Source organism: Bubalus bubalis, chromosome 12, assembly GCF_019923935.1.
Source record: "Bubalus bubalis isolate 160015118507 breed Murrah chromosome 12, NDDB_SH_1, whole genome shotgun sequence".
NCBI lineage: Eukaryota > Metazoa > Chordata > Mammalia > Artiodactyla > Bovidae > Bubalus > Bubalus bubalis.
Genome location: NC_059168.1, coordinates 83,171,289 through 83,315,467, shown reverse-complemented (window position 1 = coordinate 83,315,467; position 144,179 = coordinate 83,171,289). Strand labels below are relative to the sequence as shown.

The 144,179-nt window shown below is 41.0% G+C and overlaps 1 long non-coding RNA gene across 14 annotated transcripts; it reads right to left on the bottom strand.

The window, feature by feature from the left end:
- Positions 1-39,295: 39,295 nt before the first annotated feature.
- On the bottom strand, positions 39,296-117,515 carry LOC123464776. Of its 14 annotated transcripts, XR_006639817.1 has the most exons (10): positions 117,321-117,515; positions 110,213-110,349; positions 82,100-82,241; positions 69,900-70,076; positions 59,375-59,463; positions 58,765-58,867; positions 58,487-58,634; positions 53,451-53,604; positions 51,435-51,556; positions 39,296-39,353 (listed from the first exon to the last, which is right to left on the bottom strand). It is a non-coding gene; the product is annotated as an uncharacterized LOC123464776 (long non-coding RNA). The 14 variants fall into 14 exon arrangements; XR_006639812.1 differs by lacking the exon at positions 53,451-53,604 and having other exon boundaries at positions 117,321-117,507; XR_006639811.1 differs by lacking the exons at positions 39,296-39,353; positions 53,451-53,604 and having other exon boundaries at positions 51,380-51,556; positions 117,321-117,503.
- Positions 117,516-144,179: the final 26,664 nt, after the last annotated feature.

The following is a 144,179-nucleotide window of genomic DNA, read 5'->3' as shown; positions in this document are numbered from 1 at the left end:
GGTACATGCTGCTGCTGCTGCTAAGTCACTTCTGTCATGTCCGACTCTGTGCGACCCCGTAGACGGCAGCCCACCAGGCTCCCCTGCCCCTGGGATTCTCCAGGCAAGAACACTGGAGTGGGTTGCCATTTCCTTCTCCAATGCATGAAAGTGAAAAAATAAAGTGAAGTCACTCAGTCGTGTCTGACTCCCAGCGACCCCATGGACTGCAACCCACCAGGCCCCTCCGTCCATGGGATTTTCCAGGCAAGAGTACTGGAGTGGGTTGCCATTGCCTTCTTATTGTTTTAATTTGCATTTCCCTGATAACAGTTGATGTGTGGCATCTTTTTGTAGGCTTATTTGTCATCTGTATGTCTTTTTGGTGAGGTGTTTGTTAAGAGCTTTGGACCTTTTTTAATTGGGCTATTTGTTTTCATATTGTTGAGTTTTATGAATTATTTTTATACTATGCAGAGCAATCTTTTATCAGGTATCTTTTGGAAATATTTTCACACTGTCATTTGTCTTCTCATGCTTTTGCCAGTACTTTTGCATTTCAGAAGATTTTAATTTCAGTGAAGACCATGTTATCAATCCTTTTTTTCATGAATTTTGCTTTTTGTGTTGTATCTAAAAAGTCATTGTCATATCCAAGGCCATCTAGATTTTCTCCAATGTTGTATTCTATGAGTTTTATAGTTTTATGTTTTAGTCTGTGATCAATTTTAATTTTCATGAAGGGTGTTAAGTCTATGTTTGGATTTTTTTTTTTTTTACACATGGATATCAGCTTGTTCCAGCACTATTTGTTGAAAACATTGCCTTTGCTCTATTGTATTGTCTCAGCTCTATTGTCAAAGACCAGCTAACTGCATGTATGGATATCTGTTTCTGGGCTTTCTATTCTTTTCCATTGTCTATTTTTTCACCAAATCTATATTCTCTTGATTGTTGTAGCTTTGTAATCATGCTTGAAGTTGGGTAGTGTCAGTCCTTCAATTTTGTTCTTCAGTATTGTGTTGGCTATTCTGCTTTTTATTTTGCCTTTGCATATAAACTTTAAAATCAGTTTGTCAATGTCCACAAAGAAAAAAAAACACTGAGTTTTTTGACTGGGTTTATGTTGAATCATTAGATCAAGTTAGGAAAAATAATATCTTGAGAATATCATCTGCCTATCCATGAAAATTCAGTTCTTATTTGATTCCTTTAATCAGAGACTTGTGAAGTGAAAGTCACTCAGTTGTGTCTGACTCTTTGAGACCTCATGGACTATACAGTCCATGGACTTCTCCAGGCCAGAATACTGGAGTGGTTAGCCATTCTCTTCATCAGGGGATCTTCCCAACCCAGGGATTGAACCCTGGTCTCCCACCTTGCAGACAGATTCTTTACCAGCTGAGCCACCAGGAAAGCCCAATATATTACAATATACATTATATATTATAATATTATAATAAAGTATTATATAATATAGTAAATGTATTATAAATATAATGTAATATAAATAAATATATAATATTATAATATAAAGCCACCAGGGAAGCCCAATATTATATAATTTCTCATTATAAATATTGTAGATATTTTGTTAGGTTTCTCAGTTCAGTTCAGTTGCTCAGTTGTGTCCGACTCTTTGCAACCCCATGAACCACAGCACATCAGGCCTCCCTGTCCATCACCAACTCCCAGAGTTTACCCAAACTCAAGTCCATTGAGTCGGTGATGCTATCCAACCATCTCATCCTCTGTCATCCCCTTCTTCTCCTGCCCTCAATATTTCCCTGCATCAGCGTCTTTTCAAATGAGTCAGCTCTTCACATCAGGTGGCCAAAGTATTGGAGTTTCAGCTTCAACATCAGTCCTTCCAATGAACACCCAGGACTGATCTCCTTTAGGATATACTAGTTGGATCTCCTTGCAGTCCAAGGGACTCTCAAGAATCTTCTCCAACACCACAGTTCAAAAGCATCAATTCTTTGGTGCTTTTTTAAAGTCCAACTCTCACATCCATACATGACCACTGGAAAAACCATAGCCTTGACTAGACGGACCTTTGTTGTTAGGTTTAGATATACCTAGATATTTCATTTTTTGGTATACTAATTTAAATGGCATTGTGTTTTTAATTTCAAATTCCACTTGCTCATTGCTAGTATATAGGAAAACAGTTGACTTTCATATATTAATCTTGTATTCTGCAGCCTTTTTATAATTGCTTGTTAGTTTTAGGACTTTTTTTATGATGATTCTTTTGGATTTGCTAGTCATGTCATCTAAGAACAAAGACAGTTTTATTTCTTCCTACCCAGTTCTGTGTACCTCTTATTTCCTTTTCTTGTCTCATTGTATTAAGTAGGAAATTTGATATAATGTTGAAAAGGAGTGGTGAGAAGGGACATCCTTTCCTTGTTCTTGATCTTGGTGGGAAACCTTCTAGTTTCTCACCATGAGGCATGATTTAGCTGTATGTTTTCTATAGATGTTCTTATCAACTTGATGATGAGGACTTCTAATGCAATTTTTAAACCATGCTAAGTTAGACAAAAGAAGTATTAATGTTTTGTTTTAAATATATAAAGATTTTTTCTCTCATGGAAGAAATAGGTGCTTATTATACCACTTTACAGCAATTGAAACACTTAAAAGTAAAAAAAAAAAAAAATCCCCATAAATCATGCCTAATTTTTGGATCCAGAATGTTTTCTACTGATGTTCATGTATGTATATCTATTGTATTATACATTTACCCACTCACCCATCAATGTCATCCATTCATCATTTTTAAAGCATCTGGTTTTCCCTCTCATCTTTATAAAAGTATGCCTGTCTTTCATTGGAATAAACTAGTTTTGATTCTGCTATCTCTCTTGAGCTCTTTGAATTTGCTGCCATTTTGGGAACACTTCATTCTCTTTTCAGTTCCATGAGGCACTACCATTCTCTTCTGCCAATTACTGCCTTAAACTGGTCACCACAGGGTGACTTTAATTCCATGGAGCTGTCAAGCTGATGGGGTGTAGGTGTCTTACCTTCCCTTCCCCTCTGTCCTTGTAGTCTCCCCAAGACTGCCAAACTGGACTACAACTATATATATTATTGATTTTTCTACTCAGGTACTAACATGAAATAACCCTTTTTTTCCCAGAAAGATTTGTGAATGTGTTCTTCTGAGGTTTTACATGGATTTAATTTTTTTCCCTTAATAATAATATAGTTTATAACAAACTTTTGACTCACAATTCTCTCCCTTCCCCCAAATCCAGAGTTATTTTTTATTTTTTTTCTGGTTTATTATACACATGTCCCATAATTTTTATTCCTTTATTTCTGTGCTTTGAATTTAGGGAGAATTTTGGCCAAATTTTTGTTAATTCAGTCTGCAATTCTCTCCATTATGATATTCACTACTCAATGCTTTTAATTTTAGTTTTTGATATTTTTTTAATTTCTCCTTTGCCAGAAGAAGCCAGTTTTTTTTAGCACTTTATTAGCACCTCAAATGCATCTATATGTATATATAGATTGAATTTATTTCCCACTGTGATTTTCCTGTATCTCAAATTATTTTTTATTGGCTGACATTTAGTATGGCTTCTCAGGTAAGCATCTTTAGAGTGGCTTATTTTCTTCACGTGTCTGGTGATTTTTGCTTGTCTGTTCACTTTTACAAATAGAAATCTCTGATCATATTGACAGTTAGCTTCTGTGATTCCCCTTAGCACATACATAAATCATTGTTGAATCCCTCAGCAGGTGTCTCAGGATGGGAGTTCTGTTGTAATGAGGTGAAGTCCAGCACTTTTTAGCACAGTCATGAAAAACATAGCAGATTCTTGCAGAAATAGATTTCTTCATACAAAGTAAAACTTGTCATGGTGCTGCTCCCTTGGTTTGCCTATTCTGCAACTGTTAAGTAGGATCTTCTCAGGTGAGTTACTTGAATATAGTTATGAACTCGGGGAAATTATTCCAATTTAACTCTTTCTTAATTAAAATGAAACAATTTAAAGCTTCAGGGTTTTTTTTTCCTAGAATATTCTTCGCTTTATTTCATAACTTATTCAGTGCTGGTTTGAACTATACAAATTGAACTACAGTAATGTCATTGGCATTATTTACTAGATATTCTGCACTAGATACATGACCTTGCTTGGTCCAAGAATGGTCAAGAGAAAGCTTTTTAAAAATAATTGGTTGCTTTTTAAATTTTCTACTTTTGCTTAGTGCTGTTATTAAGTTGCAAATTTGATTATTTCTATTTCTAAACAATTATTGTTCTTTAAAATGCAGTACATGAATGGTAGCATTTGATAAGAGGATACAGTCTCCATGTAAAGGGTATAGAGCTTTATATGCATGCAAATGTGTGTAAAAACAAATTGGCATAATTGAGATGGGAGTATTGCTATTCAGATACTTAATACTAGGGGTTGGCAAAGTACTACATGCTGGCCATATCCAGATGCAACTGTTTTATAAATAGTTTTCTTAGATCACAGTCATGCCAATTTGTTTACACATTGTCTATGTCCGTCTCCATAGAGCAGCAACAGAGGTGAGCAGTTTTCAGTAGAGACGATAAAACCACAAAGTCTAAAGTATTTACGGTCTGTCCCTTTACAGAAAATATTTTCCAACCCCGACTCTATATCTATGCATGATTGCTCTATATAATCTGTAAACAATGAAAAAAAATTATGTTAAATATTCCCATTCATGTTGTATTTTTATCATTTGTTTTTATAGTATTTAATTTCTGTGTAAAACAATATTACCCTTTATTGTTTAACATGTGCAAACATGAAGCCATAATTTCTCTGATTATCTCATTAAAAATTATAAAGTGGAGTTTTTTCTTTTTATGATTCCTAATATTAAGTGTTGAAACAGTGACAGATTTTATTTTGGGGGGCTCCAAAATCACTGCAGATGATGATTGAAGCCATGAAATTAAAAGCTACTTGTTCCTTGGGAGAAAAGTTATGATCAATATAGACAGCATATTAAAAAGCAGAGACATTACTTTACCAACAAAGGTCTATCTAGTCAAAGCTATAGTTTTTCCAGTAGTCATGTATGGATGTGAGAGTTGGACTATAAAAAAAGCTAGGCACCGAAGAATTAATGCTTTTGAACTGTGGTGTTGGAGAAGACTCTTGAGAGTCCCTTGGACTGCAAGGAGATCCAACTAGTCCATCCTAAAGGAAATCAGTCTTGACTATTCATTGGAAGGACTGGTGCTGAAGCTGAAACTCCACCTGATGCAAAGAACTGACTCATTTGAAAAGAACCTGATGTTGGGAAAGAGTGAGGGCAGGAGGAGAAGGGGATGACAGGATGAGATGACTAGATTGCATCACCGACTCAATGGACATGAATTTGAGTAAACTTTGGGAGTTGGTGATGGACAGGAAGGCCTTGCATGCTGCAGTCCATGGGGTCGCAGAGAGTCAGACATGACTGAGTGACTGAACTGATTAAGTGTTGAAACTGCTGCTCCTTTTTGGTTTACATTTGCATTTTTTTTTTGAGGTCTTATTTCTCTAGCCTCTAACATTTTTGTTTGTTTGTTTCTTTAAACTTTTTATTTTTTATTGGGGTATAGCCAATTATCAATCTTGTGATAGTTTCAGGTGAATAGTGAAGGGACTCAGCCATACATATCCATGTATCCTTTCTACTCCAAACTCCCCTCCTGTTCAGGCTGCCACATAATATTGCAACCTACAACTTTTTAAGGTACTTTGTTTAGCAATATATCACCTAATGTGGTTAACTAATTGTGGCTACCTATCATATAAATTTGTGTATTGTTTAAATGAGTTTCCTTCCAGCCTGTAGCTTGTCTTTTCATTCTATTAACAGTGTGTGTGTGTGTGTGTGTGTATGTGTGTGTGTGTGTGTTTTGCAGACAAGAAGTTTTAGATTTTAATAAAATACAACCTACCATTTTTTTCTTTTATTTATCCTGTTTTTGTTGTATCCAGGAAGTCTGCTGCTGTATGAAGATGTACATAGACAATGTGTACACAAATTGGCGTGACTGTGATCTAAGAAAACTATTCTTAAAACAGTTGCAGCTGGATTTGGCCAGCAGGCAGTATTTTGCCAACCCTTTGTCATCTAGATTTTCTCCTGTTATCTTCTAGAAGTTATATAGGTTTGCATTTTACATGCAAGTCTATGATCCACTTTGAGGAAATTTTTGTGGAAGATATAAAATCTGTCTGTTGTTGTTTAGCTACTAAGTTGTATCTGACTCTGTTGAGATCCCATGAACTATAGCCTGCCAGGCTCCTCTGTTCATGGGATTTCTCAGGGAAGAATACTGGAGTGGGTTGCATTTCCTTCTCCAGGGCATCTTCCCAAGCCAGAGATCAAACCCACATCTCCTGCATTGACAGATGGATTCTTTACCACTGAGCCACAAGGGAAACCCCAAGATCAGTCTTTTATCCACTTTTTCCCATTTGAATGTCCAGTTCTAAGGTCATTTGGAGACTATCTTTTCTCCATTGAATTGCTTTTGCTCCTCTGGCAAAGATCAATTGAATGTAGCTGTGTATGTCTATTTCTGGGATCTTTTATTCCATTGATCTGTTTATTCTTTCCCCAGTACCACACTCTTGATTACTGTGGTTTTATAATAAGGCTATAGTAGTTGGATAGCATTAGTCCTCCAACTTTATTCTTGTGTTGGCTGCTTTTGCTTCTCCATAAACACTTTAGAATCAGTTTGTCAGTGTACACACAGTAACTTACAAGGGTTTTTATTGGGTTTCTGTTGAAATCCTTGCCCCTAGGCAGCAACTACCAATGTTGCTTTCCTCCCCTACTGCCCTGTATAGGTCCCCTCATCTGAATCAGTTGTCCACTTTTTTCTCCAAATCTTCCATTGGTCAGATTCTGAACTGTTATCTCTAGTGTTCTTACTGTGAACCTCTTTTTCTGAATATTCATTATACTACCTAACTGAAGTAAAAATAAGGCTGCCCATGAGGACATTACTTTCCTTGCAGCTTTTTACAAAATTAAGCTGATTGTGGGTTTGTGTTTTTCCCCCTGAGGGGAAAGAGTTTGGTCTGAGGGCCGAGAGTTTGGTTATGTGTCCACTTGTTCCTTATTTCTAGTTTCAGATCATTTATGCCCTTCCTTCTTTTGGGGAGTGTAGACAGATCTTCTGCTCTTTTAAAGCTTCTGTTACCAGTTTTGGACCCCTTCTTTCTCCCTGGTCTCTGTCTTCTATGAAGGAACTTATCTTCTCTTCATTTCTTTTTACCTCTAGGACCATAGTCTTCTATCTCAATTCCTGTTGTCAGGGACCTCAACCTCTATATGAATTAATCCTCCAACATTCTTTCAGTTTGTTATCTCTTCAACCCCACTAATTTATTTGCACCCCAGTAGGAACTTATATTCTGTAATTTATCATCATCTCACACTAGGTAACATCTGAAGTTACAACAATAAACATCCTAATTTCCATCCATGATTTCCTATTTTTCTTGCTTTTAAGAACCCCTATTTATCCCAGCACTTTTTTTTTTAACCCTAATCAGGTATTCAAGCTGATGATGTCATCACTTTCTCACTGCCATTGAATTACTCACTTTTCAGCTGTTTGGACATGAATTGCTTGGTTCATTATTATCATTATTACTAATTTCTCAATTCAATCTTTATATTCCTCTATTTTCCTCATCCTAGATAAAAATTATGATTCATAACCTCAAGATCTACACCTGAGCAGCTGATTCTGGCTGAGAAAAGTCACACACGTATGCTAACAAGTTTTGTTTTTCCTACATGATCATTAACTTGAAATAAGAATTGCCAAGACTCCTTGCATGTGTCTCTAATATCTCTTTTTTTCATGATCCAAGATGACTATCTCAAAGGTAATTCTCTTCTCAAACCATTTCTTCATCACTCTCAGCTGATGACCTGGGTTCATATTTCAAACTGAAAATTGAAGTCATCAGATGTGAATTGCTTTATCTTTTTGGCATGGGTGCCCTCTTAATATATACTAGGTGACAGCTAGCATTCATCTCTCAGGGGTAGAAGTCTAGATTCATAAATTTTAAAGCAAGACATGTCTCCATTCACTACTTCCAAGCTTCTTACGTGTCCCATTAACATTCTTTTTGAAATAAGTTTCTAAGAAAAGAGAAAGGAAGTTTAACTTTCCTTGTACCAATGGTTGCTGCAGATAGAAACCTTTTGCCAGAGGAACAGATGTGGACACAGGAGTAATTACAACACAAGAAGCCAAAAATCACCTGCATGCGTGCATGAAACCTGACCCTGGAGGTAGGACATGGCTTAAGGTCTGCACAATTTTTGTGTGAAGTTCCCTTCTCTGTCCACCACAGTATACTACATATCAACCCACTGTCTTTGCAGACTCATATTTTCTACCAGGACTGGCCTTCAGTCACAGTGACAGCAGAACTGGGCAACTTCTGGCTTCCCATGGTGATTACAAGACACTGTTTCAGCTGACTTCCCCAAATCTGTCAGGAGAAACAGCCACCCAGAAAGGGGAAGACTATAACATTCTTCACATCACCAAACCTAGATAAACTTCCACCATTGTTCCTTTCTATTTTCAATGGAGAAAGCATCTCTCTACCTTTCAATGACTCCACAATGAGATGTCTTTCCTTCTTGCTTTTCAACAGCTTTTGTCTTTAGCTAGTTACTCTTTACTGCATCATTAAAAGAATATATATATATATATATATATATATAATTTTAATATATGTATGTGGTGATTTAGTCATAAGTCCTGTCTACCTCTTGCAACCCCATGGACTGTACCAGGTTCCTCTGTCCATGGGATTTTTCCAGGCAAAAATACTAGAATGGGTTGCCATTTCCTTCTCCAAGGGGTCTTTCTGACCCAGTATCAAACCCAGGTCTCCTGAATTGCAGACAGATTCTTTACTGACTGAGCCACCAGGGAAACCCATGAGCTTTCAGGGAAGCCCATTATATATGTGTATGTAAATGTGTGTGTATATATATATATATATATATATATATATATATATATATATATTTTAGGATTTCCTTGGTGGCTCAGCAATAAAGAATCTACATGCCAATGCAGAAGACCAGGGTCAGGAAGAACTCCTGGAGAAGGAAATGGTAACCCACTCCAATATTCTTGCCTGGGAAACCCCATGGACAGAAGGGCCTGGCAGGTTGCAGTCCATGGGATCGCAAAGAGTCAGACATGACTTAGAAACTAAATGACAACAAATACATGTATATAAGTGAATCACTTGTGTGTGTGTGTATAAAACTGAATCCCTTTGCTGTACACCTAAAACTAACACAACATTATAAATCAACTATATTTCAATTAAAAAAATCTTAGCTTCTCTAGTGAATCTTTCTGTTTCTATTATTTTCTAGTGAATGTTCTCAGGAACATTCTCTTGCCTTTGCCAAAAAAAAAAAAAAAAAAAAATCCCTTGACTCTGTATCTCCCACAGGTCTACTCCACAAGCTGTCCCATTTCTCAGTTCTCTGCTAATAATCAGACTTTTCAAGAGCCAGTCTCCACATTTTTCTTCCATTCTTTAGCAGTCACTGAGAGCTCTATGTGTGTTTTAATTTTGAAAAGTTGAAAAAAATTGAGAAGTAAATGCCAATACCCAACAACAAGAATTAATAAAAATATTTTACCATGTAAGTACCAATTATACAATGCATGGGAGGGGGTAATTCCTTTGTTACACAATTATTAAGTCTCCCTCTCTTCAGGAAGCTTCTATTTTGACTTGGGTGTTTCCTTCCATACTACTTTTTAGGTGTGTTTTTTTTTTCCCCTCCCCTCTTAATTTGCCTCAATACTATCATGTTGTATATGTCACTCCACAGTTTATTTGATTTAGCACATCCATCACCTCACACAATTATTAATAATTTTTTTTTGGTTGTGAGAATGCTAAAGTTCTACTCTCTTAGTATGTGAATTTTTCTGTAGCATAAACAAAGGATCAGATTGGCTTTATAACAGGATATGTTCATTTCAATTTCACTAGGTTTCTAATTGTTCTCTAAATTAGGTTTATAAGTTAATATTCATACTACAAAGAGTTTGAAAATGTTGGTTTGCCCTCATCTTGACTAACACTGTGTAATATCTTACTGAGTTTTGTCAGTCATCTGATGCAAGTGCAGAAGCCTCTCCTTGTTTTAATTCCTACTTTCCTGATTTCCTGCAAGGTTGCCTGTGTTTTCATATCTATTGGCTATTTCCTCCTCTGGGACTGGTAGTTCAGTTCAGTTAACTCTTTTGTTCCTTTTTTTTCTGTTGGATTATTTTTCTTTTAAATATTGATTTTTGCTGTTTAATGGAAATATCCTCTCCATATGTGGCCTTTTTCAAACTTTGTGTATGGTATTTTTATTCTACAGCCATTTAAAATTCTGGTATAATCAGAATTATTGATCTGTCTTAGGTAAGAAACATTTACATTTTTAGACATCCTGAAGACATTTCTTCTACATTTTATTTATTTATTCTTGGCCATGCTAGGCCTTTGTTGCAGTTCACAGACTTTCTCTAGTTGCAGCAAGCATGGACTACTCTTTGTGGTGGCTTCTCTTGTTGTGGAGTACAGGCTCTAGGGTGTGCAGGCTTTAGTATTTGTGGCACATGGGCTCAGTAGTTGTGAATCCCAGGCTCTAGAGTGCAAGCTCAGTGGTTAAGTGTGGGCTTAGCTGCTCCACGACATGTGGGATCTTCCCTGATCAAGGCTCGAATGCTTGTCTCCTGTGTTGGCAGGTGGATTCTTTACCACTGAGCCACCAGGGAAGCCCTGCATTTTCTTTTAAGTATATTACCATTTTGATTTTATAAATTAGGTATTTTATGTATTTGCAGTTTATTTTCCGAATGATGTGAAGTAGTGCTTTAGGTTGTATTTTCTATGAGGCAAGCTAACTCTGTCACTATATCTTTTATTGAACAGTCATCGCACAGGATTTGTATGCCATACGCACCAGGAACTAATTTCCATATGTGCCTGAATCATCTTCTTGTCTCTGTAATTGATTCCCTTTATCTGTTGACCTCTAAGCCTCTGCCTGAATGCTTTAATTACCATAGTTTTATAAGGTCTTAAGTCTAATAGGGCAAGTTATCTTGGTTATTTTAAATATATATTTTATAATCATTTTGAAAAATATTAGATTATTGTTTTGTCCAGTAATTTTAGAAGTAGATTACTTAGTGACATGAAAAACCATACTGAGATTTTGATTTACATAGTCTTGAATATATGGATTATTTTAAGGGAGAACTGACCAGCCTTGAATATATGGATTATTTTAAGGGAGAAATCACTAAAAACTGATTATTTTAAGTGAGGTTTCCTATCCATAAACAAATTAGATTGCTACATGCTCATATGCTTATTTAAATAAATCTTGTTTAAATTAATCTCTCTCAGTGGTGTTTTACAACTTTTTAATATGGATATTATAAGGTTCTCTTAGGTTTCTTTCCATATGCCTTACAATTTAAGTTGCTGTTGTGAATAATATCTTCTATTAAATGTTGGAGTATAGGGTTGTCATTTACTTTTGAATGTTGATCTTGAATTCAGTAATACTTCTTAATTCTATTACCAGTTTCTGGATTTATCCTGCAAATTATCAAAATATTCTGCAATAAACAATGATTTTCTTTCTTTTCTGGTTCTTCGGAACTCTTTGTAAGATGGTTTATGGAATGCAATGTTCTTATTTGATGAAATGTCAAGGTGTGCAGAAGGATGTCTACTAGTGATGAGTAGCCTAAGGATGAACTCTTAGAATAGGCACAAAGTATGACGATATTTGTTTCCTGTTACTGCTTAACCCAGGGCATCTACTGCAAAAGAAATGGACAAAGTGACTGTTTGTGTGACTCTTTGTATCTTGCCCCAGCCACCTTAGTACTTGCTTACTGGGTCTAGAAATCAATGATTCTTGGTATTTTCTGTCTGCCAGTTTATGGGGAGAGGGTGAGAATGTATTTATTTCTTTGAAAGATAGTTCTATAGGAAACAATATAAAATTGTTACGTATATTGAGTGGAAGCTCAAATATGTATATAAATTGAATGGACTCCCAGCTTTGCCTCCCATATTCATATCCTATAGGAACAACCTTTAGATATAGATTCCTATGCAAACCATCTTCCACCAAGGACTTTCCATTGTTCTTCAGTAAATCCAAATGCTTGACCAAAGGACCACAAAGCTATGCATGATCTGATCCCCACTACTCTGCTTCACACCCACCTTGGCACAATGCCAGGTTTACTTTGGGTGCACATGGAGGTCATGGAGCATGAGATAGAGGATGTGCATGGGCTCAATAACATGTGTTTCCCTGCTCCAAGGATGACATGGCTACTTCCAGTGCTGATTGCCTTCCTTTCCAACAGCAGAGACCAATAATGAGCCCTAGTAAGTGACACCATTCCCTCAGAGGACCAACCAGCCACCTTGATTATAGTGGACTTCATCCAACAAGGAGTGCCTATAATTTTTCATCCCCAGAATAATTGTATACTTTGGATATGGAGTTACCTCCCCTGACTGCTATCAGTATGCTAGCCTAACCATCCTGAACCCACAGAAAGCCTTCTTTGACATGGTATTCCACACAACATGGCTTGTGACCACAGTACTCACTTAAAGCATAAGACATCTATCAGTAGGCTCACACTTATAAAATTCTCTGCTTTTTCCGTATATCCTCTCACCCCCAAATCATCTGGCCTGACAGGCATAGAACGGACCATTAAAAGTTCAGTTCCAGTCGTAATTGTGAGACAGCACTCCTGGGGGTGCAGTATATGGTTTGAATCAGCCATCAGTCTATGAGTTTACTTCTCTAGTGGTCAGAAACATGGACCTTGGAATGAGGTGGGAGAAAGAGAAGTAACCGCTTTCATTATTCGCTATATTTTTGATACCACTTAACAGTTTTGAGCTTCCAACAAGGGACTAGTTTGGAAGTTAAGATTGCCCTTTGGTCATTTTTTTTTTAACCATCTTAAATGCTCTTTTATTTATAATCTCCCAGTCACTCAAATATATCATGTCACATAGTGCCATATTGAACCATATGTCTAGGTTACAGAGCTGTTCTGAGCTTCAGAAATGACCATTTTTAGCCCCGTGGTCAAAATAGGCTTCAAAGTATGCAAGTTAGGTGACACTTTATGACAACATCATTTGAATGCAATACTAGCTATCTGGAAAGGAATGAAGTCTTAAACTTCCTCTCCATGGAGCCTCACGGATTTCTGAGGGCATAGGTTACCCAATGGCAACCCACTCCAGTACTCTTGCCTGGAGAATCCCATGGACGGAGGAGCCTGGTAGGCTGGAGTTCATGGGATCGCTGGGAATCGGACACGACTGAGCGACTTCACTTTCACTTTTCACTTTCATGCATTGGAGAAGGAAGTGGCAACCCACTCCAGTGTTCTTGCCTGTAGAATCCCAGGGATGGGGGAGCCTGGTGGGCTGCCGTCTATGGGGTCACACAGAGTTGGACACGACTGAAATGACTTAGCAGCAGCAGCAGGGCACCCAATATCAAAATAGGGTCCCTATGCAGTTGGTGGAGGTTTGCTTAGCTGTTCCTTTTAATTAACCCCCTTGGCCATTTTAAACTCCAGATGTCACTAAACCAGTGGCTCTAGAATTGGCTGGGAATGATTGATTTGGTTTACCAAAGAGGGATTATTTGTGATCTAATTTAGGGTAAGAAAGCCTTTGGTTAGACAGGAGGCCTCTTGGTTGTTGTTATTCAGTCATAGTTGTGTCCAGCTCTTTGTGACCCCATGGACTGTAGCACACCAGGGTTCCCTGTCCACCACCATCTTCCAGAGCTTGTTCAAACTTATGTCCATTGAGTCAGGGATGCCATTCAACTATCTCATCCTCTGTCTCCCCCTTCTCTTCCTGCCTTCAGTCTTTCCCAACATCAGGGTCTTTTCTAATGAATTGACTCTTTGCATCAGGTGGCCAGAGTATTGCAGCTTCAGCTTCAACATCAGTCCTTCCCATGAATATTCAGGATTGATTTCCTTTAGGACTGGCTGGTTTGATCTTGCAATCCAAGGGACTCTTAAGAGTCTTCTCCAACACCACAGCTCAAAAGCATCAACTCTTTGGCATTCAGCCTTCTTTATGCTCCAAGTCTTACATGACTACTGGAAAAAACATAACTTTGATTATACGAACCTTTGTTGGCAAGGTATGCCTCTTAGTACTCTCATATATAACAGTAGAATTCATGAAAAATTACAAATAATTCCAAGTCAGGACCATGTGCTTTGTTTTTTGGATTTTTTTGAGGGATTATTTCTGCTGCCTGTTTTTTTTTTTTTTTCCTTATTGAGGTATAGTGGATTTACAGTATTGTGTTTATTTCTTTTGAACAGCAAAGTAATCAATTACACATATATATACATAATTTTTAATATTCTTTTCTATTATGGTTTATCACAGGATAGTGAATATTGTTCTCTGTGCTATACAGTATGATTTTCTTGTTCATCCATTCTGTATATAATAGTCTATAACTGCTAACCCCAGTCTCCCACTCCATCCTTCCCCTAAACTCTTTCTCCTGAGCAACCACAAGTCTGTTTTCTAGGTCTGAGTCTGCTTATGTTTCAGAGATGAGTTCATTTGTGTCATATTTTAGATTCTGCATATAAGTGATATCATATGGTATTTGTCTTTCTCTTTCTGATTTACTTAGTATAATAATCTCTAGTTGCATCCATATTGCTGCAGATGGCATTTCTTTGGAAGGAATGATGCTAAAGCTGAAACTCCAGTACTTTGGCCACCTCATGCAAAGAGTTGACTCATTGGAAAAGACTCTGATGCTGGGAGGAATTGAGGGCAGGAGGAGAAGGGGACAACAGAGGATGAGATGGCTGGATGGCATCACTGACTCGATGGACATGATCTGCGTGAACTCCAGGAGCTGGTGATGGACAGGGAGGCCTGGCGTGCTGTGATTCATGGGGTCGCAAAGAGTCGGACATGACTGAGCGACTTATCTGATCTGATCTGATGGCTAAGTAATAGTCTATTGTGTATGTATATATCACATCTTCCTGATGCATTCATATGTCAGTGGATCATTTAAGTCATTTCCATGTCTTGGCTATTGTGAATAGTACTGCTATGAATATAGGAATACATGTATCTTTTGAATTACAGTTTTGTCTGGATCTATGCCTAGGAGTGGGATTGCTGGATCATATGGTAATTCTATTTTTAGTTTCCTGAGGAACCTCCATACTGTACATAGTGGCTGTACCAACTTACATTTCCAACAACAGTGTAGGAGGGTTCCCTTCTCTCCACATCCTCTCTAGCATGTGTTATTTGCAGGCATTTTGATGATGGCCATTCTGACTGATGTGAGGCGATACCTCATTGTTGTTTTGATTTGCATTTCTCTAATAATTAGAACCATTGTGCATCTTCTCATATGCCTACTGGCCATTTGTATTTCTTCTTGGAAAAATGTCTGTTTAGGTCTCTTGCCCATTTTGTATTGGGCTATTTGTGTTTTGTTGTTGAGTTGAAGTCTATTGCCATTTAAGTTGAGGTCTATTGCCATCTATTGTCTATTGTCTTTCAGGAAGCCAGGTGAGGAACTAGGTGAGGAGAAAGGGTATGTGGAATAGATAATGAAAAAATAAATTACAGACATCAACTAAAACTTCATGACCAGTTACAAGGAACAGAACTGTAGCAACTTTGCATGTTTTATTTCTTGCTTGTTGTGTGTGTGTAGTATACAGTTGTATATACAACTCCCTTACATGTAAACATATTACATGTAAATATTAATCACTTTCCTCTCTCTTCCTTTCCTCCTAGTGTGTTTATTAAGGGTTTGTTGGTGGTTTACAGTTTAGTTTTTAGATTATAGTATGTTCAAGTGGGATTTGAGTTTGAGGAGTAAATATCATTGCCCAGAGGCAGATATTCTGAATGTTATTTAAATTGGAAATCAATGATGGTTGGTATTTTTGTCTCCTCTTTATGGGGAGAGGGTGAGAGTGTATTTGTTTATTTGAAGGGTAGTTTTATAGGAAAAGATATAAAATTGTGAGAGCTATTACATGGAAATTGAAATATGTGTATAAAGGTATGTGTGGAAATTGAGTAGACTCTCAGCTGTGCCTCCCATATTCATATACTGTAGGAAGAATCTTTAGATATAGATCCCATCATTTCTATGCAAATCACCTTCAACTGATGACTTTCCATTGTTTTCATTAAATCTAAATTCCTGATCAAAGAATTACATGATCTGATCCCCACCACTCTGCTCTGTACCTACGTTCGCAAAGTTCCTGGTTTACCTGGGTGGATACTGATTAAGTGAAAATCCCACATCCCTTGGGTCTTTGGAAGTATCTTCCTAGGGAAGTTGTAGGATACTGCATCCTTCTATCCTCAACCAGCCCTTGAGAAGAGTGTTGTGTACCCAGTGGCCCTCGAGGACTGGACATTGAGGATCTCTTTTGTTTGTGCAGCCTCATCTGTATGTTCTGACCTCTCATCTACCCTAAACATGACTGCTCAATGAGAAAGAAAATACACTGAAGGACTTGAGATGGGAGGATCCTGTCACCCACTTTCCCCACAGCATCATCTAACTGTTCCTACTTCTTCCTAAGAGAATAAACTCTCACCAGCAAACATTTTTCTCTAGAAATCATAGGTCACACACCCAGATTCACTCTTTTATAAACAGACTCCCATAAGAAACTGCAGCATAAAACAACACCACTATAAAAAAAAATAAAAGTAAAAACCTTTACTGAATAGGTTTTAAATATGCAGCAGTTTGGCTGAGGCCCAGATCTCCTCTTGTGGCTTCTTACTTGCTCTCTGCTCCCAAAAGGTGCTCTCTGAAACTACTATACTATTATACTACTACTATACTACTACTCGGAAAAGGCAATGGCATCCCACTCCAGTACCCTTGTCTGGAAAATCTCATGGATGGAGGAGCCTGGTAGGCTGCAGTCCATGGGGTCGCAGAGGGTCGGACACGACTGAGTGACTTCACTTTCACTTTTCACTTTCATGCATTGGAGAAGGAAATGGCAACCCACTCCAGTGTTCTTGCCTGGAGAATCCCAGGGATGGTGAAGCCTGGTGGGCTGCCGTCTATGGGGTCGCACAGAGTCGAACATGACTGAAGTGACTTAGCAATACTACTACTAACTACTATACTACTACTATACTAACTACTAAACTACTATACTGACATGGACATTGTCATATTTTGGTAGTGAGGCCACCACCCATGACTGAGGGGACCCTCCCCAAGTCCCCAGGTTGTTATCCAATCCAAAACCATAAGCCCTTTTATGAATAATTGAGAATCCACATCAATGGCCATTCATTTAAAAACACATAAGTTGGAAATAATTTATTGTTTTTGTGTGTCCTCAGTCGCTCAGTCATGTCCAGTTGTTTGCGACCCCATAGACTGTAACCTGCCAGGCTCCTCTGTCCATGGGATTTTCTAGGAAAGAATACTGGAGTGGGTTGCCATTTCCTTCTCCAGGGCATCTCCTTGACCCAGGAATTGAACCCGAACCGGTGTCTCCTACATTGTCAGGCAGATTCTTTATCACTGTGCCACCTGGGAAGCCCTTAAATAATCTATTAAGCAGCTAAAATGTTATTTCCATATCAAAATTATTATCCGAGTTTTATGAGGACTCTAAATTCAGTGTTCTACCAATAAATCTGGCCCCTACGCCTGGTAAATTTGGAGAGTTCTTATAGCATAAGAATACTTGCCAATAATCGAAGTTCCTATGTGTTGTGTTATGTACAAAGCATCAGACTGTTCTGAGTTAGTTGTGCTTTTCAATTACTGTTATTCTTGCTTTTAAATTAAAAACTGTTGTTAATTGACCTCTGTTGCTGTCAGTATTGCAGGTGCTTTGATTAACTCTCTGAGGTGTGGAGGTGCACATTTAGAACAATAATGTGGTTTTCCATTTGTCTAATGACTAGATTGTAAAACACTATTTTCACAGTGATTCATTCAATCACAAAAAAAGATTTCCCTGAGCAAATGTTTTGGGTCAGTCCTGTTCTTAGTGGGAACACAGCCTTGAGGAAAGTGGGCCAGGGTCACTGTCCTCATGGCTCGTACATGACTCATCCATACCCTACTGTTAAGTCATGTGTATAACAATCTTTCTTCTAAGGTTTGCTTTTATTTTGACTTCATTTTGATACCCGAGTTTGTTGTCAGATGCAAGTTTGTGTACCTGATGCAGAGTGAGGCCAAAAGATGGAAACATTGGAATTGGGAGCAGAGAAAGTTTTATTGCTGTGCTGAGCAAGGAGAACAGGTGACTCATGTGCCCCAAAACCCCAAACTCCTGAAGGGTTTCAGCAAAGCTTTTTTAAAGGTCAGGTGAGGGAGTAGCATTCTGGGGATGTTATTTACTTGTGAACAGTTCCCTCATTGGCTGATGATGAACAGTCTTTAGGTGCCAGAAGGTCTGGGGGCTCCTTGCTTTTTGCCATCAAGTAGTTCATTTCTGCCATTCGGTGGTGGTTTTTTGATGATCTTCCCAACCCAGGGATTGAACCCAGGTCTCCTGCATTGCAGATGGATTCTTTACCATCTGAGCCATCAGGGAAGCCCATGAATACTGGAGTGGGTAGACTATCCCTTTTCCAGGGGATCGTCCCATATGCAGGAATTGAACTGGGGTCTCCTGCATTGCAGGCAGATTCTTTACCAGCTGAGCTACCTGGGAAGCTATGATTTTAGCATCTGAAAACTCAGGAAATAAGTGTCATATCCTATTGTCTAGGTATTGGGTTGGCCAAAACAGTTCACTCAGAGTTTCCCAAAATTTCTTAGGAAAAGCCCAAAGGAAATTTTTGGCCAACTCAATACTTCAGAGAGGAGCTGAAGCATAGGATTTGAGGGAGGGCTCTGTCCTGGGAAGGCCCCACAGGGTCCTGGTCAGTTTCAGGTTCCTATTTTTTATTTTTGGCTGTACTGAGTCTTCGTTGCTGTGCACAGGCTTGTGGCAAGTGGGGCTGCTCTCTAGTTGTGGTGCCCGGGCTTCCCCTTGTGTTGGCTTCTCTTGTTGTGGAGCACAGGCTCTAGGACGTTCAAGCTTCAGTAGTTGTGGCTCCTGAGAGCTAGAGCACAGGCTCAGCAGTTGTGGCACATAGGCTTAGTTGCCATATGGCATGTGGGATCTTCCTGGACCAGGGATCACGTCTGTGTCTCCTGCCTTGGCAGGCAGACACTTTATCACTGAGCCAACAGGGAAGCCCTCGGGTTCTTTTTCAACTGAATAAAAGATGGTGTGTTGTCCAGGGAATTTTTCTCATCAAAGTGAAATACAATCAAAACAAATTGACTCTTTGGCACTAAATGATGTCCAAGTTCCTATGTTTTCCATCCTCAGGGATGTAGCTCATGACACTGTTTGGGATAAGATACTAGTACTAAAACATCATTCTTCAAACAATCTCAAACTAAAATCCACAAAATCCCACTTTACTGCCTGCCTGCATCTACTGCTTTGCATTTTGCATCCAAAGTTTCTTTTGTAAATGTGATTCAATAGAGCCATCAAGAAGCTCTGTGTCAGTAACTGAACTCCTCAGATCCCCCCTCCAACCCTCCACCCCCTTTATGCCTGCACCATCTCCCTCTTTCCAGGACCAAGCTGGGTTTTGTTTCCTGCTGGGTAGTTTAGCTAAAGCCCTCCTGCCGGTTTTCTGGGCAGTGAATACAATTCCAATATAGGCAAGCCAGCTCAGTAAAAATTGCTCCTGGCTCAGCAAATGTGAGTTGCAGAGCACAGGAACAGGCTTTATAATCATTCCATTCATTGGTCTGAACTGAACCTCTGATGGGAAATTGTAATGAGGCTGTCAGAGTCACTGCTACTCTCCAAATAACAGATACATCTTACAAATGAGGGGTAGAGAGGTGTTTCCAAAACTGCCCCATTATTTTGTGTATGTGTGTTTTAATTCACAGAATCTATTTATATTGATTTAAGTGTCCTCCAAGAGAAGGAGTGTGTGCTTTTAGGCTGGTCATACCTGATTTCTGTTAGGATTCACCTCCTCTTGGCTGTTTGACAGGATGCATTTTTACTCTATTTTCTTTGTCACATGTAAAGTGTGAAAATTTACGTCTATGATGTAGATTTTGAAAGTAGATATAACCTAAGTAAAATTTCTAGCGCTGAACTGCAGCTTAGTAGGTACTCAAAGGGCTTCTCAGGTGACACAGTAGTAAAGACTCCACCTGCCAATGCAAGAGATGCAAGAGATGCGGGTTTGATCATTGGGTCAGGAAGATACCCCTGGAGGAGGGCATGCAACCCATTCCAGTATTCTTGCTTAGAAAATTCCATGGACACAGGAGCCTGGAGGGGTACAGTCCATGGGCTCACACAGACATGGACATGTTGAGCTCACACTGGACATGTTGAGCACAGTGCACAGCACAGGTACTCAAAACACGTATTAACTATTCAGTAAGCTCTATGGGTCTGCCCCTTCATTTCTGAATTTGAAGAAGCTTTGAAACAGTCCCAATTATTATGGAGCAGCATTCTAAAATGTCTCTCAATGTGTGTGTATTTATGACAGATTGAGCAGTGCAAAATGGAAAGATCCTCACAGATTCGCCAATCTCATAGTTTAATTTGTTTCATGTATAAAATTTTTTCTTTAAATAAAAGCTCATCTGGGTATCCCTGACATGAATAGCTGAAAAATGAACTTGGCTAATTGAAACAGGAGAAGAAGCCTGGAATTTCCTCTCACCCCAGATTTGAGCCAAAAGGACTTCACTGAACTTGTTTGGCTTCAGTTCAGTTCAGTTCAGTTCAGTTCAGTTGCTCAGTCATGTCCAGCTCTTTGCAACCCCATGAATCACAGCATGCCAGGCCTCCCTACCCATCACCATCTCCCAGAGTTCACTCAAACTCACATCCATCGAGTCGGTGATGCCATCCAGCCATCTCAACCTCTGTCGCCCCCTTCTCCTCCTGTCCCCAATCCCTCCCAGGATCAGAGTCTTTTCCAATGAGTCAACTCTTCACATGAGGTGGCCAAAGTACTGGAGTTTCAGCTTTAGCATCATTCCTTCCAAAGAACACCCAGGGCTGATCTCCTTTAGAATGGACTGGTTGGATCTCCTTGCAGTCCAAGGGACTCTCAAGAGTCTTCTCCAACACCACAGTTCAAAAGCATCAATTCTTCAGTGCTCAGCTTCCTTCACAGTCCAACTCTCACATCCATATATGACCACTGGAAAAACCATAGCCTTGACTAGACGGACCTTTGTTGGCAAAGTAATGTCTCTGCTTTTCAATATGCTATCTAGGTTGGTCATAACTTTCCTTCCAAGGAGTAAGCGTCTTTTAATTTCATGGCTTCAGTCACCATCTGCAGTGATTTTGGAGCCCCAAAAAATAAAGCCTGACACTTTTTCCACTGTTTCCCCATCTATTTCCCATGAAGTGATTGGTGAAGCCTAATTTTGAAAGCTGCTGACCACGTTTTCTATTGTAGACAAAAGACTTTCCCAAGATCACATAAATACCAACTAGGATTAGAATCAAGGTGAACAACTCTGGGGCCAAAGTTTTTATGTTCCACTTATCTATTTCATTCAGTCAAACATTTGCTGAGGATAGACCACTGTACCAGGCCCTGTGCCGAGTTTAACAGTAGTTAGAGTTCATGAAATCTCAGGTCTGCTCTTGAGCCCATGAACTAAAAGGAAGTAGCTGACCACACCCTCAAGTAAGTTCAAGGTGGAATACAAGACATTCTGATAGAGGGAGCACGAAATACCATGGAGAAGTGAAAAGGGGAATAATTTGTGTTTGTTGGAACATGAAGTTGTGGAGGGCAAGGGTAATTGCTTTATAAAGAAAGGCTTTCAAGAACGGACTAATCACCAGGCAGAGAAATACAGAGAGAATGTGCCAAGAGTAAGACACAGAAGGCACAAAGGCATAGAATCAGGAAAGTATCTTATAGGAAGGAATAATGAATATTTCTAGTTTGCTGGACCATAATTACACAAGAGGAAGTGATTAGGCCTAGGACTTTAAACATCATTCAATGTTATGTAGGGTCTTGAATGCCCAGCCAAGAGTCTTGGACTTGATCCTGTAGGCTGTGAAGAGCCATGGAGAGATGATGAGAACTTGAAGGAAATATTTGAAGGTGTGTTTTAGGAAGATTGTTCTGATGCTAATTTGGAGCAAAATCTGCATTTAACAACCTAAAAATAACTTTGATGAGGCTGTTAACTTATTTTAATTCATCTATCCTAAGGAGTTAAGTTCTCAGCAATCAGTATTTCCTGTTCTTTCTTCCAACTAATCACTAAGTATGTATTTTTTTTAAAGTCTCGAGAGAAGAGAATACACTACTAATTATTGAGGACTAACTACCCAATAAATATTATTCATTCTTCATATCTGTGATCTCTCAATATGGGACATTTAACCCTAGTGTTCAGATAAGGAAACCAGTAATGAAATTCCTTGTCAAAGTCACACAGTTAGTAAGGGGTAAAGGTAAGAGCCTGACTCCAGTGTGTATAGACTCCAAAATGTGTGTTTCTGCTCTCTCAGAGTTTCTTGAACAGATTTAAGCACTTAGAATTACAGCTTCTCAAGTAGTGCTGCAGCTAAGAATGATCTAGAGGCAAGGTACAGATTTTCTCTTCATAAGGAAAGTGTTTCTTCAATAGACTTCCCAACAATGTTAGCCACTGACGATTCACTCCCTTCAGATCCTATTGTGAGGTTACATTAAGACCTGGGAACTTATGCAAGGTCCTGAGGATAACAGGCAAAATATATGGAACCAAAATCAGGGGAGTCTTGGGGGATAAAACAAAAGAACCTTCTGGGAAATGGCATGCCTGGAGACTAGCACATGAACGCTTTGAAAAAACATTTGATGTTACTTGAATCTGGGCCACAGGGTCTTCTGAGTGTGTCTATTTAGGGAAGAGTTCATGCATCTGCTGGTTGGAAGTTTACTTGGACTTACGCCTAGGAAAAGAAAAACATACAAGCTCATGATCTAGTATCACTTCTTCTTCATCTTAATCTTCTCTGTTGTAAACAAAGTTTCATCTATGTAGATGACTTAAACATTGAAATAGGAAACTCTTCACCTCATAAAGAATACTCACACTGTATTAGCATGAGACAGTTGTGAGACCAGGAACTATTGATTTTGATTTTCTGAGTTTAAATATTGTCTCTCAGGTTTACTTTGTAGATGATTTGAGGTTTATTCATAAACTTCTCTAGTCCTCAGTTTTCTCATCTGTAAAATGGAATGCTAAAATCGTTTACCTCATAGAGCAGAATAAGTTAATATATAGAAAAGGACTTAAAACAATGGGTGGTGCATTGTATGTGCTATATAATAAAAAAAATTCCCTATTGTTTAAATATTATTATTGCCACTAATGATGTTATGATGTAGTTGCCTTCCTAGAACACGACTGTATAAAACAGATATTAAATGATACTTTTTGAGTGAATAGATGGATTAATGAAAATTCTACCAAAGTGATTTCTACCAGAAATTTAATTAATTTCTATCAAGATAATATCAAACCATAAAGATCTCAAGATTCACTGTTCACTGAGACAAAGCTAAGCATTCAGAGTATTAGGATTCTTGTTACTCACGAGACAAGGTGATTAGAATACATATTCTTTAGACCATGTATAGAGCACTTAAATCAAAAGTGGTGTTTGGGGTAAGCACCATAAATAATGTTTCACTCTCTACAACACCTGAAGGTTTCCTATGATGACCAAAATAAATAATATGTACACACAAATTAAAATCTCTATATATAATTATGCATAAAATATATATAACTTATTTAGCACTATGAATTAACAACAAAATTATTTTTGTGGCCCAAAATTTTATTTTTTTAATTTTTATTGGAATATAGTTGATTTGCAGTGTTGTGTTAGTTTCAGGTGTACAGAAAAGTGAATCAGTTACACACACACACACACACACACACACACACACTCTGTTTTAGGTGCTTTTCCCATTTAGGCCACTATGTAGTATTGAGGAGAGTTCCCTGTGCTCTACAGTAGGTCCTTATTAGTTGCCTATTTTATATATAGTAGTGTGTATATGTCAATCCCAATCTCCCAAATTATCCTTCCCCAACCCCTGCCGTTTTCCCCCAGTGACCACAAGATGTGATCTATCCTGGAGAATGTTCCATGTGTACTTGAGAAGTAAGTGTATTCTGTTGCTTCTGGATGGAATGTCCTATAACTGTGAATTAAGCCTATCTGGTCTAATGTGTCCGGAGAAGGCAATGACACCCCACTCCAGTACTCTTGCCTGGAAAATCCCATGGACGGAGGAGCCTGGTGGGCTGCAGTCCATGGGGTTGCTAGGAGTTGGACACGACTGAGCGACTTCACTTTCACTTTTCACTTTCATACATTGGAGAAGGAAATGGCAACCCACCCCAGTGTTCTTGCCTGGAGAATCCCAGGGATGGGGGAGCCTGGTAGGCTCTCGTCTATGGGGTCGCACTGAGTCGGACACGACTGAAGTGGCTTAGCAGCAGCAGCAGCAGGTCTAATGTGTCCTTTAAGACTCTGTTTCCTTATAGATTTTCTGTCTGATCTGTCCATTGGTATAAGTAGGGGTGTAAAGCCCACCACTATTATTGTATTACTGTTGATCTCCCCTTTTATGGCTGTTAGCATTTGTCTTATATATTGAGGTGCTCCTATGTTGGATGCATATATATTTACAACTGTTATATCTTCTTCTGGATTGATCCCTCAATTGTTATGTAGTGTCCTTCTCTGTCTCTTGTAACAGTCTTTAAAGTCTATTTGTTCTGATATGAATATTGCTATTCCAGCTTTATTTTGGTTTCCATTTCCATGGAAAACCTTTTTCGCCCCCTCACTTTCAGTCTGTATGTGTCCCTAGATCTAAAGTGGGACTCTCATAGACAGCATATATATGGGCCTTGTTTTGTATCCATTCGGCAAGTCTGTCTTTTTGGATGGAGCATTTAATCCATTTATATTTAAGGTAATTATCAACATGTATGTTCCTATTGTTTTGGATTTGTTTCTGTAGGTCTAATTTCTTCCCTTCCTCTTTTGTTCTCTTGCGATTTGATAACTATCTTTGGTGTTGTGTTTAACAAAATTTTTAAAATCTTTCCTCTTTTGATTCTTGGATCCAGTTATTCCACTGAAGAGAAAAATACTTAGTCACAAAGCAGAAAGTTTTATACACAAAGATGTTCACCATATTATTTATAATAGCAAACAAACTCAATTAGCTAAACATCTAAATATAGCAAAATGAACAAATTGGCAAACACTCCATGAAAGGCATATTAGCCAGACTTTTAAAATTTCATATGCTAAGAATGCTGTTCACTTTACCCAAAGGTCTCTTAGAAGAAGATATCTGTATCACTATTTGTGTGTTTGGTGGTGGGGGCAGGGGATTTAAAAAAAGAAACATCTAGAACATGTTTTCCTTAACCTAGAACCTATTAATAGATCTAGACATTCAATGAGCCTTCTGAATTTTACACAAAATTCTCTTTTCACAGGTAGTGTATAAGCTATATAGCTTAATTTGTTGAAGCGGTCATAGACATGGGTATGTCCATGTCTATGACCGCTTCAACAAATTAAGCACCAGTGTTTGGGATCACCTCTAAGTTCAGATTGATGTATTGTGAGTAAATTAGTTATAGACTCATGTATGAAGAGAAGACAAAATAATCTGATATCAAACCTACAGGGCATGTCACTCAGACTCATATAGGGATGAGCAACTTATTCCCTGTGGGACAAACCTGGCCATGTTTGTTTTTGTATGACCCATAGGTAGAACTTTTAAAAGTATTTTTAAAGAGTTTGGGCAGGGGTTGGGTGATAGGGATAAGGAAGAAAGAGATATGAGACAAAGATCATATGTAGCCTGCAAAACTTAAAAATATATTCTTTTACAGAAAAAGTTTGCCAACCTCTGTATTTAGAACACTGCTAAATTGCAGATAAATTTCAATAGAAAAATCTCAAGCCTGTCCTTCAGTTTTCCACAGAAAATTAAACTTAACTTAATTTTTTTCAAAATCCATTGAACTAGTTGAGTGACTGGCAAATGGTATTAAAGATTACTGAATTGAATTGTCTGAAGTTGAATTTTCCCAACATTAAGTTCATTGAATCTTAGATTGAAAAACAAAAGGGAGATAATAATGAATATTCATTCTTTGGGCTTCCCAGGTGGCATTAGTGGTATAAAGAATCCACCTGCCAGTGCAGGAGACACAAGAGTCACAGGTTCAATCCCTAGGTCAGGAAGATACCCTGGAGTAAGAAATGGCAACCCATTCCAATATTCTTGCCTGAAAAACCCCATGGACAGGGAAGCCTGGTGGGCTACATTCATGGGTGTGCAAACAGTTGGACATGATTGAGCAACTGAGTACACACACATTCATTCTTTACACAAATAGGAATCTGTGTACAACCAAAGTCTTTGATATAGACCTACTAGAACCTTTATTAGGTAAGAATGTTCAAGGCTAATTCAGTTCAGTTCAGTTCAGTTGCTCAGTCATGTCTGACTCTTTGCAACCCCCATGGACTGCAGCACTCCAGGCTTGCCTGTCCATCACCAACTCCCAGAGATTGCTCAAACTCATATCCATTGAGTCGGTGATGCTATCCCATCATCTTATCCTCTGTCATCCCCTTCTCCTCCTGGTTATTATATACAACTAAAAAAAATAAAAGTTTATTTATATTTAAATATTGCATAATGCAGACTAATTTAGGACTTAGCAAAGAATTTGAATCTAATAAAATATCTGGAATGGCATTGAAACATGTAAAATATCATGTATGAAACGAGCTACCAATCCAGGTTCGATGCACGATACTGGATGCTTGGGGCTAGTGCACTGGGACGACCCAGAGAGACGGTATAGGGAGGGAGGAGGGAGGAGGGTTCAGGGTGGAGAACACATGTATACCTGTGGCAGATTCATTTTGATATTTGGCAAAACTAATACAATTATGTAAAGTTTAAAAATAAAATAAAATTAAAAAAAAAATCTGGAAATACTTCAGTGTTCTAGTTCCACAGATTGCTGTTGGTATTTCTCTGCGCTCCTGGTTTTGGGGTCAAGGATTAGCTTGGCTCAAATACCTTATTTGATAGGTCTTTACTGATGCACTCAAATTAATGAGGCTCTCCTGTATTTGGCTAATGAAAGACCTTTGCAAAGCCTATAAGTTCTGCTCCACTTGTCAGATGAGACCAGAAGATTCCTAACAATTTCAAGAGGAAAAACAACATCATTTGGTGGTACAGTTTAGAGTGTATTTTAGGAGAAGGCAGTCTAGCAGAACACCATGGAAACTTTTGAGGCTGCCACAACCCAAGGGCTTTTCTGGGGTCTTTGTCAATTTATGGGTGAGCCAGTGTGAACTACTGGAAAGAAGATTAGAAAACTCAGACTCATTTCTCTATTTATATGAACTCAAGCAAACCACAATACTTCATTGGGCCTCAGTTTCCTTAAACATAAATTGAGAGGGGTGTTAGGTGGGGCTCAGTGACTTAACATGATCTCTACTCCTGGGTTCATTCTTGCATGATAAGGCCCTATTCTGAGACCATCATTGGATCTCCTAGTAATTGGGGCCCCAAATCCTGTTTTTCTCTGGCTCCATACCAGGTCTGAGCTGTACCTATGTGTCATTAAGAATCAAGGATGCCATCTATACATCAGTGCTGTGATATTTCTTTAGCAGGCTGGCCTCCCTCACACCAACCTTAGAGAATGTTACATAATATGGCCGTACTCTATTGTCTCTGTCTGCTCTGAAGTGAAGTGAAGTCTCTCAGTCATGCCCGACTCTGAGACCCCATGGATAGTAGCCTGCACCAAGCTCCTCCGTCCATGGGATTTTCAAGGCAAGAAGCACTGGAGTGGGTTGCCATTTCCTTCTCCAGGGAATCTTCCTAAACCAGGGATTGAACCCAGGTCTCTCACATTGTAGACAGACGCTTTACTATCTGAGCCACCAGGGAAGTCCAGGAAGTCTGTCTGTTCTACTCCACTCCATTCTCAGGATGATATGGATGCCACAGCCATTCTCTATTCAGACTTTACTTGAATTCTTCTACAGATGTTAGATCATCAGTTGACGAATTAGCGATCATTCACATATCTAATCTAAGTCTTGAAATTCCAAATAATCAGAACAGTTTAATCAACATTCATTTTTGTTTCAGTGGTTACATACCAGGCTTCTGAAGACTTGAGGTCCTTTCTCACACTTACCTCAGGAATAACAGAACCCATATCAACTTTTTTTCTTAATTTTTTAAATTTATGTATAGTTGACTTACAGTGCTGTGTTAATTTCTGTTATACAACAAAGTGATTTAGTTTTATATATATACATACATATATATATATATGTACATTCTTTTTTAATATACTCTTTTCCATTATGGTTTATCATAGGATATTAAATATAGTCCTCTGTGCTATACACTTGGACCTTTTTGTTTATCCATTCTGTAAGTTGTAAGTTACATAATAACTTACATCTGCTAACCCCAACCTCCCTCGCCCAATGCCCTCCCCAGTAGCAACCACAAGTCTACTCTCTCTGTCTGTGAGTCTATTTCCGTTTCATCAAAAGGTTCATCTATGTCATACATTAGATTCCACATAAAAATTATACCATATGATATTGTCTTTCTGACGTAGTATGATAATCTGTAGTTGCATCCATGTTGCTGCAAATGGCATTATTTCATTCATTTTCATGGTTGTGTAGTATTTCATTATATATATATACACACACACACACACACACACACACACACACACACACATACACACACACACACCACATCTTCCTTATCCATTCATCTGTTGACAGACATTTAGGTTACTTCTTGTCTTAACTATTGTGAATACTGCTGCTACGAACATAGGACTGCATGTATCTTTTTGAATTATAGTTTTACCCAGGAGTGGGATCAATGGATCATATAGCAATTCTGTTGCTAGTTTTCTGAGAAACCTCTGTACTAATTTCCATAGTGGCTGCACCAACTTACATTTCCACCAACAGTGTAGGAGTTTCCTTTTTCTCGACACTCTCTCCAGCACTTATCTGTAAACTTTTTAGTGATGGCCATTCTGACCAGTATGATGTGGTACTTCATTGCAGTTATGATTTGCATTTCTGTAATAATTATGTTGAACATTTTTCCATGTACCTATTGGCCATCTATAATTTTGATTAGGTCCCATTTGTTTATTTTTGTTTTTATTCCTTTTGCCTTGGGAGACTGACCTAAGAAAACATTGGTACAATATATGTTAGAATATTTTGCCTATGATATCTTCTAGGAGTTTTATGGTGTCAAGTCTTGTGTTTAAGTCTTTAAATCATTTTGAGTTTATTTTTACGCACAGGGAAAGGGAGTGTTCTAACTTCATTAATTAACATGTAGTTGTCCAACTTTCCTGACACCACTTGTTGAACTCATTCTTTCTCCCACTGTGTATTCTTGCCTCCTATGTTGATGATTAACCATAGGTGTGTGAATTTATTTCTGGGCTCTCTATTCTGTTCAACTGATCCATAAATCTGTTTTTGTACAATACTATTCCATTTTGATAGTATCTATAATAGCTCTGTAGTATTGTCTGAAGTCTGAGAGGGTTATACCTCCTGCTTTGCTCTTTTTCTTCAGGATTGCTCTGACAAGTTTGGGTCTTGTGTGGTTCCATATACATTTTAGGATTATTTCAAGTTCTGTGAAAAATGTCATGGGTAATTTGATAGGAATCACATTATATCTGTAGGGTGCTTTGGGTGGTGTGGCCATTTTAACAGTATTAATTCTTCCAGTCCAAGAGTGTGAAAACCCCTATCAATTTACTGCCCCAGCTGACCAGACACACTGCACCAGATGGAATTTTCTCACCTTACACTGAATTAACATTATATTAAAGTAACTTTATGCCAAAATATTGTTTCACACCTTGGGATTAGTTACTCTACCCCATGACTGTCATTTTAGGTCATTCCACATATTGTTGGTTCTTAAATACTCTCTTCATATTTTTCTGTACTTCCCCAATGCCCCTTCTTAGGTTCTCTATGCTGTTTCATTCAAGTCTGCATTTTTCTGGTGAACAAACTTGCCTGTATATGTGCATCTCCTCTGATCTAACCACAGCTTGGCTAGGCCCTAAGAATTCTCCTTCCCCTGTATCTTGAACAAAGGACTATGGCGTCAGCATCCTTCCCTAACCCCACGTTCCTCCAGATCTGTTTTCTTTATCCTTATGTAAAGTCATGTCACAATTGGAAATCTTACATTTACCTCCACACAGATCACATGAAATAACAACTGAAGTTTGTTGCTTTCAACTAGAGTGTCACACTGGTAATCACTGTTCTACCAGGAGCCAGATAAACAGTTTAATATTCCTTTGTTAACACAAATATAGGAATAAGAATCATTACAAGAATAACGAAGTTTGCTTAGCAAAACTTTAAAAACTAAAGAAATTCTTAGAGGAGCAACTTAACACAATATTCTTAATGGTGAAAATTTGGAAACCAGAAACTTTCATTTCAGCATATTTACCTCTTCCAAGACCACCTAGGCAGAATGCTTGAACATTAGACGGGCTGCCAGGAAGTTTGGGTGGGAGCCAAGCAGGAAGCCAAGCTGAGATTCTAGGCCAGGAAAGATATCAATCAGGTCAAACCCGCTGGGCTGCTTTATGACTTCTGGAAACCTCCAAGGTTGATACACACTGGCACTCAGATATAACCATACCACTTTTCCTTGCCTGGAAATTTGAGAGTTGGTCAAACTGTAACACTTATTTAGAGTAACTCATTTTACAGGTGAAGAACTTGATTCATAAGGGGAGAAATGGCTTGTTTAGTATCACATTCAGTATATGGTAGAGAGAAACTAAAACTCAAGTCACTTGCTGTCTCATTTGTTTTTGTGAAGCAACATGATGAATTGAAACACATTTTTAAAATACCACCAAGGGAGAAACAAAAATTAATTACCTAATAATTAAAGAATGATAGCTCTATATTTTCATATGAGTGAGTGAAGTCACTCAGTCGTGTCTGACTCTTTGTGACCCCATAGACTGTAGCCCACCAGGCTCCTCCGTCCATGGGATTTTCCAGGCAAGAGTACTGGAGTGGGTTGCCATTTCCTTCTCCAGAGGATCTTCTCGAACCAGGGATCAAACCTGGGTGTCCTGCATTGTAGGCAGACGCTTTACCCGCCACCAGGGAAGCCCTAATAGTTTGTCATAAAATACATATTGATACATAAAATATACAAATTGTAAATTTGCTAAAAATAACAGATTCATTGCAAAGATAATTCAATATAATAAAATACCTAGGACTGAGATTATTTGGTAAGAAATGTTGGTTTCCTGTTTGGGTTTATTTACTATATAAGATGAGCAGCTACAAATACTAAGCCTTCACAATAGGGAATGATCCACATTAATCTAAATGTGTCAGATTGTTTAACCATTGTAAACAACTGAATCCACTGATTTTATCTTGCGAAAAATTTTGAAATGCCTAGCTGTTTATTGTGCTATGGATGTAGTCACAGTTCTTAACCTATACTTCACTTAAGTATATCGAGAGGTTATATCAAAATCTAGAACTTAGGAAAGCATATTTTTTAAAAAAGCAATCACCTTAGTCTCAAACATCTCTCAGTTGGGTATGAGAGAGAGACACCAAATAGATCATTCCAGGATACAGCCATCATTCCTGGGAGGGTGTTGTTATATAGTATGCAGGATTTGAATAGCTGTGGTTGTGCATGTGAGAACGGGTGACATCAAGGTGGAAAAAAAAAGTAATTTAATTACAGCCTGCCTTTCAAAATTCCAAAAGGAAAATATAAAGAAACATATCTTACCCAGAGCACCCCAAAAGGCTTACAGGCATGTTAGATCATGAGATCACCATGGTGGAATTCAGTAAAGAGATGACTTCAGTTAATAAACAAAAGAAGAATCCTCTTCTTCCTACTGAGGGTATTTATTACGCTCCATGTTCTGATTCCCTTTCCCAGCCTTTTGGGAAGAGTGGAGGTGGGTGATTGGAACATGTTTGCGTGTCTGTGAGGAGGATGTAAGCTCTGTTATTGGCACTTGTGGTGTGGGGGTTGAATTGGGACATGCAGTCACTTTTTGCTCATGAGTTCCTAGCAGCCTGACAAAGTAGAAAGAACAAGAGATTTAGAGCCAAGAAAAGTTCTACTAAAATAGTAGTCTTTTGACTTGAAGCTCATTAAAATACTTGCCCAAGCTTCAGTTTCTTCATCTTTAAAGTAAGGAGAGCCACATCCATTGTGCAGGATCTCCAAAGGATAAAAATGGGATCTTGTATGGAAGGCATTTAGCCTTTAGTGGGCCACATATTTGTTCTCATGCTCCTTTTTCTCACTGTTGGGTCAATTAAACGACCTTCCCAGCTGGACATCCCTATCCTCTGTCCCTCCGTCACCCAGAATGTCATGTTTACCATCACCAGTGCTCCTCAGCCCATGCTTAAAGGAAAACACAACTTGCCAAGTGCAGCCTTTACCTGTAGAACTAGGTGTAGACTTTTGCAAGAACACTCAAGGCCTTGCCTAACCTGCCTTTCTCACCCCTTTCTCATCCCTCTTGTTAAAAAGCCTCAACTTCATCCAGACCTGCCTGGGTACATGTGGATAGGCATGTAGCAACCTTGCCACCTAGAATGCCCCTGTTTTTCTTCTCTACCCCTTCAACCTCTGCTGATTTCCTTAAAGTTCAGTTTATACACTCACTGCCTTCTGGAACATTCCCAAGTAATTCTGACTTATAGTGCTATGTCCTCCTTTGGAAATATGACATGCATTGGCCATGACATTAATATAGCAGATTCTCTTTTATACTCAGTTCCTTAATGTGTTAAGCCACTGTGATGGTTATTTAGTTGCTAAGTTGTCTCCAGCTCTTTTGAGACTCTATGGACTGTAGTCTACAAGGCTCTTCTGTCCATGGAATTTCCCAGGCAAGAATACTGAAGTGGATTGCCATTTCCTTCCCAGGGGATCTTCCTGGGCTCAGACGGTAAAGAAACTGCCTGCAATGCAGGAGACTCAAGTTCGATCCCTGGGTCAGGAAGATCCCCTGGAGAAGGGAAAGGCAACCCACTCCAGTATTTTTCCCTGGAGAATCCCGTGGACAGAGGAGCCTGGTGGGTTACAGTCCCTGGGGTTGCAAAGAGTCAGACACGATTGAGCGACTAACACTAACCCAACCCAGGGATCAAACTTGCATCTACTGCACTGCAAGCAGATTCTTTACCACTGAGCCACTTGGAAATCCCCAAGCCTTCCTTAGGTGTTAGGTATCACCTTCCTGTGGTAGGTACCTTAAATACCGCTGGGTTTTGCCACATGTGAGGCCTTTTCTCCCCAGTTAGATAAGTTTCTCAAGGGCAGGGTAACAGTTATTTATGTTATCCACAGGATGTGTGGAAGTGGCATGGTCTAGAAAGAAGAAAAAAATACAATATTTTCTTTGTAACAGGAGGCACTTGGCTTTTGAGTACATCGAGTGTATTTAATTAAAATGATTAACATAATAAAAGCATGACTTTTCTCATCTTCAACTTCTTGGGGATATAATATATAGACTAATTGTAAAAGATTCAAATCTCTTATCTGCTGGTTCCTTAGTCACCATCTTCCCTTCCAGGTGAGTGTGCATAGAATGAGATGAAAAGAAAAACAAAAACAAAAAAACCCTGGTGGCAATCTAGTCAAGTTTTGACAAGCAGGTGTGCTCAGCACCCTTGTCAGTTTCCAGCACAGCATGAGGTCATGGGGAGCACTGGACTCAAAACACAATTGAAACAGAGTAGTTAGTGAATTTCTAGCCTGACAGCTCCCAAACCTATTCTTTCTTGGCCTCCCTTTGAAGTCCTGCAAAAAAATAAGGTTGATGAAGGAATCCTTTCATGCTCCCCAGGCGTCAGGAAACCTACCATAACACCTCCCACATTCCACGCCTTTTCAGAATCCGCCTAAGGAAAGCAGACACACACACACATGCCCCCTAGAGTCCTGCATCACGGTGTGGGCCTTTCATTTCACAGTCCTCTGCAAAGTGTTATTTGTGAAGCTTAAAATATGTGAGCTTTCAGTGGGAGGAGACAAGTGCTCCGGAGAAAATAACACACCAGGATAAGCCACATCACATTGTTTCTTCTGGGACACACTTTGTTCTGGGAAAATGTCCTAATCACCTCTGAGTTTAGTGTTACTGTGTATATCACAGCACTGTGCCTGGGAAAACACAATGACATTTTGTGTGATAACATTGTAGTGAAATAATAGCTCTTCGGTACCATAAGCAGCAGATTGACGTCCAACATCTATTAGAAATAGTGAGCATTGAATATCTAATGTATCAAATAGCTCTGTGTACAGGATTGGTTTCATGGCAGGGGGGCAGATTTCATAACCTAAGGTGTGATACAAATTTTAGCACAATTCCAGTTGCTTTTTTATCCCAATATTGAAAATAGACATGTGGCTTGTTAGGAAAACAGTACAAAACAGTATACAAAGCACAGTCTTGGGTCACAAAGACCTAAATATGGGTAATAGCCCCATGATTTATGAGTTCTGCACCTTTGGGTGAGTCACTTAGCCTCTCTGTATTTTAGTTTCCTATTTTACAAACAGGCAAAAGGAGAAGAGGGAGGCAGAGGATGAGATGGTTGGATGGCATCACCAACTCAACAGATGTGAATTTGAGCCAACTCCGGGAGATAGTGAAGGACAGGGAAGCCTGGCATGCTGCAGTCCATGCAGCATCAGTCCATGCAGAGTCAGACACAACTTAGCAACTGAACAACAACAAATAATGTCTCTTTCATATATTTTTTCTCTTGTAATGGTGAAATCTAATAATATACAGCCCCTGAAATATGCTAAACAATTAATGGTCATCATTGCTCTTGTCATTGTCGTGGTGAAATGATTAACACATGTGCAGCATCTTACAGAACTGCTTCCCTAACATCTCTTTCTCACCAGCATTAAATTTACCCTTACACACAGGGAGAGCAAGACCATGGCAGACCCTTAACATTCTCATGACTGTTGAAGGCACTTTGACTTTCCCTGCAGACTGCTGACAAAAATATAAAGAATGAGAAACATATAAGCTGTTAGGATTTATGTGCTACGAACATTCATGGTCTCAAGAAATCCATTTCCTTACTTTATAGGCAATTTTGTTTAATTACTGATACAATGCCCTATAATCAAAACTTGAAACTCCTGTCCATCAGAAATTCCATTTTTTTCCCTTCAAACATTGTGTATTAATTTTATATTACTGCTGTAACAAATGACTGCTAAGTGGTAACACAAATTTATTATCATAAAGTTCTGTCAATCAGAAATCGGACACAGGTCTCAGTGAACTAGAATATTTACAGGGCTCCATTCCTTCTAGAAGTTCTAGGGTTAAGTCCATTTTCTTCCTTTTTAAATTTCTCTAAAAGCCACCCACATCCCTTGGCTCATGGCTCCATTCTTCTACCTTCAAAAGCAGCAACATTACTTCTCTGTGACCGTACTTCTGTTGTCATATTTCTTTCTCTAATCCCCTTCTGCCTCCCTCTTCCATGCTCAAGAACCCTTACGAGTATGTTGAGCTCACATGGATGATCCACGATAACCACTCTGTTTTAAGTCAGCTAATTAGCAACTTAATTGTATCTGCTTCCTTAATTTCCCTTTGCCACGTAATCTTACATACTCATAAGTTCTAAGTATTAAGATGTGGTCATTTTTGGGGTAGCCATTATTCTACCTACTTAGTTTGGCATTATATCTTTTTCCAAGAAAAGAAACAACCACAAAGAACCAAGTTTTGTCATCTACCTCATAAACACAGAGAGAAGGCAGTCTATACATTTAAGCATCAATTATGTGTCAGTCACTTTACATTTGTTAATTCAACCTCAGGACCGAACCTTTATGTGGACTAGAAGGACCTGCCTACTTCTCTCTCCCTATTTCTCTAACACTAGTGTGGACCTTCATAGAACACATATAAATTCTGAGACTCCAAGAAAAAAAGAAAATGTTATGAAAGAAACAGAAATCAGAGAGTTTGTGACTGAGAAGGTTGAAAAACATTTAATTTGATATATTATTTCTAATATTTATCGATCAACATATATTTCCTTGTTCTAAATACTTTTTTACTTTCACATGATTTAATTTCTTAACAGAACTCTAATTGACAGTATTATCTGTGTGCCAGAGGAAAAAAAAATAATTTCCACAGTTAGGAACATTGTTTAAAGACACATACAGGTAGTTTGCAGAACTGAATTTGAACCCAGTTTGTGTGTGTGTTAGTCGTTCAGTCATGTCTGACTCTTTGCGATCCCATGGACTGTATTCCCCAGGTACCTCTGTCCATGGAATTTTCCAGGTGATAATGCTGGGTGGGTTGCCAATTCCCTGCTCTAGGGGATCGTCATGACCCAGGGATCGAACCTGGGTCTCCTGCTTTACAGGCAGATTCTTTACCGTCTGAGCCACCAAGGAAGGCCCTGAACCCAGCTGGCCTTGAAAATGCATTTGGAGAGAGAGCAAGGTGGCAGAGCAGGAAGACCCTGTGCTCAACTTCTCCCACAAACATGCCTGATAACATAGAGAATAACTTTCCCTGAGAACGACCTGAAGAGTAGCAGAACAGCTCTTCTACAACCAATGATATAAAATACACAAAGAGACTGGTAGGAGAAGAGTAATGACTTAATTCAGATCCAAACCCCCAGCAGGCAACCCACAAGCTCAAATTTCTCTAAAAAGTAAGGGATTCAGACCCCATACTGGGCATCCCAGTGCTGAGGTCCGGCACAAGGAAGAAGAGTGCACTTGATTGACTTTGAAAATCAGTGAGGCTTACTGGAAGCCTTTAGGAAATTGAGACTGCTCTTAAAGGCACACACACAGACTTACTCTCTCACAGTGCCAATGCAGAGGTAGCAGACTGAAAAGTGCCTGGTGCTCTGTCTGGCATACCTAGCTGCCCCAGCACTCCACTTGTCCCATATCGGGCTTCTGTTCCAGTTCCTCAGCCCAAGGCAGTGACTGCCAGCATGCCCCAGGAGAAGCAGTGGTTCACACCAGGCTCCAGCTCTGGCCCCACCCACTGCCAAGGCAGCGGTCACCAGCAAGCCTTGGGAGAAACCCCAGCCTGACCTGGGTGCTATCTCTAACCCCTTCCACCTCTTCCTAGATCCAAATAACACCCTCCAAGGCAAGGACCCTGGAATACTCCAGGAAAAGCCTCAGCCTATGCTCTTTTTAGCTCCAACTCTTCCAGAAGAGCCACTGGGCATATGCAGACTGCATACATAAGGGTACTACTTCAAGAGCAGAATAGGTAACTGCTTTGTCTGATTTCACAGAGAAAAACAGGGAAAGTGAAACAAAAGAAGTAAGACAGACTATATTCCAAACTAAAGAACAAGATAAAATCTAAGGGGAGGGGGGAAACTAATGAAACTGAGATAACTAATTTACTTGACAAAGAATTCAAAATGATAGTCATAAGAATTCTTACTAAAATCAGAATTGAGGAATGCAGTGAGAACTTTAAGAAAGAATTAGAAAATGTAAAAAAAAGAATGAATCACAGCTAAAGAGTACAACAATCTAAGTGAAAATCACATTAGAAAGAAGAAACAGCAAATTAGACAATCCATAAGAACACATAAATGGACTGAAAGACAGGATAGTGGAAACCAGGACAGAAAAAAGAAAAAAAATAATAATGAGGATAAGGGCCCACTGGGACAACATATAATATACTAACATTTGCATTATAGGATTCCCAGAAAGAGAAGAGAGACAGAAAGTGTCCCCTTACCTGAAAATGTCCCCTTACCTGAAGAAGAAATGCAGGTCTAGGAATCAAAAAGAGTCCCAAATAAGATGAATCCAAGGAGGCCCACACCAAAACATATCATAATTAAAATAGCAAAACTTTAAAAATAAAATTTTAAAGGCAGCAAGAGCAAAACAGAGAGTCACATAGTAGGGAGCTTCCATAAAGCTATAAGTTTATTTTTCTTCAGAAATTTTATAGGCCAGAGGGGAGTAGAATGATTTATTTAAAGTTCTTAAAGAGGGGGGAGGGGGAAAAAAAAACAAACTACAACCAATGATATGACCCAGCAAAGTTATCATTCAGAACTGAAGAAGAGATAGTCGTTTTTCCAAAAAGACATGTAGATGGCCAGCCAGCACATGAAAAGATGCTCCCCACCACTAATCATCAGGAAAATGCACATCAAAACCAGTGTGAGATATCACCTCACACCTGTTAGGATGACAGTAGTCCTAAAGACAAGAAATAACAAGTATCAGAGAGATATGAACACAAGGGTTCCTAGTACACTGTCGATAGGAATGTAAATACATAAATTGGTGCAGCTGCTACGGAAAACAGTAGGCAGGTTCCTCAGAAAAATTAAAAATAGAACTACCATGTGATCCAGCAATTCTACTCCTGGGCATACATCTAAAGAAAATGAAAACATTAACTTAAAAAGTTAGTTTTAATTTTTATTGCAGCATATTTACAATAGCCGAGATAACAGAAGCAACCTACGTGCTCATCAACAAACAGATGGATAAAAAAGATATGAGATAGATGTACACACACTGGAAAATTATGCAGCTATATAAAAGAATGAAATCTTGTTATTTGCAACACATATAGACCTGGAGGTTACTATAGTTAGTGAAAAAAATCAGACAGAGGAAGATAAAAATCTGTTTTCACTTATATATAGAATCTAAAATGGAGAAGGCAATGGCACCCCACTCCAGTACTCTTGCCTGGAAAATTCCATGGACGGAGGAGCCTGGTGGGCTGCAGTCCATGGGGTCACTAAGAGTCAGACATTACTGAGCGACTTCACTTTCAATTTTCACTTTCATGCATTGGAGAAGGAATGGCAACCCACTCCAGTGTTCTCGCCTGGAGAATCCCAGGGACGGGGGAGCCTGGTGGGCTGCCGCCTATGGGGTCGCACAGAGTTGGACACGACTGAAGTGAGTTAGCAGCAGCAGCAGAATCTAAAAACAAAATAAATGAACAAATACAGCAAAATAGAAGCAAACTTACAGAGAACAAGCTAGCACCGAAAGGGAAAGGGCTAAAAAGAGAGGCAAAATACATGAAGGGGATTAAAAAGTACAAACTGCCAGCTATAATATAAATAAGTCAGAAGGCTGTGTTGTACAGCACAGGGAATACGGTCAACATTTTATAACAACTTTGTATGGTTTGTAATCTATGAAAATATTAAATCATTATGTTGTATGCCTGAAACTAATATAATATTTTAAGACCAATATACCTCAATTTAAAAAAGTGAAAGTTGCTCAGTCAGGTCTGACCCTTTATGACCCCATGGACTATATAGTCCATGGAATTCTCCAGGCCAGAAAATTGGAGTGGGTAGCGGTTCTCTTCTCCAGGGGATCTTCCAAACCCAGGGATTGAACCCAAGTCTCCTACATTGTAGGCAAATTCTTTACCAGCTGAGCCACCAGGAAAGCCCAATTGAAAAAAGTATGTATTAAACCATTATAGAAACTGTCTCTTATATGTTCAGTCACAGAGCATCTATTGAAAACTAAAGTTTGAAAGGATCTGAATTCAAATTTAAAACAATATATTGAAGCCAGATCAGAATCAATGTTTAGTCCTCCAATGATGATTTCACTGAAGGAGAAAATCCTTTGGAAAGGTAAGCATAGGATGTTCCCAGGGAAAAACAGGACCCTAAGCCCAGCAGCGTAGGGGGAGACATGCATTTGGGAAGAGGTGATGGCTGAACTATGTGGAGGAGGAAGGACAAGGTTACCAAAAAGACAACAGTGTGGGTAGAGGCTCAGACATGTCAGCACCAGTGGAGCATAAAATGCAAAGAAAATGCAATGGGACAGGTCGAAAGAGACCAAAACATTTATGTCTTTGAAGGCCATGCAAGAGTTGAAACATTCTGAGCAGAGAATAAATATGACCAGATTTATAGTTAAAAAGAATTTTGGGGCTCAAGAGTGTGACTTGATATATATATATATATATATATATAATATATATTTGTGACTGATTTGCACTGTTGTATGGCAGAGACTAACACAACTTTGTAAAGCAATTATCTTCCAATTAAAAATAAATTAAAAAAAAAAAAGAAGGTTGGGCATTTGAGATTGAGTGGAATGGGGACTACATGCCGGATAGAGACCTATAAGCCTGATGCCAGAGCCTAGATAAGAAGTGGTAAGACTTGAGCTAAAATTAATTAGTAGTGATGAAGAGAAGAGACCAAGCTGAGAATCATCCAGGGGATTTTAGAATCTCAGCCGCTGAATCAAGCTGCCTCCTCCTGAGAGAGTTGGGATGCTGTGTTCCCTGGATAAATGACAACTTCTGTGAGCAGCTTGGTACCTGTGGTGAGGCACATCGAGGTGACCTCGGAGGTCCCCGTTTCTCCGAGACTCGAATTGAATTGCTCTGAAGTGCCAAACGTCCTTCTCAGAGGAATAATTGAGAGCCTGCCTTAGTCTTTGCAGCAGTGCTCAGCCTTTCTGGAAGAAGATTCTATTTTCCAAATGAAGTCAGTAAAAGTTCTTATGGCTTTTAATTCACGTCCAGGATGGAAAATCTAATGTTCTCATTCTCTCACTGAATTGCACACAATTCATAATGTTTTTATCTGGCTGTTCAGGGAGAAAAACATCATTGGATTTCCCTGTTATAGAGAGGGGTGGAGAAGGCACAGAGATCAACCTGAGTATATTATCACATTTTCTTGCTAATTACTTGACAGTGTGTCACAGATAGATAAAGATTTTACTGAAAAGGACAAGGTTTATCCTTTGACCTAATAATGAACCTACCATTTTAAAATCTCTCTGAACATCCATAGATTTAATCACAATCTCATTGAACAATAAAGATTTGTTGAGTGATTTATTCAAGGAGCAAACATGTTTTTGCACCCTTCTGTGAAAGGACCTTTGGGGGAGCTATTGACTAGTTACATGCCTGCACCATACATGTGGCTCAGCCTCTCTTATCTCCAGTTCATCCTCTATCAGTTCAGTTCAGTCACTCAGTCATGTCCGACTCTTTGCCACCCCATGAATCACAGCACGCTAGGCCTCCCTGTCCATCACCAACTCCCGGAGGTCACTCAGACTCATGCCCAACGAGTCAGTGATACCATCCAACCATCTCATCTCTGTCATCCCTTTCTCCTCCTGCCCCAAATCCCTCCCAGCATCAGGGTCTTTCCAATGAGTCAACTCTTTGCATGAGGTGGCCAAAGTATTGGAGTTTCAGCTTTAGCATCAGTCCTTCCAAAGAACACCCAGGACTGATCTCCTTTAGAATAGACTGGTTGAATCTCCTTGCAGACCAAGGGACTCTCAAGTCTTCTCCAACACCACAGGTCAAAGCATCAATTCTTTGGTGCTAGCTTTCTTCACAGTCCAACTCTTACATCCATACATGACCACTGGAAAAACCATAGGCTTGACTAGACAGACCTTTGTTGGCAAACTAATGTCTCTGCTTTTTAATATGCTATTTAGGTTGGTCATAACTTTCCTTCCAAGCAGTAAGCTTCTTTTAATTTCATGGCTGCAGTCACCATCTGCAGTGATTCTGGCGCCCCCAAAAATAAAGTCTGACACTGCTTCCACTGTTTTCCCATCTATTTCCCATGAAGTGATGGGACCAGATGCCATGATCTTAGTTTTCTGAATGTTGAGCTTTAAACCAACTTTTTCACTCTCCTCTTTCACTTTTATCAAGAGGTTCTTTAGTTCCTCTTCACCTTCTGCCATAAGGGTGGTGTCATCTGCATATCTGAGGTTACTGAGATTTCTCCTGGCAATCTTGATTCCAGCTTGGGCTTCTTCCAGCCCAGCGTTTCTCATGATGTACTCTGCATAGAAGTTAAATAAGCAGGGTAACAATATACAGCCTCGATGTACTCCTTTTCCTATTTGGAACCAGTCTGTTATTCCATGTCCAGTTCTAACTGTTGCTTCCTGACCTGCATATAGGTTTCTCATGAGGCAGGTCAGGTGGTCTGGTATTCCCATCTCTTTCAGAATTTTCCACAGTTTATTGTGATCCACACAGTCAATAAAGCAGAAATAGATGTTTTTTTTCTGGAACTCTCTTGCTTTTTTGATGATCCAGCAGATGTTGGCAATTTTATCTCTGGTTCCTCTGCCTTTTCTAAAACCACCTTGAAGATCTGGATGTTCATATTTCACATATTACTGAAGCCTGGCTTGGGGAATTTTGAGCATTACTTTACTAGCATGTGAGATGAGTGCAATTATGCAGTAGTTTGAGTGTTCTTTGGCATTCTTGGGCATTGCCTTTCTTTGGGATTGGAATTAAAACTGACATTTTCCAGTCCTGTGGCCACTGCTGAGTTTTCCAAATTTGCTGGCATATTGAGTACAGCACTTTCCCAGCATCATCTTTTAGGATTTGAAATAGCTCAACTGGAATTCCATTGCCTCCACTAACTTTGTTCATAGTGATGCTTTCTAAGGCCCACTTGACTTCACATTCCAGGATGTCTGGCTCTAGGTGAGTGATCACACCATCATGATTATCTGGGTCATGAAAATCTTTTTTGTACAGTTCTTCTGTGTATTCTTGCCACCTCTTCTTAATATATTCTGCTTCTGTTAGGTCCATACCATTTCTGTCCTTTATGGAGCCCATCTTTGTATGAAATATTCCCTTGGTATCTCTAATTTTCTTGAAGAGATCTCTAGTCTTCCCCATTCTGTTGTTTTCCTCTATTTCTTTGCATTGATCACTGAGGGAGGCTTTCTTATCTCTCCTTGCTATTCTTTGGAACTCTGCATTCAGATGCTTATATCTTTCCATTTCTCCTTTGCTTTTCACTTCTCTTCTTTTCACAGCTATTTGTAAGGCCTCCCCAGAGAGCCATTTTGCTTTTTTGCATTTCTTTTCCATGGGGATGGTCTTGATCCCTGTCTCCTGTACAGTGTCATGAACCTCCATCCACAGTTCATCAGGCACTCTGTCTATCAGATCTAGTCCCTTAAATCTATTTCTTACTTCCACTGTATAATCATAAGGGATTTGATTTAGGTCATCCCTGAATGGTCTAGTGATTTTCCCTACTTTCTTCCATTTAAGTCTGAATTTGGCAATAAGGAGTTCATGATCTGAGCCACAGTTCAGCTCCCAGTCTTGTTTTTGCTAACTGTATAGAGCTTCTCCATCTTTGGCTGCAAAGAATATAATCAATCTGCTTTTGCTGTTGACCATCTGGTGATGTCCATGTGTAGAGACTTCTCTTGTGTTGTTGGAAGAGGATGTTTGCTATGACCAGTGAATTCTCTTGGCAGAACTCTATTCCTTTGCCCTGCTTCATTCTGTAATCCAAAGCCAAATTTTCCTGTTACTCCAGGTGTTTCTTAACTTCCTACTTTTGCATTCCAATCCCCTATAATGAAAATGACATCTTTTTGGGGTGTTAGTTCTCAAAGGTCTTATAGGTCTTCATGGAACCGTTTAACTTCAGCTTCTTCAGCATTACTGGTTGGGGTATAGGCTTGGATTACTGTGATATTGAATGGTTTGCCTTGGAAATGAAGAGAGATCATTCTGTCCTTTTTGAGATTGCATCCAAGTACTGCATTTCGGACTCTTTTGTTGACCATGATGGCTACTCCATTTCTTCTGAGGGATTCCTGCCCGCAGTAGTGGATATAATGATCATCTGAGTTAAATTCACCCATTCCAGTCCATTTTAGTTCTCTGATTCCTAGAATGTCGAGATTCACTCTTGCCGTCTCCTGTTTGACCACTTTCAATTTGCCTTGATTCATGGACCTGACATTCCAGGTTCCTATGCAATATTGCTCTTTACAGCATCAGACCTTGCTTCTATCACCAGTCACATCCACAGCTGGGTATTGTTTTTGCTTGGCTCCATCCTTTCATTCTTTCTGGAGTTATTTCTCCACTGATCTCCAGTAGCATATTGGGCACCTACCGACCTGGAGAGTTCCTCTTTAAGTATCCTATCATTTTGCCTTTTCATACTGTTCATGGGGTTCTCAAGGCAAGAATACTGAAGTGGTTTGCCATTCCCTTCACCAGTGGACCACATTCTGTCAGACCTCTCCACCATGACCCGCCCATCTTGGGTGGCCCCACATGGCATGGCTTAGTTTCATTGAGTTAGACAAGGCTGTGGTCCATGTGATCAGATTGACTAGTTTTCTGTGATTATGGTTTCAGTGTGTCTGCCCTCCAATGCCCTCTCACAACACCTACCGTCTTACTTGGATTTCTCTTACTTTGGACATGGGGTATCTCTTCAGGGCCACTCCAGCAAAGCGCAGGTGCTGCTCCTTACCTTGGATGAGTGGTATCTCCTCATGGCCGCCCCTCCTGACCTTGAACGTGGAGTAGCTCCTCTCGGCCCTCCTATACCCGCGCAGCCGCCGCTCCTTGGATGTGGGGTTGCTCCTCTAGACCGCCACCCCTGACCTCGGGCATGAGGTAACTCCTCTTGGCTGCCGCCCCATAAAACAGCATAATATGAACTAATGTAGCAAATATAATGACAGGAAGAAATGATCCACCAGAGGTACACCTAAAGCTTCAATACTGGGCAAGGTAAAGTTTGGAAGGTAAAGTTTGATTAAAATAGTATTGTACAGAAAGGGTCAAGGCAGCCATTTTCTGTGCAGAGTTTATTTCTGTGTAAGAGAGGATAAACCCCGCCCCCCTTTAGGGGCAGAACACATAAACAGTAGGCTGGAGAATAGAGCATTTCATGAAGAAACAGGGAGCTATGGGTCTTTACTAAGGTGTGACATTATTCCTAAAGAAATAAATCATCAATGTCATGATCACTCAGTCATTTCTGAGTCTTTGCAATCCTATGGACTGTAGCCTGTCAGGCTTCTCTGTCCATGGAATTTTCAGACAAGAATACTGGTTTGGCTTGCCATTTCCTCCCAGGGGACCTTCCCAACCCCAGCAGTCAAATTCTGGTCTCCTGTATTTGCAAGCAGATTCTTAACTACTGAGCCACCAGGGCAGCCCAAAGAAATAGAGACAAATATCCACAGTTCTTTTTGGAAAGAGTAGAAATAATAATGAGATTAGCAACTTGCATTTGTTGAGTGTTTTCTATATGCCAAGTACCATGCTAATGCTCCCCCTAGAATGATTTTAATTTTACTCTTCAAAATACTTGTTACTTGCTTCCTTATTTTACCATAAGAAAAATGAAGCTTTGAGAGATAACATGCTTATCACATGCTTAATACAATAGTGTTGCACAGCTATTGTATTAACAGAAGTCCAGTTGGCATTCTGCTATCTAATCCTATATAAAGTCTAGTGCTCAGCTGATCCTATCAAGCAAAACTTCAGCCATCTCCTCCACTAAGCTCAAAAGACTAAACAGTTTCTTCAAATGATCCATAAAAGTGCAAGTAAGTATACACAGTCCAATGTGCAGTAGGGATGAAGATGGAACTTAGGCAAGAGAATCAGTAGAATTGGACAATGCCCAAAATCAAATGAAAAAGGAACATCTTAGAGTTTCCCTCTACTCCTTAGTGAGGAGCTGTGTGGAAAATGGTAACAGAAAATTACTTAGACTTTGTGTATCTGTGTAGTATGTGAATATGCAGCAAGAAAAAATATTTTAAAGTAGATACATGAAACCAGATCTTATGGTAGAAGCTTATACCTTTGAATATTTGGGGGGCATTGTATGGATAGTTGGAGAAGGAAATGGCAACCCACTCCAGTATTCTTGCATGGAGAATCCCAGGGACAGAGGAGCCTCGTAGGCTGCCATCTATGGGGTCACACAGAGTGGGACACGACTGAAGCGACTTAGCAGCAGCAACAGTATGAATATTAAGGAAAGAAAATGGTCAGTCTCATGTCTTTACCTGATGAAGACTTAGAAGGGATGAAGAAATGATAAAACTTAAGTACTTACAAACCATCAATCCTAAAGGAGATCAACCCTGAATATTCATTGGAAGGACCGATGCCAAAGCTGAGGCTCCAATATTTTGGCCACCTGATGCAAAGAACTGATTCATTGGAAAAGACTCTGATGCTGGGAAAGATTGAGGGCAAGAGGAGAAAGGGGCGACAGAGGATGAGATGGCTGGATGGCATTACCAACTCAATGGACATGAATTTGAGCAAAATCTGAAAGACAGCGAAGGACCAGGGGAGCCGGGCATGCTGCAGTCCATGGGGTCGCAAAGAGTCAGACACGACTTAGCAACAGAACAACAGCAAAATACTTACAGATCTGCCAGGTTACTAAAAGGTGAGTAAAGAGGTAAAATGGCCTTTTTCTTTGGAGAGCACATTCATAAGCCACTTAGAAAATAAATAAAGTCTACATGTGCAAAAAGTGAGAGTGTCTGAGCTGCAAGGAGGCTTTTGAAGAGAAGTGGCAAGCCTGAGAAAGGCAGCAAGAGGAAGTATTTTCAAGTGGTGAGATGTCAGAAAGACTGGCATCTCAGATATGATATTTTAAAGATAAAATATATGATACAAAGTGAAAGATAACTTTGATTTGTACCTTGCCTTTATACTGTGAATAATAAACTCTAACCACTCAATTCTTCCTGTAATTAAATTTATATATTTAATTTTATGGTATGCATAGTATTTAATTTTACTTGGTTTTCAGTGCTACAAATTAAAACACAATCACTGGCCCCCAAATTTTTAATGAAGTTTATTATTTACCGCAGACATTTCTAAGAGAACTCACAGAGCACAAATTGAATTCCACTCCTGGATGGGTAAGGAGAAAGGCAAACAGGACATAAAAGTTAAGTGCAAGCAGACAACTGAGTCAATTTTATCCAAATCTCAAAGGACAGATGACCATAGCTAAGATCTGTCTTCCATATTAACATTCACTAAAATAACTGAACTAGATGGACAAGCTTCATAAGCACCAAGCAACCCTTTTTCTTAAAACCCTACTGCTGCTGCTGCTAAGTTGCTTCAGTTGTGTCCGACTCTGTGCAACCCCATAGATGGCAGCCCACCAGGCTCCCCCGTCCCTGGGATTCTCCAGGCAAGAACACTGGAGCAGGTTGCCATTTCCTCCTCCAATGCATGAAAATGAAAAATGAAAGTGAAGTCGTTCAGTTGTGTCTGACTTGTAGCGACCCCATGTAGCAGCCCACCAGGCTCCTCCATCCATGGGATTCTCCAGGCAAGAGTGCTGGAGTGGGGTGCCATTTCCTCCTGCTTAAAACCCTAAGCAAGAGGAAACTTCCAGAAACTATTTTACACAGGTATCTGAGGTAACTTGCTTAGAACAGTGAATAAGAGGAAGACCTTTCAAGACAAACAGCTCAGGACTGTGGGCTAAGCAATTCCACGAGCCAACCCTGTAACCTGGAGCAAGTTACCAAACCTCTTGAAACTTTGATCTCCTCATTAGTAAAATTAGGTTACCAGTACTTTTCTACAGGTTTGTTGTAGGAATTAAATGACATAAGAATGTAAATTATTTACTTCGGAACCAAATATATTAAAAGTACTCACCCTAGAGACAGGCATCAGGACAAAGACTGATAGAGAAATTTAGGAAAACCAAATTATCAACCCTCAGAACAAATTATACTCCCACCAGCTGGCATACCCAAGTAGCAGCAATATTCAGAAGTCTTCAAAGGACGTGTGTGTGAAAGATTTCTTCAGCTTTATTGTTGTTGTTTGGTCTCTCAGACCTGTCCTACTCTTTTACAACCCCACTGACTAGCCTGCCAGGCTTGTCTGTCCATGGAATTTCCTAGGCAGGAATACTGGAGTGGGTTGCTATTTCCTTCTCCATTTTCCAGCTTTGCCATACTGTAATTTTTAATGTTTCTCTTTTTTCGACAATACAGAGGTATACAGTAAACTCCTTGAGACTAGACCCATTCCGCACTGTTTACCATGCAAAATCCAGAATTATTAATTACTCAGGAAGGGTTTTTTCCCCAATAGAATAAAACCAGATATCTTTACTCAGCAATGATGGCTGAATGTAAACCGTCTTCCCAGCACTCTAAAGGACCTGAACAGGGGAAAAAAAAAAAGTTCTAAAACATTTAGAGCATCATCAGTCTTACAGAAGAGAAGAAATATGGGAATGAGTTTTCTGGAAGAGTTGTCCTTCATTGCCAAGGATGATGAATGACAAGGCTTCAGGCAGATCAGAAAAGCCAAACCAAGGGAAGCAGTGCTAATATGCGAGGGCTCATTACGGAGCCCGTGGTCCCCTCAGCACAGCATCACATGTCACAAGGGATGTCACAGGTCATGAAATATAGGTACTTGCAATTCCCCACTGGGATTGCATTTATCTTGAATTATTTACCACCAGATTTCCTAACAGTGGGAACAGGCTAATAATGTGGTTTTTGTGGGGGTGAGGGGGGTCCTCAATTTGTAATTAATTCATCTCTAGGAGATAGAATGGGGATGACAGAGCCACAGTCCATAAATAATTACAATTAGTGTCTTTATGGAATCATCAAAGTTTCATGGCATGAGAAACCACATTTCCAGCAAGAACAGTCAGTGGAAAACACTTTGGAATAGATTGCCTCTGATTCCTGTAAGGTGGCATTTCTTTCAGGCTACATTAGATCCCATCGTTAGGGTGAATGCCATCCATTGGGGAGATGGATGACAGAATATTGAAGTAGGCAAAAGTGAGATGGCTTTTCATCAAAGATTGCATTCTAGTCCCAGAAACCATACGTAGAGAAATTGGCTGTGGGAGAAATAATTACAATTCGAATGTGTGGACTCAATAACGCGTGACCTTTCAAAGATTCTCCCTGTCACCTTTGGGATGGAGTCCAAACTCCTCAGCACACTGGCTCCTGCTGCCTTCTCTAGTCTTCTCTTCCCCACTTAAATATTGCTCTTGGGTCTACTGAACTATTTGCAGTTCCCAAAACACACCATGCTTTATGTTTGGGGGCCATTTTTCTTTCTGTCTTCTGTGCCTGGAAGTCTTTCTCTTCCTGCCTGGCATAACTGAGTCTTAATGATTCAGTTAAAAGGTTGCTTTCCCAGACCCCCTCAGGCATGGATGTTAATTCCCTCATTCCTGCCTTTGGTTATCTCTTCATTCACCTTTGTTATAAGGCCAAGTACCCTGAAGTGCCACTGTGAGGTTAAGATCAGGACGATGTCTCCTTCTTCTTTTTTTTTTGTAAAATGCTTTTTCTTCTTTATTATTTACTCTGTAGTATTTTTTTAAACTTTTTATTTTGTATTGGCAGACAGTTGAAGAACAAACAATGCTGTGACAGTTTCAGGTGAACAGTGAGGGGACTCAGCCATACGTATACACATATCTATTCTCCCCAGCACCACTCCCATCCAGCCCACCACATAACACTGATCAGAGTTCCATGTGCTATAAAGTAGGTCCTTGTTGGCTGTCCATTTTAAGCATAGCAGTGTATCATTCTTTCTGTTTTTTACCAAAGCCTGCCAGAAGGACAGGCTCATGGCAATGTGGTTTTTATGACTACAAAGGATGTCATAAATCTCAACTCTCAAAATAATATATATCAAATAAAATGGATATGAGTTCCAAATTGTATGCAAAAATATAAGGTTATTTTGCCATAAGGAAAAATGACAAAAGATGTCATAGAAATGCTAATCTTGTCCCATAGGATTTGAACTGGCCATTATAATTGAGAAATGTGCAAGTTATATATTGAACTAGTTACACATTTGTGGATAACTTGTTTCTTTTACCTGGAATTTCCTCACCTCGACATGTCCAAATTTCATCACTTTAAGCTCCCTCATTGATTCCTCTTTGAGAGTTTTGATGTTAACTTCTTGAAGACCTGCTCTTCCTTTTCTCTGAGTTCCTATACTCGAATTGCTTTTCTCTTGTAGCACTTATAGCAGCACTTATAGCTATCTCCTTTATAATTATTTAGGTAATTTAGGTAAATTATTGAGTGATTATTTTCTCACTAAACTAGAACTTACTGAGGGTAGTATTCTATGTGTTCTGTTCTGGGTTAGTATTCTCTTTCTCTGTTCAGTATCTGTTACTGTATAACGACGCCCCTAAATTGCTTAAAACAATAACAATCATTTATCTCTATGATTTGGGGGTGTCAGGATTTGGGGAGGTGCTTAGTTGGGCATTGTTGACTTGGTGTTTCTTATGTAGTTATAGGCAGAGAGTGGCTGGGGCTGGAACAGTGGAAGGCTAAAGCCCCTGGGGGCTAACTGTTCATCTTTTCTCTTCTTTTCATCTATTCTGAGTAGTTCTCTGCATGTTTTCTCTACATGAGTTAGTTTGGGCTTCCTGACAAGATGGAAGCCTCAGACTTCTTCAAGTCAACTCTCCAAGGCAAGTGTCCTGAGACAACCGGAAGCTGTATTGCTTTTATGACCCTAGTCTCAGAAGTCATGGCTATGGCATGCTATTGGTTATTTCAGTCACGTAAGACTGATTCAAAGGTGGAGGGTATAACCAGACTGAGCCTTCTTTAATAATTAGCTTTGGAATGAAAAAGCACAAACACAGTACTATAGTGTATGGATGTGTATTCCTTATTGTAGATTCTTTTTCTCCCATGGAAAAATTATGTAAAATTTAGGGGGAAAACACTCAGAACTATACAATCTGTTCCAGGAGATTCTAGTTCTTTCTGCTGTTGCTGTTGCTGCTGCTGCTAAGTCGCATCATTTACATTCCAGTATTCTGGCCTGAAGAATTTGCAAAGAGTTGGAAACAACTGAGCAACTTTCACACATTTTCATTTTCATCAACACTGGTTATTGCCAATCTTTCATTTTTGTGAATCTTATTGGAGAAAACAGATTTCATTTTTGGTTTATTTATATTAGTTTGACAATTGATAAATTGAACATCCTTGAATATGTTATTGGTTATTTTTATTCCTTTTAAAGAGAAACTTTCTGCTTGTGTGTTTTGCCCTCTTTGAATTTTGGAAGTTTAAAGTTGTTTCTCTTTTGAGTCAGGTTTATTGGGGTATAATTATTGTAAGAGTTTTATTGATATATAAGTCATATATCATATAACTCACCATTTCAAGTGCACAATTGAATTGCTTTTACAGATTCAGATTCATAGTCACAGACTTCAGGCAATCATTACCACAAACCAATTTTAGCACATTTTCATCTCTCCAGACAATAAAGAATCCACCTGCAATACAGGAGACCTGGGTTCAATCACTGGTGTTAGGAAAATCCCCTGGAGAAGGGAAGAGCTACCGATACCAGTATTCTGGCCTGGAGGATCCCATGGCCAGAGGAGCCTGGCAGATTACAGCCCATGGGATCACAAAGAGTTGGACATGACTGAGCGACTAAGCATGCATGCATCCATTAGCAATCAGTATTTATTAATTTTCCCCTACTCCATTATCTGGTAAGTATTAACCTGATTTCTGTCTCTATAAATTTGCCAACTATGAATATTTTACATGAATAGAATTATACAATATATGGTCTTCTCTGGCTGGCTAGTCTAACTTGACCCTATGTTTTCAAAGTTTATTCATGTAGTAACATGTATGAGTAATTCCTTTATAGTGTAGGGTAATAGTTTCATTGTATGGATATGCCATACTTTATCCATTTATCAGTTTACGGACATTTGGATTATTTCTACTTTTGACTAATATGAATAACATTGCAATAAACAATCATGTACATGAGCCTGTAATCCCACTTCTGAATATATATCCCAGAGAATTAAAAACAGGGTTTTGAAGAGAGATTTGTATACCTGTGTTCATAGCAAAATTATTCACAGTAGCTAAGTTGTGGAAGCAACCCAGATGTCCATTGAAGGATGAATGGATAAGCAAAATATGTCATACAATCCAGAGGAATATTATTCAGCCTTAAAAAAGAAGGAAATTCTGACATATGCTACAACATGAATAAACCATAAGAACATTATGCTAAGTGAGATACATCAGTCACAAAAAGACAAAGACTGTATGATTTCATTTACATGAGATGCCTATTGAAGTCAAAATCATAGAGACAAAAAAATAGAATGGTGGTTGCCTGGATCTATGAAGTGGAGGAAATGGGGAATTATTACTGAACAGGTGTAGAGTTTTAGTTGTACAAAATTACAGAGATCTGGAGATGGACGGTGGTGAAGGTCACACAACATTATGAATGTAGTTTATACTACTGAACTGCAAACTTAAAAATGGCCAAGATAATACATTTTATGTCCTATGTTTTTTACCTTAGTAAAAAACTAGGGAAAATTCATGTACAATTTTTGTGTATACATATATTTTTGTTTCTTTGGTATATATAACCAAGAGTGGGACTGCTGAGTCATACAAAAATTGTGTTTAAAATTTTGAAGAATTGCCAAACTTTTTAAATGTAGCAGTTATACCATTTTATCTTCCTACCAGCAAAATATGAAGGTTACAGTTTCTCCATATCCTCATCAACACATGTTATTTTCTCTTCTTTGTAGACATAATAGTGGGTATGAGGTGTCATCTTATTTTGGTTTTGATAACATCTAGTCATGGTAATCAGAGAAGGCAATGGCACCCCACTCCAGTACTCTTGCCTGGAAAATCCCATGGACCGAGGAGCCTGGTGGGCTGCAGTCCATGGGGTGGCTAAGAGTCGGACACAACTGAGCGACTTCACTTTCACTTTTCACTTTCATGCATTGGAGAAGGAAATGGCAACCCACTCCAGTGTTCTTGCCTGGAGAATCCCAGGGATGGGGAAGCCTTGTGGGCTGCCGTCTATGGGGTTGCACAGAGTCCGACACGACAGAAGTGACTTAGCAATAGTGATGGTAATCAATTTTATGTGCTTATTCAGTTCAGTTGCTCAGTCGTGTCTGACTCTTTACAACCTTGTGAATTGCAGCATGCCAGGTCTCCCCGTCCATCACCAACTCCCAGAGTCCACCCAAACCCATGTCCTTTGAGTCGATGATGCCATCCAACCATCTCATCCTCTGTCGTCCCCTTCTCCTCCTGCCCTCAACCCCTCAGTCATTTGTGTATCTTTGGAGAAATGTCTAGTCATTTACTTTCTCTATTGACCTTTTAAACATATTAAGTTCTAAGAGCACTCTTTGGCTTCCCTGGTAGTTCAGCTGGTAAAGAATCTGCCTACAATGCAGAAGATCCTGGTTCAATTCCTAGGTTGGGAAGATCCCCTGGAGAAGCGAACGGCTACCCATTCCAGTATTCTTGCCTGGAGAATTACACGGACAGAGGAGACTGGCGAGCTTGGGCTTGCAAAGAGTAGGATATGACTTAGCAACTTTCACTTTCAACAGGACTCTGTATGTATTCAGGATAGTCTGTTATGAGACAAATCTTTTTTTATCTTTTTTAAAAATTCTGTGCCTGTGTTTCACTGTATGGAATGGTGCCATTTGTAGTACAAAAGTTTTAATTTTGTTGAATTCAATACTATATATTTTCTGTAAGCAAAATTATATCCTCTTATGTGTGCTTTTCCTGCAAAAAAAAAGGAAAATTTACCTTTTTTCTTAAAAATCTATGTTTTGCAAGTACATGTTGTCATATACCCAAACCATAATCAAGACATACAGAACAGTTTCATTACCCCAATAAATTCACTTGGGCTATCACTGATCTATTTTTTGTCCCTAAATTTTTGCTTTTTAAGAATATCATGTAAATGAAATCTAGAAAATAAAAGCATCATATATTTGTGATTTTAGTGAAAAGAAATTCTATTGAATGGTCCTTTATATTAAAACCTACACCTTTAAAAAAAAAAACAACACAGCTCACAGTTTTAATTTCAGGATTCCTCTGTTACAATTTTTGGTGTGACTCTTCTATTGTAAATATATAGCACATCAACATCTTCGCATTCGAATGAGATATGCAAATTTCATGGCCTAAAAGTCTTGAGTCAAGTTTGTGAAAAGGTTATTCTAATTGGATAAATTATAAATGGGATAAGGTGGTAGTTTTCTAACTTTTTTAAATTGGATGGGTTATTTAAAATGAAACTTTGCACAGAAGCTCAGTATGTAAACACATCAAAACCAAGATTTTCTGAATTCTTTTTTTTTTAATTTTTATTTTTTTAGATTATGAAAGTATGATAAAACATTTATAGGAGGCTTGGAAAATACAGAACAAGATTACATATGGTTTCACTATATATTACAATTATTTTTAGATAGATAAATTAACATTTTTAGTTGGAGTTTCAATATCAAACTCTCAAAAATTAACAGAATGAATGAACAGAATTCTCTGTATGAATTCTGAATAGACACTGTGCCAATGCCTCCCCCACCGCCTTTTCTTCAGAACATAGTTTGAGTATACATGGTCTCAGTCTTGAGTTATCTTTGGTTGACTGATCCATTAGAAGCAGTACTTAGATATTGGCCATCAGGGTCAGTCTCGGGATGAGAAAGGAAGAGAAATTTGAGAGACAATTAGCCGAAATTACAGGTTGTCATCTCAGGCAATGGTTTTCCTATTCCGCTTTCCACTGCCCTGAACTCCCAGGAGGGAATGAGAAATACTCAGGGACAATGTCTTTACACATTGGGAGGGCTGCTACATGGAGGCTGATGAGAATAGTTCAAAGTCATTCCTGAAGATAGATCTGGAATGTAAGTGATTAAACAAAGAAGAAAGAAGAACATTCTAAAGACAAGATTAACACTGATTCTGAAAAGGTTTGAGCTAGATTTTCCTGACCCATATAAAATACTGGAGTAAAGAGCACAAGAGCCCTCATAGCACTGAATTCTGCATCTGTGGGTGATGGCATACACTGAGCCCTTCTGCAATAGCTACTACTGACGAGCACTCAGCTTTTATTTTGTCACTTCCCACTATCTGTCCTAGAGGTACAGAGGGGAGCGTCACAGTGACTGGTGATGAGGATCCCCAAAGTAAATGTGTCTTTAAGTTTTCAATTCCAACCTTGTAAAAACAAATCGACCCCAAACTCAGAGTTTCTAACATACAGTATTTATTAAAGTGCCGAGTTTGTTGTTTAGTCCCTAAGTTATGTCTGACTCTTTTGTGACCCTAGGGACCATAGCCCACCAGGCTCTTCTGTCTACAGGATTTTCCAGGCAAGAATATTAGGGTTGGTTGCTATTTTCTCTTCCAGGGGATCTTCCCAACACAGGGATCGAACCCGGGTCTTATTTGCTTAACTCCAGTCCTCCATTCGGTAGTATGAAAAATATTTGCAAAAACACCCAAAACAGAAAGGAACTCTGTAGCTTCCTCTGTAGATACTGTGCTGTGTGAGTGTGGTTTTCAGCATGTGCAGAGGCAAAAAGGACCTGCCAGTGATGGCTCCCATTGTTTCCCCCTTTCTATAAGCATACCTTTCTTGACTACACATAGGGGATTGCTCACAGGACAGTGAAGAAATAGGAGCATTTAGGACCCACTTGATTGGCCCTGGAGAACCAGGTAAGGATGCATTCTATTGTAGGAAAACCCTCATGTCTATACCTGAACAAGAGTCAGAATGAAGTCTGTTCAGGGGAGGGTCAGTGCTGGGAGCCGGCATATTGCATATTGAGTGAGGATCTGGAATAGCTCAACTGGAATTCCATCACTTCCGGGAGCCAGCGTGAGGCACTCCGCCCATGACAAAGGTCATGAGGAAGGAGGCTCGGCATACGCAAAGGCGGGATCGAGCCTCAGGAGTCCCCCTGGAAATTCTCGAGCATCTACCCCCAAAACCAGAGTCTGCCTACTTTCTGCTTTGTGCTTTCACCTACACCTCTGACTTTACGGGGGGCTGTCTCCCACTACCTCTCTCTGGAAAAAGAGTTAGCTTACAGCTCCAGTTAATAATTCCTGGGTGTGACAGTGTTTAACCTACAAACTCCTTTGGAAATCCTCTAGCCTGCCTGAATAGGTTTTTCCGGCCACATGTGATTGTTCAGAGCCTCCCAACTGTGAGAGGCAGGAGATGTTCTAAACTGCCTAAACACAGATTCCTTTGAGTAGTTAAAAGATTGATTAGAAATTGTATTGGTGAAGGGTTTTTTCACTTGTTGAGCCAGTTTGCTGCTAAGTCTCCATACTCCTTACCTACTGTGTCTTTGGCAGTGTATTGATTGATATAATGGGTGTATAGAAATGTAAAATGCCGCTTTGTCCAATGCTTTTTGGAAGGCTGGCGCCTGACTTTGGAATAATCACCTTTAGAGAAAGATAAGTTTCTTAAAATGTTAACAGGCCTCCGGGCCAGAAGATGATGTCAATCACCTGAACTTTTGCATATGATAAGTTTGCAGGAAGAAAGCCTGGCTTGCTGCATGGCTCTACCCCTTCCCCCATTATCCTCTATGCATACCTTTAGGTATAAAAACTACTTTGGAAAATAAAGTGCGGGCCTTGTTCACTGAAACTTGGTCTCCCCATGTCATTCTTCCCTTTAACTTCTGGCTGAGCGTCCATCTGGAGCGCGGATGTCCTCTGCGACCATTTATTTGCCTGGGCTTCTAAGACCCACTCGAGAAGGTGTCTAAGGTGGGGCACCTTCCGCTATTCGAGAGGGCGCCTGCGGCCTCCGTGGTCAGAGCTAACCTGGTGTCACGGGTTATATTGATTTTCCGCGTAAACCAAGCCACTCAGCTTCTTTTCTCCACTGAATTTTCCTACTGAGCTATCCTTATTTCAGCCGCTTTTCTCCACTGAATTTCCTCACTGAGCTATCCTTATTTCAGCTGCTTTTCTCCACTGAATTTCCTCACTGAGCTATCCTTATTCTATTACTCTTTGTATCCTTAATTAAAGTGTAATTAAGCAGTTATTCCCTGACCCTCGCCTAGCCGTCTCTCCTTCGAATACCCTGGATCAGCCGGGGCTGGTCCCCGGCAGGTCAGGCCAACCTAGGACCATAAAGGGATTAAAGACTATGAAACACTAGTTCAGTTCAATTCAGTCGCTCAGTCGTGTCTGACTCTTTGTGACCCCATGAATCGCAACACGCCAGGCCTCCCTGTCCATCACCAACTCCCGGAGTTCACTCAGACTCACGTCCATCAAGTCAGTGATGCTATCCAGCCATCTCATCCTCTGTTGTCCCCTTCTCTTTGTTTAATGAAGGATTGTCTAGTCAAAGCTATGGTTTTACCAGTAGTCATGTATGGATGTGAGAGTTGGACTATAAAGAAAGCTGAGCACCAAAGAAGTGATGCTTTTGAACTGTGGTGTTGGAGAAGACTCTTGAGAGTCCCTTGGACTGCAAGGAGAACCAACCAGTCCATCCTAAAGGAGATCAGTCCTGAATATTCATTGGAAGGACTGATGCTGAAGCTCCAATACTTTGGCCACCTGATGCGAAGAACTGACTCATTAGAAAAGACCTTGACACTGGGAAAGATTGAAGGCAGGAGAAGTGGGTGACAGAGGATGAGATGGTTAGATGGCATCAGCGACTCGATAGACATGAGTCTGAGCAAGCTCTGGGAGTTGGTGATGGACAGGGAGGCCTGGAGTGCTGCAGTTCATGGGGTTGCAAAGAGTCGGACACAACTGAGCAACTGAACTGAACTGAACTGAATGAAGGACCTGATGATAAGAACCCTCAAGTAGGGAAGAGGATAGCAGTTAACCAGAGGAGGAAGGAGAAAGTATATCAGAAAACCAGAATTCAGTGGCTGGAGTGGTTTTCTGGGAGGTGTATGATCAGTACCAGCGACATTTGGCATGAGTGTGGGCATAGTTCAGTTCAGTTCAGTCGCTCAGTCATGTCCAACTCTTTGCGACTCCATGAACCACAGCACGCCAGGCCTCCCTGTCCATCACCAACTCCCGGAGTCCACCCAAACCCATGTCCATTGAGTCAATGATGCCATCCAACCATCTTATCCTCTGTCGTCCCCTTCTCCGTGGGCATAAGAGAGAACTAAAAAAAAATACAGCCCGTATTTTTGCATGCTTACTTGAGTCAGCCATTGTTCCAAATGCTTTATATAAATTAACTCATTTGCTCCTCATAACTGGTTTATAAATTATTTTTAAGCTCATTTTACAGATGAAAACTCAGAGCCAAAGATGGTGAATAAATAACTTAGGCAAATCCAGACACATAGAAAGCTGCATACCTGCTTTCTCCCTTGAACAAGTCACCACATGTCTGCTCAGCCCAGAGTCCCAATCTCTGTGTCTGTCACCTCCTTCATGTGCAATGGCATCACCTGGCAGCTGAGTGGGCAGAGGTAGAGGAGGGCAGGTGACTGACACCAAGAGGACCTAGGAGGATAAATTCAGAAAAAGCCTGCCGATCTCCAGAGAACAAGATTGGTTTAGGGCCCCTTTTCCTGAACTAGAAGTTCAGAATCCGGAGACGTGTTACCAGGAGCAGAGAATGGGATATATATACCTGTAGGCCGACTAGAGCTGAATTGCAGGAGGTCTGTCTTGGGGTTGCTTCACTGGATCCTAAATGCAGGGGCAGGGCTGTGGGAACATTCCAGCTGTGAATCCTGGAGGGTGGCGTGCCAAGTTAGACATGGCAATTAACTAGCAAGCACTTCCCTGTCCTACGTTAGGACCTGTTTGGGGTGTGAGGAATTCACAAGGGAGCAAGATCATTCCTGCCCTGACCCTGTTCCCCAGTGAGTGGCACTGCCTACTATGTTGCCCACATTTTGTCCACGCCTCATAGTGCCTCTTTTTTTTAATCACAAGAATAGAAATGATCACTGATATCATTATTTTCTGAGACAAACTTTCCCATGGCGATTTTAATAAAACCCAAATGGAAATTCAATTTATTAAAAACACATCTTTCTTTTTTTTTCTATTTTCTCATTTTCTATTTAATTGGAACATTAACATGAGTCTAAGAAGAGAGAAATTAGATGAACAGCTTAAAACAAAATCTCTTAAATGTCAGTGAAATTGCGCAAAATGTTGCATGCCATGAATTTCCCATCCTTGGTCCACGGGGAGCTGTTTCTGGTAGGGCATGGTCCCTCCCAGGAACTCACCCAACACCATGAGAGCTAAACTTCCACACTGGTCCGAATCAAACTCCAATGTGCATGGATCCTTTTAAAGACAAATGTTTTCACACACCCTGCAATATGGAATTAAAATATTTTATCCTTGTATTGTTTAAATACGCATCCATACAAAACTAGATCTAAAGTCGTTATGTTTTTAATTCATACTACTTTGAAGTCAAAACAAATTAACAAGCTAAAACCAAACAAATTACCAAAGCAAAAATAATTTAAATTGTTAAGAGTTATTAATTGTGCTGAAACTAAATTGCTGCTTGCACTAGGGCTGTGATGTGGACTATTCCTTTAATTTGTGTATGCCTTTTCCAATCTGTTGGACTGAAGTTCATTTTTTTCACCACTTTTTGGACTGCTTCAGAGCCTTCATCCTGCAGTTCAGAGTGATGTCATTTAGAGTTCACTCGGCAGGAGATCATCCTGTGCCTACTAAATCTGCCTTTGTTTTTTTCTCATTAGCCTGGGACAGTTAAAGTAGCCCTGTCTGACTGGTGACAACTCATTTGTAAATATAATTGCAAACTTGGACACTGAAACTGTGAGAAAAGATTTGGAAATAAAGCAGTTTTGCCGCTAGTTCAGAATATGCTATTTTAAATTGTTCAGTGATTATCAATGACATTATAATTTTTTTAAAGTCTTGTAGAGAACTTCAAGACCTCTGAAAACTTGTCCTTGGACTTCTGTTTATCAAAATCTATCCTAAAATAACTATGATAAAGAACTATTTCTCACCCTACATGGTTTTCAACCTCTTTCAGGTTTACTTTGGAGGAGACAGCAGATAAAAGCTCGGGCTGGATTTCAGGTCCTCCTGTGGGAAGTTAGGTCGTGATGGCATGGATGGACACGTCCTATGAAGTTTTCAGTTCAGTTCAGTCACTCAGTCATGTCCGACTCTGTGCGACCCCATGGACTGCAGCACGCCAGGCTTTCCTGTCTATCACTAACTCCTGGAGCAACTCAAACTCACGTTCATCTAGTCAGTGATGCCATCCAACCATCTTATCCTCTGTCATCCCCTTCTCCTCCTGCTTTCAATCATTACCAGCATCAGGGTCTTTTCAAATGAGTCAGTTCTTCACATCAGGTGGCCAAAGTATTGGAGTTTCAGCTTTAGCATCAGTCCTTCCAATGGATATTCAGGACTCATTTCCTTTAGGATGGACTGGTTGGATCTCCTTGCAGTCCAAGGGACTCTCAAGAGTCTTCTCCAACACCACAGTTCAAATGCATCAATTCTTTGGTGCTCAGCTTTCTTTATAGTCCAACTTTCACATCCATACATTACTACTGGAAAAACCATAGATTTGACTAGAAGGACCTTTGTTGGCAAAGTAATGTCACTGCTTTTTAATATGCTGTCTAGGTTGGTCATAACCTTTCTTCCAAGGAGTAAGTGTCTTTTAATTTCATGGCTTCAGTCACCATCTGCAATTATTTTGGAGTCCCCAAAAATAAAGTCTGTCACTGTTTCCAGGGTTTCCCCATCTATTTGCCACAAAGTGATGGGACCAGATGCCATGATCTTAGTTTTCTGAATGTTGAGTTTCAAGCCAACTTTTTTCACTCTCCTCTTTCACCTTCATCAAGAGGCTCTATAGTTCTTATTTGCTTTCTGCCATAATGAAGTCTTAGCATCTGGATAGTCAGTCAATAGAATCAAGTGGAACCAGCCTTAAAACAAAACTATGTGTAGCAGCCCTTAGTTTTCCTGAAAATAGCCCTTTGGGAAACTTTGCAAAGGTCAATATTCTCCCTTGGCACCCTATATTGGCATCATGTGTAAGTCCAGTACACTTATGCAATTGATGGAAGATTCACACCTTAAGGTCAGCTGTCTCGATCTATAATGAATTTTTTTATTGAGTCATGAGCAGAGATTAAGAGACAGTCACTAGCCAAACAGTGACTCCTCTCTGAGCCACAGAAGGCCTGCCTGTCAGGTTAGGGATGCAGTAGAGCCTGGTCCAGGAGAGCTCCAGGTTCTACTCTGGACCCTGCCTCTTGGCCTTGATCAAGGTGTTTCTCTTGGACAGGCATCAGGTGGCTCTGCTGTAAAATGGGAATAATAGCAGCATTTGCTTTAGAAGCTGCAGTGAGGACCAGGGTGGAATAAGACAGGGAAAGTGCTTGTTGCCACAGCCCAAGGAGAACAGGGACTCCTTCAATTGAGCCCCTATTATTGACATTAATACAAAATTCGATATTTTCCTTAAGGCATGGGAAAGGTTGACTCTAGAACATAAGTTTTCAAACTTGTCTGCTGAATAGCTAGAAGTAGTAGTAATGCCTGGGTCCCAGGAGATTCTGTTTTAATTGAATCGGGGGCAGGGGAGACACTGGGATTTTAAAAAGTCCCCAGGTAGTCCTAAAGTGAAAGTGAAAGCCACTCAGTCGTGTCCAACTCTTTGCGACTCCATGGACTATACAGTCCATGGAATTCTCCAGGCTAGAATACTAGAGTGGGTAGCCTTTCCCTTCTCCAGGGGATCTTCCCAATCCAGGGATCAAACCTGGGTCTCCCACATTGCAGGCGGATTCTTTACCAACTGAGCTATCAGGGAAGCCCCAGTTAGTCCAATATGCGGCCAAATTTGAGACTCAGCTGCTATTGAAGAGGAACTCACAGGAGGTGCAGGCAGGTGCCATGAATACTGGAGACAGGAATCCTTGTCCCAGTCTGATGGTTGACCCCTCCCCACCCAGCTCACAGTTTAGATAGAATGAAGCCAACCAGCGTGTGCTCAGTCATCTCAGACTCTGTAATCCCGACTGTAGCCCCTGCTAGGCTCCTCTGTCCATGGAATATTCTAGGCAAGAAAACAGTAGCAAGTTGCCATTTCCTCATGGGATCTTCCCAACCCAGGGATCGAACCCACATCACCTACATTGACAGGCAGATTCTTTACCAATTGCACCACCTGGGCCAGATTTCAAATAAGCCTCAAGGACTTCAAATGCTATGCTCTCCAGGCTCAGTACAGAGGGAAAAACCAATCCCTCAGGTTGTATTTTTATCTCCAAGCTCCTTTGGGGGAAAAAAAAATGAATCCATGCAAAATCTGTTCATTTAAAATAAAAGAAATTCATTCTTCTTCTTTTTTTTTTTTAACTGGTTAGTATTTGTAAACATGGCACTATTGGTAAAGAACCCACCTGCCAATGCAGGAGACACAAAAGATGAAGCTTTGATCCCTGTGTCAGGAAGATCCTCTAGGGGAAGAAGTGGCAACCCTCTCCAGTATTCTTGCCTGGGAAATTCTATGGACAGAGGAGCCTGGTGGGCTACAGTCCATAGGGTTGCAGAATTGGACATAGCTAAGCACATACACATACCAATAAAATTGGTACTTGGAGACACCAAGTCCAGAATTTGAACTACGTAGCCATGGAAAGGTGAAGGGGTGTGTTTTCTATAGTTTACCATCAGCCACTTTCCTTGTACCACTTAACTAAGAGAACCAAGAATTTGAGAATGTCTCTGCAACACCCCTGGCTCCTGCTCCACCTCTGGTACAAAGTCTGGGACAGGACAGGTCAAGGTCACACCTGCACTGGCACTGAACCCCATGGCTAGCTTCTGATTTGTGACGATTCACCCATTTCTTAGCTTTCCATTCACAACCACCTCTTGATAACTGTGCTTTCTAAGGAGACTAAAGGAAAACATTACTGAACATTACATGATCTACAAGTATAGCAAGATAATGGCCATGTGCAGAATGATGCATGCCTTACAAAACAGGTTTATGTATGTTTCTTCATGTTCACAGTAAGACCATAAATACATCTTTCATTTGAATTTTATGCAGGAGACAACAAACGTGTAGAGAAGGTGATTCACTCAGTGGTATCCATCTAGTAAGTGATTGAGCAAGACTCCATGACTCATGACAAATTCCATGTATCCCTACTGTACTGGGCTCACATCTGGGGTGAGAACCAGAGTCCTGTAGGACTTAAATGTCTCATTATCTTGCAGTGTCTGCTTTGAGAGAATCTGAGTTTCTAAGATCTGTTCTTTCTCTTCTCTCCCCTCCCTAATACCCTCTTCTTTTCTCTCCTTCATCCACTTTCTCATGTTCTTTCTTTGGCTTTCTTTATATCCCTATTCTTTCCCTCTTCCTGTAACAAATCTGGAACCTTCACACGTTGAGCCTCTTTTTACCTCAGTGCATTGGTCATTCTCTTTAAACACTGCCCTATTTTTCCCAAGGGAAGTGTTTCCTTGTCTGCATTGAGATGTGGTTGACTTTGGTCCCAGTGCTGTGTGACTGGAACCAAACACCCCCCCACATTCTAAGCAACTTCTTTTCCCAAAGCACTTGATCCAGATCCCCAGCTGTCACTGCACCTGTGAGGCAAAGGAAATAATTCACAACCTCAAGACTCATCCCATTTCTTCCAGTAGGCTTTTGGCACTTAGGTTCTCATATGGAACATTGCCCTTCATCATCGTTCGAATTTACGCTTGAAGTCTTCATGTGGTTTGCACACCTTGCTCTGGATTGGATGTCTTCCCAACCAAAGGCAGCTGTTCCTCTGGCTCCATCCTTCCATCCATCCAGCTCCCCATAATTGAGGCACAGACCCTTTTTGAGGTAGGATATACTTTCCCTCTCTTTCAGGAATTCTCTGTCCTACTCAAGAGAGCTTTCATGAGGAAGAAAAAACACCCAACTTCTTTTATGGATCAGTCATAAAATCTGGCATATTTTAACTCATGCTGTGAGTTTATTTTTTAAAATAACTTTATTATTTTTGGCTGTGCTGGGTCTTCACTGCTGCATGGACTTTTCTCTAGTTGTGGAGACCGGGAGCTACTCTAGTTATGGTGTGATGGTTTCTCATAGCAGTGGTTTCTCTTGTTGCAGAGCACAGGCTCAGTAGTTGTGGTACATGGACTTAGTTGCTCCACGTGGCCTGTGGACTCTCCCAGCTCAGGGATCGAACCTGTGTCTCTTACATCTGCATGCAGATTTTTTACCACTGAGCCACCAGGGAGGTCCAAGTTTAATTATTTTAAGATTGAGGATCATTTCTTCATCAGAATGTTAAGAAATTATGCTATTGATCTCAACTTTCAAACCAAGAAAGCAAATACTGGGTTTTCTACAAAACTCTCAATTTCATGATAATTTTTTTTTTTTAGAGAACATGGGTTCCTGATGGTAAGATTATGATAACAATCATTTGAATTAGACCAGACTTTAATTTTGATATTTTTCATGTAGAGGATTACTTTAGCTTCTGAATAATTTGAACCAGTTTTTGGTTTGTTGTATTCAGTGAAGAAAACCAGTTAAGTTTAGAGTTCTTTGCCTCCCCCCCCCCACCTTTGTTTTTTTCATTTAAATCAGTGTGCTTCACAGAAAATGCCTATCTTATATGGAAACTGAGGGTTAAAATTTTATAATTTGAGCTTGCTAATATCAGACTTGCATTTGAAATTACATCTATTCCATGTTCCTGAGTTCTGGCATATTTTCTAGCAGCTACTTCTGCATAGTTTAAAGATTTAAAGAGAGTCAGTCCCTTATCTGGCTTTATTTTTCTCATCTGTACGAAACTGGATTCGAATAAGTTCATGGTCAATGACCTTTTCGGGTCCAACAGTCTCGTTTATGTTAGCTCCAAATTGCCAGTCTAAAAACATTGGGTATTAAACTTGCAAAACACAATGATTTAGTGTAAATATCTTGTATATCTCATCTTTCTGTGGTTACCCAAAAGGACCAGAATGTAAAGCTATTTCCCTAAATAGGTAAATAATTGTTTCTTAGTCCAGACAAGGTCATGATTTTTCATTTTATTTTTAAATTTTTTGTTTAATAATTACTCAGAGGATTTATATATATATACACACACACACACACACATATGAACAGGCTCATGTGATTTTAGAATTAATTCCTTTTAAAGCTTAACTGTTTTTAGGGTAGATTCTCAGTCATTTCAATATACAAGGATGCTTCAAAACGTTGAAACAGGATTCAGACCTATTCACATTTGAAAGATTCTTCACAAACTTATTTTCACCAGATAGCTCTGGGATTCTTCAAAGCCTGAAATTGCATTAAGTGGAGGGCAGCTCTTTTTTGGAAATCCTTGCTGTCTCTGGTTCTCTCTCTCTCTCACCAAGTTACTTTCACTGTGAATACCTGCATTTCATTAAAGCAATCAGCCATGCCCTTATGTATTCCTTGTCATTTAACATTCAGGGGGTTAGATGCCTGATCACTCAGCAAGAACATACAATCTTGTGAGTCATGGGGGTTTCTCAGAACCTTTAATTCTCAGAAGTCCTTAATTTGAAGAGACAGTACACTAATGTTCTAAACAAGTTCCCATGAGCGCTCCATTTGCTCACATTAATACAAGGTAAATCACTCACTCTGCTTCCATTTACTCCAAATGGGAAGTGGACACGATTCCTGTTTCTATCATCCAGAAGACACATGATCTTGACCACTTTCCACCTCTTCCTTCAGAATCCATAGTACACCACCTTGGACCAATGATGCAGGGGAACTTGGGCCATACCTGCTCGCTACATTGAGTTGAAAGAGTTTTTCCTGCATGTTTGCATTTCTCCTAATACAGGTATTCAATCTACAGCAAGTGAACTCAGACTTCCCATGTGTATCCAAACATTCCTCACTGGCAGGTGTGAGGATCTGTCTTATTATTAAGATAAATATTTTTGCTGAAAATATCTGGCAGGCTATTTTGTATTCCCAGAGCATGGCATACCCAGGACTCAATGGCATTATTGTTAATTGTCTGTCTCTCCTAGGAGACTCTGATCTGAGGACAATAGCTCCATCATGTTCATTTTTATGTTCTGCAGCTCCTCATACAGCTCCTAAGGTTGACTGACTCACTGACTCATCTGGTGAGACCAAGTGAGGGACAGTCCTTAGCTCCATTTATGTGAGGGAAGCCAAGTGTTTTACTAAAGATTCTAAAGTAGTAAATTGCCCCAATGGAATTAACCCCATATATCCTGGTAACTTAATTATTTATACCAAAACATTTGTTTACACTATAACCATACTACCCACTGGCTTCCCTGGTGGCTCAGCAGTAAAGAATCTGGCTGCAGCACAGGAGAACCAGGTCAATCCCTGGGTCAGGAAGATCCCCTGGAGGAGGGCATGGCAAATCATTTCAGTATTCTTGCTTGGAGAATCCCATGGACAGAGGTGCCTAGCAGGTTAAAGTCCATAGGGTCGAAATGAGTTGGACACAATTGAAGCAACTTAGCACATGCTCATACTATTGATAAAAGAGAAGCATATGTGGGATGAAAGGAACTTGAAGCTGGAACTTAACAAATGGATAAAAATTCAAAAAACTTCTACCAGTATAGGGAAGATGGAAGAAAATACCAGAGAGTAAAAACTGAGGTGTGGGGTGCAGGGGTGGAACTTGGATATGGACTTGGTACATGTAGGAGTGAGTGATTCATTTTGTTTAATTGGAGTTAAAGTCTAAGCTGGGAAAAAGTAGAAATACAGATAGTTAGGTAGATTTGGGTCTGATTTTGAAGGGTCTTGAATGTGAGATGCCAGTACCTAAAACTGGTATAGAACAACTATAAATTGCAATGTTTTGTGACAGTCTTTTACATTTGGCTTATACTTATTGACATTTAAAATGCTCCTGTAGATATTATAAGTTTTCATCTTTTTAAATTACCATATGAGGTAGGAAAATGGTAGATGACTTTATGAGCCTGAAGCTGGATCCTCAGTGTGGTTTCATGTTACACCATCCTGTTACAAGTCACAAGGGAAACCCAAGAATACTGGAATGGGTAGCCTTTCCCTTCTCTGGGGGATCTTCCCAACCCAGGAATCGAACCAGGGTCTCCTGCATTCCAGGAGGATTCTTTACCAACTGAGCTATCTATCAGAGTAGCCCAAGTGTTGGTTAAGTTATAATTAAATAACTTTCCCATTCTCGGGACATATAAATGCTCAACTGCAACATATTTTTTAGGAAGAATTTTGGCAATACATACCCCAATGAGTGGGCTTCCCTTGTGGCTCAGCTGGTTAAGAATTTGCCTGCAGTGCAGGAGACCTGCACTGGGAAGATCCCCTGGAGAAGGGAATGGCTACCCACTCCAACTTTTTATCTATTTTAAGGCCTTAGTAACACAGGTTTTATAATCAAACATTCAAAACTGTTATATCATGGAAGTGACCTGGAATGGGAGTGACCTCCCACAGCGTCTGCCTAGGTGGGACCTTGCTAAGGCAAGGATTGAGCTTTGGTTCCAGGCTGAGAGGAAAGGGTGAAGGGTCCCAAGGGGGCTGAGACTTGAGGCACACAGTGGTACTTCCTGAGTAGTGCAGACTTGTCAGTTGTATACAGTTAGGTACAAGTTTTCTATATTTCAACAATTAGTCCTGCCTTACTTTGAACACTGACCAAAAGTTGGCCCTATAAAAACTCAAGTGGTGAAAATGCACGCAGTGGACATCATCACAGGGTGTTGATGATACCAAGGGAACAAGTGCTCATCTTTAGGGGAATGGTTAAGAAAATTGTGGTCTATTCAGAAAATATGCTAGTCTGTGGCCATTACACATGGTTTAAAAAAACTAATATACACTTGTTAACATGCAGAAATATCTGCAATATTGAATGAAAAAATTACTTAATGTGGATAGTAAAAAATGTGAACATATTCCAGATAGCGTCACCGACTCAATGGACATGAATCTGAGCAAACTCCAGGAGATAGTGAAGGACAGAGGAGGCTGACACACTCCAGCAGTCCATGGGGTCACAAAGAGTTGGGCATGATTTAGCGACTGAACAACAAACAAAACCCTTTATTAGTTATCCAAGAGGAGATGCTGAGATGGCTGTCTGATATTTGTATCTGAAATTCACAGGGGACGGGTCAGAATTGACAGGAAGATGGTAATCAAAGACAGGAAACTGACTAAGATAACTTAAAGAATGTGGGTAGAAAAGGGAAGATGGATAAGATTGAACTCTGGACCCTCTAAAGTAAAGAGGAGAAGAATCCTGCCACGTAGATCAGGGATTGGGAAACTCTCTCTCTAAAAGGCCAGGCAACAAATACTTTTGAAACTGGAGGGGAGGGGGCAGGGCACAACTTTTAAAAGGATGACATAACTTGCTACTGCTACTGCTAAGTCGCTTCAGTAGTGTCTGACTCTGTGCAACCCCACAGACGGCAGCCCACCAGGCTCCTCCGTCCATGGGATTTTCCAGGCAAGAGTACTGGAGTGGGGTGCCATTGCCTTCTCCGACAGAACCTGAGGACACAACATAAACTGATAAGAACCAAACAGGTCCAAGGCCAATGAGTCAACTTCCACTAGACCTTGAGCCTCAGTTTATACTCATTGTAACACATTAGTGAGCTAAATGACACACCCACAGGGGCCATGACAGTTCAAAGGCCAACCTTAAAGGTCAAAAAGTGGGTGGTGGCCCAATTCCTGGACATTCCCACCCTTTACCCAAATTAGCTAGAACACTCCTCCCCCTCATTAGCCTATGAAATTATCCACCCTTATAAAATCTGACAGCCCCATACCCTAGGGCTGCTCTTACCTTCAGAGACGGAGTGTGTTTCTCTCTAAATAAATTCACTTCTTACCTATCCCTTTGTCTCTCACTGAACTCTTTCTGTGATATCAAAGAGCTGCATTAGGTCCTGAGACCAGGTGCATGATTTCAGTTAAAGACCATAGGTTCAAGTCCCAGCCTGAGTTTTGCTGGTTTGAAGCCCAGCCCATGGGTTCAAGTCCCAATCTGAGTTACATGGTTTCGTTCACCTCTGAAGGCCATGCTGTCTTGCCTGTGTCTCCTCAACTCTGCTATTGTATCATGGAAGCAGCCACTGACAGAAATCAATGGGCATGGCTGTGTTCCAAGAAAACTTTATCTACAAAAAGGAGGCAGCAAGCGAATTTGGCCAGCAGCTTGGATTTGCCACCCCTGGAGAAGATGAGAAGGAATAGAAAAAGCGGTTAAAGGTAAACAGGCCGACTGTGGTGTCATAGAAACCAGGAGAAGATGCTTTAAGATGGAAAGAGTAGCCTATCAAGTGAAATTGAGGAGAATGAAGGCTGAGCATGAAAGCTTTCAGCTTCATGGGTCTGTGTGGTTTGTGGAATGCACTATTGTTTTCCACAATATCCTGAGGCTGTGACTCCTTTTGCCTGTAGTGTCCTCCACCCCAAATCTCCTTCATTTGATGAATCCCTGCTTGTTCTTTTTTTAACTTTTCTTTTAATAAATGAAATATTCTTTAAATTCTACAGGGCTTTACAATTTTCAAAAGTTTCACACACATGATTTCATACAATAGTCCCCTTTTTTTCCTTTCTTTTGGTCCTCAATAATAACTTGACCCCAGAAGCCTTCTTCTATAGTAGACAGAATAACATCCCCCCAGACAGCTCCACATTGTAATCCACAGAGCCTGTAAATATCTTACCTGTCACCTTGCAGATATGATGGAGTAAGAATCTGCTTACTTAAGTAATGGAGAGACTATTCTGGATTATCTGGATGGGCCTGTGTCACCACAGAGGTCCTGGAATAGCTTGAACTATGTCCCTCCAAATTCACATGTTGAAATCCTATCCCCAAGAATCTCAGCACAGGACCTTATCTGAAAACAGAGTGATTGAAGATGTATCTTGTTAAGATGAGGTCATACTTGAGTACACTGGCCCCACTAAGGCAGTATGACTTTGTTGCTGTTTAGTCACTAAGTTGTATCTGACTCTTTGCAACCCCAAGGACTGTAGCACACCAGGTTCCTCTGTCCTCCACCATCTCCTGGAGTTTGTTCAAACTCATGTCCATTGAGTTGGTGATGCTATCTAACCATCTCATCCTCTGCTGCCCCCCTCTCCTTTTGCCTTCAATCTCCAGTATGACTGGTACCCTTATAAATGGGGGAAATTTGGACACAAACAAACATATACAGAGAGAAGATTATGGGAAGTTGGAGGCAGAGGTCAGAGTCATGTTCCTGCAAGGCAAGGGATGCCAAAGATTGCCAATAAACCATCCAAAGTCAGGTGAGACACCTGCAACCGATTCTTTCTCATAGCTCTCAGGAGAAACCAACCCTACTAACATTTTGACCTTGGAATTTTGAAGATGGAGGAAATGAACTGTGAGCTGAGGGAGGAGGCCAGCCTCTAGACACTGAATTCTCCCCTGGAGCCTCCAGAGAACACTGTAGCCCACCCTGCTCCATTATTTTAGCCTACAGAGACCTATGTTGGACTTGTGGCCTACAGACCTTCATGATAGTAAATCTGCATCATTTTAAGTCACCAAGATAGTGGTAATTTGTTAGAGCATCCAGAGAAAACTAAAATACTTCCCAAGCTTCAAGTCCTTCATATACATTCCCAGCACAAATCTGTCACTCTGGATAAACCAGGAATATCTCAGAGGCAAGTGCCAGGTTTTATTCATATTCTGATCCTTAAAATATAATAAATACTTAGTAAATAAACATAAGTAAATGTATGTTGAATGAATACATCTTTCACCATGTTCTTCACTGCTTTCTGCCTGACTATAAGCTACTCAAGTTTTAATTTTCTGGCTTTGAAACTCATTTTTCTTTACATTGCTTAATCAACTATATTTCATTTCATTGGATTACTTTAAACTCTCCTAAGCTCTTTTGAAATTCAGAACAAAAACAAAAGAAGACTTTGAAGACCCAGGAAGACACAGGACCCATTAGGAAAGTGTCTTTAGCAGAAAGTTGTAATGTGAAGGCACTTGACCTAATTTGCCTGAATATATAAATCACTCCTGAATATATTGCAGTGGGCAGATCTGAATTGGCAATTTCACGGGAGGAGATGAGCTGAGCTGATCCTTATCCATCTGCAAATCTATTTAGTCTTATAGGTGAAATAATAATAAATTTCATTATGGTTTATTGAGAACTTCTAATGATTACAGATATGTTTATGAAGTCATTGATTTTTTTTTTAATATTGCAACTGCAAGCCTGGCTTTTCACATCCTTGTGCTAAATATTCTTAAGTATGAATGATACTCTACTAAACACTGAGTTAATTATGGATTCTCTAGGATGTCCTTAAGCTTGCAAGCTCAGCAGCAGCCTTGCCACTGAGTTGAACTGTGTTGAAATTTATCTCTGCAACAGAAGAATCCCTCATTTCAGACAATGGAGAGTCAGCTGATAGTTACAATTATGTCCAACCCAACCACATAAAAGCTCCATTGTAACAACAAGTACTGAATATTTCCTTTGTGTGGCTGTAACTCAAACATTTCTCAAAGTTATACATGGTGCATCTTTATACTTTATTTCATTTAATCCTCCCCATAGTCCATGGGATTGCAAAGAGTCAGACACGACTGAGCAACTTTCATTTCATTTCACTATATATGACATGGCTATTCTTACCACTTATTTGTAGGTAAGGAAAACCAAAGATAAATGTATGGAAAAGACTTAGCCAAGGTCATGTAGAAAGTTAACAGTAGATCCAAAACCTGTACAGGAACCTCTGACAAAAGTGATATTTGCTGCTAATTCATTGGAAAGGCACAGACTCCATGAGAGAGTAAACTCATTCTCCTACCCCAATGTGATTTGTCCTTCAAAGCCATAGACTCTTGCTTTTCAGATTTGGAAGGGCCATTTTATCCAATCTGCCATGTCTTGGCAGGTGAGCTACCTTACCGAAGCACTTGCCATAGGTCAGTGAAAGAGAGAATGAGAACCAGAATGCAGATTTCTCTGCCCTCCCTTTGCTTTCCTCAGCAACACATAGACGAGAGTTACAGCAAGCAGTGTATCACCCAGAGCCAAACAGTGAAGAAATCAGCATAAAGGTGTGCACCGAGTTTGCTGGCTTCAGTTCAGGAAGAATTCTTGGACATAGCAGGCTAAGAAGGAAGCAACCAACCAACCAACCAAATGGAAGAATAGCTACAGAAGTAAAGGATGGCATGCGTTTACCTTATTCATATAAAATTATCAATAAATATCATGCAGGGCTAGACATGTAGGTAAACCGGGCCATAGTACAATGGCATAAGAGGGGAATGGAAGGAATAGGAATGCATAAGAAGATATTTGTATGATTGGCTCCTTCTGCCAATCTGGTTAGGAATGTATTTTTCTAACCTCACCCCTTTTTCCTCCTGTTACTGCTGCTGCTAAGTCACTTCAGTCGTGTCTGACTCTGTGTGACGCCATAGACGGCAGCCCACCAGGCTCCCCCGTCCCTGGGATTCTCCAGGCAAGAACACTGGAGTGGGTTGCCATTTCCTTCTCCAATGCAGGAAAGTGAAAATTAAAAGTGAAGTCGCTCAGTCATGTTTGACTCTTAACAACCCCATGGACTGCAGCCTACCAGGCTCCTCCATCCATGGGATTTTCCAGGCAAGAGTACTGGAGTGGGGTACCATTGCCTTCTCTGCCTTTTTCCTCCTACAATATCACTTATCCTTCAAGGCCCAAACCAAAAGTCACTTTTGTCAATGACCCTCTATGATCTTCCATTGGCAGGTAGAAGTTCTACTCCAAACACACTTTATCCATTTCAGTAAAAAAGCCTACATCTGGGACTCGCTCAATGTATATCAGTGAGTTGGCAGGTGTTCCCTTTCTGAAGGATTCTGAAGGGCAGAGATGCTATGTTCTCACATCCTGTGATAGCCTGCAAGAACAGGAGGAAACAGAATAAGAGATGACCCTGGAGCTGGTGGAAAGGAGAAGCCTCTAAAGATGTGATGGAGTGGAAGGGGTATTCATAAGAAAATATTTGATCAACTGACCAAGCTGAAGAAAGAAGATAGAAGTTGGAACCAAGTGAGAAGCTGAAAACGAGCAGATCTGGTTTCAGCTGCAGGAAGGCTCAAAGGCTTAACCACTTATTGAGCAGAAGGGCAGTCTTAGGAAGATGGACCTGGAGTGAGGTGTGTGGTTGGTGAGGCCAAGTGGCCTGGGATCTGAACAAAGAAGATGGACATTTGGTGGTATTTCTTTGATGTTCCTGAGATATTTAGCACAGCTAGAATAGAAACAAGACAGATATGTATAAGGATCTGGTTGCTCTGAATCCCATTAGAGCCCAGGATGTAGAAGGTCATCAGTATGTGCTCTGGAATGTTCAGTACATAGATATCTTCTGTTTCTCCCTACTGTCTGTCCTTCTTTCCATACTCCACCACTGCTCCCCACAGATGCAGGCACTGCTGTCCATCTTTGCATCCCTTTCTGATGCTGTTTCCATTCCAACCATTTAAACACACTGAGCTCATGTCCATCCCCAATACCTTTCTGGGCCTTGCTCCATTACCTGGAATGCTCCTAGCGGGTATCCATATGGCTTGCTCCTTCACTTCCTTCATGCTTTCCCTCAAATATCCTTTTAATCCACAAGGTCTTTCCAAATATTAAAATGAAAAAAGCAAATCATCCTTCTAGCCACCCTAACTCTCATTCCTATTATCCTGCTTCACTTTTCAGCACAGTTTCATCATCTGACTTCCTACCTACTTACCTATTTATTAATTTCTTTCTATCTTCCTCCCAGTAGCATGTAAGTTTCCTGAAGGCAAGGACTTATTCATTTTGTACTTTGATGTACCCAAGGCCCGTGGCCATGCTTGGGTCACTGTAGGCACTAAAGGAACATAAGTTGAATGTAGAAACAAGAATGCTATACTCCTTCTAGCTACAAAAAGTCACCGTTCAGAAAATTGATGCTGCCTGGCTCCATCTACATCCATTTCCTTAACACCAGCTTAAATCTAAATGAAATTCACTGCCTATTTGAATACAATGTGAGTTCAACTGCTGAAATTTCAACCCTTCAGTTACTCCAAAAGCCCTACTTCTAACTCAATTGTAGATTTTGCTTCTGTTTCTGTATTAATAAATCCCAGCATCCACTGAGGCTGAGCCCACCCAAGTTATCACAAAATGTGAGTCTGATGCTTAATACCTCTTTTCTGAAAGAATTGGAAGAATACAGCAGAAAGCACCAGTTGGAAAGCTCTCATGGCATTTCTGCAACCATTCTAGCTCATTTTGGTTGGAAGCTGATAAAGATTGACTACCTTTATGTGGTAGCAATTCATCATGCTTAGAGTCTCTTTCTTTTGAACATCAATCTTATAAATTTACCAGGAGACATAATAGTGTAAATATATTATTCATAAACTAGAGTGAATCCCCACTCACCACCATAACCATTTTGACAATAAATCATAACATGTAAACGGTCTTTTCTTCTTTGTAACTTTTTTTTCTCATTTGGAGACTCAACAAAATACATCTATAAACAGAACAAAGAGCAGCAAAAAGAATTCACTGAGCAAGAGCCAAAACTCATAAAGAGGAACCTGGATTAACTGCACAAACAGGAGGGAACACTGTTGAATTGAGATGATTTTTCTTTTCTGAGCTGCTAAACCATTTAAAAATCTTTGATATTGTATCTTTTACTTGTACCAAAAGCTACAGTTATTCTATGCCACTGAAAATTCTGGATAAATGCCACATACCTAATAATTCAAATGGTTAGAAGGTAAGTCTACTGATTATAGAAAGCAGCTCAGGACTTCCCTGGAGGTCCAGTGGTTAAGATTTTGTAACACAGGGAGTGCAGCTTTGATCCTCGGTTGGAGAGCTAAGATCTCTTATGCCTTGGGACCAAAAAACCAAAACATAAAAAGGAAGCAATAATGTAACAAATTCAATAAAGACTTTAAAAATGATCCACATTAAAAAAAAATCTCTAAAAAAAGGAAAAGATCCTACTCCAGGTGATCTTCCTGACCCTGGGATCAGACCTACATCTCCTGCATTGGCAGGCGGATTGTTTACCACTGAGCCACCAGGGAGGCCCTGAACTTGGGATAGAAATCTCTGATTTGCCTGTCTGGTTTATGTTTGTAACTCATATCAGCATTTAGCAGCCATCACAAAATTCAGATCAATGACTTTCTCAACACATAGAGTTCATGTGCAAGTCAAAATATCAGATTGAAGTAACTTGAAACCACATGGGGTGATCCTGGTGTACAGTTCAGAAATGACCTGTATCTAAACACTTCAGTGGATGACATCTGGGTTTGGGGACTATTCTCCGTCAATGAATGAAACTGATGTGAAGAATTCTTTGGGTTGATGAGATGATCTTTCTCTCGGTGTATCTTGATATTTTCAAGAGGCATGAAATAAGCACAAATAGGACAACTCTTCTGCTTTGGTGTCTAATTTGTCGATTCTATCAAATAATTCTTTCAAAAAAGATGATCAATCGATGAAACTACAGAAGTAATTAAAGACACAGTCAATATAGTTTCCAAAGGACGGAAGGAAAGAGTTCAGAGAATAAATTTCATGAAGCTGCTACTTATCTCATTTCATGAACTTGGAAAAATTAGTTAATCTCTCAGAAATGAGGGCTCTTCAGACTGTAAAATGGGCTGGCAAGGTTGAATTTTACTTCAATGTGCTATTTATAGATGCTGTGACATTATACAGAAAGAGTTTGAACATGAAAGAACACCATATATATTGTATTACAAATAATGATTAGTGTTGTTATGAATAAGAAGCTAGGTAGACTTGGTCATTTAAAACCTCTGGGCCTGAGATGCACCCACAGCAGAAGAGGAAAACAATCTGTGCCTGTCTGATTCTCAGAATGGCTAGAAAGTTCAAATGATAACATGTTTTGGAAAGTACTTTGCAAATGATAATGTTTGACAGAGTGGTTAATGCCAATATCTCCTTAGAGGCACTGTCTTAAGAAGTTGCATGTTTCAGACCTTTTAGAACCAGAAGTTGTGATCATAGCTCAGGCTTTCTCTCATTTCATTACATGTTTGGTCATCATCACTCTGTATATTTAATTGAGAGCAAAACAGGAAGAGGGTAGACCAGAAATAAATGTTGCTGTTAGACACACAGCACAGTTTGAAACAGAGCAGAAAACAGAAGGAAATGAACAGACTAGGTGCCACTTAATTTGCATACAGTCAAAAATAAATGCTGGGGCCAAAATTCAAGCCCAAATCTGTCCCCTGAGAATCTGTACTTCAGAAAACATTAAGGGTCACCGTATTATATCACCTTACTTTGCAGATCAAGAAATCAGAGATTAGAGAGAGAAACTGATTTGCCCAAGGTCACACAACTATGACTGCTGCTGCTGCTGCTGCTAAGTCGCTTCAGTCGTGTCCAGCTCTGTGCGACCCCATAGACGGCAGCCCACCAGGCTCCCCCGTCCCTGGGATTCTCCAGGCAAGAACACTGGAGTGGGCTGCCATGTCCTTCTCCAATGCATGAAAGTGAAAAGTGAAAGTGAAGTTGCTCAGTCGTCTCCGACTCTTCGTGACCCCATGGACTGCAGCCTACCAGGCTCCTCTGCCCATGGGATTTTCCAGGCAAGAGTACTAGAGTGGGTTGCCATTGCCTTCTCCATGACTAGCAGAGACTAAAATCCTAATATCCAGACCCTGTCTCCTGCCTTTGCTCAGGTGCCTTTGCTCTGGGTTGGACTGTGGCTAACACACCATTTTGGAGAAGGCAATGGCACCCCACTCCAGTCCTCTTGCCTAGAAAATCCCATGGACGGAGGAGCCTGGTAGGCTGCAGTCCGTGGGGTAGCTAAGAGTCAGACATGACTGAGCGACTTCACTTTCACTTTTCACTTTCATGCACTGGAGAAGGAAATGGCAACCCACTCCAGTGTTCTTGCCTGGAGAATCTCAGGGATGGTGGAGCCTGATGGGCTGCCGTCTATGGAGTCGCACAGAGTCGGACACAACTGAATCGACTTAGCAGCAGCAGCAGCAGCAGCAACAACACACCATTTCAGGCTGAAGGGCACATAACTAGACACAAAGCCACCCCTGCTTCCTTCTTTAAAGAGACTCTCAATTTAGCAGTCTCACTTTGAAAATATGCCTCATGTGAAACCCAGGATGGCCTCTTCCAACTCTGCCTCTTTTTCATATCATGTGCATCCATTTTCTGTGTATGGTGGGTGGGGAATAGTGAAGGTGAGGGTGAGATGACTCAGGAAGTCTGAGTTAGAACCTGGTTATTTGTGATTTTTAAAATTCACAACAGGTGATTCTGACTCACTGCCATGGATGATAATCACAAATGAAGCTTTTTTTTTTTTTACATTTATTCATACTATAATAATTTCTTATAATTATTCATACTATAATTATTTCTTAGTTTTATATCCTTAGAAGACTCTGGAATAGGACTAGATATTATTGCTTTTCAGTACATCAGAAAAAGTTATAGTCTTTTTAAGCCATTTGCCAAGAATCACTCTGTGCATTTGTGTCAGAACAGGAGCTAGGGTGTCTCCTGAACAGACCTCATTTCACTCCTTTCCATAGTGCCTACCATATTTTTTGTGCCCTTTCCTACTATATCTAAGTATGTTGTTGCTCAGAGAAGAGCAGCAAAGGTGTTAAGAAGTATTTGTTCTTGAATACCCACCATATGCATTTACCTCACCAGTCCAAGATTGGACCCTGATTTTTCCCCCCAGGATGCAAAGAGACAATCAGTCTGTCAAAGCTGAACCCACACCATATCATTTAATTAATTTACAGTGAAAAATACAACCAGCAGGGAGAGCAGCTCTTCTTTTAACAAACACTTTTTATCCCTGTAGAAGAGTTAACTGGTAAATCAAATTTTAGCCAGATACTTTTTTCTCATGAAGAAACAGAAAGAGAGAGAGAGAGGAGGTAAGTATCAAAGCTAAGCACCAAATAGCATTAAACTATGACTGTCTGGTATATGTTAAGCTACATTAGAGACACACCAGACAAGATGAACCCTTGACCTGTATCCTGGGTAGTGCATGAATGGGTACAACCAGTGGACAAAACTGCTTGAGGGGAATAATATTTTCATATTGTATCTCCAGTTGGCCATGCAGTAATACTCAGTAAAGGCTTGTTGATTGTTGGAATAAAAAACAATGTCTCAGGCATTGGTCTTCCATGCTTTGAATCCATCTACACCACTTAATCTACACCATCTTAATCATATGCACTGCTGTATATATGATTCTTCTACATGCAGCAAAATGCCCAAAATGCTGCTTCTACTTTATTGCAGTCAGTCCCTGCTGCTGTGACAAAACACAATGAACTGACTGCCTTATACGGAAAGTTCTTACAGCTCTGGAGGCTGGAAGTCTGCGATCAGGGTGCTAGCCTGGCTAGGTCTGGTGAGAGCTCTCTTCTCAGTTTGCAGATGGCCACCTTCTTGTTCTGTCTTCACACGGGAAGGAATATGAAGTGGACAGAGTAAGCTCTCTAATCTCTCTTCTTTATAAGAGCACTAATATCATCATGGAAGAAACACAGGCTGGAATCAAGACTGCAGAGAGAAATATCAATAACCTCAGATATGCAGATGACACCACCCTTATGGCAGAAAGTGAAGAGGAACTCAAAAGCCTCTTGATGAAAGTGAAAGTAGAGAGTGAAAAAGTTGGCTTAAAGCTCAACATTCAGAAAATGAAGATCATGGCATCCGGTCCCATCACTTCATGGGAAATAGATGGGGAAACAGTGGAAACAGTGTCAGACTTTATTTTTTTGGGGCTCCAAAATCACTGCAAATGGTGATTGCAGCCATGAAATTAAAAGACGCTTACTCCTTGGAAGGAAAGTTATGACCAACCTAGATAGCATACTCAAAAGCAGAGATATTACTTTGTCAACAAAGGTCCATCTAGTCAAGCCTATGGTTTTTCTAGTGGTCATGTATGGATGTGAGAGTTGGACTGTGAAGAAGGCTGAGCACCAAAGAACTGATGCTTTTGAACTGTGGTGTTGGAGAAGACTCTTGAGAGTCCCTTGAACTGCAAAGAGATCCAACCAGTCCATCCTGAAGGAGATCAGCCCTGGACTTTCTTTGGAAGGAATGATGCTAAAGCTGAAACTCCAGTACTTTGGCCACCTGATGCGAAGAGTTGACTCATTGGAAAAGACTCTGATGCTGGGAGGGATTGGGGGCAGGAGGAGAAGGGGACAACAGAGGATGAGATGGCTGGATGGCATCACTGACTCGATGGACGTGGGTCTGGGTGAACTCCGGGAGTTGGTGATGGACAGGGAGGCCTGGCGTGCTGCGATTCATGGGGTCGCAAAGAGTCGGACATGACTGAGTTACTGAACTGAACTGAACTGACTGAATATCATCATGAGGGCTCCTCCTTCATGACCTAATTACCTTCAGGGGGCAGGGATAGGGAAGGTGGTTTAGGGTTTCAACAAGAGACACAAAGGTGCAACATGCCTTCCACACCTGCCTCCTTTCTTTCTCATCCTCTACTGGACTTTACAAGTCCAATCAAGAGCTTTGTTGCCTCCTTAAGCCAACAACTACTTTTGGATTTAATATCTGCCTTTTAACTATAACATTCCCTCCACAGCATACCAAGAGTATTCAACATCTGGCTTTGCCTGAGGAGACTTTTGGAAAAGGCTCAACGGGAATGGCAGAGTTGAGGAATTGGTCAGGCTCACCTTGAAGTTGCCATTTTGTAAATATTTATTCAACAAAAGAATGCCAGCGTGGGTTAACTGTGTTTCACTTTGGATGAGAAAAGCTAAAATCCTTATATACAGTAGATCTAGAATTATTTTGCTAGTAAATAACACACTGCCCTTTGTTTCCAGGGATCTGTCTGAATAATGGAAACATGACATGACTATATTATTCCCAAGGATATAAGAGATATATTAGATATAGACATGTATACATATTTATTGCATTCAAATAAAATAATTTTGCAAGCTTCTGAGATACATGAGAGTATAAATGAATCACTCAAACATGTCTGAAAGCATATGAAGGATTTATATCATTTCCAAAATACAAAACATCGCAGAGGCTCTACTATCAAATTAAGACATTGCTTAAATGATTATTTTCTGATACAGTCCCAGAGATTGGTTAGTATTTTAACATGGACTATAATTTCCAATTAACCTGTATCCCATATTGGAGGATCTTGATGGGAGTCCATAGATTGAATGAGTAAATGAATGAATAAGCCTGTGAGGATTTTGTTCTTTTTGGCCCTTTAAGCAGACTGAAGCCATTTGAGTGGAAAGAGCCCTTTCTGGGACTGGGAGGGGGCAGATTCCTCTGCACAGGAAAGAAAGGCACCCTGATGAGGCAGTCATCAGTGTACATAGAAAGAGTCTGAAAAGAAACCCTGATATGAAGTCAGTACAGCACACATATCATCCCTTTCCATCTCCCAGGAACGCAATGAGTAGGCAGTTTGGTTCCCTTTTATAGGCGAGGGAAATGGACTCAGTGTGATGAAATAACCTACCGCTTACTCTACAGCAGTGGAATGGCTAATCTTGGACTTGAATCAGCCCACCTGTCTGATTCTAAAACTCATGCTTTTCAACACTGTGCTGACTCCTGCTCTCTGCCTACCCACCCCCTAGAAGGATTAGGTAGGACAGCAGAGCTTCCTAGACCAGAATTACTTGTTTTGCAGGAAGCCTTCCAAAAGAGGAAAGTCAGAGCTCTTTCTCACTTCTTATCTGATTAATCCAAGAATGGAGAGACAGAAGTGGTGGGTAAGACTGTTGGTTTATACTCACCCTGTTCTAGCCAGCAAGCTGTCAGCATGTATACTATGATTAGTTGAAGATTATAACTGTATTTAAAAACCTGGGTGTGACCTCGTCAGGGAGATCAAAGGCAGCTTTTGGGATTTAATGCTGTTCCAAAAATGTCAAGGGAGTGGCCTTTAATTAAGGAGTGAAACTCTCAGCAATACAATAGTAATGAGACCTTTGAAGTTTACAGAGCATGTTTCGTGTTTGATCTCATTTGTCATACAACAAGAAATCACCATTTGCCAAGAGATTCCTGTGTTTCCAGCACCATGAGGGGGGAAATCACGTGCTATTTCACAATATACAGGAAGACGAGCAGGTCAATATCAGGATGCCTATCTTACCAACATTGATGCTGAGGGCCAGAGAGCAGAGAGAGGTACCTTCTTCCCCATTCACTGCCCTGCACTGTGCCAACTGCCAAAGCTGCTGTCTCTCCTCCATCCCTTCCCAACTAATTTCTCATTCTTTCTAGAATTAAAGGAAAAAATGTCAGTTCTCACAATCAAAAAGCTGAGCTTGTGTCTCACAAGTCTGTTTTTTCTCAACATGATTGGAATTAACCTAAAACTGAGAAACTACCTAGGAACAGTTGGACACATTTCATAGGCAAGATTCCAGCGTGGAAATCAAATGCGAGTGACTGTTATGAATTTGGGAAGCTGTGCACAATCTGGAAAAAAAAAAAACAACAACAACTGTGTTTCCATTCTAAGAGATCTAGGCTAGCTATGAGAGGGAGTGAGCTACTTAAAATAGACACAGTGTATAGAATAAAATTTCCTGTACTTCCTGGTGGCTCTTGTCACATCAACAAGACATGGGGGAGGGGGGTGGATATAGTCTTGGATGGATTTTATGGATGCAAGGATCCATCCCACATTCCCCTGAAATGTCCTTCCATTCCCAAAAGTAGTCACAGGTGCAAAGCAATGTTTTCGTGAGGATGGCACACGTAGTATTGTATCCATAGAAAACAAAACTGACCTTGAATGATACTGATCAGTGTGCAAGTCTGAAGTCTCTTACTAGTTGAGTGGATGCCTCTGAATGAAGTAACTTCTTCGTCTCTCACGCACCATCTGCAGCAGCATCCCCCTACTGCCTCCTCCATGAGGTTGTCGTGACACTGAAGAAAAGAACACACAATGACTAATCATCAGAAAGAAGGCAAAATAGGCGGGATTGTTCATTTTTGCAAACAATTCTCCGAGCCCTGCAATAAGCTCCAATTTTTAAAAGAGTGGAACCATTGATGGATCAAAAAAAACACAATAGAACAGGGTCAAGAAAACTTGGGAGAAAGCAAGAAAATGTTCTCTTGAGAAAAATGTTTCTGGCCTAAGAGGAAAGGATTTAAGTTTTTGAATAAGATAAACATGATGATGAAAGGATAGGCTGGCTTGAACCAAGGGTATTGTATTAAAAGTGACTAAGAAAAAGCAGAACGACTTAGAGTCAGCACTGGCTCTTTGCCACTGGAACTGTTAAAGAAAACTAGATGTTTACTCACCAGAAATGTGACAAAGGGAATTCCCACCTTGTGAGAGATGCTCAGGCATAGAACTTAGGCTCTCCTTGCATTTTAAGACTTGATGAAGGACCACAAAGTACAACAGGATCAATGAAAAAGTGTGTTATCAGTGACCCAGATAGAAGTTTAGGAAAACTCAAGTTCACATTAAATATACAAATGGATTAAAAACATTCCTCTTGATATTGAGAAATGATCGCTTGGGTAGTATGTGGTAGAACACAGGGGAAGAAGGGCAGGTGCTACAATCATTAACTGGTTGTATGACCATAGGTAAGATATTTCATCTCATTAGGCCTCGGTCTCCTCATCTCTAGGAACAGGGGGTTGGATTCTTCAGGGGAATCTCTGGCTCTGACAATCTAGAATTTTCTTCTTCCATAAAGGAGGGGTGGCCAGAAAACAGAATCATTCCTTTGAAAGAAGAGTTTTCTGTGTATTAATGAACATTAAACCTAACTTTGGGATTATCACATCTCTCTCTGTAAACAGCAAAGAACTGGGCATAAGGGGGAAATTGAGCTAAAAAGAGAAAGGAAAGATAATTACTCATATCTTTGTTGCCATATAGCAAAAGAAGATCATGTTAACTATCATTACTCTTAATGCTATCTTCAAAATGACAAGACCTTGCATTATACAGGGTTTCATAATTATCAGTTCAGTTCAGTTGCTCAGTCGTGTCCAACTCTTTGCGACCTCATGAATCGCAGCACGCCAGGCCTCCCTGTCCATCATCAACTCCCAGAGTTCACTCAAACTCATGTCCATCGAGTCAGTGATGCCATCCAGTCATCTCATCCTCTGTCATCCCTTTCTCCTGCTGCCCCCAATCCCTCCCAGCATCAGGGTCTTTTCCAATGAGTCAACTCTTCACATGAGGTGGCCAAAGTATTGGAGTTTCAGGATTCCCTTCTCAACCATTGCCTTTTCATTTAAGATGTTGAGCCCCACACTACATCCATCCTAAAGTGTGATTTCTCCTCTCTGTTCTGCTTACTCCTTCCTTTCAAAGTGCACTTTTGTAGAAGTCTGAGTCACAATTTGTGTTTTAGCAAATCTGCCACTGCAGTTCTGTTCTTCCATGAGATGGGCACTTTTTTCACTCACATCCAAATATCTGGTTTCCTCTTTTTACCTGACCTTTGAGGAAATGGCCAATGATAGTCTCAAGGCCTATTGTCCTGATCAGGTGATGGCAACTCCAGACAATGATGCCTCCTTGCCCCTTTCATGAACCCTTAGCATCAAGAAATCCGGTGCCCTCTCCTAGTATGAGTTTACTTTCAGATAGGTGACCCAGTACAAAGTTTGGACAGAACACACAGATTAGCTGAGCAAGCAGTAAAGGTCTATCACTGAATCCTTACTGGTGATAGAGGAACCTCAGGGTGACTAGAAAGCAAGCTCACTTTTGTTGGATACCTACTATGTGCCAAGCATTGTGTTAAGCACTTTAAAGTCATTATTCCATATTCTAGTCACTATGAAGTCATTATCCCATTGAATCAGCATAACCCAGCAACTACCATATGTGGACATGGCATTTGGCACTTTAAAGACTTCATCCACTGACTCATCACACTGCCCGTTTCAAAAAAGTGACAGCGTGTAAGCTGATAGCCAGGTAAGTGAAGACTCAAACTCAAATCTTTCAGCCTCATGTGTACTGTTCTTTTCTTCTATCCTGGTTGCCTCCAAATCAAAACATTAAAAGGCAAAATTAATGCTGTGTGGGCACCCAGTGGAGGATGTGATCAACTCCCCACTGAGAAGGGGGTTCAGGAGTGACATACATACACACACACACACACACACACACCCCTGTGGCTGATTCATGTTGATGTGCGGCTGATTCATATTGATGTATGGCAGAAACCAACACAATATTTTAAAGCAATTGGCCTTCAATTAAAAAAAATAGGAAAAAAATTAGTTCTGATATTGAAACTGATGATGCTACACATGGACCAAAATTATAAGACTGATATTCACATAACAGAACTTTCTAGGATGAACAGGAGAGACACCCAGACTGCTAAGGAATAGCTTGAGTAAAGAAAGGGGCAAATGGTTAGGGGCTGGAGCAGAAACCACTGTGCACACAGTCCAGAATTGCAGGTGGAGGGTGTGCTGGGCTTTCTTATCAGCATGTCCAGAAAGGGGTGAAAGGGAAGGGGCAGGCATAGTGCCTGAAAGCCAGCAGTGGGTACATATCACAAATGGAATGAGACTCCTTTGCTACAGAAAATGAGCTCAATGGGAAGGCAATGTACTCAGAGTCAAGATGTGGAAAGATCACCCAGGCAGTGGTATTTGCCCTGGAACATTCTTTCCCTCGTGCCCAAACCAGAGTGACAAGGCAGAGAGGCTGTATGTGGTGTCACGACTCCATGGAGCAGCACCTGTCTCATTCTCTGTGTCTAATGAGTCGGCCCAGATGAAAGCACAACACTCCATCGTAAACAATAATCAGCCTCAATCCATCATGAGCCAAATTATATGTTTGTGTGCACTGAAAAGGCTTAAAAGACCCACTTGTGAGTGGTGGCAGAAAATGCTCTCAGCCCAGTGTAGATGAGAACATTCCCAAACCAGCTTCAAACCATAAAAATGCACTGATATTTATTGTGGCCTTAGTAGACACCAAGGGCTTGAACCCACCTCTATAACCAACACATGTGGCAGCTGATCTAACTTCAGCCTAGTAGCATGTGTGTGCTTGCTAAATTGCTTCAGTCACTCCTGACTCTGCCACCCTATGGACTGTAGCTCCTCTGTCCATGGGATTCTCCAAGCAAGAATACTGTAGTGGGTTGCCATGCCCTCTTCCAGGAGATCTTCCTGACCCAGAGATAGAACTTCAGTCTCCTGCATCTTCTCATTGGCAGGCATGTTCTTTACCACAAGCGCCACCTGGGAAGCCTTCAACCTAGTACAGCTCAGATGGTGCTGTTGCAGCATGCCACTCTGGAGGGTGCTGTTTTCATGGTGGTCCACGTGAACAGTGTCCACTGAGGTTGTGCAGTGAACAGCCCTCAGAGCTATGCCCGGTGACCCTGCTCAGAAGAAAGCATTTTCCTCTAGATCAACCTAGGAAATGGCTGTCCTGTGATTTGAATCCAGGTCTTTCTGACTCCAAATTCCATGTATTAATTACTCTGTAAGATATCAGAAATTGATTTTTAAAATAGCTGAAAGAAGTAGGGGTTTGGGGAAGGCAGTTGGTTTTCCTTGGGGTTTGTCTTCAGAGTTTTCAGGAAGAAATTTTGCATTCAGTCCAGGACTCTCAAGTGGGAAGGCTGGCCAACAGCACATCCAAGCCTGTGAATCTTAAGTGGGCGTTGACCAGGCATTTCAGTGGGGGTGATGACCCTTTGTGCTTGAAATTCCTCAGTTCTGAGTTCAGGAGTCATTTCTGGTGAAGGATCAATAGGATGATGGGGCTTGGGAAAGATTTAGAAAAGTTTATTCACTCTTTTATCAATGCCCATCAGACTTGGAGGAGGAAAGAGCTGGAAAGAGCATTCTCAAGTATTTGGATCTGTCCCCTGCCAAGGGATTAGGTGAAGTAATTCAAATGATGCTAGAAACTGCAAGGCCCCCAGGCTTTGTAGTTTGGGGTACACACTGTTCTGGGTATATTGAGGCACACCTTGGGAAGTAAGGCTCTGAGACAGCCCTCCCAGGAGTTGACAACCTAGCATCACATATCAAGATGGACTCTAGGAGTGGACATTTGGAAAAGCGGCTTGGGGGGGGTGACATATACACAGAGCCTTCATTCACTATTGTCAGTCCCTGAGGTTACAATGGTCAACAACCTGGTGAAGGCCCTGCATCCAGTGTGGAAGCCTCAGGGTCCTTACGGTGGAGAAGCCCAGCAGAAGAGAGCTAAAACACGGTAGCATGAAAAGGCCCAGCACTGTGGGCTTCGAATACGGAGGAAGAAGACCGTGAGTCCTGGGAGACACATCGCCTCTAAAAGCTGAAAGAGGCAAGCAAACAGACCCCCCGCTAAGGCCTCCAGAAGGAACACAGCCCTAATTCAAACCTGAATTTCAGTCCAGTGAGAACACTGCAGACTTGTAACCCACAGAACTATCAGAAAACCAATATGCATCGCTTTAAGCCATTCGCTTTATGGGAATATTTGGTTGGCTAAAAATCTGTTTGGGTTTTTCATACCATCTTATGGAAAAAACCTAAAGGAAAGTTTTGGCCAACCCAACATATTATAGTAGCAATAGAAAAAACAGTAAACACTGTGTTTAATGCTAGCCATTCTTACAATTAGTATAGGATAAAGTTCCAAAACAAAGAAGGAAGAGAAGGAAGGACACAGAACAGAGAGGTGGATTTTTGTTGAGAGTGAGATTCCTGTGGAGAAGTGATGAGAGAATGCAGGGTATTCTGGGAAGCAACCAGTGATGGTATGTGCCTTGATTAGGCCACATCTAAGGAATCCCACGGACAGAGAAGCCTGGTAGGCTGCAGTCCATGGGGTCGCTAAGAGTCGGACATGAGTGAACGACTTCACTTTCACTTTTCACTTTCACCCATTGGAGAAGGAAATGGCAACCCACTCCAGTGTTCTTGCCTGGAGAATCCCAGGGATGGGGGAGCCTGGTGGGCTGCCGTCTTTGGGGTCACACAGAGTCGGACACTACTGAAGCGACTTAGCAGCAGCAGCAAGGTTGGGAATATAAGGATGGGAAAGTGAAGGGGTTTTTGGTGCCAAGGTGAGGTGTTTGGGTGCAGTTCTGTACTCAGTGTTGAAGGATATTCCAGAGAATGTGTTCCCATCACAGTTTCCATCTATCTTTCCTCCATCCCACCTTGTTTCCTTTCTCTTTGGAAATTAATCTGTTGAATGCTACCTGCCTTTTCCAAGAAAGTGTAGGAGCTTGAGATGAACATGTACACACTACTATATATAAAACAGATAAACAACAAACACCCAGGGTATAGCACCAGGAAGTCTACTCAATATTCTTTAATAACCTATGTGGAAAAGAATCTGAAAAAGAATGGATATATGTATATGTATGAAAAAAGTGAAAGTCGCTCAGTCGTGTCTGACTCTGCGACCCCATGGACTACAGAGCCCAGGGACTTCTCCAGGCCAGAATACTGGAGTGGGAAGCCTTTCCCTTCTCCAGGGGATCTTCCCAACCCAGGGATCAAACCCAGTCCTCCCGCATTGCAGGCGAATTCTTTACCAGATGAGCCACAAGGGAAGCCCATGTATACGTATAACTGAATCACTTTGTTGTGCACCTGAAACTAACAACATTGTAAAGCAACTATACTCCAATATAAAACAAAAATTATATGAAAAATTAAAACAAAGCAAGAAATCAAAAGAAAACATAAGAAAAAGATAAAAAGAAACCATAAGAAATTAAGAATGTAATTTCTGGAAAGAGATTGCTGAGGAAGTCTGGTTATCAGGAATGGGCACCACTACAGGCTGCCCAAAGGTGTGCAAGATATCTCTCCAGTTATATTACAACAGAATAATGTCTTCACTGATGGAGAAGGTGGACTTGATGAAAAGCATAGCAGATTAGCTGGAGTTCACTGATATGGACTGACTATCATGACTGTGTTAAAAAACAATCTGTGTTTCTTTGGGCAAGTCACTTCTCTGGTCCATCTCATCTGTGAAATGGGTCTGCTTTATTTGCAGATTGCTGAAAAGATCAAAGGAATTGATGTAAGTGAAAGAACTTTGTAAGCAGAAAAATGCAACCCTTGTGTCATCAGCCCTTTCAGTTCCCAGGCTCCTAATAGCACTGAGAGGAAACAAGTCTGTCTTCCTGAGGCCTAAGGGCTGTCTGGTTTTTGGTTTGATCATTAACACCCACGTCATCATCTTCCCCTTCATTTCTGTCTCTTCTTATCTCCCAAGTTTTTCTGCTCCCCTTCTAATCAACTGAATTCTTTGATCACTAATTTTGCTTTCTTGTTAAACAGATCTCTGAAATCTCTTTATTTGTAAACTGGTTTCACAACCCAACTGGCTCCTGCATAATGTACAAGCATGTTAGCAAAAGCTGGGAGGATGGTATTCAACTGGGACGTTTACATAAACAGAAGCAAGATTGTTCTTTGAAAGTACGTGGTCTTCCTGGAATAAATATTCTTTCTGGATTTGATTCTCTGTTTCAAGAAGAGGAAATAGCTTCAAAGCATTAAAAGGTAATTTCTTTGGTAGTATACTAATAATAATTCCATAATTAATCCAGAGGATGACTGCTCCTAAAATTATCTGTTCCCAATACATTTCAAGGTTATGATTTTTATTGATTTTGTCTTCTCTTTACCTGACCTCACATTGAGGTCTGAGTTGGCAATTTGTAGACAATAAAACTACACATTGCTTCCACCATAAAACTGCTTCTGCCACATGTAAATGAGGAGGTTTCCTTTCAAACCATGCCTTCTCTGTTTCCCTACCTGGAGCCCTGGGCAGATGGCAGGCTGACCCACTCCCAGCAGGACCAAGCAGGTGGACTGTCAGAAAGGGAAAGTGAGAAAGCCCAAGCTTGGCACAGAATCTACTCATGTGGGCAGGATACAAACTAGGAGATTGACCTGTTGATGAATTCTGAAGTACAGCCAGGCAGGGAAATGATGGTCTCCAGAGGGTGTAGGCACGGAGGGGAGTTTAACAATGTCACGGGCATATACACCTGATGCTGGACTTCTTAGATGGGTGGAGCTTAGCACTGAGCATCCAGAAAGATGGTGTCTGTCCCAGCACAGCCTGCCAGCCATGGCTGTTTTCCTCTATTCTCACCCACTGGGCACATCTTCCTGGCCTCCTTGAGATACACACTTCCAGACAACTCTCTACTGAAAGTTGCCCTGGGAAGATGAACTGTATTTGTTATACTTCAAATTTAAACAGAATGTGAAATCTCAGAATATTTGGAGTGATCACAGAGCTTCATATTCTCATTTTACAAGGCTCCAGAGAGCCCAGATGGTGATGGCTAGTTAACAGAGGGCTAGGACCTTGACACACAGGGCACAGCCCACAATAGCAGTCACTGTATCAGTAACCTCAGATATGCAGATGACACCACCCTTATGGCAGAAAGTGAAGAACTAAAGAGCCTCTTGATGAAAGTAAAAGAGGAGAGTAAAAAATTTGGCTTAAAGATCAACATTCAGAAAACGAAGATCATGGCATCTGGTCCTATCACTTCAGGGCAAATAGATGGGGAAACAGTGAAAACAGTGGCTGACTTTATTTTGGGGGGCTCCAAAATCACTGCAGATGGTGATTGCAGCCATGAAATTAAAAGACGTTTACTCCTTGGAAGGAAAGTTATGACCAACCTAGACAGCATATTAAAAGGCAGAGACATTACTTTACCAACAAAGGCCCATCTAGTCAAGGCTATGATTTTTCCAGCAGTCATGTATGGATGTGAGAGTTGGACTGTAACGAAAGCTGAGCGCTGAAGAATGGATGCTTTTGAACTGTGGTGTTAGAGAAGACTCTTGAGAGTCCCTTGGACTGCAAGGAGATCCAACCAGTCCATCCTAAAGGAGATCAGTCCTGGGTGCTCATTGGAAGGACTAATGTTGAAGCTGAAACTCCAATACTTTGGCCACCTCATGCAAAGAGCTGACTCATTGGAAAAGACCCTGATGCTGGGAAAGATTGAAGGCGTGGGGAGAAGGGGACGACAGAGGATGAGATGGTTGGATGGCATCACAGACTCAATGGACATGAATTTGAGTAAACTCTGGGAGTTGGTGATGGACAGGGAGGCCTGGCATGCTGCGGCTCATGGGGTTGCAAATAGTCAGACATGACTGAGCAACTGAACTGAACTGAATCAACTCCTGTTGGGTTTGGTCTCCTAAACTTCATCTCACCATTTGAAAGGGAGGGTTCTGTATGCCACAGTGGGATAGTTGGGGGGCAGGAGGTGCAAAGCCTTCCAAGGTCTCCCTAAAACAATTCCCCCATCACCACCAAAGGCAATTCCTACATAGTAAAGCCAATCATTCCAAATGGAGTAGGTCACTAGGAAAGTTTCCAAAACTGCATCATTGAGTCAGGAAATGGCATCATTTCACTATATTGGGGATGTTAGAGAAAATCCTGAGAGGGCTCTTTGGCTAAATTGGTGTGTGGTTTGATCCCATAGTTTGTGAGGCACAGGACCTGAATGTCGAACAGTAAGGGATGGTTGCAGAAGCTGCTCAGAATGCAATCCAGTGTTACCATGTCATCTATGATGAGAACAAAAGAGCCACCACCCAGACATCACTGGGTCATTTTCTCAAGAGGTTAGATAGAATTGAATCCAGCAAGGAACCTGTGCCATCAGTATCAGGTGTGGCTGAAATTGCATCCTGCCCTTGGTCTCCTATTGCTGATGATCTTTCAGCTCCACCACCTCTCACCTCCTCTTGCTCCCCCAGTCAATAACTCTTCTTGCCTGGTCACTCGATGCCAGCCCCTGTATGCCAGCTGTTGTATACTATTATTGTACTTTTCAAGGTACTTTACTCTAAAAATGCTCTTAATTTTGTTGTGCTTTATGTTTTTTATGTATTATTTGTGCAAAAGTATTATTAACCTATTACAGTATAGTACTATATAGCCTGTTGTATTCGTTAGGTAGCTGGGCTAACTTGGTTGGATTTACAAACTGGACTTATGAACGTGCTTTCAGAATGGAATCTATCCATATGTAAGAGACTTGCTGTACTAATAATCATTATTACTATTATGAAGAAGCAAAAAAAAAAAAAAAAAAAAAGGAAGAAGAGCAAAGAGAAGAAACAAGTGAAAACATGGATGAGGATGCCACTGGCTCCTAAAGACGGCAGGAACTAGAGTGCAGGGAGAAGAGAGGATGAGCAGCTGGTAGACAGTGTCAGAGGCAAAAAATGGCACCCAAGCCAGTTCCTTGCCAACCTCATAATATATGGTGACTCAAGGGACAAGAGCTCCTTAAAGAGTCTGGTTTCAAGATGTCTGTTCTTTGGAGGAGAAATTATCTTTTGCCTTCACCTAGGGCAAGAAAAGCTAGGACCAACCTAGACAGCATATTAAAAAGCAGAGACATTACTTTGCCAACAAAGGTCCATCTAGTCAAAGCTATGGTTTTTCCAGTAGCCATGTATGGATGTGAGAATTGGACCATAAAGAAAGCTGAACATCAAAGAATTGATGCATTTGAACTGTGGTGTTGGAGAAGACTCTTGAGAGTCCCCTGGACTGCAAGGAGATCCAACCAGTCCATCCTAAAGGAAATCAGTCCTGAATATTCATTGGAAGGCCTGATGCTGAAGCTCCAATACTTTGGCCACCTGATGGGAAGAACTGACTTATTGGAAAAGACCCTAATGTTGGAAAAGATTGAAGGCAGGAGGAGAAGGAGGTGGCAGTGTATAAGATGGTTGGATGGCATCACTGACTCGATGGACATGAGTTTGAGCAAGCTTCAGGAGTTGGTGATGAACAGGGAGGCCTGCCATGCTGCAGTCCATGCAGTCTCAAAGAGTTGGACACGACTGAGTGACTGAACTGAGGGCAACTTAAGAAGGACTTGAAACTATTGATATGGACCCAGAATTTAAGGGAAAGCTATCGTCAAGCCTGTGCCATTAACCTATCTCAAAATCCTCTGTCCATGTGGGCTGTGGGCATGACAAGTGTCCTATCCTCCAACAAGGATGTGGAAAAGATAGGAAAATGGAAGGAAGATTTCTCAAGCACCTTAACCCTAGAATCACAGTGGAGGAGGGAGTCTAGCCCTGCCTCTCCCTGAAATGTGCCAAGAAGGAAGCCTAATTTCCTCCAGGTCTCCCCAGGAGTCAGCATGAGTCACTTCTTTTTGGAACCTCGTCTGCCATTTCAGTGTATAAACCTGAACCCCACCCTGTGCATCTTACATCTATCACAGAGTTACTTATAAGCCAGTTCTCTCTTGAGTGATTTGGAAATTGTCTTTGCTCTGGAGGATAGTGAGAGATGACTTTGCATGGACAGAACAGGTAGCAGTGAATCCTTGCACATGTATTTGTGATTCCTAAGCATTTTCTTGGGCTTCCCTGGTTGCTCAGAAGTTAAAGTGTCTGCCTCCAATGCGGGAGAGCTGGGTTCGATTCCTGGGTTGGGAAAACCCCCTAGAGAAGGAAATGGTAACCCACTCCAGTATTCTTGCCTGGAGAATCCCATGGACGGAGAAGCCTGATAGGCCACAGTCCAAGGGGTTGCAAAGAGTCAGACACGACTAGGCAACTTCACTTCTTCACTTTAAGAATTTTCATACGTTCATCTGAGTTTCACAACAATCCAGTTCAGTTCAGTTCAGTTGCTCAGTTGTGTCTGACTCTTTGCGACCCCATGAATTGCAGCACGCAAGGCCTCCCCGTCCATCACCAACTCCCAGAGTTCACCCAAACTCATGTCCATCGAGTCAGTAATGCCATCCAGCCATCTCATCCAATGTCATCCCCTTCTCCTCCTGCTCCCAATCCCTCCCAGAATCAGAGTCTTTTCCAATGAGTCAACTCTTCGCATCTGGTGGCCAAAGTATTAGAGTTTCAGCTTTAGCATCATTCCTTCCAAAGAACACCCAGGACTGATCTCCTTTAGGATGGACTGGTTGGATCTCCTTGCAGTCCAAGGGACTCTCAAGAGTCTTCTCCAACAAAACAGCTCAAAAGCATCAATTCTTTGGTGCTCAGCTTTCTTCACAGTCCAACTTTCACATCCATACATGACCAGTGGAAAAACCATAGCCTTGACTAGATGGACCTTTGTTGGCAAAGTAATGTCTCTGCTTTTCAATATACTATCTAGGTTGGTCATAACTTTCCTTCCAAGGAGTAAGCGTCTTTTAATTTCATGGCTGCAGTCACCATCTGCAGTGATTTTGGAGCCCCCCAAAATAAAGTCTGACACTGTTTCCACATCTATTTCCCATGACGTGATGGGACCAGATGCCATGATCTTACTTTTCTGAATGTTGAGCTTTAAGCCAACTTTTTCACTCTCCTCTTTCACTTTCATCAAGAGGCTTTTTAGTTCCTCTTCACTTTCTGCCATAATGGTGGTGTCATCAGCATATCTGAGGTTATCGATATTTCTCCTGGCAATCTTGATTCCAGCCTGTGCTTCTTCCAGCCCAGAGTTTCTCATGATGTACTCTGCATAGAAGTTAAATAAGCAGGGTGACAATATACAGCCTTGACGTACTCCTTTTCCTATTTGGAATCAGTCTGTTGTTCCATGTCCAGTTCTAACTGTTGCTTCATAACATGCATACAGGTTTCTCAAGAGGCAGGTCAGGTGGTCTGGGATTCCCATCTCTTTCAGAATTTTCCACAGTTTATTGTGATCCACACAGTCAAAGGCTTTGGCATAGTCAATAAAGCAGAAATAGATATTTTTCTGGAACTCTCTTGCTTTTTCGATGATCCAGCAAATGTTGGCAGTTTGATTTCTGGTTCCTCTGCCTTTTCTAAAACCAGCTGGAACATCTGGAAGTTCACAGTTCATGTATTGCTGAAGCCTGGCTTGGAGAATTTTGAGCATTACTTTACTAGAGTGTGAGATGAGCTCAATTGTGCGATAGTTTGAGCATTCTTTGGCATTGCCTTTCTTTGGGATCGGAATGAAAACTGACCTTTTCCAGTCCTGGGGCCACTGCTGAGTTTTCCAAATTTGCTGGCATATTGAGGGCAGCACTTTCACAGCATCATCTTCCAGGATTTGAAATAGCTCAACTGGAATTCCATCACCTCCACTAGCTTTGTTCATAATGATGCTTTCTAAGGCCCACTTGACTTCACATTCCAGGATGTCTGGCTCTAGGTGAGTGATCACACCATTGTGATTATCTGGGTCATGAAGATCTTTTTTGTACAGTACTTCTGTGTATTCTTGCCACCACTTCTTAATATCTTCTGCTTCTGTTAGGTCCATACCATTTATGTCCTTTATGGAGCCCATCTTTGCATGAAATGTTCCCTTGGTATCTCTAATTTTCTTGAAGAGATCTCTAGTCTTTCCCATTCTTAAGAAGCTGAAGTTGAACGGTTCTATGAAGACCTACAAGACCTTTTAGAACACCCCAAAAAGATGTCCTTTTCATTATAGGGGACTGGAATGCAAAAGTAGGAAGTCAAGAAACCCCTGGGGGAACAGGCAAATTTGGCCTTGGAACATGGAATGAAGCAGGGAAAAGGCTAATAGAGTTTTGCCAAGAGAATGCACTGGTCATAGCAAACACCTTCTTCCAACAACACAAGAGATGTCTCCACACATGGACATCACCAGACATGATGTTTTCTTCTATTTCTTTGCATTGATCGCTAAAGGCAGCTTTCTTATCTCTCTTTGCTATTCTTTGGAACTCTGCATTCAGACGCTTATATCTTTCTTTTCTCCTTTGCTTTTCACTTCTCTTCTTATCACAGCTATTTGTAAGGCCTCTCCAGACAGCCATTTTGCTTTTTTGCATTTGTTTTCCATGGGGATGGTCTTGATCCCTGTCTCCTGTACAATGTCACAAACCTCCGTCCATAGTTCATCAGGCACTCTATCTATGTGCCTTAAATCTATATTTAGGGGATAATCTCACTTCCACTGTATAATCATTAAGGAATTTGATTTAGGTCTTACCTGAATGGTCTAGTGGTTTTCCCTGCTTTCTTCAATTTAAGTCTGATTTCAGCAATAAGGAATTCATGATCTGAGCCACAGTCAGCTCCTGGTCTTGTTTTTGTTGACTGTATAGAGCTTCTCCATCTTTGGCTGCAAAGAATATAATCAATCTGATTTCAGTGTTGACCGTCTGGTGATGTCCATGTGTAGAGACTTCTCTTGTGTTGTTGGAAGAAGGTGTTTGCTATGACCAGTGCATTCTCTTGGCAAAACTCTATTAGCCTTTTCCCTGCTTCATTCCATGTTCCAAGGCCAAATTTGCCTGTTCCCCCAGGGGTTTCTTGACTTCCTACTTTTGCATTCCAGTCCCCTATAATGAAAAGGACATCTTTTTGGGGTGTTCTAAAAGGTCTTGTAGGTCTTCATAGAACCGTTCAACTTCAGCTTCTTCAGTGTTACTGGTTGGGGCATAGACTTGGATTACTGTGATATTGAATGGTTTGCCTTGGAAACAAACAAAGATAATTCTGTCCTTTTTGAGATTGCATCCAAGTACTGCATTTTGGACTCTTTTGTTGACCATGATAGATACTCCATTTCTTCTAAGGGATTCCTGCCCACAGTAGTAGATATAATGGTCATCTGAGTTAAATTCACCCATTCCAGTCCATTTTAGTTTGCTGATTCCTAGAATGTCGATGTTCACTCTTGACATCTTCTGTTTGACTACTTCCAATTTGCCTTGAATCATGGATCTAACATTCCAAGTTCCTATGCAATATCGCTCTTTACAACATCAGACCTTGCTTCTATCACCAGTCACATCCACAGCTGGGTATTGTTTTTGCTTTGGCTCCATCCCTTCATTCTTTCTGGAGTTATTTCTCCGCTGATCTCCAGTAGCATATTGGGAACATACCGACCTGGGAAGTTCCTCTTTCAGTATCTTATCATTTTGCCTTTTCATACTGTTCATGGGGTTCTCAAGGCAAGAATACTGAAGTGGTTTGCCATTCCCTTCTCCAGTGGACCACATTCTGTCAGACCTCTCCACCATGACCCGCCCATCTTGGGTGGCCCCACATGGCATGGCTTAGTTTCATTGAGTTAGAAAAGGCTGTGGTCTGTATGATTAGATTGACTAGTTTTCTGTGATTATGGTTTCAGTGTGTCTGCCTTCTGATGCCTCTTACAACATCTACCATCTTACTTGGGTTTCTCTTACCTTGGACGTGGGGTATCTCTTCACAGTTGCTCCAGCAAAGTGCAGCTTCTGTGCCTTATCTTGGACGAGGGGTATCTCCTCACAGCCGCCCCTCCTGACCTGGAGCATGGATTAGCTCCTCTAGGCCCTCCTGTGCCCGTGCAGCCACTGCTCCTTGGACGTGGGGTAGCTCCTCCCGGCCGCCGCCCCTGATCTCGGGCTGGGGTAGCTCCTCCCAGCCGCCGCCCCTGACCTCTGGCGTCGGGTAGCTCATCTCGGCCACGCTTCTACATGGCCCGTCCCACCCGGCAACAACTCAGTGGCAACTCTCAAATCAAACATGGAGCTTGTCCAAGATCAAAGACATTGTAAGACAAGGAAGCTCAACTCCAAACCCCAGGTGTCTACTCCAATGCCCTGATGTGTTTATAACCCCCTCTTAGAAGAAGTCTAAGTTGCATGATTGACCTGCTCTCCAAGACACATTCTGTCCTGAAGTTCAAGGGATGGAATATCTGGAGACATTGAGAGTTCTGCTCTAAGGTCTCATAGTGTATTCTTTTTCACCTGAAAACCTGTGTAGGCTACTTAAACTAAAATAGCTTTTTCTTTGAAAGCTAATAATCACTTGCTGCTATAAAATGAGTTAATGTAATCAACTCCTAATTAACATACAATTAAGATGCCTGCTACTCCATAACTAGCCAATAGTCAGAAATAAATAAGAACATAACTGGTGAACCTTTCCAAACCTCCAGGGTTAGGATTAGGGAACTTTGTCTGAGACTTGTCAAAATGCTTCAAGAACCTGATTCACAGTCATTTCCAAAAACCTAAGGGAGAATATATTTTTATGTATATGTTTATAGCCTGTTTCCCAGAGATATGGAAGCAGCAGACACCTGTCAAGAATTTCCAGTGAAACATTTTTGTTACCAGCAACTTGAGAATAGCAGCCTTAACCCCATCTAATCCATTGGGCCCACAGAGAGTGACTTGCCCAGGGTTTACAGAGCAACTTAGTGGTAAAATCAGGATGAGAGCTTCTAGTTGCATATCCCAAGCCTCATACTCTGCTTCCTTCTGAATGTTAATTCAGATGAGCTCTCTGAAATCAAAGCATTTTAACTGAATCTATTATAAATCAAGCATCTGTAGTTGAATCTTTGTCTCTCTCAAAATCCTTACTCATGTCATGATTTACTCCAGAACCCAGGATAACTGTAAGGCAGAAGAAAAGGGTATATGTCTTAAAAGTTTGGGGGGGGATGGAATATGCTGAATTTCATTTGTTTTAAAATATGAATGAAATGCAAATACAAGTCAGCAACTAAGGTCACAACATTATTAAGCTAAAAGATCTCCCCAGAAGTTTACAGACACCAAAATTAACAGGAAATCTCACTGCAAAATGGAACTCAAGAAATTTCCCTATGCTGCTGGAGATGGATCAGGGAAGAGGAAGGTCAGAGCATCAGTGCCAGGGAAACCCCAGCAAGACTGAAATGGAGCCATCTTAGTTCTTGGAACCTTTCTACGCATACTCATCTCCTTATATCATGTAAATTGTCAACCCTCAAAGTTAGACAAGGGTTTTAGGACTATTCCTGGGTCAGGAAGATCCCCTGGAGAAGGGCATGGAAACCTACTTCAATAATCTTGCCCAGGGAATCCCATGGACAGAAAAACCTGGTGGGCTACAGTCCAAAGGGTTGCAAAGAGTCAGAAAGAAGTTACAGAGAGTCAGAAAGTAAAAGAAAGAAGCTTTGAGAAGGAACAGGTTGTGTTGGAAAGAATTCAACTAAAAGCCCAGAGACATGGTTACCAAATCATGGGGTTGGATCTGGCCTGGAGTTTGGGCAAACTCTTTACTTCATACTCTTATCTGCAAGATTCCCATCCCAAGACTGAGTACGTGGTCATGACAGGCTTTGGGAGAAAGCAATAGCCATCTTCCAGATAACATGAATGTGCTTGGAGCTTGGAAAGCAAATCTTGAAATGCAAGCATTTCCCAAGGCAACTGAATAATAATTTTAAGAAGAACACATTTGTTGGATATGGAGTGGAGTGTGCCAGGGAGGCCGAATTTGGAGTCACATGATACCAGTTTCCACTAGAGAAAGCTCCTGGAAGCTTCTGAACCTCACTTCTCCCACCTGTGTTACCTGCACTTTATCACAGGAATGGTTTGAGATTCTGACTGAATGTGTTTCATAAAATATTAGTGCCTCATAGAAACATAGGGATTATTTCTAATTTCTTGCTGTTCAATTTTTTTTTTTGCACCTTGTATGTACCATCTGCAGAAATGGTAGGCATCGCAGGAAACATCTGTTCCTGTCATCAACCTCCACAATGCCTAGTTTCTAGAGGTCCTGGGAACATTTAGTGTAGTCTAAAAGAGTTAATTCCCCCTTAGGTCCAGTTAATTTTGCCAACTCCAGATGCTGTATCCTGCGTTTTGCTGTATTGATAACACATTGCTTTATATTATGTAAATGTACATGCTCTTTGCAAACTGGCAGAAATTACAAGACAAAAGAAAAAAAAAAAAAATCACTGCAGTGGTCCTGTCTCCTGAGAGCTCATCATCTCAGGAGTTCGGTGACTGACCTTTTCATTTGTCTGAACAAATAAAAAGAAAATGATTGACTTTGTTTTTTAAATATTTACTTGCCTCCCTTTCAAGATAAATTACTAAATAAAAATATCAGGCGCTTGGTTTTATTGTATGTTTTGGAATTGTACCCTACTCCAGGCTATTTTCTTCCCTGGACTCCAGCTGTTTAAGAGTTTTTCTGCCATCAGAGAATGAAATTTGTATTTAAGATGTTATCTTCCATAGGCTCAATGCTGGAGACTGAATCTACTTAAAATTACTATTGAAAGTAATTTTCCCTCCTCATGAATTTCCCACTATTCTCCTGTTGAGACCAGGCTGGCTTTATTTACCTTCATTGTAAATGCTCCAATAATTTTCAAATAAACTTTCTTTCACATACACTATACTACCCCGATGGACCTTATTGATAAGCTGGAAATACATGTAACAAGGGTTATTAGTCAACTGAATTTGTTGTGATTGGATAATTAAATAAAGGAAAGGTACTTGACAAAAGAGATAGGTTTAAATTTTAACACCTTATGAATTAGTGAATAGGATCTTAATGGACTACTCAGCTTCCCACTGTTGGATTTGGCACAGAAGGGGAAGAGAAGCTATCCCATGCTTTCTCTGTATTTGTTTTTAAATTTTTATTTTATATAGGAGTATAGTTGGTTTATAAAGTTGTGTTTGTTTCAGGTGTACAACAAAGTGATTTAGTTATACATATGCATATATCTGGGCTTCCCTGGTGGCTCAGTGGTAAGAATCCACCTGCCATTGCAGGAGATGCAGGTTTGATTCCTGAGTCAGAAAGATCCCCTGGAGAAGGGAATAACAACCCACTCTGGCATTCTTCCCTGGAAGATTCCATGGACAGAGGAGCCTGGTGGACTACAGTCCACCGGATCACACAAAGTTACACACTATTTAGTGACTAAACAACAATAACATGCATATACTTATTATTTTCCAGGTTCTTTTCCCATATAGGTTATTACAGAGTATTGAAAAGTGTTCCCTAAAGCATACAATAGGTCCTTGTTGGTTATCTATTTCATATATAATAGTGTGTATATGTTAATCTCAATCTCCTAATTTATCCCCTACCCCCCCCCACACACATAGCTGTCCCCTTTGGTAACCATAAATTTGTTTTTCTAAGTTTGTGAGTCTCTTTCTGTTTGTAAATAAGTTCATTTATATCATTTTTTTAAGATTCCACATGTAAGTGATATCATACGACATCTGTCTTTCTCTGTTTGACTTCACTTAGTATGATAATCTCTAGGTCCATCCAGGTTCCTGCAAATGGCACTGTTTCATTCTTTTTTATGGCCGAGTAATATTCCATTACATACTCCAAAAAAGAGAAGGGGATGGCAGCAGTTGAGATAGTTAGATGGCATCACTGACTCAATGGACATGAATCTGAGCAAACTGCAGGAGATAATGGAAGACAGAGGAGCCTGGCATGCTGCAGCCCATGAGGTCTCAAAGAGTCAAACACGACTTAGTGACTGGACAAAAACAACACAAAATATCCCACTGTGTGTGTGCATGTGTGTGAGCATCCTATGCTTTCTGAGGCAGCACAGGGAGTAGGAACAGACCTGCTCTATGAATCAGGGGACCTGGGTTCTAAACTACAATCTAGAACAAATCATCTCACACCTCTGGCCTCAGCTTTCCTGCCTTTACCTTAGGAGGCACCAGCAGTGACTAATATCCTTTAGTGTCAAATTGCTTGATATCACAAGATAAAATAAAATTCCATACACAAGCCCAGAGAAAGGGGAGAAGGACTGTCAATTTTTATTGCCCCAAATAAAGAGGTATGTTTTTAATTCTAAAAACATGAAACAATCAAAATAGTAGAAAAGATATTTTTCAAATGTAATTGAATGTTTTTAAAAATTTGGTACTTTTTTTCTCTTGGATTAAGGATTGATGAAAATTTCCTCACACATCAGAATCAAGACATGAAATCGTACTTAGGAACTCCTAGGCTACATCACCAGACATCATCAGAATACTGCAATTCTTTGAAATTTCATAAAACTAGCAGATCTGAAAGATCCCTTTTTGCTCTAAAATTCAGTGGAACTTTACATTTGAAATGCTACAAACCTATACACACACACACACACACACACACACACACACATATCTACATACATTATAGTTGAGTCTTAAAAAATGGCTTTCCTTAACTGAATGTTCTATTTAGAGAAGGTTAATATCGATTTTAAATGTGAAGGTCAGTTCATATTTTTACCACCTTAGTCAAATGATTAACTTCATGGAAAGGAAACTAAAAGTCTTCAGTACATTTTTACTGCCAAGTACTCTGCCCCAAAGTTTCATTTATCTTTTTAAACTGTGTTTAAGACAACTATATTATCTTAAAATTTTCTTGTTTTAGTTTTATTTTAATGTGACATTTATATGAAAATACAATATCAAACTATGAAATTCTATTTATTTACAAAGTTAAAGAAACTTACAAATGCTTTCCTTGTATTAAGGTTCTATACTTTCATGCTGTCCCCTGTAAACTGGGGATACAATTGTCTGCATTCTCCTGTAGCTTGAGGGTCCCTTGACTTAGTTATCTGAAACACTTTTGTGTTCTGAAGAGTTTTAATTATCTCCATTTTGCAAAACTGGCTTAAAACCATAGGTAATTCTGAAATCTCTGGTTAAAAATCGCATGGTACTATGATATAATATTTAAAAAACATGAGCTAAATAATTTTAAAATAAATTAGCAAAGGTTTGGGGATGGAAAAAATGAGACTGAGGTTCTTTTATCCTTAAAGGTTCAAAAAGCTTTCTCACAAGAGACTAATGCTCTGAAAAACTAAGTTTGTCTTAATAGAAGAATATAGAATATTTGAAGAACAATTAGCTCAAATGAGGCAAAATAAAATAGCGTATAAATGAAGCCCATTGTAGACAAATGTGATAGAAAATTCATGCTACATGGATTAGCCAAATTACTCCTCTAGTAACCTGGCTATATCTGAATGCCTGCTTTAAATGAAGATATTCTAGGAAAATGATGAATCTAATAGGAAAGACTGAATCTGTTCCACTTTTCTTAGCAACTGTAAAAAATCAGAGTGTCTTTTGCTTTACTTTTGAAGAAAATTACCTGCAATCACATGATATTAATATAGCAGGGCTGGGCAGCAACCATCTGGCCATCCTTGTTTTTTTATTTTGATAATGTACTAGGGACTATACCTGACACATAGTGTCCAGTGGTGAAGACAAAACAGCCCCTCCCCTCAGGGAGCAGGCAGATCATTGCAATGAAGCACAGGTACTTTCCAAGGGAAGAAAAACACAGAGCCATTTGAAGACATGTCAGGAGCACCCAACCTAATCCAGAGCATCAGTGAAGCCTCGTTGGAGGAATTAACTTAAAATCTGACTTTTGAAAGTCTTAACTAGGAAATAGAGTGGTGGTAAGGAGTTCCAAGAAGCAGATAAGAAAATACACAAGGGCAGAAAAGATCAGCAAAGTGAAAATGCTGTCCTTAGGAATGCTCAAAGCAGAGGATGGGCGCAGAGTCAGGGCAACGTAGCAAAGAGCTGTGTGCATAGGATGTAGCTGGAATTAAGACTGCTCTTTAGTAAACTAGGTATTTGCTACAGTTGTTGTTCTTTATTCTGGGGGAATAAAGCAACTTACCTCTGAAGCAATTGATTGATTGTTTAGGAGAACATCATGATGGATCTGTTGCTTCAGAAAGGAGAAGAAGAGGGGTGTGGGAAGCAGCACACTGAGGTGGGAAGCAGCAAGAGCAGAAGGGTCTCTATGAGCAAGGGCACATCCTGCCCAGGACCAGGAGTGCAGGAGGGCAATCAAACCACAGAAAGAGAGAGAGAGAGAGAGAGAGAGAGAGAGAGAGAGAGAGAGAGAGAGATGTGCAGTGAGTGTTCTAGCAGAGAAAGAGTGGAGGGGAATGGGGAGTGAAGCCAAATAATGCTTATGACAATGATAACTACTATGCAGTTTCAAGTTATTCCAACTACTATGCTATAAGCCTTCAGTGTTACACACTGTCACTTCAGTTAAGTTAGTCATTATTGTCGTTTAGTCTCTAAGCTGTGTCTGACTCTTCCGTGACCCTATGGCTTGTAGCCCGCCTGGCTCCCCAGTCTATAGGGGTTTCCAGGCAAGAATGTGTTATCATTTCCTTCTCTAGGGGATCTTCCTGACCCAGGGATCAAACCCATGTCTTCTGCATTGGCAGGTGTATTCTTTACCACTGAGCTGCCAGGGAAGCCCTCAGTTAGTGATAGCCTTGCATTAAAGTTATATTAGAAGAATTTTAAAAAATCAGGAGGAGGCCCTCCAAAATGAAGCCCAGTACATAGGAAGTGTTTGGCATAGAAAATAGATCAACCAGAAACTCAATGGGGAAAAGGAACCAGATGACCAAAAAAACCTCTAAACTTCTCTAGAAGTCTGAAATAGAAGGCAGAAGATGGGCTTTCTGGGGAATGGGGGATTAAGCATGTTCTTTAAATAGTAAATCACCAGGTTAGATGCCCTGGGCTCCCAAATGGCATGCACTCATGATTCCCATATTAAAGAGTTTGGACTAAATTCTAGTGGGAATTGGAAAGCCAGTAAGAGAGTAGTATGTGAGTGACATGACCCTTCTGAGTAAAGGAAAAATAGAGTCAGGTAGGAAGCATTGCAGAGAATGAGGAGGAGCAGCAAAATTAGAGGCAGTCACTCCAATAAAAGATGGCGCCTGCAAAATCTGGGGGTGGGGGGTGATGGCTGTCAAAATGTTGAAAAGTAGACAGGTAACAGAGAAATAAGACCTTAATCTGCATCCATTGAAAAATCAAGAATGAGGCCAATGTGGAGAAAAGTGACCCCTCCTAAACTGTTGGTGGGAGTTTAAGTTGATGCAGCCACTGTGGAAAACAGTATAGCGGTTCCTCAAAAAACTAAAAATAGAATTGCCATATGACCCAGCCATCCCACTCCTGGTCGTATATCCAGACAAAACTCTAATTCAAAAAGATACATGTATCCTTGTTCAAATCAGCAGTATTCACAATAGCCAAGCAACCTTCCATAAATATCCATTGACAGAAATGAATGGATAAGGAAGGTGTGGTTCATATATACAATGGAATATTACTCATCCATAAAAAAGAATGAAATAGTGCTATTTGGGGCAACATGGATGGACCTAGAGATTATTATATTAAGTGAAATAAATTAAAAGAGAAAGAGATATTCTATATCACGTATATATAGAATTTAAAATATGACACGAATGAACTATCTATGAAACAGAAACAGATTCACAGAGAGTGGACTGTGGTTGCCATGGGGAAGCAGGGTTGGGGAGGGAGGGATTGGGAGTTTTGGATTAGAAGATGCAAACTGTTATATGAAGAATGGATGAACAAGGTTCTACTGCAAAGCACAGAGAACTATATTTAATATCCTGTGATAAACCATAATGGAGAAGAGTATGAAAAAGAATGTGTATACATACACACATATACGTGTGTGTGTGTATATATATATATATGTAAAAGTAAATCACTGTGCTATACAACAGAAATTAACACAACACTGAAGTTAACTGCACACTTAACAGCAGCAGCACATGTAGTTAAGTGTGCAGTTAATGCACACTTAAGTGATTAAGTGTGCATGTTCAGTCATGTCCAACTCTTTGCAATCCCACCAGGCTCCTCTGTCCATGGGATTTTCCAGGCAAGAATACTGGAGTGGTTTGCCATTTCTTGCTTCAAGGGATCTTCCCAACCCAGGGATTGAACCCATGTCTCTTGCATCTCTTGTATTGGTGGTGGATTCTTTACCAACTGAGTCACCTTAGTCTGTAAATCAACTATATTTCAATTAAAAAAAAATGACACACATAACTAAATTTAGAACAGCTGAATGGATGCTGGTGCCATTCACTGAAACAGGAAACTGTACACAAAGCAGATTTGAAAATCACTACGCATATTACATTTTAGATATGTTGGGTTATGATGTCTATTAGTCAGCAAGATGGCTAACAAGTGTCTGGTTGGATACACAAATCAGGAGCTCAGAGGATAGGATGGTATTGACAAAAAAATCTGAGAGGGTTACCAGATAGAAGCCACACACACACAAAACCTAAGCCCAAAAATAAGCTGAAGAAATTTATGAGATTACTCTCAAGAGTATGCAGAATATGAAGAAAAATGTCCACAAGATGTAACTTTAGTATTTAAAAATATATATACTGAGAAGGAAGTCAAAGAAAAGAAGAAAACAGTATCAATTCAGGACAAAAGAATTGAGTTTCAAAAGAAGTAGTCTTCTCTGCCAAATACTACGAAGTGATCAAATAATAAAAGGTATCAGAAACACACATGTCAACTTTATACCATGAAGATGACTGATGAATTCGGCAAGAATAATTTATTTTAACCTGATGTCACAGTGCAGGAGTGGGTGAGCAAGTGAGTTGACCCTAGAAAACTCCACTTAGACATTAGGCTTGACAGGGAAGACATTCAAGAACATTCTAGACCCATGTGCTATGTAAGCACACCTTACATAGCACATAATGCTTCATGCTGAATTTTTTCCACATCCCTTTATGTTCAACACACCTATCTTGTTTTGTTTTAGTGAATTTCTCACAGAGGCATAAAGTTAGGTTCTGTCTTTCACCCACTCCATCAATATTTTAATTGGTGTATTTAGACTGTTTACATTTAAATTAATTATTGATATGGTGGAGCATAAATCTATCCTTATTATTTATTTTCGGTTTGGTGGTTCTGGTTTTCATCCTTCAGTCCCCTTTTTCTTGCCTCCTTGTGGGTTACTTAAATAGTTTTAAATTTTCACCTTGATTTATATATAAAATTTTTTAATGTATCACTTCAAATAGTATTTTAGTCATTACTCTGTGTATTTCAATACATGCACATAACATAGAATCTCCAATATTGACACTTTACCATGTCAAGTAAAATCTTAATTCCATACAGGTCCCTTTATTCACCTCACTTTTAATATATAAATAATGCATTGGAGAAGGAAATGGTAACCCTCTCCAGTATTCTTGCCTGGAGAACCCCAGAGACAGGGGAGCCTGTTGGGCTGCCGTCCATGGGGTCGCACAGAATGGGACACAACTGAAGCAACTTAGCAGCAGCAGCAGCAAGTTAATAATTTCTTCTATTAATAGATGCATTAAGCACCACATCAGATAATATCATAATTTTTGCTTCAACCAAACATAATTTTAAAAAACTCATTCTCAGAAGGAAGCCTTTTATCTCCAGATTTACATGCTTCATCTTTCTTTCTTTCTTCTCTAAGCCCACCTCCTTCTTTTGTTATTTCTTTCCTGTTGAGAAAAGTTCTTTTAGCCACGCTTTAATGGAAAGTTATGACCAACCTAGATAGCATATTGAAAAGCAGAGACATTACTTTGCCAACAAAGGTCCGTCTAGTCAAGGCTATGGTTTTTCCAGTAGTCATGTATGGATGTGAGAGTTGGACTGTGAAGAAGGCTGAGCACCAAAGAATTGATGCTTTTGAACTGTGGTGTGGGAGAAGACTCTTCAGAATCCCCCGGACTGCAAGGAGATCCAACCAGTCCATTCTGAAGGAGATCAGCCCTGAGATTTCTTTGGAAGGACTTATGCTAAAGTTGAAACTCCAATACTTTGGCCACCTCATGTGAAGAGTTGACTCATTGGAAAAGACTGATGCTGGGAGGGATTGGGGGCAGGAGGAGAAGGGGACGACAGAGGATGAGATGGCTGGATGGCATCACCGACTTGATGGACGTGAGTCTGAGTGAACTCCGGGAGTTGGTGATGGACAGGGAGGCCTGGCATGCTGCAATTCACGGGGTTGCAAAGAGTCGGACACGACTGAGTGACTAAACTGAATTGAATGGTTGTTCTGATAGCAACAAATTCTGTTTTCTTTCATTATATTTTGTTTTCCTTCATTCCTGCAGAATATTTTTGCCACCTATAAAATCCAGAGCAGACAGTTCTTTTCCTTCAGTCTTTGAAATATTTTGTGCTACTTCTTTCTGGCTTCCATGACTTCAGATAAAGAAGCCCCTGTTGTTTAAATTATTCCTCTATAGATCATGCATTGCTTCTCTCTAGCTTCCTAACAATGAATTACATGTTAAATGATCCTATTTCCAAATAAAGTCACAGTCTGAAGGGGGTTAAGACCTTAACATATGAATTTGGGGAGGGAGTATAATTCAACCCATAACATTTGCAATGTCAGCCCTTTAAAGATTCCAAGATATTTAAATATTTTTCTAAAGTATCTTATCCAAATTTTGTCATTTCCAGTGATATGGGTTGCTTGAGAACTATTTTATTCAAAAGAAACATTGATTAGTGTTGATTAACTCATTCATTCAAGCATTTATTCATTGAGTCAAATAACTTAAGCTCTTACACTGTGCCAGGCAGCAGTGATAAAAAGAATAGTTCTATATAAGTAACATTCAAAACTTTATAGTCGACCATGGGGAGGGGAAAAAGCATATGAACACACAGCTATAGTGCAAGTTCAAGCAAGATCAGATCCAAAAGAATGGTAGAAGGATGTGCTTTGGTGATTTGTAGGAGAAAGATTATTTCCCTATCAAAGTGAATCAAGAGAAGCTTTATGGAGAGAGTAGCATAAGATCACTTTCTAGAAGAATAAGTAGGATTTGAACACAAGTAAGAAGAAACAGGGGCTCCTTGTAGAAGGAAGAGATTGAACACAAGCAAAGAAATGGAGATGCATTTAAGGTGCACAAGGAATAGAAGGTTTGGTTTGCTGTTTTTTTCCATGAATGTTGTTTGTGACACCAACAAATTTGAAAATTTTTGCAGAGCAGAGATAAGGTGTGAGTTGATCAGCAAGAATGAGGCAGACTTGAGAATTAATCAGACCTTGGTCTGAATCCTGGCTCCCACACACGATAGCTGTGTTCTTCACTTGCCTGAGTCAGTTTCCTCACTACATGCTAACAGGTTACTATAGATCTATGAGAACTGAATGCAAAACACTCAGCACTCTTCCAGGTATTCCTTCTAGAGTGACAGGCACAAACATGCATGATTGTGTCATTCGTGTGTTTCACATGAAGTAGGGGATAGTAGGGGCTGCTGTCCACCCTTCTTCTCACCTGCCAAGCTTGTGTGCTGGTTCTAGGCTGCGTTCACCCAAGGAAGAGATGCCTACCTCTCCTTAGCAAGGCACATTCCCCTGCTGAGCAATGTAAAAAATCTAGAGGCGAAATTTTTCCGATTCATGTAACAAAGCAGTAAAGATGTCATGGCTCTGGGCACAGAACAGGTGCACTGTAAAGCCAAAGAGAGCATTGTTTCAATTGACTTCATAATAAAACTTGTCATGATAAAGGTCAAGGTACCTAATGATTTTTTCTAAATAGCTGTACATTGTCACAATTTTTTTTTTCTGATTAAGAATATCATGAAATCTTATATAACTTCTTTTTGGTGCAGTCTTAGAATCTGAGACAAAATACAAGAAGACAACTTTGAAATCAAACCTCAGCATTCTGTGGCTGTGACCAAAAAAAAAATGAAGATAACCACAATAAAATGTGCACAGATTTAAATATGGATAAGACATAAGAGATACAGAGAGGTGCGATCATTACAACTGTTTGATTAGATAACTAATTATCAATAGTAATGCTCACATGGCTTATCTAATCTTAGTTTAATTAAGGAAGTAGCTATCAAAACTTACACCTGCAACGCTCAAGGGATGCAAGTGGGATTCAAATGTTAGTTGCAAGTTCTACTTAAGTGTATAGAAATTGCCTCCATGAAGCCTTCCTGTCTCTCTAGTCTGCCTTAATTTCTCCTACTTCTGAATTCTCATGACACCATCACATGGTGGAGAAGAGTTAAATCACCTGAAGTCCAATCCTGACTCATGGAGAAGGAAATGGCAACCCACTCCAGTATTCTTGCCTGGAGAATCCCAGGGACAGAGGAGCCTGGTGGGCTGCTATCCATGGGGTTGCACAGAGTCGGATATAACAGAAGCGACTTAATAGCAGCAGCAGCAGCAATCCTGACTGAATAACTTTAAGCAGTACAACCGCATGCAAGTTATAACTTCTCAGCATCAATTATGTCTTAGATTGGGCTGCTGTAAAGACAGAATGAGATAATGTACATAAACTACTATCCAGGAGTACCTGCCATATGATGCTCTCACAATAAATAGCACTATTAATATCACATGATACTCTTTCTTCATTAATTTCCCCCCACTACATTATGCTTGTTTCTGCATCTGTGATGATCTAAACTGCCTCTAATCCTAGAATGTACAGCTATGCTGAATTTATGGTTGAAATCACGATGACATGACCCAGTTAACAATTAATAGTAACAGATATTAAAGCAGGCAAACATTTCGTAAGAAAAATTTGAGTCAGGGGTTATACAGATGATCAAAGACCTGGGTTAGAGAAGAGCTGCAAAATGTCATACACAGATCTGTCAGCCTCTACTAATTCACTTGCCTCAGCATAAATTAATGTTTTTAATATAAGCTTAAGTTACAATGTGTATTTTCCAACAAAGATAAAGTCAAAAATAATTATGGGCAATAATTTTACCTTATGCAATATGGTCTATTGTGTATTCTTGATAGACCACAAAGAATGGAAGACAATTGCTAACCATGGTTATCTTGTACCGTTTCCAACAGTAGCAGAAACTTACATGATAAAGGCTTCCCTGGTGGTCCAGTGGTTAGGAATCTGCCTTGCAATGCAGGGGACACCATGTTGATCCGTGGTCCAGGGATGATCCCACATGCCAATGGAGCAACTAACCCGTGCAGCACAGCTACTAAGCTCATGTGCCGCAACAGCTGAAGCCTGTGCACCATGGAGCCCCTGCTCCATAACAAGAGAAGCCACTGGAACCAGAAGCCCGCATGCTCCAACTGGAGAGTAGCCCCTGATCTCTGTAACTAGAGAAAGCCAGTGCACAGCAACAAAGACTCAGCAGCCAAAAATAAATGCATTTTTAAAAGAAACATACCTGATAAGCTACAAAAGTGATGAAACACACATCCTCTGCCCTGAAGTTTCCATTTGTAATTCATCTCCTCACAAAAGGACTTAAAGGATGAATGTATCTTTCCATCTGATTTGAAGGCTAATTTATTTTGAATTTATCTGATAATAAAAGAAAAAGCAATTTCAATTTTCACTCTGAACTACTAGCTTGGATCTTCAATCTAAGACAACAATTCTTAACAGAAGCCAGTATGGAGAGCGGTAAAGGTTTAGGAGTCAGACCTATGTGAAAATCCTGGACCTACTATGTACTAATTTTATAGTGTAATTTTAAATTACAATACCAGCCTGAGACACAGAGCTTACCAGGATTACATGAGATAAAGGGTGACTCGCTTAGCATGGTGCCTGGCAAGTAAGCAACTAGTAAACAATAAGGATTCTCCTGCCATGAAAATTATCAGTCATAGTGATCACATTCAGATACGCGGTGTTAAAGGCAGGCTTTAACAGCAATATAAACAAAAATAAAATCCCAAGACAATTATAAAAATGTGAGCGCCAGGAAGAAGGGCTATTTGTCTCTTTTATTCACTGCTTTATGTCCTGAACTAGAGCAGGCTCTGAACCAGAGCAAGTGCTTAATAAATATTTGTTGGATGAATTAATAACAAGCTCTAGGAAATTGCATTCCAGAGGACCCTCCAGAACTGGGAAGACATCATGGTGCTCATTTTTCCCTCCATCCTCCCAGCATGCTCTCTGCTGAGCGATTGATGGCTTTAGACACAGTTGTGAAGCACCAACACCAGCATAAAGCTTTTCAAACATGAGAATTTTCTGTACAGCAAAAGCTCTCCAGTCAAGGGTCTCTTATGTTTCTTAAGTCACCTAAATAGAAACGACTGTAGTTCTCTTGGATAGAAAGGGATGTGAGTTACCAAGAGTGATAGACCTGGATACAGGATGGTTGGTCTCAGGCCTGCCATTCACGAGCTGTGTGGCCTTGAGGTCACTGCAGTGACCACACACCGGTGTAAGTCAAGGGCTTATGTATGTTATTAAAAGTCCGAGATACTCCACAAGAAAGGAAAATCAAGTTATGAAACATTCTGTGAATCGGTTTCCCCCTCACACAATAGAAAAAACACCCTGGTTCATTTGCACCACCGAGTTCCTGAAGAGATCAAATAAACGCCCCTGAAAATAATCACTACACAAAAATATTTTTGTTTGTCCAGGAAAATACTTTATCCCAGTAATAGCCACAGCTTATAGTACATAGCTTTTACAACTATTCTAAAGGGGGAGACTGAACAACTAGTAAAGAAGCCAACTGGAAAAAAACAAAACTGGCTATTCAATGGCCAAAAGTTTGAAAGATATATTTCATTTTAGAATTGTAATATCATTTTAAAATTGAGTTGTTGTAGCAGCTAACTTTTTTTTTTTTTTTTGGTGTTTCAGCCCTAAAAATAGTATGTAAAAAAAAAACTTTCTGCTCACTTTTTAACATATAGTAAAGAAGAAAAATAATGATGCGGGGAAGATCAGTTTATTCTGATTTTGTCTACAGAGGATATAAGCGTAGGCTATTTCTAATGATCTTTTGTCTCTAAAAGGAAAAATAAATGATACAGATTTCAAGGCATCTTGTGTTATCAGGGGAAAAACTAGTTGAAAAACATGCTGCATTCAAAAAATAACAAATTCTCAGCAGACCAACAGGGTTGATCCTCCCTATCCTCAGTATCTGCCTGCAGAGCACAGAAGGGTTCCTGCCTTCAAGGTTCTGGGGCTGGGATGCAAACACAGTATAACAAGTGTTCCAGAAAACTGAGATCTGCTTTGTCACTGGAGAAGCAGAACACAAAATCTGGCTGATGCAGGGAGCATAACCAGGGAAAGACACCAAAACAGAAAATTCTGGGAGCTGTTCTGAGAGGCCCAGAGTGTTTGAAAGTGAAGTCGCTCAGTCGTGTCCGACTCTTTGTGCCCCCTCCCCCCACCATGGACTGTAGCCTGCCAGGCTCCTCCATCCATGGGATTTTCCAGGCAAGAGTACTGGAGTGGGTTGCCATTTCCTTCTCCAGGGCATCTTCCCAACCTGGGGATCGAACCTGGGTCTCCCACATTGCAGGCAGACTCTTTACTGTCTGAGCCACCAGGGAATCCTAGAGTCTTTACACAGTGTTTATATAGGAGTGTTCAAGGATGGTCCCAAAGTGTTTATACAGAAGTTCAAGGATAGCCCCAGAGTGGAAGGGCTAGGCTGTGTATAACAAAAGCAGTCACCACAATCCTAAATAGCAATGATTCCTGGGTAGAAATGGGACACATTTGAATGCATGTGTATTTGCTTTTCTATGGTTTCCAAATCTATAAGAAACCAAATACTTTTGTAATGGGAAAAAAAATCGAATAAAAATGGTACAGCTCAAAAATTTATCCCAATGATATTGATGAGATTTTAGTATCTTTTGGGTTTTATGTTTTTCCAGTTTCAATACTTCATCTTCCTAGGCCATAAATTAATTTTTTGGAGCCACTGTATAAAAAACCCCTTCCCCCTCCAGCTCCCACTGAAGCTCCTTAAAGAATAGATTAGGCTGCTGGGCTGCTTTTCCAGGAATTATTTAAACATTATCTAAATGTGTAGGCAACACGTTGCTGCCATCTGCTTTTAATGAAGATGATAATGATGAAGATCACAGCCTTGTGGGTGACGATTCCATGAACATGCATATGTGTTTACAAAGCTGTGGGTATTAATTTAGATCACAGCTCTGGTAGGACGAGAACAGTGTTTTAACATCTTTTTGCTTCTGCTTTCAAGGATCTCTATTTCCAACCTAGATATGTTGTAGGTTTGAGGACTCTCCCATCTCCCACCCCCAATCAGGTGGCACTGTGATAAAGAACCTGCCTGCCAGTGCAAGAGACATAAGAGACACAGTTTCGATCCCTGGGTGGGGAAGATCCCCTGGAGAAGGAAATGGTTACCCACTCCAGTATTCTTGCCTGGATAATCCCTGGACAGAGGAGACTGGTGAGCTACAGTCCATGGGGTCGCAAAGAGTTGGACATGACTGAAGTGATTTAGCACAGCACCCAATCCTACTGGGTTTAATCTTTGAATGCAATTTCAAAGAATTAAAAGTCAGTGGGGATCAAAGTAACAACTTTGTGAATCTTAGAAACTGTATAGGAACCACCAACGTAGGGTTTCTGAAAAGAGTCGGTTTGGAGACTACTACTTGGGTCTGAGGACCAGTGTGACTCCCTCACCCCATCCCTCTTCATGCTAATGGGACCTACGGGAAGGCTTTATCAGATTCTCTCATCTGGTCACAAGCTAAGAAGCTGTACTGGGACGAAAGGTCAGTGGAGTCTTATCACATTGATACAGGAAGCAGAAAGGAATTACGGAGCCTTGAGGCAAGCAGAGAGAGAGAGAATGACTCTCAGGAATCAGATGAGTAGAAACTCAAGAAAACTGCTAGAGAGAAAATCTGAAATGGCTCAGTGCAATAGTCGCCCTCCTGGGGAAAAGAACAGTGTCTTTCTTGACACTGGAATAAAAGGTTGACTGCATCTTCCTCTTCTCCCTAACTTTTGTTGCCTCTTAACCCATTGGGTCTAAAGGCCAAGACCCTGGCAGCCAGGAGGGCTGTGATCGATCATCAGTTCATTGCAGGATCTGGATTCTGACTGCGAGCCCAGGACAACAAGGGCCACTCCTACGATGTGGGCAGTGCAGCTCTTGTTCCCAGAGGTCCTCGGGAAGAGTCAGGACATTAGTTAAATTAGCATCACAGGTTTCGTCCTAGGCCATCATTTCTTCCCCTTTTCTCATTCCCAGTATATCATCCAAATATCACCTATGAGGATAAACAATTAATAGTAGCATTAAAAAAATGCCTCAAATTTGAATGTGTATTCCCCATTACTTGGACTTCCCTGCTGGTTCAGACAGTAAAGTGTCTGTCTACAATGCAGGAGACCTGGGTTCGAGCCCTGGTTTGGGAAGATCCCCTGGAGAAGGAAATGGCAATCCACTCCATTACTATTGCCTGGAAAATCCCATGGACAGAGGAGCCTGGTAGGCTACAGTCTATGGGGTCGCAAAGAGTCAGACATGACAGAGCGACTTCACTTTCACTTTCCCCATTACTTTCCAAGAGAAGAAATAAGCTGAAAATCTCTCTGCTTTATAAAGTTTAGAGGACTGAATTTGAAGATCCTTGCTCCCCGTGTTTGGTAGAATAACAGCCCTCCCCAACTCCAGTAAGATGTCCACATCCTAATCCTTATATTATCAATCTTCTATTGAGAGCCCAAGTGTGACCTTATGATTTATGGGCGGGGGTGTGCAGGGGGAGAATCCGTCTATCATACAGCTTCTTCTCTGATTTAGACAAGTGCACTTGCAGAGACACAGTCTCCTAGGTTACCCGGCCCTCTGAAATGCCACCTCTGTTCGGAACTGCAGGTTCAGACCTCACCTGAAGCACTCAGTGTACAGTTTCTATGCACCAGTGGCATGGGCTCTTAGGCGGTTTCCTCACATTTATCATGTTTCTCACAGGAAGCTCGCCAAACCAACCTCATTGCCTTGTTTCCCCCGTGATGTTATCCAACCCCAGCAAGACACTAAGGCATATTTATTTCTGTGTATGACTGGCTATTGCTTCTACCTCTTGTTCTTGTATTACACAGGCTTAGGAAGCTTCTCTCTTAAGGACAGTCCTTGGTTTTCCATGTTTGTCTCAGTTTAAAATTACCTTCAGCAAATTCATGTATTTCCAAAAGCATGTGTGCTTCTGGGGACCAGTAAGAATCAATACGCCTTAGACCACATGCTTCCCCAGCAAATCTTCCTCTCTCTCAACCTCTGCATTGTCCAGGTCTTGGCTCACCTGTTCTATTTCCCTAGCAGTGAAATTTCTTTCCTCATTTTTCTATCACAAAGGCTAGGTCTCTGAGTGTTCTGGTTCTTTTCTTTTTCCCCCCTCCTCCTTCTCAGCAGGCCAAGTGAATTTAAAATGTTCTAACCTACTTTGTAAGTTGCTTCTCTTTCTTCTAAACCAGATGCGGGGCTAGCCCTGCTCATGGGAAAACCCGGCTTGCCTTCCCCTCACTTTGCTCTTGGGCTAAGCACTCAACACCTTCAGAGGATTTCATTTTGTCCCCAGCCTGAGAGATAAAAATGCAGTCAGTTCCAGGTTGGCCAAAAATAAATGTGACCTGCCACTCAGGGGATCTCATTTCAATCATGTTGACCTTTACAGCCGAAATTTAGGATGTTATCTGTCCTAAATCTCTCTACCCCTGAATGTCCTAGCTGTGTTCTCCTCGTAGGATGTAGCACACCTGTTCTCACTAGCCGCTGTATCTTAAAAACTCAGTAAATATGTTATGCTGATATTCCCTTAGCAATCTGCATGAATCTCATGTACCCTCATCACACGTCTGTCCCAGGTGTTGGGGTGGTTTCCATCTGCCCTCAGGATTGGCAGGCCACTTCTCCCCACCTCCCCCAGCTGCTGCTAAGAGGAGGTCTCTCAACAATGTCCTCCAGACAGTCTTTCTCTGGGAACCATCCTGGCTCACTCTAAGAATGTGCTGATTAATGTGGCTAAAACTTAGGCGAGAAATCCAGTCTCTGGTCTAGTAACCACATCCTCTTCATTCTTAGTTCTTCCTCTAAAAGCAATTAAATATGGTGCACCTACTTCTCCCACTCATATCCGTGTTCTCAGATTTTGAGTTCTCAGTCTCTGGCTAAGAAAATCCCTCTCTCACCCCATTTCAATGGGCACATCCTCCTTCAGTTTTTGTTTTTTTTTTTCCACTATTCTGCTCATCTGTCTCTGAACTGACAATAAAAACATGCACTTTTTTTGCTTTGTTTTTTGAGAAAGACAAATACCATATGGTATCACTTACATGTGGCACAAATGAATCTATATACAAAACACAGGCAGATTCATAGACATGACTTATGGTTGCCAAGGGTACAGGGAGGAAGTGGGATAGACTGGGAGTTTGGGATTGGTAGATGAAAACACGCTTTTTAAAAAACCAATTCTGCTCTAGTAAAACTGACCAAACTTCACGCCTGAAAACAGTCTGCTTCAGACATTCAGGATGTTCTCAAGGTTTTTTCATCTAATAGCCTTTCTGCCTCTGTCCACCAAGTTGGGGAAATCTTCCTTTTTATTTGTTCACTGATGATATGTTCAGTAATATAATATCAGCCTGTCACGGCAATACCATACACAACCTGCTCCAGCTTTCTAGGCCAACGCTTGGCCTTAGCAGCTCACGTGAGCAAGGACTCGGATTCTCCAGAAAGTTAACTTTCTTTCTGCATGGCACAGAGTATGAGGAAATGTTTGCCGCTCCATTCCTATGACTTGCCCCTCATGCTGTCTTCCTGTCTGAAATCTCGTGAATAGAAGTATCAAACAGTAAACAGACTAGAGCTTCTACTTGGGCCTAGGCCCCAACACAAGACTCTCAGTCTAACTAGACCTAAGTGAAGCAGCTAAACCCACTAAGAGGCCCATGTTGACATACACAAGGCATCCTAGACCGAAAAGGTGGAGCAGGGGCCTCCTCAAAATGGAACGATGACCAGCAGAGATGAGTTTAACTCACTGAAAAAGAAAACGGCTCAGCCACTTGAGTCCGCGACCTGGAAGACACTGGCCCGGTAGTTGAATGCAGGGCTCAGGGGCCATGATTTGGGCCAACAGGATGGTCTGAGCCCCCTTTCCCTTGTTCCAGAACAAGCCCCAGAAGAGCCAGACTTCTTCAGCCAGCCCAGAAGAGCCAGCCTCCCTCAGAGAGCCTGGGCGTTCCACTGCATCTTTTCTTGGGCCCCAGAAGCAAAGACTAGAACCCTTAGAGGTGCCTTGCTCCCTCACCCTCAAACACAGGCCAAAGGGTGCGAGACTCCCATTTCCAAGTTTTGCGGCTGAGCCTTTCCTCCCTGAGCCCTGAGTGGAGGCCCCCTTTCTCAACTACAGACCAAAGGGATGGTAGCCCCAACCCCTGACCCTCTTCTTTCCTGTTGCATGGGGTTATTGTTTTTAAAACTCAAAAGGGAAAAAGAAAATACTTACTGTTTCCTGAGGCTTCTAGGGAGGAGACTGTGGACCTAAAGCAGTGGTTTCCAGCCTGAGACTTGGTGGCGCAGCATTGGCATCACCTGGGAACTTGGAAACACAAGCTTATTGGGCCCAGACCCACCAATCAGAAATCCCCAAGGGCGGGGCCTGGACGTTCCATTTCACAGGCCCTCCAGGTGATTCTACTGCACACCCTAATACAGAACCACTGCACTATAAACAAGGGCATATTACAGAAATCAGAATAGTTACTTCTCTACATGTGAAAAAGGGCAAACATGAAGAGAAAGAAAAAAGCCCACTCCAAGACTTTCTCTTTGTGGAGAGAGAAAGAGATGCCTAGGGTGGGGTGGGGGGGAGGTAGTGCGGAGAGGAGTTTATATGTTTCTTTCCTTGTTGTTGCTCTTTAATGCCTAAGTAATGTCCAACTCTTTGAGACCCCACGGACTGTAGCCCACCAGGCTCCTCTGTCCATGGGATTCTCCAGGCAAGAATACTGCAGTAGGTTTCCATTGCTTTCTCTAGGAGATCTTCCCAACCCAGGCATTGAACCTGCCTCTCCTCTGGAGTTGGCAGGCAGATTCTTCATTGCTGAGACATCTGGGAAGCCCATGTTTCTTTCCTACCAAATGATTTTGCAGTAATATGAAAAAATGAGAAAGAGTCCCTGAGAACCAATTCTGGAGGATGGAAATCAGTCTTCTCGCTGCTATCTTTCAGGGTTATTTTTATGGAAGTCAAGTTTAGTATTTTACTTTAGCTACCTATTCCTATTAAGTAAAGCCTGTTAGCTAGCATGGAAAACAAGGCCAGTCACAACTTGCCTCAGACCATCTTTCGACCTAATTTAATCTCACGTTCAGTGCTATGCATCAAATGGAGAAAGCAGCTTGGAAAGGAAAAGGAGAAGAGTTCCATCCTCTAGTCTCCTGTATCAGAAGCCCCCAGGAAGCAGGTTAGCAATGCAAATGTTCCAATACAACCCCCTTGGATTGTCTATGGAAGCCCCAGAAGTTGCCTATGCCTTTGCACTTATCAAGGGCTTCAGATGAGTCATCTGCAGGTGTCTGTAAAGCACCTGTTGAGAAATTCTATTCCACATATTTAATAACCTGTGATTCCTGGCAAGTGCCTAGACTTTAAGCAAGCACCTATTAATTTTGTTGCGATTTAGTTGCTAAGCTGTGTCCAACTCTCTTGGGACCCCATAGACTGTATCCTGCCAACCTCCTTTGTCCATGGATTTTCCAGGCAAGAGCACTGAAGTGGGTTGTCATTTCCTTCTCCAGGGGATTTTCCTGACCCAGGGATTGAACCTGTGCCGCCTGCATTGGCAGATGGATTCTTTTACGCTGAGCCACCAGGAAAGCCACCTATTAATTACTAAGTGGTTAATAGTCCTTGTTTCTACATTCAGATATTTCCACTTTGTAAAGCCCTCTAGCCTATCTTATTGTACTATCCTAACATCTTACAGCATGAAAACATTTACTTACGTTCAACATTTAAAACACACAATAAGGACAGATAGACTTCACATCATTCTGACTGCCGTGTCTAGTACTGAAATGCCTTCAAACTTGAAAGGCAGGGACACCAGAGGCAGCACAGCACTGTACGCAGGATTCTAGACACATCAATAGAACTGCTCTCATTAAAGTCTTCATCTGGGCTCCTTTTCCAAGGAGGCCTTCCACCTCTCACTTCAGGTGGCTGTTCAGGGTTGTTCTGCCAAAGCACAGCCATGATCACTCCTTCTCTTAATTTTGCCATTAACTTGTTTTTCCCCTTCTCTGCAGAGTCTCAGAACAAACAAATTCCGTTTGCATGAATAATGCTCTATCTTCCCAGGTACAAAGAGAAGTGTAAGTCTGTAGAGCCGCACAAGGAAACTTAACCAAGTTTCACTTCCAAGGCTTTGCCTGCATCAAAGGGCTTGGAGCCCAGTTGGGAAAATCTTTCTTTTCTTTGGTTAATCTTTTGAAATTCTTTCCCTTCCACTCCCAGCATTTTAAATTCCACTTCATCAAATGAAGCACCTACATTTTGGTAACAAAATGGGAGTCAAAACCCTGGATTCCAGTTCTAAATTGCTACTAAGTGCTACATAAGTGGGGACAAGACATTTGGCCCCACTGAGACTCAGTTTTCCTATCAGCAAAATGGACCTGATGAGGAGGTGAATTAGGTGGTCCCTAAGATATTTGTTCCTCAGAAGGAAAGCTATATGACAAACCTAGACAGTGTATTCAAAAGCAAGGACATCATTTTGCTGACAAAGGTCCATCTAGTCAAAACTATAGTCTTTCCAGTAGTCATGTAGGGATGTAAGAGCTGGATTATAAAGAAAGCTGAGTGCCAAAGAATGATGCTTTTGAACTGTGGTGTTGGAGAAGACTCTTGAGAGTCCCTTGGACTGCAAGGAGATCAAACCAGTCAATCCTAAAGGAAATCAACCCTGAATATTCATTAGAAGGACTGATGCTGAAGCTGAAACTCCAATACTTGGGCCACCTGAGGCAAAGAGCTGACTGATTGGAAAAGACCTTGATGCTGGGAAAGAATGAAGGCAAAAGGAGTGGCAGAGGATGAGAAGGTTAGGTAGCATTACCGACTCAATGGATATTTTGAGCAAACTCCAGGAGATAGTGAAGGACAGGGAAGTCTGTTGTATTGCAGTTCATGGGGTTGCACAGAGTTGGACATGACTTAGCAACTGAACAACAACAACAAAATCCTTCAGGTCTCCTAATGCTGATGGGGGTGTGTGCCATACTTCATCCGAATCCAGACAGTGTAAGGCACCTTGAATAAGGATGACCTTACTCCCAGGTATTTCTCTACTCTGATGGCAATTTCCTTACTGACATATTTGCAGACTCAAGATTTTAAGAGCTGAGGAAGGAGAGTGTGATGGACTCAGAGATATTTAATAGCGTGCTGCTGCTGCTGCTAAGTTGCTTCAGTCGTGTCTGACTCTGTGTGACCCCATAGACAGCAGCCCACCAGGCTCCCACGTCCCTGGGATTCTCCAGGCAAGAACACTGGAGTGGGTTGCCATTTCCTTCTCCAATGCATGAAAGTGAAAAGTGAAAGTGAAGATGCTCAGTTGTGTCTGACTCTTAGCGACCCCATGGACTGCAGCCTACAAGGCTCCTCCGTCCCTGGGATTTTCCAGGCAAGAACACTGGAGTGGGTTGCCATTGCCTTCTCTGTTTAATAGCCTGAGGAAAAGTTTTTAAGAATTGCCATTTCACATGTTGTGCAAGAGTGTTATTGAATCCTTACATTTCTCTCATTCTTATTTTAAGAGAGAATGTTGAGGCTTATTCCGGAGCTGGAAGCTCTGTGAGCCTGAGATGGAAATACAGCAATGAATTAAAGCAGCCTGGAGTCAGTGGTCACTGACCAAGTATATGAATATTTGGCTCTCTCTGCTCTTAATGGCAGATTAAAAGACAATGCATGGAAATGGTTTCATTTTACTTTACCAGGCTAAACTAATGTAGGTAATTAAGATCCACCGCCTTATTAACTTCAAATGGCTATGTAGAGAGTCACATAATTCTGTTACTCTCTAAATATCAAGGTTTATCCATATAGTAAACACAAAATTATATACAATCAAAGGTCTGGTTATCTGTTCATGTTCTATCCTTAATGATGCACATCCCTTTAGAATACTCACGCTGTGTCCTTTGTTTCTGAAGTGTGGACAAGAGGGTCCCAGAGGTTAATGACATACGAGTCTCCCAACGAACCAGTGACAAAGACAGGTCTCGAAGAAGAAGCTCTCATGGTAGATTAGTGCTCTTTGAAATTAGTCATTGAGGGGATTCGTTTTTATTAGGAGAAATTCTTTCAATTTTATTGTTCATGGTCCATTGAGCCATCTGGGATCAAGGGCATTTTGGACATTGGGCAGTGGTGGAGTGGGGATGAAAAGAAGGGAGATTGCTTCTCAAATGGACTCAAATGCTATTTATGTTTTATAATTTGCCAATAAGGTAAGCTAAACCCCAGCCCCGTCCCTCTCAAAAAGGTTACTTAAAAAAGCACACTTTAGAAATAATCTAATTCTGAAAATGTGTTGTCCTGGGTTTATGGGGCTCTAAACAATTTGTCATACAGGGCACAGTAAGCACAGCCCCATCGAGGATGCTAAGGCCTGGCTAACCCCAGAGTGAAATTCAAGAGTCCAGTAATTCAGAGGAGCTGCCAAGAGGAACCAGGAAAGTAAAGGGCCAGGAAGTCAAGTACAAGCTGTGTCCTAAGGGTGCCCAGCATCAAGCGGGAGAAACTCACTTCAGCCACCAGTTGTGAGGATTGTGCTTCAGCCAATAACAGGGGACAAAGTCCAGGTAGTGGAAGCCAGGTAGATCCAGCAGAACATGAGAAACGTGCACAAATCATCACTGGGACCAGGTCGGGAATATCCATGGTTTATTGACAAACTCCTGGCCCTTGGGGTTTGCCATATGACTGAACAGATAAATGGACGCTGTCAGATTATCTATGGGAAAAGCGTTTCCTTTTCTTCCTTTTCACAAAAATATGACAAATCATGTCACAATGTTGGCAGGAGTGAGAATCACTGGGGAATCCCCAGGGGGACCTCCTCAGAAAGTGATCAGTAGAATCATCCTCTTGAGAAAGAAGATCTGATGAGACCCTTTGTGTTTTCAAGTTAAGAGAAAGCTCACCCCCAGCAAGGGGAAGGAAAGGGGAGATCTGGGTTCCTAAAGTAACAAACAATTGCCTGAACATGTGTTACCTCCAACACTTGGAGAGGTGGCTGTGCTTAAAAACTCCAGCTCAAAATGTTTGTTTTCTGACCTTAGAGGCCAGCACAAAAGCACTAGCTGTGGACCCATCTTTGTCGTGGGTCAGCCTTCTGAGCCCCTGTCCTGACAGCTCAAAATTTCTGCTGGAGAGACCCTGCCTCCTCACTATCCTGCATTCCTGATGTCCTTGTCGATAAGTGGCAGCATGACCACTGGTCTACCTCAGCCCAGATCTTTGCTGAGTATCCTTTCAATCAAATTTTGTTACTAATGTGGCTGTTGCCTCTTCCCTGAGCACAGCACAGGGGAGTGGGCAGCCCCACGCTGAAGATTCACTGCAGCGGAGAATGACAGCGTCCTGGGTCTGTAGCCACTGTGGGAGGGGGACTTGGAGCAGTTACTTATGCAAGGATGCAACTCACCAAGGTCACCTCCTCCTCAGCCACTAGCATCTCCTCTGCCAATCAGAGAATGCCCTTTCCCTCCCATCCTCAGGAGTACTGCAAGACCCAGTACTCGGAGGAGGAGGAAGATTGTATGGGGGAGGACTGACTGTCAGGGCTGCTACTCATTATCACTGGGAAATAGGAGTGGGGCTGGGGGTGGGGGGAGGGAGCATTTGTATTCTAGAGACAGAAGCTTCCTAGTAAGCGCACTCCATTACCATGTAGGGGGCATCCCTGTTTCAGAATGAACAAATTTATGAATCGATGGATGGATGAATTACAAGAGAGCTGTCCTGCTTTAGAAGCGCCAGCAGGACACACAGGTCTTGACTTTAGCCACTCCTATTTCTGCAAGAAGTGACTTTGGAAGCCTTGACTAAGACCTCAGAAAAGTTTGATCAGACGCAACATGATTGACTGACATGAATGACATGAGCCATTCCCTAGGGATACGGAAAGTCAGTCCTAGAACCCATCATCTCAGTAAGAGGCTTATCCAAGCTCTTCTGTGTTACCGATGCCAGAACTCGATGTTGAAAGCAGTGTTTGGCAGCTGTTTGGAAAGCCATCTTGTGTGGAGAGCATGTCCTGGCTTGGCCAGCAGGAGACTCAAGTTCAAAGCACAGCCCCACTTATGACCCGTAAGAACTCAACAGGAAAGTGAGAAAGATTCGTCTCTTGCACTTTTAATTCTCAAAACCGAGCGCAGTGTTGTTGTTGTTAGTTGCTCAGTCATGTCTGACTCTTTGCGACCTCATGGATTGTAGCTCACCAGGCTCCTCTATCCATGGGATTCTCTAGGCATGATTACTGGAGTGAGTAGCCATGCCCTCCTCCAGGGGCTCTTCCTGACCCAGGGATCGAACCCAGGTCTCCCCATTGCAGGCATATTCTTTACTGTCCAAGCCACCAGGGAAGCCCCTGGTGTAGGAACTCAATAAAGCAAAGAGGAGGGAAGAGAGAAACAGGGACAGAGGAGAAACTGCTGGCCTCCCTCATGAACTCGCTATGGTGAGCCCTCAGGGAGAAACCAGGTAAGATGTCTTGTGGATCAAACATTGCTAGGTAAGTTTTGTGGGACAAAAGTTAGCCTCTAAACACCACACTTGGAAGTTTAGTTAAAAGTCTGACAGTCTCGTTTTCAAAAGGCAAGGGTACTTGTTGAAGGTGCAAAACAGTAGCAGCTGCTATTGCCACAGTTCTGTTTTCAGCTCCACGACATCGCCGTTGGCCAAAAGCACACACCTCTGAGTCATCTCTGAGTTCAAAGCATTCAGCAAACAATGCCAAGGCAGAGCCACTGGAAACAGGCACCTGATTTCCATGACAAATATGGCAATGCTGTATTAGCTAATGGAGTCACTTTCTGCATTGCCAGAGGGGCATATCAGTTCAGTGTCTCAGTCGTGTCTGACTCTTTGTGACCCCATGAACTACAGCACGCCAGGCCTCCCTGTCCATCACCAACTCCCAGACTCACGTCCAACTTACCCAAACTCATGTCCATTGAGTCCGTGATGCTATCCAACCATCTCATCCTCTGTCATTCCCTTCTCCTCCCGCCTTCAATCTTTCCTAGCATCAGGGTCTTTTCCGATGAGTCAGTTCTTCACATCAGGTGGCCAAAGGATTGGAGTTTCAGCTTCAGCATCAGTCCTTCCAATGAATATTCAGGACTGATTTCCTTTAGGATGGACTGGTTGGAACTCCTTGCAGTCCAAGGGACTCTCAAGAGTCTTCTCCAACACCACAGTTCAAAAGAATCAATTCTTCAGCATTCAGCTTTATTTATAGTCCAACTCTCACATCCATACATGATTACTGGAAAAATCAAAGCTTTGATTAGACAGACCTTTGTTAGCAAAGTAATGTCTCTGCTTTTTAATATGCTATCTATGTCGGTCATTACTTTTCTTCCAAAGAGCACACAAATTGGAACAGAATGAAACCTTGGCGGAGTCACCCCAAAGGAATGAAGATATCAGAAGTCATCCCAGCTGGTTTAAAATTGAACTGTTTCAAAACCAACTCATAACTGATGCCAAAAGAATAGTGTACCCATTAAAATATGGCATGAGTAAAGATTTACAAAATAAAAGTTCAGCAGTATCTCCTGGAAGGATCCACCCAGGAGTTTCCTGTACAGAACAAGACCCAGTTTATACAGCTCATGTGCTTGGTCACAACCCCCCTCCTTTGGAACATGAAGGGTTGGTTCCCCTGGGGCCAACTCTACCGAGAAGTAAACACCAGCACATGTTCACAGGCCCCTGTTTACACCGAGTCAGGAATAAATGTAGCTGGTGGCAGAGGAAGCCCATCTGGGATGGCATCATGATTGGATGGGAGGGACAAGGAGATATGGGGCTGGCAGTGGGATGTGATACCAAGCCAGGGAGACCGATGCCTAGCTATACTCAGGGCTAAAGAGCATCTTTAAAGAGAAACACATTCTTAATCATTTGTTGGGTTTTCAGCAATACACTTGGGTGGACAAGAGAACAGGTTCTACAGCCAGACTCTACCTAAGTTCCAACCATGACTTTGTTTTTCTAGCTTCAAATCTGGCTGAGTCATGAAACTTCTCAATGGATAGGGGTAGATGATACGATCTACCTTGTCAGCTTGTTGAGAAGGCCCTGGGCTGGTCACAGCCACAGATCAAGTGCTTGGTAATCATCTGTTCTGTTGAAGGCTCCCCACTGGTGTGCCCAGGTCAAACGCTTGAATCAAAGTCAAATAACTGTGGCAAAAAAGTGATAGGCGTGTTCGCAAACAATATATCCTTTGGCCACAGGTATCTCAGTCTTCACCAACAAGAACTATAAGGAAGAAGTGTTTTCTGTATGACGGACATGAAAACTGAGGTCATAACTGGTGTTCAAAGTGTCACAGCTGATAAACATGCCAGTCTAGAGTCCACGGAGCCCTGCTTCTTGGAAAACAGCACAAACAAGGGCTGTGTTTGTAAACATAGATTTTACCACAGCCCGAAGGATCTGTGCAGACAACATGGTAGTGTTTTTTTGTTTTTGCCACACCATGTGGCATGTGGGATCTTAGTTCCCTGACCAGGTATCAAACCCAAGTCCCCTGCATTGGAAGCATGAGGTCTTAATCACTAGACCACCAGAGAAATCCCAACGTGGTTGTTTTTGAAGGAGATATTAGTCTGATTCCAACAGCAGCAGGAAATACAGTCGGTTCTCTGTATCCACAGATGCTGTACTACACCATCTTATATAAGGAGCTTGAGCATCTAAAGATTTTGGGATCCTCACAGATTTCTGAAACCAATCCCCCTGGTTACCGAGGGACAACTACAGTCAGCAGCTGTAGATAGGACATTCTCCTAAAACTACAGAGGCAGATCACCAGCTACAAGTGGGGACCTCTGAGGCAGAGGCATTTAAAAATGCTGCTCCTTATCGTTAATGAAAGATACAAGCTGAAAATTCAAAGATCCTGTTTAAAAATGTCCTTTAGGTTTTGTCCAGCTGAGCAAGGAAAACATCTAACCCAAAACCTGGGAATATCTAGGGATGTCAGATTTTGGCTGCAAACCAGGAAAAAAGGGATAAGGTCTTTGAGAAAGGTCTGATGAGTCTCTCAACTCCTGACCCACCAGGAGCTATGCCTAGCAAGGGTCCTCTCCTCCATCCTAGATGGAGATCAGCAGAGACGAGCTCTGAAAGTTTGAGGAAGGGGAAGCACCATGTGGCCCAGATTCATCCCTAACCATCATCTATATGCCTCAACAATCTCTCTGGAGAAGCTCTCTGTCTATGGTGCTAAAGGGAGAAGATATTTTTTCCATGTCTTATAGACCTGCTTCTTTGCTGATACAGGGAATCCCACCTCCTGGCCCTCAACTCTGCTGGACAGGCACTAATGATTTTATGCTTTCATTTTACTTCTTTGAATAGGAGGAAGATGATCACCAATAATGTATATGAACGCGTTTTGTAACAAACAAAAATAAAGCATTATACAAAAGGGTATAAGAGAACTTCCCTGGTGGTCCAGTGGTTTAGAATTCACCTTGCAATGTAGGGGATGTGGGTTCGATCCCTGGGTGGGGAACTAAGATCTCACATGCCATGGAGCAACTAAGCCTGCACACAACAACTAGAGAGTCCATAGGCCACAACGAAAGACCCCACGTGAGGCAATAAAGATCCTGCATACTGCAACTAAGACCCAGTCAATTGAAATAAAAAAAGAATAAATAAATAAAATAAAATGCTTTAAAAATGTATAAGGAATGATTATAAAGATAAATGTTATGAAGCAAAGGAAAAAACCCTAAATTTTAATAACAGAAGAGTAGGTAATGAACTATGGCTTATCTACATGATAGAGGGCTAGACGGCCATTAAAAGTCATTTTATGATGAACTTTTTAGGATGAAAGAAACTGTTCATGGGCTAGCGCTATCTGAAAATCATACACTGCACATCTACAGTTAAGTTAGATGGATCGACGGAGATATGGATGGATGGATGGAAATGGAATCAATGAGAAGGAAAGAGAATGGGAGAAAATGATAACAACATATAAATATATAAATAGGATTTATCTCAGAATGGGTGTACCAGAGCTGAGATTTATTTTCTCTTTTATTTTTATTTCTTTCATTCTACCTTGCTTTTTGTTCTGAAAGCAATTGAAGGTTGTTTACAGCATACATACAAGATAAGATTAAGTTTGAGGAAATGCAAGCAGGTGAGGAATAAATATAAGGAAGATAAGTTACAGCCAGCAGGGTGGCTGGTATGTGGGATGAATTCTGTGAAGCTCTACACAGTAGATAGAGATGGACCACACGTTCACCCTTGAGTTTTCCAGCCACCAACACGAGATGGAGACATGGGAGGTGGTATGACTTCTTCTTCATTTGGAGGACAATGAAGCATTCCCAAGAAAATAAAGCAAAATGATTCCATTTAAGAAAACAGGAGAGAAAGTTCTCCTATGTTCTCCGCTCAGCAGGACACTGTGAACACTGGTAAATGGTGGGGCAAAGTTTGTCATCCTCTGTGACTCAATGAGTCACCTCCAGGGGATCCAAGAAGCCTTTATGTTACCTGAGGGCACAGTGCCAAAGTAAACGTAACAGCTGCTTTGGATGGAGGGCTACTATTACTATAATTCTAGGCTTTGTGCTGACTGCTACAAACTGTCTCATGAATCCTCACACAGGACCGTCCTCATTCCTCACAGACCTGGAAACACTGTAGAGAATAACTCAGACTCAATAAGCAGGCAAAGGGCAGGGTCATAATTCTGATTCTCCACCCACAACACAGTTCACCCTGACGCTCTCTGCTGTGCTGTGCATAGTCGCTCAGTCGTGTCTGACTCTTTGTGACCCCGTGGACTGCAGCCCGCCACAGGCTCCTCTGTCCATGGGATTCTCCAGGCAAGAATACTGGAGTGGGTTGCCGTACCCTCTTCCATGGGATCTTCCTAACCCAGGGATCAAACCCAGGTCTCCAGCACTGCAGGCAGATTCTTTATCATCTGAGCCACCAGGGAAGCCCATCATCACATTCTATTGCTCTTCAATCCGGAACAAAAAGCAAGGCTCCATACACGGCAGTGGCACAGTACCAACATAAAGCTCAGTGAAAAGTCCCTAGAAGGGATCACTCTTCTGCTTTTAGTATCTCCAAGTTTTTGCCAATGATTAGGCTTACTCTTTTAATTGTCCAACCTCTTGGATTCCCTGCACCATGTCTCAAGCCCTCCTGACTTGCACTGCTCCTAACTGACTTGCAGAGTTCTTGAGGCATCTCTTTCTCTCTACCTGACAAGGGACCTCCCTTGGAATGCAGAAAATCACCTTGGTTTCTAAATAAGCTCCTCCTTATCCTGCAGCTTCCACAGTTCAAATATACAGCCCATCAATAAACTCTTTCAAGGAGGTGCATCTTCAAAATGAAATTAAATCAACTGTGAATACATCGGAGAAGGCAATGGCTCCCAACTCCAGTACTCTTGCCTGGAGAATCCCATGGATGGAGGGGCCTGGTGGGCTGCAGTCCATGGGGTCGCTAGGAGTTGGACATGACTGAGCGACTTCACTTTCACTTTTCACTTTCATGCATTGGAGAAGGAAATGACAACCCACTCCAGTGTTCTTGCCTGGAGAATCCCAGGGACGGGGGAGCCTGGTGGGCTGCCCTCTATGGGGTCGCACAGAGTCGGACACGACTGAAGCGACTTAGCAGCAGCAGCAGTGAATACATCACCGAGCCCTCCTAAACAGTCCTTCTCTGCCTCATTTATCTCCTTGACCTCTCACCTCATCCTTTTGAGCACATGTTCTATTAGACCCAAAAGGTGGAAGAGGGAGGGAGTCCCAGGAATTTAAAATGATATTAAACTGACCAAAACAACATTAATAGAACTGGTAATGTTGATTGGAAATAAGTGCCCTCATATATTCACATTTGGAGTACAAACAAGAATAGCCTTCATTCTTGAGGGCAGTTTTATAAAGCATGTGAACAGTGTTGACAGTATACAGAGCCTTTGACCCAGAAATTCCACTTGAGTAGATTGTCCTAAGGAGACAAGGATAAATGAAGGCAAATTTTAGCTGGTAGGAAGTTTTCTAACACTGCTCTAAGAAGACAAGCCTGGAAACCAAGTATCTAAAAATAAAAGTTTGTTTAAATAAATTGGGGTCTATCTTTAGAAAGTAATAGCACTGTATCCACATCAAAGCGACATGCACACATCGCTATATTTAAAATAATCAACAAGGACCTACTGTATAGAATGCGGAACTCTGCCCAATGTGATGAGGCAGCCTGGATGGGAGGGGAGCTGGGGGAGAATGGATACCTGTATATGTGTGACTGAGTTGCTCTGCTGTGCACCTGAGACTGTCACAACATTGTCAACAGGCTAGACTCTAATATAAAATAAAAAGCTTTAAAAAAGCAATGTTGCAAAGCAAACTATATTTATTGACTTCAAAATTATTTTTCTCTTTTATGTATTTAAATTAAGAAAATTGGGTAACAAAACCATTTCTGTAGCATGATTCTCATTTCTCAAATAAACATTGAATATGTATGTGGAAGGGAAAAAAATCTAGAAAAACATAAAGATATACTCTAAAGTGTTGATAGTAGTTATTTCTAGAGTTGTTATTACCAGTAGATTTTAATTTCTTCTTTTTGCATAAATTTTTTTTAAACTAACCTATAGTAAAGATGAATTACTCTGTTAAAAAAAAAAGAAATTTAAAAACCAAATAGGAAAATCACACCAAGGCCTCAGTGTTGCATTTCTGTATACCTTGAAAAAAAGAGCCAAGATACAGAGTAAAAAGCTGATAGAGCCAGGTCAGAACATTCTTCTGTGTTTGTGGCATTGCCATATCTGTGTACATGTATGTGTGTGTGTTCAGTCACTCAGATGTGTTCGACTCTTTGTGACACCATGGACTGTAGCCCGCTAGGCTCCTTTGTCCATGGAATTTTCCAGGCAAGAATACTGCAGTGGGTTGCCATTTCCTCCTCCAGCACATCTTCCTGACCCCAGGGTCAAACCTACGTCTCCTGTGCCTCCTGCATTGCAGGCAGATTCTTTACTGCTGAGCCACCAGGGAAACCCATGGTATTGCCATGGGCAGAGCTAAAGATGTTAAAACCCTTCACATCATGTGGGGGTTGATGGAAGATATCCATGTAAGTATGGTATGATACTCTCTCTTAAGGGATGCCAACCCAGGGATGTCAATAAAAGTAACCCAAAGCTTTCTCTAACACTTTCACATTCAAACCAATTTTTTATATTTTTAAGAAATTTCCTTTCAGCCAAACCTTCCCCATCCTTGATTTCACAAGCCCACACCTACTTCCATGGATCCAGCAGGGGTTTATTATAGCTTTCATGGCAGCAGAAAGCACTTAGTAATCAAAGATAATTCTGCTCCCACGTGAATAAACGCAGTTCAGACTTGTCTGTCTCTAAAAGGCCTCAAAGGAATAGAAGGCATAAATGCGTATGATTTTAGTTCTAAACTGTTTTTAAAATATGTTCCAGCACACTTAATAGCAGAGTGAGCCAGTGTACATCAGCACTTCTTTTTCTTGAAAGTTGCTACCACGTGTGACTGAACAGAAAGATGGATCATGGCCTTTCATCTAAAATAAGGATCCCAGAAAGTCAATGTTTTCCTTTGCCCCTTTCCTTTTCCCTAATTTGGGAAAATTTTCATCCTCTAAAGAAAACGTATTCAGTTTCTAGTAGAAAACACAAATATGACCATGTTCTACTGTAGCGAATTCCAAATAGCGCCTGTAGCGGTGCCCTTGCTCTAGTTTTGCACTACCAAGCAAAATCTAGGCTTCCAGGTAAAATGTCAAGGAGTTTCAAGGCTCAGGTTCAGGTCAGTTCAGTTCAGTCGCTCAGTCATGTCCAACTCTTTGTGATCCCATGAATTGTAGCACACCTCCCTGTCCATCACCAGCTTCAGAGTTTACCCAAACTCATGTCCATCAAGTCAGTGATGCCATCCAGCCATCTCATCCTCTGTCGTCCCCTTCTCCTCCTGCCCCCAATCCCTCCCAGCATCAGAGTCTTTTCTAATGAGTCAACTCTTCGCATCAGGTGGCCAAAGTATTGGAGTTTCGGCTTTAGCATCAGTTCTTCCAAAGAACACCCGGGACTGATCTCCTTTAGAATGGACTGGTTGGATCTCCTTGCAGCCCAAGGGACTCTCAAGAGTCTTCTCCAACACCACAGTTCAAAAGCACCAATTCTTCGGCAATCAGCTTTCTTCACAGTCCAACTTTCACATCCATACATGACCACTGGAAAAACCATAGCCTTGACTAGACGGACCTTTGTTGGCAAAGTAATGTCTCTTCTTTTTAATATGCTATCTAGGTTGGTCATAACTTTCCTTCCAAGGAGTAAGCGTCTTTTAATTTCATGGCTGCAATCACCATCTGCAGTGATTTTGGAGCCCAAAGAAATAAAGTCTGACACTGTTCCCACTGTTTCCCCATCTATTTCCCATGAAGTGATGGGACCAGATGTCATGATCTTTATTTTCTGAATGTTGAGCTTTAAGCCAACTTTTTCACTCTCCTCTTTCACTTTCATCAAGAGGCTTTTGAGTTCCTCTTCACTTTCTGGCATAAGGGGGTTGTCATCTGCATATCTGAGGTTACTGAGATTTCTCCCGGCAATCTTGATTCCAGCTTGTGCTTCCTCCAGCCCAGCATTTCTCATGATGTACTCTGCATAGAAGTTAAATAAGCAGGGTGACAATATACAGCTTTGATGTACTCCTTTTCCTATTTGGAACCAGTCCGTTGTTCCATGTCCAGTTCTAACTGTTGCTTCCTGACCTGCATATAGGTTTCTCAAGAGGCAGGTCAGGTGGTCTGGTATTCCCATCTCTTTCAGAATTTTCCACAGGTTATTGTGATCCACACAGTCAAAGGCTTTGGCATAGTCAATAAAGCAGAAATAGATGTTTTTTTCTGGAACTTTCTTGCTTTCCAATGATCCAGCAGATGTTCGCGATTTAATCTCTGGTTCCTCTGCGTTTTCTAAAACCAGCTTGAACATCTAGAAGTTCATGGTTCACATATTATTGAAGCCTGGCTTGGAGAATTTTGAGCATTACTTTACTAGCGTGTGAGATGAGTGCAATTGTGCGGTAGTTTGAGCATTCTTTGGCATTGCCTTTCTTTGGGATTGGAATGAAAACTGACCTTTTCCAGTCCTGTGGCCACTGCTGAGTTTTCCAAATTGGCTGGCATATTGAGTGCAGCACTTTCACAGCATCATCTTCAAGATTTGAAATAGCTCAACTGGAATTGCATCACCTCCACTAGCATTGTTCATAGTGATGCTTTCTAAGGCCCATTTGACTTCACATTCCAGGATGTCTGGCTCTAGGTGAGTGATCACACCATCGTGATTATCTGGGTTGTGAAGATCTTTTTTGTACAGTTCTTCTGTGTATTCTTGCCACCTCTTCTTAATATCTTCTGCTTCTCTTAGGTCCATACCATTTCTGTCCTTTATCAAGCCCATCTTTGCATGAAATATTCCCTTGGTATCTCTAATTTTCTTGAAGAGATCTCTAGTCTTTCCCATTCTGTTGTTTTCCTCTCTTTCTTTGCATTGATTGCTGAGGAAGTCTTTCTTATCTCTCCTTGCTATTCTTTAAAAAAGTTGGAAGACCACTATCCCAAGGGCAGTAAAAATACAGGCCCCTCATGATGCAGTCTTAGCTTTCCTCTCTCCATATTTTTGCAACTTATTTGAATGGTTTGTGTGTTCAATGTACACATTGCACTTTAATATCTCAGAGGCTTCCTCCACGCTACCCTCTCTGCTGGATCCACCTTCCTACTCTTGACTACAGAGGAACTGCTGACATTCTTGCTCAGATATCCCACACTCTGTGAAGCATTCAATGAACAAGGTCTTTTACACCTTTCCCAGCAAAGTCAACCCTTCCTTTGGCAAGGCTACATCCTATATCTTAGAGGGAATCCCACTATTATATGGGCCAAACTCAGCTAGAATCATGTGTTCCATCTTCTCTACTAGAAAGTAAGATTTTTGAGAGCAATACCTAAGCCATATCTCTTTTTCACTCCATAATCACCATAGTGCTCTTCTCAATAACTAAGGGCTCATAACACTTGGTTGACCTAAACCAAAAGGCTATGCTGGGTTATCAGAAGGAGTGAAGGAAAAGGGAAAAGGGAGGCAGGGGAAATAATAGAAGAAAGAGAAAGTGGAAGATGCAGGAGAAGACAAAGAGCAAGAGAGGAGTGTGGACTGAAACATTCAAGAGTGTGATGGTATTAGGATCTTGGAATCTGGCTTGTTGTGCAGCCAAAGTTTTTGTATCATATTACCCTTGTTGTTTTATCAGAGTTAAAAGTAAATGAACAAATAGAGGAGAAATGCTAAACCTTATATGTTTCCAGCAGAAAGCATACTATCGGGGAATCAAGCAAGATACTCTTAAAAGTGTGTTTTAACAACCTATGCTTGAGAAATGGTTATTAGATGTCTAAATAACTTTCATATTTTCTTCATCCACTTTGACTTTAAAATACTCCATAACAACATTTCTCTAAGTATATTCCATGGGCTAGGTAGTGGGGGAGAAAAAGATCAAATAACTTCTGATTCAAAGACATTTAGGAAGCATTAAGTTAAATTTTAAAAAAAATGCTTTTCTGCAATACTACTCAGGTCTCTTTAAAATACTGGTATCCATTTTGAATCTCTAAGAGTATTCAGAATTTCTCAAACTCAGTTGACCACAGAATCCCTTTTTGATAGTGCTTCCCTTGGGTCCTGTGTTTTTTAAAACACATCTTAGAAAATGAAGTCCTCCATAATAAGTACAGTAGAGACCATTCCTCGTCATTTATAAAGGGCATGGATACTAAAGAAATAAAATGGTATTCTCAGGAGCACACGGTGGGTAAGAATGAGGATTTCAAGCCAAGTACCTGAGGCACTGGGTCACTGTAATTCCAAATCATTTTGAATATAATGCAAGTTAGACCGTGGGAATGTTTATTTTGGCCCAAATCAAGTTTCATATTTCAGGAAGTCGTTGGAAGTTATTGAGAAAGGCATTGCAACCTTAGTGGAACAAGGAAGGTTAAGGGTTTAAGGAAGAGGATCTCAGCAAGGATGCCTGACTCAGTAGCTGAACCCCAGCCCCTCAATCTCCCCTCCACCCTCCTCAAACCTCCTTCTAAACTCCTTGAGCAGGCTTCCCAGGTGACGCTAGTGGAAAAGAATCCACCTGCCAATGAAGGAGAGGCAAGAGACACAGGTTCAATCCTTGGGTCAGAAAGGTCCCCTGGAGAAGGAAATGGCAACCCACTCCAGTATTCTTGCCTAGAGAACCCCATAGACAGAGGAACCCGGTGGGCTACAGTTCATGGGGTTGTAAAGAGTCAGACACAATTGAGCACACACACACCGCACGAAATCCCCTTAAGCAGACTGTCAAAGAGATTCATGGAACAAAGAATCACTGGAAAGGACTGTGACAAATAAAGGGCATTTTAGCTTGGTGAGGAGCACTCCAGTTCAGAAAGACAATGCTTTCCATGACCTTTTCCTCTGGGGGTGAAAAGAAGAACTCAGAGTCAGTTCTGTAGACTCTGAAATTGAAAATGACCAGAGTAACTGTACATGTTTGATAATCACATGATTACAGAAAAAAACCTTGGGGATCCTGGCTTATAATTTCAGAGACATCTGAAGAAGGAAAGCAGGGAAATTTATAGATGGGCATTCTTGACATGAGCTCTAGAAAGTCTGGGAGTCTCTAGTCTGAGAAAAGTAGAATCACATAAACCTGCTAGAGGACAGAAGAAGTCCCCAGAGGAGTCTTTTTAAGAACACTAATGCCAGAAAAACTTGAGCACTCATCTGCTGGTGTTTCTCCCAAGAAAAAGGACACAGGAGCTTTTGGGTTGAAATGATTCTTCAAATAGGTGGAAAAGTTTAACATGTCTAAGTCTCAAGCTTTCCAACTGCCTTCCACATCCCCCAGTTATTGTGACAGCCAGAAACTCCTTTGTAATTTCCCAAAACTCCCAGGAAAGACAAATTGTCTCCTCTCTGTTTCCTCTTGAGAACCAATGAAACTACAACATCCTCCCCTCCAAATCCCACCCCATTTTTACAGCCCAGATTAAGTCAAGCCCAGAAGAGACGTGATTCTGGATCATCTTTGAGCTGGCTGATGGTAAATCTTGGCTAGAATCCAAGCCTCCTAAATTTTAATCCGTTGCATATTGTCTCGGGCTCCTTGAGAAAGGCAGCACAGGATTATAATACATCATGAAGTCGCTGTATTGATTATCTAGACCACGCTGCACTGCATTCCAACCATTGAAAAGAAATACCCAACAATTTCTTTGATTGATGAACATCTGAGGCTCTGTTGGTCACAAACAACAGAGATTAGAATTTTATTTCTGATGTTCAAAAGCCACTTAAACTTTTTCCATGAAAGGATAAAGCACAATATTGTGTTCAAAATAAATTACAGTTTTGAAGCATTAAAATATGTATTGTTCAATGTGTTTCATCTAACCAGTTAATCACTGCATCAACTTAACCTTGAAATTTAAGTCAACTTTGGCTTAGCTTCGGATGAATGGAGATTTATTCAGTTTTGACTCCTCATTAAAATAGCTCCAGAAAGTTTCAGAAGGGGATCCTGCCGTGCAGAGTTGAATAAAAGATAATAATGAAGACTTTCTGTATTAGGAATACACTACTATAGTTTTACTAAGTTAGAGAAGTTTTAGATACTGGATAAACCTGGGGCTGGGAAGAAGGATCACACTTACTGATATGGGATTTTAAAAAGTAAGTTCGGTTATGCTAACTGATTTATTAAGAAAAAAAAAGTATCTCTCTCCCAAAAAAAAAAAAAAATAACTCATTTCATAAAAGTAGTCAAAGAAAAAACACTTTAGATACCATGCAATCCAACCCCTTCATTTCAGGCACACTGAGACCCAGATTGAGAAGGTGAAATTTTCCTTCCTCACAAAAAGATGCTACCCATCTAGAGCAAAGTTGAGCAGTATTACAGTTAAGCAGTGAGTCTTACAGAAATCAGAGAATTAAGAAAAGTTGTTTTTTTCTAGAAAGTATTTAGTGGCTTCATTTTTCATCTTTTGTTTCTTGTGTATGTTTTAAAAACACTGGTGAAATAGGTGGTATTCGGTGTTCAGTTATTTTTTTCTCTTAGTAAAAATGGAGTAGGGAAAATTTTAAATGTGGAAATTAGTAACGGCTCTGCCACTGGGTCCAATAAATTGTTCAATGCTATATTTTTAAAAGGTATATGTCAATTGCCGATTTAGAAATACCCAGTTAGATGCATAGTAACTGTGTGTGAAATCTTGACCCCCTCCAGTGTTATTTATTTATTTGTTGGCTGGCTGGTTGGTCCTGCCTAATACAGCCTAGTAAAGTTTTGAGGCAAAAATGTTAGAACTCTGCCTCCAGTAAATTTGAAAATACATTTTGAGAACTTTGGTTTCTAGGCAAAGCAGAAATCTTCAAGACACCACAATGATTACACACACACACACACACACACACATCAGAAAAGCAAAATAAATTGAAATAAGAAAATACATATGTCAAAGAATTAGAGAATCCAAGAGGGATAAGATTAAGATCAAAAATCTCTGGAGAAGGAAGCCCCTTGGAGAGGAACACTGGGGACTTTTTGCCTTTTGAAGAGGTGTTTGCTGTTTGTGGGTGAAGGTTGAAAGTTGAGAACCCAGGCTAGGGCAGCCAGAGGGCCTCTACTGCAAGACAGAATCCAGCAGAGCTGATGTCCGTGCAAACACCTGCAGTGACAAAATTGGGCATGGCCTTAAAGAGTCCATTTTTCCACCATCAAAAGATGTACTAAATCCCAGGGTACATGGAGCAGGAGACTAAAGGGTTAAATCAAATCTTCTAAAGAGCAGAGTGAGATTTGCCACAAGTTCCCAGGGTCAAGGAAACACAAGCCACCGAGGGAAGAGCCATGAGAACCATGAGAGGTGAAAGCTCTAAAGAAGATGTTATTTTAGTTTCCATGTCGTGTCTGACTTTTTTGAGATGCCATGGAGTGCAGCCCACCAGGCTTCTCTGTCCATGGTATTTCCCAGGCAAGAATACTGGAATGGGTTGCCGTTTCCTTCTCCAGGGGATCTTCCTAACCCAGGGATGGAGCCTAGGTCTCCTGCATTGGCAGGTGAGTTCTTTACCACTGAGCCACCAGGGAAGCCCTTAGAGAAAGTGACCAGTCACTTTCCAGGGGGCCTGGCCTGTCTGGGAAGGATGAGGTGGAGAATCCAGGCCTGGCCCCTGGCCCCTGTCAAGTGGCTACTGCTAAGATATGAAGAAATCATGAGAACTGAACCTTTCTGCCCCTTGAACAGCAGCTCCCCACTTCCTCCCCCAACCCCAGCCCCTGGTAACCACCATTCTACTCTGTGTCTATGAGTTTGACTATTTTAGGTTCATTATATCAGTTGAATCAAGCAGCTCTGTGGTTCCGTGACTGGCTTATATTTCACTCAGCAGAATGTCCTCCAAACCCATCTGCTGCTGCTGCTGCTGCTAAGTTGCTTCAGTCGTGTCTGACTGTGTGACTCCATAGACGGCAGCCCACCAGCCTCCCCTGTCCCTGGGGTTCTCCAAGCAAGAACACTGGAGTGGGTTGCCATTTCCTTCTCTAATACATGAAAGTGAAAACTGAAAGAGAAGTCGCTCAGTCATGTCCGACTCTTAGCGATCCCATGAACTGCAGCCTACCAGGTTCCTCTGTCCATGGGATTTTCCAGGCAAGAGTACTGGAGTGGGGTGCCATTGCCTTCTCCTTCCAATTCCATCTACGTTGTAAATGGCAGAATTTCCTTCTTTGTTAAGGCCAGATAGCATTATACTGTATGTGTACATCACATTTTCTTTACCCATTCTTCCATCCACAGACATGTTCTAGAGATCTGCTGTATGCCATCACACTTAGAGTTAACAATACTGTGTTATGCAATTAAAATTTTTGTTGCAAGATTAAGTTGCATGTTTAGTGTTAGACAGGGAGGAATGAAGGAAAGATGGAAGGAGAGAGAAAGGAAAGGATGGAGGAAGGGAGAGAGGGAGGAAGAAAGAAAAAGAAAAAAGGAAGAGAGGGAAGTGGGGGAAGGAGGGAGGGAAGAAAAGAAAACAAGAAAGAAAGAAACTAGCAGAGTTTTTCATAGTTTCTTGGGGAACGAATGACCAAAGAAGAAACTTCAAGAACCTAAAAACTGAAGCCAGTCTCTGTCTAAAGCCATAGCTTCCAAAGGGGTAAACCAAGATTCTCTCACCATGACCCATGCTTTTCCAACCCTTCTAGGCTCTTTGTTTTGTGGGTTATCTTAGCCTGTCTGCTCCTTCTCCCCAGGATGTCATATCACTTGCAACTCAAGGAACAAATAATAATCAGCCATTTTCTCATCACACAAAATCTTTTTAAGAATCATTTTTCTGGGTTAATAACTGTTGCCCTTATGTTACATACACATGGACAAGATGATATATTTTACAAATGATCTGTAGCATGAATATCACCAAAGGTCAGAGCTGCACTGTAGCAGACCCAGGCCATGGATCTGGAGGAAAAGAAAAAAAAATCAAGGTGTGTGAATTGGAGGAGAAAAGATGAGTCTCAAGCCAGTGCTCTGAAGGCCTGTGTTGACCTCATTGCATGCCTCACTGATTTGGTACAAAGCTTATACTGTCTCATAATTAGTTCATTTCTCATAAGTCTATGTCTTATCCCTCAAACTCCAAGTAAACTGTAAACTTCTCCAAGGCAAGGTTTTAAATATCCCTTAGCAACTAGGCCTGCTGTGAAGGCAAGACAAGGTCACAAAAAGAGAAAGGAATAAAGAAGCCGGTAATTGAAGGCAGGAAGGAGAGAGAAGGAGCAGAATGATACAGAAGGTATACCAAGGAATGCTTTAATCAAGGACGTCTCTCAAAGCCCCTTTAAGATCTGGTGTCTACCTTGCAGACAGCTTTCCAGCACCCACCCTTTACTTCTCCCCTAACACCCTGCTTCAGAATAAGCTGAAAGGCCCTTAATGAAGTTCCATGAGGTTCGAGTTCTGGGCGACCTGCCATGCTTTTGTTTAGCGGCGCAAAACCGGCCCCCGTCTTTGTGGAAAAGCTGTAAGACTCCTGGGAAGCTTGTTCCACCTCACTAAGAAAAGAAATAGAAAGTACTGATTTGGTATAAAATAAAATGCTCTTACTTATTCATATGCATTTGTTGGTTTTCTTTCTCCTCCTGTATCTGTTATGTTGTTCCCTAAACTAATTGCCTAATTACAGAGGGTGAAAGCATTTAAAGGATTAAAGTGTGATCCCTCACATGTAATGTGGAGGTAGAAATGCTTATTAATGGCTCCACTGAAAAATGCTCCGACCCCTGTCCCAGCTGCTGAATCATTCATTAATCTGCTTCCTCTACCTGTGTATTTAACCAGCGTTAATCTCTCCAAGGTACCCATAAATACTGCTGGTCACTTATAGTAAGCTCTGTAATTAATCACGTGAGTGGTCAGTGTTGACTCTCTTCTTTCCCTCAAGCCATTTGTGCAATTTCCTGGGGAAAGAACCTAACTAAAAAATATTTTTAGGAATGGCTGAAGGCACCTTGGAACCAATTATTCTTTCAAAATGGGCGTGATCAACATTTCAGACTTGAGAAGTCAAAATGGGGCTGTTTTCATTTTGACACATAGATGTGGCTGACATTTGTATTCTGCTCTGGACAGAGGAAGACATTAAGAAGTGGAGTAAGTCCCCTACAGACAAATTTCCTTCCTAGAGCACATTTATAAGTCCAATTTGTTTTTAAGCACAAAAAAGTTGGCCTAGGTATCCAACTAACACAATCAGCTGTATAGTACTGTACTGTAATATGTTTATAATACTTTTCACACTTTTCCCTGAGCTTGAAATAAAGATACTGTACTACTAGACTTTATACAGTTGTTGCTATTTTAGTCACTACATCATGTCTGACTCTTCTGTGACCCTGTGGATTGTAGCCCAACAGGTTCCTCAATCCATGGGGTTTCCTAAGCAAGAGTACTAGAGTGAGTTGCCATTTCCTTTTACAGGGGATCTTCCCAACCAAGGGATCAAACCCTATCTCCTTCTTGGCAGGTGGATTCTTTACCACTGAGCCACCAGGGAAGCCCACTCTAGACAGTACTATATAATAAAGTACACAAAAGCATGACGACTTGTAATCAATACATGCATAGGACAATGTAGAGATGTGAACTAGTTCATGTGATTGGACATGTAAATGCATGTTCACATCTTTGAAAACTCCCAACTTGAAGGTTCATATGTAGGGGACTTACTGTAAATACAAGAAAGAACCAATTGCTCCAAAACACCACTTCCACAAATCAGAGAGCCATGGAATTCAGCACATCCCTCCTTCAGCACCAGTCCCCATGGCAGATGCATTCACCAAGGGAAACCAGGTTATACTGCAGGAACAAACAACTCTGATCATCTCGTAGAGGTTTCCATCTCATTCACACCAATTCCAAGGCAGGTCTGAGTGGCAGCCTTGCGGCTGTTCAGCAGGGCAGCCTACTGCAATCGTGTGACCCCACTCTCTCAACATGAAGCCTCCTGCTTGACAGGGAAAGAGCTGCGGGCCAAAGAACTGCAAGTAGGCCTGTCACTGTCTCAGCCTGGGGTGACAGATGTCACTTCCAAGACTAATCACGCTGTCCTAGCCAAGTGAGAGGAGACTAAAGTCCACAACTGTTACGTGTTCGCAGTGAAGGGGGAGCAGGTAATGGTGATACTATTAATGTCCATCAAACACGTCCACCATTCTTTACATCAACTACTTATTGATTAAAGACAATAATACCTTTCTCTGATAGAGTATATACAGTCATATGCCTTACCTTTTTTGTTTCAGTTCTATCTTTTATATTTATCATATTCTAGTATCTTTTCTTCTATCATAGGACTCAGAAACCAAACTCTGAATAAGCAGGAATTTATCTGGGAAGTGCCTCAACTCTATCACACACATATTTCTATCATGTCAGTTCTTACGGCTTCTGGGTGCTGTAATTCAGAGATTGTAAGGATTTTCTAAGACGATGTATGTGTCATTTTCCTTAAGGTGTCTGTATTTTTTTTAGCAGATTCTCAGTTTTCCCTCCACTGGCCAATTGACTCCTCAATGGTTGAGACAGTCATAACAGCCTTTTGATCTTCCAAAATATTTATGGAGTGTGTGTCATGACCAAGTGGACAAAGGAGATGATTGAGGAGGGAATTTTGGAAGAGACGTTGGGAGACAGCGAGGGTTCTGCTGGAGAAAATTGGAAGATGGGTTTCAGCAGTGGGAGGGATGGGATCTGGCCAACAGGTCCAGCAGGAGGGCAGTAAGGATGTGGAGAGGGGCAGGGAGGGAGCCCAGAAGCAGTATCTAGGTACAGAAAAAGAGTGAGATGATCTTGAAGACAATCATTTGTGTGCTTTGCATTTTGCAGTCTCCTGGATGCCTGGCAGTGCATCCAGACACATTAGCTGAAAGTTCTGGATTAGTCTACACACCAAAGTTTTTTAAATGAGTCCCGTGATTCATTTAATGTATTGACTCTCATATTAATTTTTAAGAAATCATCCCCTGCAGGGACATGACTGAGTGACTTCCCTTTCACTTTTCACTTTCATGCATTGGAGAAGGAAATGGCAGCCCACTCTGGTGTTATTGCCTGGAGAATCCCAGGGAGCGTGGTGGGCTGCCGTCTATGGGGTCACACAGAGTCGGACATGACTGAAGCGACTTAGCAGCATACTGTGTTTTAAAGCTCATGCTGCTCTTCACTGGGAAGATAAAAGGGTAAACAATGCTAACACAGAAACAATTAACAGTGTACATAGCCAATTAAACAACACATTTAAGGAAGAAATTATGTTGAAACAAAAGTCTTCCCCATTAAAGATAGAAATCCAAAACTAATATAAATTTCAATGATTTGGGGAGGCTGAAATCATTTTCTTTTTTGGATTATAAAAACAAGGAATTGGTTTATTCTGAAATCCCAGGAAGTTCTTATAAAATGACAATATTTAAACATGCTTTAAAGGAGGCATAGCATAAATGGACAGGTAAGCACATCTTTTCTCACTTGTGGTAATATTGCCCTGTCATTTTCATGTCTAGGGGAGGGAGAAAAAAAATCACTCTGCTTAAAATGCAAAAACTGGATTTGACACATCCTTCCCACTCTACTTTGTCAACTAACATCACACCTGTCTTTCAGAAGCTGGTTTAGAAACCCACAGCCCCACAGGCTTTTAACTTGAACCCACTGATTATGCTCTTTCATAACATTTCCAAGGATGTGTAATGTGCCTCCAGATGAGACATCTAATCCCTCAAAAGGTCTGAATGCCTTGTCATTTTATCTTTGGTTTTATACTCGGTGTTGGCCATACAGCAAAGACCTTAATGATGTCTGAGAGAGAGAGAGAATGTGACTGAGGCTCAGACAGAAACAAATTTTCCATACTGATGTAAGGATCAGAGATAGAGTTGGAACTCAACATCTGACCACCAAGCTGCTTATGAAGGCTTCTCTCCATCTGTGAGCTCTTTCAGCTCTTGGGGCCTGATTGCGAAATGAGGGGTGTCATTCTTGGCTTGTTTCAGTCAGCTGGGGACAATGGCACCAGTAAAAGCACTCACTAAATGCTTACATTTGCTAGGCACTTTATGTTGTGTGCATGTACTAACATTTTCGCATTTGAAAACTGTGCTTAAATGGGGACACAGAAAGGTACGTAAAATAGCGTGTTTAGGAAGTTATCTGCCACATAAATGCCATCCAAGCTAAAATAATAAGAACACTATTAAACCAGAACCCAGACAGAAGTATGGCCTTCCCTCCCTCCTACCCAGTAGAAACCACTGTGCTCTCCTTAGGATAATAATAGTCTTGCTTTTCTTTCGGTTTTGCCTCCTAGTACCATGCATTATCTTACCTGATTATCAAAGTTCCCTAACTGGTAGGTGTGCCATGACCATCGCTCTCAGGGAGGGGACACTGGAGAACAGAGTTCAGTGCCTGGCCCTGCCCACACAGATAGAAGAGACAGAGCTGCCTTCCAGGGGCAGGCGCTGGACCCAGGAGCTTTAGTGAGCATTGTAGCAGTCTTGGACTTGACTCCAGTCTTTACCCAGAGCTCTCTGATTCACTATTGCTAACGTGGTCATGTTCAAGATTTCAGACCTGGTATCATCTCTCTGAGAGCATGGCAGGACTTAACACACAACAGGCCTGTGTTCCAATCAAGCCCATTTGTCTCAGCTGGGTTGGGGATGGTGGTAGGGAAATGGGAAAACATCAGTGGCCAGGCCAGCCTGTGCCCTCAGCCCTGGTAGCACAGGGAAGCACTAGCTCCAAGCACAATTACACAGGAGGATCCCTGACTCTGTCTTATATGTACATAAACTCATCATTTAAAAACCTTGCAGAATTAAGAGGTTGGATAGAATCCAGAAGTCATCCTGTCTAACCCCTTAAAATCTGAAAGAGCAAGAAACTCAGGCCCAGAGAGGAAGTGACTTGTTCAAGGTCACACACTGTGATAAGAAATGGGCAGGTAATAATGGTAGGTAAGTGTTGCTCCTTTAATTGTGTGCAGCTTCCAACAGAGGTGACATCTGAATATTTACTTTCCATGCTGGGCTGGCCAACCACAAAAGTTCGTACTCCATTTTGATGATGTTCTGGGAAGTAAGCCAGCAAACTCAGGGATTTAGATAAAACTAACAATAATAGTTTCTCTTTTTTCTCTAAGCCCAACACTGAAGCCAGAGTCCAGTGATCCATGCAGGGGGAGTTGGTCACTGTTCTCACAGCCATATGAATGACCAGAGACCATGAACAGAACACATGTAGTCACTAAAAACGGTCTTTCTATAGTACTCTACAGTTGGTAAATGCTTGCACATAAGTTCTCACATGTGATTCTCATAAGAATACCTGGGA